Here is a 144,179-nt window from a genome sequence, read left to right as displayed (position 1 = left end):
TAGACCATTGGCCGATCCAACCACCAGTAGCTCTACTCCATCTGTTGTCATAGCACCAGCAACGGAATCTACAACGGGATTTACATCTACACAAACAGTTTCCACACCAGTAGCAGATCCTGCCATTGCCCGAGCTCAAGCAGAATGGGATAAGAAAGACAAGTATTCCTATCACCTAATCAAGCAGAATGTGCAAGATGTCATGCTAGGACAGCTCAACACAGTCAAGACATCAAAAGAAGCATGGGATATGTTCGCAGCTCTCTACGAGTCCAAGAACACATCCAGGATTCTCACCCTGAGAAACCAAATCAACCAGAGTTTCTGCAATAGCAGTGAAACCGGTCATGCTTATGTACTCTGCATCAAAGACTACAACAATCAACTTGCAACAGCAGGAGAGACTATGAATCCCGCAGAAATGGTTCAAGTAATCCTAAATGGACTAGGAGAAGGATATGAGAATCTAGTCCAGAGTATTGCCATCCAACGGCAAATTCCAACACTAGAAGAACTTCAGTCAGTTCTACTTGGTGAAGAACTCAGGACTCAGGCCATTCAAGCACGTAAAGGTCATTCTAATGATCAGGCATTCACAGCTTCAGACAGAAGCAGAGGCAAAGGCAGAAACAGAGGTAGATCATATCAGAAAAGTGGTCATCATCAACAAAGTCAAAATCAGCATCAGCATCAGCATCATCCTCAGCAACACCAAAATCAGCAAAGAGGAAATCATTCCAACCGAGGAAAATTCCAAGGACGTGGGAATGCATCCACCAATGTGTCAAACATTCAATGCAACTATTGTCACAAGTTTGGACACTATGAAAGAGATTGCCGCAAGAAGCAGTATGACCAAGGCGGTCAATCGAGGGAATTCCCAAGGAAGAGGAAATCATTGTGGTGGACATTCTAGTCACAGTCATTTTGCAAATGAACATGGCAATATGTTTCTTGCAAGTGAGGAATTGCATCAGACTGATACAATGCACCTAGACACTGATTTCAATCCCAAAGAGGATTTCAGCTATCAAGTCGACCAAGTGGAGCAGGATCCTTGGTACATCGACAGCGGTGCATCATCTCATATGACAAATCACCAAGAATGTTTCACAGAAATGAAGCCATTAGAAGGTCAAAAGAATGTCATCTACATAGCACACAATACACCGAATCCGGTTCAAGGGACAGGTGTTATCCCTATGAACAATTTCACTGGTACAAAAGGATTAGTCAAAGATGTGCTCTATGTTCCGAAGCTCAGCAAGAACCTTTTGTCAGTAGGTCAAATGACGGAACACAACTACAAAGTCATCTTCGACGGTGATGAATGCACTATCAGAGACAAATCCAAAAGAGGTCAGCTAGTAGCAAAAGGTGTCAAGGAAGGACGCTTATACAGGATGCTAGCTACAGTACCAGATAAGCATGCCATGTCAGCTCAAATGCAACAGATGCCACTATCTGCAAAATGGCACAAGAGATATGGTCATGTCAACTTCAAGTACTTGTTAGATCTAAGGAATCAGAATATGGCAATTGGGATTCCGAAGCTACAGTTTCTTGGAAAGGTTTGTGAAGCATGCTGCTTCGGCAAACAAAAGCGAACCAACTTTGTCAGAAGTACCTCTCGTGCACGAGGTATTCTTGATTTGATTCATACAGATGTATGGGGTTATGCCCAGACCGCAGCATCAATGGTTCACTTTATTACTTGACCTTCATCGACGACTACAGCAGATATTGTTGGGTCTACTTTCTGAAAGAAAAATCTGAAGTGTTTGCCAGATTTCAAGAATTCAAAGCCATGGTAGAAAACCAAACAGGCAGAAAGATCAAGGTCATGAGATCAGACAGAGGAGGTGAATACATGTCTTCAGCATTCATGAACTTTTGCAAAAATCACGGCATTCGAAGACAATTCACATGTGCAGATACTCCTCAACAGAATGCAAGAGCTGAAAGGAAGAATGGGACTTTAGCAGACAGTGCTAGAGCAATGCTTAGTGAAAAGCATCTTCCGAATCAGTATTGGGCAGAAGCAATAGCTACAACTAACTACTTGCTTAATCGGCTTCCTACCGAACCGATACAAGGTATGACTCCTTATGAAGCATTCACTGGACACAAGCCAGGCATTGGGCATCTCCGCATATTTGGTTGCATAGCATATGCACACATACATGATGATCATCGCAGGAAATTGGATGCGAAGTCACGCAAATGCATCATGGTTGGCTACAGTGAAGAAAGTAAAGCATACAAATTGTATGATCCCATCAACCGCAAAGTCATTATCTCCAGAGATGTAATCTTCGATGAGGAATCAGAATGGAAAACCTCACCTACACAGGAGATAGAAGCATCGACTTCACAGTCATCTACAGAACAGGTTGATGAAGAAGAGCAAGAATTGCCAGCAACACCCCAAGCAGCGCCACAGCAGCTCAGATGGTCTACTAGGGAAAGCAGACCACCAGCCAGATTGACATATGCTCAGAAAGGCAAAGCAATTCAGGTGGAAACCACCAACTATGCTCTTATGACTACCATCATGACTACAGAAGAGCCAGTGTACTTTGAAGATGCAGTAGACAAGCCAGAATGGCAAACTGCTATGAATGAAGAAATGGATGCTTTGTATAAAAATAACACTTGGGAATTATGCAACCTTCCACCAGGAAAGAAGGCCATAGCCAACAAATGGGTATACAAAGTGAAGTACAATCCAGATGGCAGTATTCAGAGATACAAAGCTAGATTAGTTGCAAAAGGATTTGCACAACAATATGGCCAAGATTATGATGAGACTTATGCTCCAGTAGCAAAGATGGATTCCATACGGTTCTTGATATCACTAGCAACACTCAGTAAATGGAATGTGTATCAGCTAGATGTCAAAAATGCATTTCTCAATGGTTATCTAGACGAGGAAGTCTACATGCAACAACCAGCCGGTTATGTTGAACCAGGAAAGGAGAACAAGGTTTGCCATCTCAAGAAAAGTCTCTATGGCTTAAAGCAAGCACCCAGAAGTTGGTACAGCAGAATTGACAAGTATTTTGCTAATCTGGGATACATGAAGTCCAATGCAGATCATACACTCTACTACAAAGTTCAAGGGGAAGATATTACTATTGCACTTTTGTACGTAGATGATCTGATTGTGACAGGAAGCAAGGATAGCTTCATCAGAAAATTAAAACAAGACTTATCTGCAGAGTTCGACATGAAAGATCTTGGACTTATGCACTATTGTCTTGGAATTGAGTTCTGGAGAGATTCAAATAGCACATTCATGAGTCAGCTCAAGTATGTTGACAGTCTCCTGCAGAAGTTTCATATGGCAGATTGCAAGATTGCAGCCACTCCCATGGAACAGAGTTTGAAACTTACTAAAGATTCAGAAAAGCCTACAGTCAATGACAGATACTACAGGCAACTCATTGGATCTCTTATATATCTGACAATCACACGGCCAGATATTTGTTATGCAGTAAGCTCACTAGCACAGTTTATGGCAAATCCAAAACAGTCTCATTGGAATGCAGCCAAAAGAGTCTTGAGATACATTAGAGGTACAAGACAATTTGGGATAGAATACAGAGGAAGTCATCCACGGTTGCATGGATACTGTGACAGTGACTATGCTGGAGATCATGAGACTAGGAGATCGACACAGGGATATGCATTTTTCCTTGGTCAAGGTGCTATATCATGGTTGTCAAACAAACAGCCAATTGTTTCTTTGTCTTCGACTGAAGCAGAATATAGAGCACTCACTACAGGTGCATGTGAGGCTATATGGCTCAGAAGACTATTGTCAGAAACAGATTACTTTGATGAGTCAAAGCCAACAACAATATACTGTGATAATCAATCGGCTCAAGCATTGGCCAAAAATCCAGTATATCACTCCAGAACAAAGCACATTGATGTCAGAGAGCACTTCATCAGAGAAAGAGTGTTACTTGGTGACATCACACTGCAACATTGTGATAGCAAAGAAAATGTTGCAGACATCTTTACCAAACCACTCGGTAAAGAGCTATTCGAGAAACACCGACTAGCTCTTGGTTTGATGCAGAGGAAGGACATTCCCATTAAAGGGGTGTGATGGAATGTAATGCTCAGTCCTTCTTCGATTCCCCAGAATCATCATCTTGAGGGAAGGCCTATTTCATGATGTTGATCTTGAGGGAAGGTGTTGAGAGTTCACGCTCAACATCATGTGATCATATGTGCATAGCACTAACCTTATAGAGTGCTATAAAGGAAAGGCTTAGATCCCCTAACCCTAACCCTAAAAGGGTTTGTATATATTCTATTTTTTCAACTAATTCTAGTGTACAGTTAGTCATTTGTGGTGTGCTCTCTAGCTGTGCCCTCTCTCCTCATCTCCACTCTTCCCCTCTCCCCTCTTCATATTTTGTCAGATCCCATACCCACGACCTCGTCCTTCACAAAGTAAGGCAACCTCATCGTCCACGACACCAAACGAGCTTCCATGCATCTAGTTATCATCGCCTAAGATCATGCAATTGTCCACAATATCAAAATCATCCCAAATTCACTGGACAACATGATCCATCAAGGATAAATGGAAGAGCCTACTATTTTCTAGAGCTTTGTATCTAATTTACTAAAGGAGTTTAGATCATGGCAGTGGCCAATGTAGAATACGTGCACCAATCCATGCAATACATGTGACGTTGACATCCAAAAACTAGAAATTCCCTTTAAAACGATTTTTGCTTCTTTGGGTACGTTGCCTTTACTTAGGCCTCCCCATGGCAGAACAAGAAAAGGAGCTGCCATCATTTGAGTCAATTAAGAGAGGCACATCATATTAGACAATGCCCAGACCAACCCGTCAATAGGATTTGAACCTCAGTCCTCTAAGATGGGGCTAGCTCGACTTTATGAAGGCTATATGCGGCATCTATGAATTAATTCAAAGCCTTATCCAGCTCTTGCAAGAATCCACAGATAAATTTTGTTGTCCAAAAGTAGCGAACAATGAATTTGGGGGCTACTTTCATTACCGGCTTTAGACAACGTAGCAACCACACCATCTTTTTGGGAGGACTCCATCCGCCATCTGATTGGCCATTGCATAGCGATGCAGCTTGCTTACTCGATTAGTCGACTCTTGACCGATGCTTGGGTGTGGGGGTGCCGGACAACCTTTCCTTCCATCAAACATGTTATTGCTTGAATCTTCTTATGCCATCTCAATCAACACCCCTTTTTCATGGAGGGCATGCACCCTGTCATAGCAAAATCTTAGCACCCCTCCTCATCTTGTGTCTTTTTGTAACACATTAAGCTGACATACAAATCGTGTCCATAATAAGTGGGTTCAATGAATTGAATTTTGTATATGCCTACCCCCTAATTCGTGAGATCGAGAATGCTCCTTGAAAGAATAAAGCCTAGATGAAAGGAAGAGGAATTAAAATGCCATTTTATAACACTTGAACAACCAAGCCCATCTCCAAACTAGCATAAAGGTGTAATTTATGACACCATCCAGATTTTTGTGATTTTCTTTTAAAACCAACCCCGCAATGGGCTACAATTTAACATTAGATTTAGAATAAATTTTTCATCATTTTTGTGTCAAAAATAGGCAAAGTAGCAATACATTAGCACCAGTATGTTCACATGCATGCAATGTGGCCTCGTTAACCTAGTGTATGTGCTAGGATGAGGAGATTATGAACTCGCCCATGTTAGTAAAGACTAGCAAAGAGACAACATAGCACACATCCACATGCACACATAGTGACAAGGATAATCTGCACATCCATGGGAGGATAATAGATTGCCCTATATGATCACTATAAAACTAATAACATTTTGTGTGCATGCTCCATTAGGGCTAGGTCACCATGAGCCTCTTAGCTCCTCCTATAAATTAAAATCCTCTCTTAAGCTGCACTAGAAAAGCAAAGAATGAAATCCCACATTAAAATGATTATTTTATAAAAAAAGCAACTTATCCATTATAATGGTGCTTAAGTTATTGCTAGTTTAGTGTATACCATGTTGATGTTTGAGCTACAAAACCTCATCAAGATTAAGGGGGTTGGTGATCATATAAGCTATTTAGTAGTCGAATGATCAGAATCATGACATTTTTGAGCTTCTAGCTCCCATTATTGTTATCATGGAGTTTATTGTTCTTGACCAAAAAAATGATCTCGTACCGTGAATATTCCATACATACACAACAAGTGTAATCAATTACAAAATATTTCAAAAGAAGTCCCTTTTTGGGAAGAAGGATATTAGTAAAAATAGATTTAAAAAAATTCTAAAAACAAAACAAATTTTAACAATATATGGCTAAAACTATTGCAAGAGTTGCAATTTGGCAAAATGTGCCAAAAATATCCAAAATGGATTTACAACAATGATGGCATGCGATATGTTGCACAAGACACATCTTTGCCAAGATATGGCAAAATTACATCTAGACTGGTGCATTAATTGCCATGAACAACAATCCTCAAAAATAGGCTTCATGGAATCAAAACATTTTCAATAATAAGGCAATATCAATGTGTGAAGCCTTGCTTCAATCTAGGTTCAAATCAAATGCAAATTGATTAAGATGTAGGCATCTAAAGATAGGTGATTTGAGGCTCTCAAAAGTAGCCTTAATTGGGACACTATCTATCCGTGTAAGGGAATAATTGGCATTCTCATAGTCCACATGTACAATCATATTTGTGATTGTTTAAAGCTTGTTTTGATATTCAACTTGCTTTTGTTGGCATTTGAATGGACTTTCAGTTGTGTTAAGGTTTTGTTTTTAGTGTAAATGAAGGTTGTAGACAAACTACATTTTTGCAACATGCATCTATAGTTTCATCGATGAAATTAAATGTAGCATTCTTAAACGTTGCATGTGTGATTAATTTCCATACTAATCGAGCTTGCATAAAAAATTGATTGATATGTCTATGCCATAGCTAAATGCAATTGTGGTTGATCTTTTTTTGACTTGTCACCATGTTTTGATATTTAATGTGTAACTCCTTGAAAGTTTTCTAAAATTATATCAAGACTTGCATCCACAATATGGTGTATCATATATGTCTCTTTTCTCAATGTTGACCCATTTGGCATGCACACTACCATAAGTTAACTCTAGATGGTTGTCAAATATTTGATGCTCAAAGTTTCTCTAGCCAAAACATATGTTACAATAGATCTCATAACAAAATTTGTGTTTCGAAATTGCCATTCTCTCAAGAGTTTTGATAGAGCATAATTACTTCTAAAGCTTTATAATTTGTTGCATTTAAAAGTTCATGACTTGAAGTCACATATAAAGTGATTGCATATTGTCATGTGGTGGTGCAACATCAATGACTATGTTTGAACTAAGTTTACATAAGGATGAATCCCTCTCTAAACCAAATCCCATTGCCATGTTCAAAACCTAGGTTGTTTCTTCTAAATAGCCTATTGAGGGTTTAAATTTTATTCTTAGTACATTTCTTGTAGTATAACTTGATAATATATGAAGAGGGGAGAGGAGAAGAGTGGAGATGAGGAGAGAGGGCACAGCTAGAGAGCACACCACAAATGACTAACTGTACACTAGATTTAGTTGAAAAAATAGAATATATACAAACCCTTTTAGGGTTATGGTTAGGAGATCTAACTCTTTCCTTTATAGCACTCTATAAGGTTGAGCTGACATGGCATGCTTATTTGATACTGTAGCTAGCATTCTGTATAAGTGTCCTTCCTTAACACCTTTTGCTACTAGCTGACATCTTTTGGATTTATCTCTGATAGTGTATTCATCACCGTCGAAGATGACTTTGTAATTGTGTTCCGTCATTTGACCTATTGACAAAAGGTTCTTGCTGAGCTTCAGAACATAGAGCACATCTTTGACTAATCCTTTTGTACCAATGAAATTGTTCATAGGGATAACACCTGTCCCTTGAACTGGATTCGATGTATTGTCTGCGGTGTAGATAACATTTTTCTGTCCTTCTAATGGCTTCATTTCTGTGAATCATTCCTGATGATTTGTCATATGAGATGATGCACCACTGTCTATGTACTAAGGATCCTGTTCCACTTGGTCGACTTGATAACTGAAATCCTCTTTGGGATTGAAATCAGTGTCTGAGTACACTGTGTTAGTCTGATGCAATTTCTTGCTTGCAAGAAACATATTTCCTTGTTCATTTGCAAAATGACTGTGACTAGAATGTCCACCATGATGATTTCCTCTGCCTCGGGAATTCCCTTGATTACTGCTGGATTGACCGCCTTGGTCGTATTGCTTCTTGCGGCAATCTCTTTCATAGTGTCCAAACTTGTGACAGTAGTTACACTGAATGTTTGACACATTGGTGGATGCATTCCCTCGTCCTTGGAATCTTCCTCGATTGGAATGATTTCCTCTTTGTTGATTCTATTGTTGCTGAGGATGATGCTGATGCTGATGTTGATTCTGACTTTGATTTTGTTGATGATGATGACCACTTTTCTGATATGATTTACCTTTGCCTCTGCCTCTACCTCTGCTTCCGTTTGAAGCTGTGAATGCCTGATCATTAGAATGACCTTTATGTGCTTGAATTGCTTGAGTCCTGAGTTCTTCACCAAGTAGTACTGATTGAAGTACTTCCAATGTCAGAATTTGCCATTGGATGGCAATACTCTGGACTAGATTCTCCTATCCTTCTCCTAGTCCATTCAGGATTACTTGAACCATTTCTGCGGGGTTAATAGTCTCTCCTGCTACTGCAAGTTGATTGTTGTAGTCTTTTATGCGAGTACATAAGCATGACTAGTTTCACTGCTATTGCAAAAACTCTGGTTGATCTGGTTTCTCAGGGTGAGAATCCTAGATGTGTTCTTGGACTCGTAAAGAGCTGCGAACATATCTGTGCTTCTTTTGATGTCTTGACTATGTTGAGTTGTCCTAGCATGACATCTTGCACATTCTACTTGATCAAGTGATAGGCATACTTGTCTTTCTTATCCCATTTTACTTGAGCTCGGGCAATGGCACGATCTGCTATTGGTGCGAAAACTGTTTGTGTAGATGTAGATCCCGATGTAGATCCCATTGCTAGTGCTGTGACAACAGATGGAGTAGAGCTACTAGTAGCTGGATCGGCCAATGGTCTAGGTGTAGACCCATCAACATACTCCCATTTGTCCTAAAGTACAAGAATGGTCTCCATTTGGTATTTCCATGTATCATAATTGGAGTTGTCTAACTTAGCAGATGCCTCCAGATTGAGGTTGCTAGTCGACATGGTGCAAGAAATGTACTCAAAAAGTGTCATGAAAATCTCTGTATATGAAGATCTCTATATGAATCAACTACAAATACACTAACTATGTCAAGTGAAATCTTTGAACCGTCGATGAAGATAGAACTGCAATATATAAAATCTAATCTGTATTACAAGGCTTGTGGCAATGATGCCGAGAATAGCCAAGAGGCTTTACAAGGTTGAAATGATGTGCACGATGTCGTGAAATAGCCGAATAGGCTTTACAATGGTGGCATGTGTGTGTGAAATCAAATGCTATCTGCCCACTAAATCAATCCGCAATGCCTCTGAACTCTAAACTCTGCTCACTGAACTGATGAACGTAAGGTTTCAGATAATGTAATGATGTGAAACCGTATGTGAGCGTATGGACTGACTTCGAATAGGTACTAGTAAAATATTTCGGGCATGGCTTAGATTGGCAACTTGGGAAAATTCAAAGCGTCCCCTCTATGGCGATCTAGTCTACTCTGATCTAGATCTAAACCAATCGTCGATTGATGAAAGAATAGCAAATAATTCCTTTTCTTTTGTTCTTTTTAAGTGCTGGGTCAGATGCGTCAATGAAGAGGCAAATGTGCGTGAAGGAAGTGGTTTTGTCGACAAGGCTCAAATGTGAGTGTAACTTGCACCGAAATGTGCACGTGATGTGACGAGCACGTAGAGCACAAAAAAATGAGCGACTTTCCTTTTTGGAGTACCCTCAAATTCTTCCTGGATCAAGAGATATGACTTGATCTAGGTGGAGGGGCAAAAGGAGTGCAAATGATGCTCAATGATGATGTGTCACTATGAGTCACATGCAGTGATGATGTGGCATTGTGCTTAGCAAGAGGTGTGCCAGTGAAGCCTATGCTGAGGTGGCAGAAGTGGTCACATGCAGTGACTGTGAAACACTGTGTGTGCCTGCAGAGGTCAGTGCTGATTGGACAGCTGAGGTGGCATTGCTGATGTGGTAGAGGTGACATGGCAATGATGACATGGCTTGATGACATGTCACTGATGACATGGCCTGATGATGTGTTACTAATGACATGGCACTGATGACATGGCATGATGATGTGTCCTGATGATGTGGCTGATGATGTAGCCAGATGATGTGGCAGAATGACGTGGCTTGGAGAGCTCGCGGAGCTATCGATAGAATGGGGGAGCTGCTGTCGGAGAGCCTGTGCTTGTGCATGGGCATTTGTTGGAGGCTACGAGCTCTTGGAGCGTAGATGGTGATGGAGGGAGCCGCTATGTGAGCTTGTTGTTGAGGCCGTTGCCAGATCCTTAGTCCAGCCGAGGAGCAATGAAGCTATTGCTTTGGACCTTTGGAAGTCCAGGCTTTGTTGTAGGATCTAGAGCATAGTTGCTATGGCTTAGCTTACCTCCAGCATTGTTGCAGAAGTCATTTTGCAGAGATCAAGGATTTGCTTGTAGGTGACTAATCGAGGTGGCCCTTAGCTTTTCTCTTTTCTCTTAAAACGAGTAGAGCTTCGGGTTCTTTCTCTCAAACAATAGGATGTATATTTTCTCCTTATCTATCTCTCATAAGGATACACTCCAAGAACTCTTTCACATGATTTGCTTGCAGAGATCTCTCTTGCTTTCAATCAAGGAACCCTCTCTCACATAGAGATGAATGGAATGGACAGAAATCCCTTCACATGAATGGAAGTCTCTCACTCTATGGAAGTGAATGGAACACTCAGTCTCTCTCAATCTCTCAATCTCTCAATCACTCTCACAAGAATCGCAATGCCTCAGCGGAAGGCAAAGTAGCTCTGATACCATGACAAAATATGAAGAGGGGAGAGGAGAAGAGTGGACATGAGGAGAGAGGGCACAGCTAGAGAGCACACCACAAATGACTAACTGTACACTAGATTTAGTTGAAAAAATAGAATATATACAAACCCTTTTAGGGTTAGGGTTGGGGGATCTAACCCTTTCCTTTATAGCACTCTATAAGGTTAGTGCTATGCACATATGATCACGTGATGGTGCTATGCACACATGATCACATGATGTTGAGTGTGAACTCTCAACATAACTTATTCACTTGTTGTTGGTGTTGAAGTGATACTTCATAGTTTCTTAATTTTTGGATTGGAACTTCATATATTCATGCTTCCCAATGTTCACTGCTATAATGCTCTATGTGAGCGTTGTTTTTTTACACCTCATGCCATCCTTTCCCAATTACCACAAGAGTCTTCGACAAGATATTGGGCAATAATGGTCCCAATCCTGGCATAGAGAAAGGTCATGACTCTGTTTTTGGTTTTTGTAATTTAGTCTATGAGAAAATAGTCACACCTATTGGTTCTTTATCTTTAAATTCTCTTATTTGAGAGAGATCTAGGTGTTAGATAGTGAGTTTCCTTTACTGAATGTGTGTGGCATTGAGAGCAAAGGAAGATTGGAAGAGAGGACACTTAAACATCTAAGCGACATGAGTGGCTCTAATCACAATGTGTGAAGTCATGAGAATTCCAATTCTTTTAATCAATTTAGATATCTCTAAATCCCTTTAGCTGAGTTTTCTTAGATGTTGATGAGAGAGAGAGAGAGAGAGAGAGAGAGAGAGAGAGAGAGAGGAGTGCACATGATATAGCTACCTGTACACTATGTTGTATTGAACATGAACATGAATATATACATGAGAACCCCTGTAGGTTAGGGTTAGGATTTTCCCTAGGAGCCCTATCTAGATAGTGCAATTTACACTGTCCTCGATACCCCCTTTAAATTGCAATGGGGTGCATGTATAAGACCTTTTTGTGGTTTCGTTTGGTGCATATGATAGCATCTAAAACTAAAAAGAATCAAAGTAATATGTGCATGTGTGAGCATAGTGACTACGTAGTGGAAGCATGTACAATGAGTACAACTTATGATCCTGAACATAAATGTGCATTTTCCCATCTTAAGTTGTGGGTCATCCTTTGCCATTGGGAATAAAACCTAGAAGATAGGCCAAAGGGAAGAGGAAGGAAATATGCAGAAAGTAAAGTTCATCTGGATCAAAGACTGGTCGATGGAAAGATGATTGCATGAAGAATTGTGTTTATGGTTGCATGCCAAACATGTCAAAGCTGAGCATGTCATGAGTCATCGTGGATTGTGCAGCTGCTATGTAGAAGAGGCATCCATATGTGAAGCTAGTTGATGTAGCTATGGAGAAACAATCTGGTAGGTTGTGACATACAAGGGTGTCACCAACCCAAAAGGACTGATAGCAATGTGTGAGGTTTGCTATAGTAGAACTATATCTCTATTGAATGATGAAGGTCAAAGAATACTGCTGCATAGTTAGTGTGGACAAAGTGATCCAGGGGCTGGAAATCTAGGGCTCAAAGTGCTAGTATGAAACAATACTCTGCTGATGAAGAGGCCCATAAAACTGACAAGGTACGGCAACCTATCAAACCTGTATGCTCATCTGTCATAAGCTGAAGGTGACTCTGATGTGTGCATAGCTAAACATCCATTGGCATGGGACGTAGCACCTATCATAGACTCATCAAGAAGGAGTTGACATTGCAAAGGCCTAGAAGTGTGAAATATAAGTGAGAAAACATAAGATGTCCCCGAGGCACATGCACTATCGAATGCTGATGTAGGGAGTGATCTAAAGTCCTAGATCCAACCACTAGTATGCATCAAGTATGGACTATATACAATAGCCATAAGTGCATGCTAAAACACTGAGGTTTCCCAGGTTGCGCTATGGCTAGACCTGATGATGTCCACTACACTGGGGTAGGACTGCACTAATGCATAAATATCATCATGTCGAGGAATGATCTACTTATCTAAAGAGGTGGTGATCACTGGATCTAAGGAAGGTGCAATGCGGCATGATCGAGCCAATGCTGAGATGTCTTGAAGATTGATCTGTTGATCTATATTGCTCATGGAAATGATGTCCAAGGTATACTCTATGTCAGAGGTGAAGGCATTAGTGATGGATGCCAGAATGGATCACATGAAGAGCTGGATGCACTATGCTATGTATCTCCACATGCTACTCAGTCTGGAGATGTGAGTGCCTCATACTGAGGACTTGCTTGCTGAACAATTGCATGATCATAACTAAACTCCTGAGGTATATTTGCATCATCTAGTGTGGTAGTAAATGGAGTCAAATCCATGCATGAATGTGATGGCTATACATCACTAGAATCAGACTATGCTGATATGAGTGGGACTACCTTGTGCTGATGGCTTACCATCAAATGTGCCTCATGTTGAGGGCTTATAGAGAAATGTGCATGATCAAAAAGTGTGGGATGATCCATGCTAATATGTGGAGCATCTGTGTCCAATCTCTTAAGACTAATGAGGCTCGAGTCTACATCATCAACTAGACCCTATGGCAATGAATGGTCGAAGTAAGTTCTCTTTCCACTCACAGATCTCATCCAGAGTCATGACTAATGTATCATCAACTGTGTAATGTGGATATTCCCATGCTGGAGATGGTATGGTGCTTTGTGCAAGAGGCTTAACTATGTACAAATGAGAGTGTCTACCCATGAGAACACTATATGAGAGCTACCACTATGGCGCTTATGCTAAAATGCCAAAACCAAGTCATGTGGGAAGAACTGCATGTGTGCCAAGGATCATGCCTATAAGATAACTGGGAAGAACTACATGTGTGCCAAGGATCAAGCCTATAAGATAACTGGGTGTCGAGAGTAGCCAAGAGGTTGTACAAGGCTGATGGATATGCGTGTAGGAATTTCTAAATTTCTAAATGTATAGAAGTAGATGATGAAATTAAAGTTAAATTTTCACACACACAACTAAATATGTGACTTACTGCATATTCACTACTCTAGCTCTATTCATTAATTTAGTTGAAAATTTACCTACTTTTCACGATCATAAACTACGACTAAAGAAATACTTAAAATATCTAACAAGACACCTTCTACTAGGCCATTATAGAAAATTTCATTCTTTGATTTTGTGTCATTTTTATCATTTGATTCTTCTTGCTAAGAATCTACTTGTTGCTTATGTTTATCTATGTATGTAGTGTCCTTCCATGTCCTTGTTGAAGATAGAAGCATGAAGAGATATATCCCTATTATATGACTTGATGAGGGGTAGACATGGTGTTGGTGATGGGCCTACCATAGGCTTAAATTAGCCAAATGTACATTGGATATAAGCCCACAAGTCTTCTTGATTGCACAAGTCTTCTTTTGGTGCTTAATTCTATAGATCTAGCCAAAATTTTAAATTGTATATATAATATGTTGTCGAAAGTTTCCAAATATATTTATTTATTATATAAAACTTTGGAAAATTTTCATGGACTTTATTTATAATTTTATAATCTTAAAGGCTAAACCTAGCTCTTTTTTTAATTTTAGTTTCAAATTGTGGCGAATATACTAAGCTTTTATTTTTATAAAAGCATATAAACTTTCACAAGCCATATAAAACTTTCGCTTATTAACAAAACTAACGTGAAAAAATCATCCCTGATGCTATGTCATGGAAATTCAGCCTAAGCATAATTACTAATAAAACATTTCACAACCTCCACTCTTCTCATGAAGGTCGTGAGGACAAGTATAGGTATATAGCCCTTAAAGCCTATTGCTACCATTAATATCGTTGGTTAAGAGCCTTCAAGCTCTTGCTCCACTAGAAAGGATTGCCCTCCCAGTTGCTAAACCATCTCTTCTCCCTAAAGCTGATGGAGCACTCATGTAAAAGGGCCCACGCACATGCCGATGGGGGAGCTTATTCCTTGTTAAGCAGGCATAACATGGTTATGCTGACGTCCTCCAATCCTCTAGAGGAGGATTCTTTGATACCACCTTCCTTCGAAACCCTATAATCCTAGGGCTAGAAGCTCCAAGCAAGCTGTTGTTTTATTACCTCCAAATCCAAATGCTTTAGTAAAGATAAAAACCAATCAAAAATAGTCAATGAAAATGAATGTACATGGGTGGCATATGTGCATGCAAGAAGAATGCAACAATCCCAGACACCACTTCCTGAACCAAGCCCTTCTTTCATGTTTGAAATCATAATACTACACTACATAAAGCATGCCAAACCAATTTTAACTTACTCTATACAATGCACTAATAAATACATTAAAAAAGAAAGAGCACATCACAGACAATGATGCATATGCATATTGACAACAGAAACTTTTAAAAAATAAATAAGCATACATTTCTTCAGCTTGTCAACTAGATCTAAGATACTTGGTCCTAGGTCATGGTGCCTCTTAGCCCCCTGCCTTGTGAGTGCAAGAACCAGACACCACTTCCTGAACCAAGCCCTTCTTTCATGTTTGAAATCATAATACTACACTACCTAAAGCATGCCAAACCAATTTCAACTTACTCTATACAATGCACCAATAAATACATTAAAAAAGAAAGAGCACATCACAGACATATGCATATTCACAAAAGAAACTTTAAAAAAATAAATAAGCATACATTTCTTCAGCTTGTCAACTAGATCTAAGAAACTTGGTCCTAGGTCCTGGTGCCTCTTAGCCCCCTGCCTTGTGAGTGCAGGAACCAGACACCACTTCCTGAACCAAGCCCTTATTTCATGTTTGAAATCATAATACTATACTACATAAAGTGTGCCAAACCAATTTCAACTTACTCTATACAATGCACCAATAAATATATTAAAAAAGACTTGCTACCCATGCGGCAGCAGATCTGGTGCCTACATGTTAGCCTTAATTCTTTCCCTACTGTAGTCAATCCTCTACAACTACTGGCTATGGTGTATGAAAGACCAAATAGAGATTACACATACCAGTTTTAGTAGCACCCAAGCTTTAAGGCATCTCCTTCTAGTACCATGGATGTTGGTGACGGACAAATTCTACTACTTGTGCTGATGGTTGTGGAATTAGTTCACCTTGCTTCACTATTCCTTGGCTAGATTGAGAGTGCAATAGATGGAGTGTTGCCCACTATATGCCAACTCCAGTCTTGTCTCTATCTTACGCCTCAAAAACGATTGCCTGAATCACCAGTAGTAGATTCATTAGGTGAGTGTGAAAAGAGAATTTTCCTTCAAACCTGATAGAGTCAAAATGGATGTAAGATCTTTTATTTGCAATGCCTTTGGAGCTTCCCTTAGAAGTACAACATTCATTGCATGATACAAAGTCTCAACCTATTCACTTTAAGTAATAAATAAAGTAGCATGTAGTGTATATGCAACTTGAAACCTCAAACAACGAAGTTCACACTTCTACTAGTGTGGTGAAAGGGTTTATGTCATAGAGAAAAGAGGACAATGATGGTTCAAAGACAAAACAATCCAATTTATTTGAAATGTATTGCGAACTCCAACAGACAATCGAATGCTTAGCGACTCCAATGAGTCTTCATATAGTAGCCGATCTAAGCAACTTCTAGAAACTCCTACAACTAGCCTCTTAAGCTTGGAAAGCTGCTCCAACAAGCTACTCTTCCTTCGGATGCTGAAGACTCTAGGAGCCTAGACTTAGTGGCTCCTTTGATAGTGCTCTATCTACGAGCAAAGGCAGACTCTATACCAAGGCAACAACTACAAACGGTGCCATCTACTACACACAATGACCCACTGCCAGCAGAATCTCTGCATCCCCAGTCTGTTTCTCGGGACGCGTCGTATGTCTTTTAGTACCTTCAATCCGAAGGGGCTGTTTTTGACAAGTGCAAGCTACGCTTGCATTGCCTCTACGATTTTGGCTGGCCATCTTTGTGGGACTTGAGAGGAACCCACCTGCACTGAGTCATGATCAGGGATTTGAGACCAACTAGCGACGCCTCACTGGTCTATCACAGAGCAAGCTTGAGTGGTGGTTGCCATTTTCTCTCTAAAGTGGGCTTCTCTACCTAAAGTGACAATAGCCAACTAGCCAAAGCCATGACACCTTCTGCCATAGAAGCGATCTCCTGGCAATATAAGCTAGCTCCTTCTATAATAGCGCAGGCTGGTATAACAACCTACGCACCTCAACAAAACCTGTTCCAAGCTCTCGTGAGCTCCTTCGAGCAGCCTAAACGATCGGCGTGCATAGCCTTTTCCTACTGCACCGGCCAAGTTAATGTGCCTCCATTGCTCCAACAACCTTCAACGCATACGACTAGTCAGGCTCATAGCCTTCTACAACCTGTCGCAACCCTATTGTTGTCTTCACGAACAAAAGCCTCCAAGGCCATCCGGACTCAAAGCTCACACAAGCAGCTCGACTCCTACAACAAGAGCTTTGCCTTCATAGACTACGCCTCTTAGATGCTGACCTCTTAGATGAGGTCTCAAAGTGAGCGAGAGTAAGAGGAGAGAGGGGTGGCATGAAGCTTGTCTATTTTGTGCTATGGCGAGGGGAAGCACAGAGCAAAACGGTAATGCAATGTAGGAGAAAAAGATAAGGTTAACTAAGGTCCCTCATTAAAAACTAACACTGGTGATGTCGGCATGCAATATCTGCTAATGAGAACATATGCAAGAGAAAGTTGATTGCCTACCCTAACAATGCTTGCTATAGCTCCTTCAAAGAATCTTAAAGCATGGATAGTTAGTTCCAGAGGCATGGGATATGAATATGGGATTTCTAGATACTTGAGTGAAAGCACATGGACCGAGATTTTATGACAAATGTGATACATGAGAGTTTTTATGACAAGATAAACTTAAACGTAAAATTTGTGACAGACATGATAGGAAATCAATCCAATTAACTGCTAACTCATACCATAAGCCCACCTAGATGCTCCTTTATATGCTAGGATTTAAAGGCAACTTTGTGGGTGTAAGATGGTGAGGGCATCAAGCCCTATATCTGGCCTAGCAAGAGGGGACTAGAGAGTAGCAACATCAGAGTCAACCTACCAAGCTAGAGGGAAGGCAGGAGGGGCCAGGCCTCGCAATAGTATGGAGGGCATTTGCCCTTGTTTTGAAGACCCACAAAGTTGGTGGGTATAGAATGGAAGTTGACCTAAAATGTAGTTCAAAGGACCTAAAAGTTAACTAGTTGCATGATAATTGTGGAATGGGGTCTCGTCTAGTGGGACCAATCACATGGAATCAAGTATTGTAAGGGATGAGGTTGCCATGTACGTAAGAGACATGTGGAGTTGGTTGGCCCCTAAACTCAAGTGCTTGCACATGGCCATTTGGCATACATTAAATAGAGGCATGTTTAAAGAGAAAGTAAATACCCTTTGTGCATTGTACATCAATGTTGTGACTCAAACCTACTACAAACCTAGGAACAGAAATGACGTGCATTTTTGGCCAATATTGTAGGAGATTACTTAATATCCTTTGCCCATTGTGCATCAATGTTGTCAATGTAACCTACTACAAAAGCTATTGAACAAAAATGATGTGCATTGGCGCATTAGCAAAGGCTTCCTCACCCATCAGCAAAAATGATGTGCATTGGTGCATTAGCAATGACTAATGGTCCAAAGGGTTCAAAAGGGTGGCATTTCCATGAAGATTATAGATATAGAGATCAAGAGAGAAAGGCTAATAAAAAGCGAGAGCATGCATCTTGATAGGACAAAATGATGCCCATGCAGGGCTAGATGGCTAATGTGGGTATGGTATTGGATTGGGAACATAATATAGACATGGCAGATTAGGGGGTTTCTTGATTCGTCCTTTCTTCCACTATCACCCTTTGCTCATTCATCAATGTGCATCGGGAGAGAGGGGATTACAACATGTTATGTATCCCCACAGACATTGGATTATATTAGGATAATCTCTAGGGACATATCTTACCTTCCTTAGCACTCCACAAGGACATCTAGAGGTGCATGTAGCTAGGAGAGGTCTTGCTCATATGGGACTTCAATGCCAAGACCAACGATGTGTGTATGTGTGTAAAAATAGCAAGAGAGTATGTCCCCCTATACATTGATACATACATTTAAGTATTTGCATGTGGCATTTTAGTTTAGTTTATTTCTTCTTATTTCTTGTCATAAATCTATAGAATCTTCCACTATATAAGATTGTAAGACTGGATACATGGCTTAAGTGTGGTCCTGGAATACTTGTAATGCTAGTTGATGGCTTCCACGTGTGGGTTACATCATTTCCACAAAACCAAATCATTTGGGAGCGCACTCCAATTGGTGTTTGAATCCTCCCAAAGAATGATGGTGTAACAACTCCACTTCGATTTTGACGATCCTTTATATTGACAAGCTTGTTACATTTTCCTCCTTGTTGGCAATGGACTTGGCTTGTTATAGTAACTTTTTGTAATGCCCAATTTGCATCATGCACTTCATATTTGTGTACACTCTTGGAATCATCATCCTCAAAACTCTCTATTGCAAATTTAGTACTAGATTTGGGAGACATGGAGTATCTTTGCTTATTTGCATAACTGTACTCAGGGCGGTGACTATCATCCTCACATATATTTGAAGGCATTGACTTTGGCCTTTTCCTTCACACAGTCTTGTCATCTCCATCATTAAAACATACTTCAGATACAACATCCATTTCCTTTGCAACATTACTTGTTAGATCAACAAGTACTTTGGCACTAATGTCAATCCGAGGTTTTGAAGATCTTTTTTTAAAAGGTCTCTAGACTCGCCTACTTCCGATGAACTGGCCCTTCAAAAAAGATTTGTATCTAGAGCTTTGTAGAATTGCATTTGAGAGGTCACTAATAGAGGCATTGTAGAGACCAACATATTTGACATGGTTCAATCTAGCCCTTCAACTACCATGAATAGGCTCTGCTAGATTTGTTCAAGGTATCAAGTACTTCTTATTATCTAACATACTCTGCAAACCAAGCATTGCAGAGATATTGTAATGGCAAAATTACATTATTAACATGATAAAAAAAATTTAAGAGAAATACAAAACCAACCTCTATAATGTAGTGGCTCCAATGATAAATCCTAGCATGCCACCATGCAAACCAAGTTTCAAGCCGTGGTAAGCAGGGATGTTTTTATCGAAGGTATATAAATATAGTATTGTAATATACTGGCGAAATTTTTCATAAATTATTTTTAAAAGTTTCAAAGAATTGGCGAATTATATCTTTTGTTATAATTTTTGTTTCAAAACTTGGCTAAATATTCTAGGGCATTTAAAAAAATTTCAATTTTCAAAAATATGCTAAAAAGTAGTTATATTGAAAACTCTGTCGTTTTCATTTTACATAATTTCAAAATACATGAAATAGCTAGCATTTAGGATACTGTAGAGTATGAAAAACTAAAATTGTTTAAGGATAATGAATATCCTTTAAATCCAATGGGGGAAGAAATTCTCAAAGTCTAGTTTAAATAGTCCAAAAAAGTTAATTATAGCCTTTTCTTTTACAGCTTGACTTCTAGAGTGCTAATGCTCTATCATACGGAAAGCTACTAACATCATAAGAACAAGAGTATAATCTCAAGCTAAGATCTAAGTTATCATCTAGCTTATTACAAAGCTTATTCTTCAAGTAACCGAGAGTACTAAAACACCTTTCATGAGCCAAGAATAAAGGTTTGACATAAATTTGCAAGCTTGAAGTACTCATAAATGTTATCTTGTAGGACTGTACTGTGAGAGAGCTCATTCCAAAGCCGAACCATCGAACCTTGCATTTGAACATTTTCCATTAAATTACTTTGCTGGTGCATGACTTCTCCAAAAGGGGAAGACTATGAATAAAGCTTTCCAAAATCCAAGAAACCATTGTACTTTATATTGTCCATGTCAATGTCCCATCCAAAGTGTTTTTTGAGAGCATCCAAATGATTCTTTAGACTTGCTTTGATACTTTCATAAGATCCATTGATCCAAAAATGTGGAAATATGATGGTAAATGCTTCCATTAGGTCATTTCGTGGAAACCTACTTCTAATCTCATCTACCACTGCACTTGCAACTTCACTAAGGGCGTTTTTCACTGTTTGTACTTTCTTTAAAAAAGCCTCTTTTTTAATGTATTGTATTCTTTTGTGTCGTTTGTTTTCTCTCGTCATCCTGAAAACCTGATTGTTTGCACAAAGGTAAACATATCCTTCCTGGTCACATGTTAAAAGTGAGGAATCCCCATCTAGGTCTATTAAACTTTTCCAATCTTTAAACCATTTCTCATCTTGAAAACTAGACCTTGACTTCTTATTGTATGCTGTTGTTATACTCAAATTAGTGAGTTTTATTGCCTTGACATATTCATTGATATAAATATCCTTCGATTGCGACATTTTACTCAACATATTCATTTTGTCTAAAAGTGGAATAATTCCACACAATCCCAATATCAAATCTATGTTTGTCAGTTAACCAATTTCAACTTACTCTATACAATGCACCAATAAATACATTAAAAAAGAAAGAGCACATCACAGACAATGATGCATATGCATATTCACAATAGAAACTTTTAAAAAATAAATAAGCATACATTTCTTTAGCTTGTCAACTAGATCTAAGAAACTTGGTCCTAGGTCATGGTGCCTCTTAGCCCCCTGCCTTGTGAGCACAGGAACCAGACACCACTTCCTGAACCAAGCCCTTCTTTCATGTTTGAAATCATAATACTACACTACATAAAGCATGCCAAACCAATTTCAACTTACTCTATACAATGCACTAATAAATACATTAAAAAAGAAAGAGCACATCACAGACAATGATGCATATGCATATTCACAATAGAAACTTTTAAAAAATAAATAAGCATACATTTCTTTATCTTGTCAACTAGATCTAAGAAACTTGGTCCTAAGAAGGTGGAAGGTTCAATCAGGAACATCCTTGACAAGTGCAGAGATTGCCAGGTTAACAAGCTCAGGGTCTGTAATATTAGGAGTATCAATTCCAATGGTGGGTGCAAGTTGTGCTTCACCAATTCAAGCCCATGATGAAATAATAGTATTTCATGAAGATCGACCTCGGCGTCGAGATGGCAAAGCAATTAGATAGCGAAACAAAATCTCCAAAGAAATGGACGATAGAATTCAGAGATCATTGGTCATGAAATGCATTGTTAAGGACGCAAAAGTCATGAAGGCCATGGAGCATGCTGAGTTCATTGTTTCTACAGAAGCATCAATGCAAAAAGGTATTGAATACAAGGTTGACATTTCTCCATTTCCTTCTTGCAATTGTGAAGACTTCATTGGACAATCATGCAAATTGGATGCCTATATTCCATGCAAACATATTTATTACATCTTCCTTTCGTACCTTGGATTTGATAGCAGAAATAATATGTTTGTTCACCAAGCCACCTTGAGTAAAAAAGAGAGATTCCAAGCATTGTCCTACATGCCTTAAGGTTTGGTTTTTGGAGACTGCACTTTCATGATGGTCAATAGAAAATGGAAGGGCTATTATAATAATCCTTTTTCCATGAGGATTTTGAACCACAAAAATAGTATTTTTTTGAAGACTGAACCTTCATGATGTTGAATACAAAATGAAAAGATCTTTATAATAATCCTTTTTTCCATGAAGATTTTGAACCACAAGAAAAATGTTTTTGGAGCCTTTTGCATTTCTCCTTGTGTAAATTTTTGGTTTGTTTCTCTACTTGATGATAATTGTTGCAGGATGCTTTGTAGGATGATTTTGCAATCACAAAACTGTCAATATGTCTTTTATGTGATAAATCATGTCTTCATTTACAGTGATGTAGGTTGGAAACTTATTTGAAATAACATGAACTCAACACAACTAGTAGCAAAATATCCTATGAGTGTAAAATATTGACTTAAAATTTGGCTATATTTGTTACATTTCCTTTTGTACCTTGAATTGGATATAAGAAATCCTTTTTGCCATAAGTAATTTAAACAAGGATAGTGTGCTAATTATTCTCCACTTGATAATTGTGGTAAGACATTTTGAAGGATGATTTTACATCACAAAAGTTTGAACATGTCTTCTATGTGATAAATCATGTCTTCATTTTCATTTGCATAGGTCAAAAACTTATTTTAAATAATACGAACATGTATTGGAATATACAACAAATAACAAAATAGAAAATATTGTGAGTATATTTGACTTAAAATTGGACTATATTATTTACATGTTACTTCTATGGATAAAAAAGATTATATTTTTGATCACCAAGCTAACTTGAGTACAAAAGAGATCTTCACAGCATTATCTTGCATGCCTCAAGGCCTGGTTTTTGCAGATTGCATATTCATGATGTTGAACAAAATTTGAAAGGACTATTATAATAATACTTTTTACCATGGAGATTTTGAACCACCAAAATAGTGTTTTGGAGTCTTTTTCATTACTCTTTATGGAAACTTTGGGCTATTTCTATACTTGATACTTGATAATTGTGATGGGACACCTTGTAGGATGATTTTACAATCACAAAACTTTGAACGTGTCTTTTACGTGATAAATCATATCTTCATTTGTAGTGATGTAGGTTGGAAACATATTAAAATTGTCAATATAGAATAATTAGAAAACTATGAGTGAAAAATATTTTGACTTAAAATTAAGCTAGTTTAACAAAGATGCATAATACTGGATTTTACTAAGGTCGAACGTAATCTTTTTTTTTTTTGTGGACTATACATTCCTTTTAATCAAAAAAGGGATCTAGTAACTTGATTTGTTTTTTGGTTATTGGTTGTTGTGGTATTTTAGTTTACAAGGATAACCACTTCTTTTATTGAACAATATGGACCCTTCATTTACAAAACGGTTTCATAATCATGGCCTCATTTCATGAACTTCAAGAGTTAGAAAACTTGTTTAGTCAGAAATGAGGATATCCATTTCTTTTCTTAAGCAATATGACCCCTTTATTCACAAAAGGGATCCGTACACTTGGATTGTTTTCATAAACTTTGACACAAAAAAACTACATTCTGATCCAATTTGCTCAAATGCTCAGATGGTTTTGCTCAAAATTTAGAAATCCCCTATTCTGCTTAACAGGTAGATCTTCTTTTGATGTGGTAGTAATTATTTTAGAAGTGTGGATTTTTTGAAACTTTAAAGAAATTCATGGATTTTACTATATTAGATGAGCTTAGTATAGTTTAGTATGACTAATCTTTTTTAGGAGGAAAGGTTACTATATATATACATATTATTTTTTGACGTAGTTTGTTGTGTTTTCATAGAAACTACATATCATGTAAACATTCTTCACCTTTGTAGATAATAGCTTTTCCAGAATCGAATTCTTAGTAGTTCACCTTTCTTAAAACAAGGCTTAAAGTTGCAATTTGTTGGTATTCAGTTGCTTAGAAAAGAGGCAAGCAAAGATTCTAGAATTGCGCAAAATTTCAAATGCCAAATTTTTTGGTGTGAATGAGAACAACTCCTCACCCATACACACACGTACACTTTTTTGTGTGAAAAGTACTATTACATTATAAAAAGAATGTACATTCAGCTGAAAATCTCAATCTATGCTAGATATACATCATGATCTATGCAGCGCGTCTGCAAGCAATCAAAGAAGGATTGATGCAGATAATACTTAAAAAAGCCAAACAAGGAAAATATAGGATCACTAAAGACTTTACAGTTCCTATCTATCCATAAAGTCCAAAGTGCCCAATAGTGAACCCAAACAAAGAAAAGATGAAACTCAGATCTGGGTGGATGAAAACCAAAGAGCCAAAAAGAATTCGACCATCACCCAATCAATTTGTTGACGATGAGTGAGACCCCACCCCAAAGGGTAACCAAGATGACGAATAATTTGAGTGGGTGAAATGATTTCCCCCGGCCTTAAAAGACTATGCCAGTCTTTAGAATGCAATGGAAGCAGCTTAGAATTTTGAAAATTCACATGAAGATCAGCTATCAAAGCATAAACAAAGAGAGCCTGCATCAAAGTAGAAAGATCATTCTGCGTATTCTTCGGGTTGAAGAAAGAATTATCAGCATAGGCTTGAGCAACCATGCTGCGATTTGCATCCAATTCCGAACCATAAAGGAAGCCTGTAGCCACGAGACGATCAATATATTACAGCATAGGATGGGTAGCAATGGCATACAATAAAGCACTAAGGGAACATCCCTGATGGACCGAACAACGAAGAGTCCACTTATCAGAGAGATCTCCAGAAAGAATGCAAGCTGCATTGTTGTCCTTGTAAAAGCCAGTAAATAATCAGCTGCATTTTTGTTCCAAACCCTAAAGCTCGCATTGTTTGCGAAATGAATTCCCATTGAACTATATAAAAGGCTTTTGCAATATCCACCTGTAAGAGAAAAACATCATGTTGCGTGTATTTGGCATATTCAATCCCAATATAAGCATTGGCAATCTTATCTGTGATATGCCTATGGGGAACGAAGCCATATTGCGAAGGATGCAGCCCATCATGCAAATAACCTTTAATACAATCAACAACTATTTTGGCTATGATCTTGTAAATGACTGGCATGAGCATTATTGGTCTCCAATCAGTGAGTGAATCACATAGCTGCTTTTTTGGAAGGAGCTTAACAAGTCCTTTTTTCCATGACATAGGCATTTGCTGATTTTCCTGAATTAACCATTTGCTGATTTTCCTAGGCTAAATCAACCATTTGCAGAAAAGAAGGCTTGAGGATATCCCAGAAGGCAAGAAAAAATTCCACAGTGAGACCATCCCATCTTGGAGATTTCCATCTGCCACAAGATTTAACAGCATCTGACAATTCTCTTTCAGTGAAAGGAATTTCCAATTCCAAAGCCTGAGCATCAGAGAGGATGGGATGGGCATGCTGCAAAAGAAGCTGGCGAGTAGACACAACCCGAGGAGAAAGAATGTCCACATGTTCAAAATTGAAAAGTGATGCACACAAAAAGCACCAAGCTCTGAGCAAGATGAGGACTAAGAACCATGAGGCATTAGGATTTGACAAATATTGGCAGCCTGTCTTTTGTAATGCAAACTTTTAAAGAATTGCTTGGAAGAGCAACCTTTATTCAAAAAATCCCTTTGCCAAGATCGGCGGGTCTCCCATTTAGCAAGTTTTTCTATGATCATTTGATTGGAGACAGAATTTAGCCTAACATAATAGCATGCTTTCTTCTGAAGACAAAGGCCGAAGATGACTAAGTTCAGTCAAACTCTGGCAAGTGTATGTGGCATGCTTCACAGTCTCTCATATGGCCTGCATGTGGGATTTACCATAATCCCAGATAATAGCTTGCATTCTTGCAACAAAAGCCTACCATGCATAATCCACATTTGATGAGAAAGAGGCTGAATGGCATCAGAAACCATGGCTTTAAAATCAACATGGTCAAGGTAACCATTATTTATCAACAAAAGGCATCTGCAAGCCAATCTGTGTTGCCCTATCACTAGCTTTTATGGGAAAGTCATGCAAAGAGAGCCTCAGCCAAAGAGGAGCATGATCAGAATATGTGAACACATGGTCAATCCAAAGCTAACAAGTGAAGGCATCAGAATGCTGCGGATCAACCCGATACCATCATGCCTGATATGAAGATTGAGCATTATGCTAAAAGGTATAGCCTGGAAGCATGGGCTGCAATTCCTTCTAAAGATCAACCAGAGACAACTGAAGCAAAAAATTAGAACATGCTTGCTTTTCAGAAGCCAACATGTGAGTGTGGCCCGAGGTATTATCTCCCGGTTGTCGAAAATTATTGAAATCACCATAGATAAAAGCATAATGCCGCCAGGGATATTTATGCATAGCATCCCAAATCAAAGCTCGATTCTCGAAAGATTGATGAGCATATACTGATGCAAATTCAAAGATGTCGCCTTGAACAAGGCATTGTATGATCATCCACATCGACCATGGTAATCATTGAAGGCCACAATAGGGTGAAGCTCATGCTTAACCAAAAAGGCTACCCCAGAGAAAGAGTGCTCTCTAGCATGGAAAATGTCATAACTAGCAAAATGTCCAAATTTACCAGCATACATATGCTGATTATGCTCTTGCAAAGCCACTATATCATGCTGCAATTGGCGTGTATACAGCCATACCAGTTTTCATTTTTGACCATCATACAAACCCTATACATTCAAAGTGACACATTTGAGATGATCAAGCATATTTACAGATATAGGACAGGTATGTACAACAGCAAAAATGCCTTCTATGTCTGCATTTCCACCTCAGTATCCGGGCCTCGACCTTGAGAAGAAAACTCAGCCTGAGGAGAAGATAAGAAGGCAGCAATTTCCTCTTCCGGAAAGAGGGTACAATTGGCAGCCACCTCAGCCCAAGTCAAACCAATACCAGAATTTTCAGCTGGTGTTTTGCTCTGAGAGGAAGCACCATTCCAAGTTCGGGAGGGCAAAGGTCTCCTAGGTGAGAAGACTTTTCTCGAGGTTTGCCAAGCATCATTCAAAGTTTTTTCCTTCGCCTGAGGATGAGAGGCCGAGGCACAGAAGGAGGAACATCACCATTCGAAGCAACCGATGCTTTCCCTTTGTCCTGGACAGCAAACTGTTTCACCCCCTTAGTCTTCATCAAAGAGGATCCAGTAGAAGTCTTACTCGGAGGCGGTGACAAATCAACCTGTATTGGCATTTTGGGAGTATGTGAAGGACATTGCGAAGCCATATGCCCGAAGTTCTTGCATTCAAAGCAAGCACCTGCAAAGAGACCCCATTTTAGTTTAAAGAAAGCACTGCACATCGAAACATTATTCACTGTAACCGAATAAGAGTCTAGGGTTGGACTATCTATCCCACAAAATACAAAATCTATTTGAATTACCATTAGGCCGTGGTGGACAAACCACTTTGCCAAGAGAGGCTGTTTTTTTTTTTACAAAAGAGAAGTCATACATTGAGGGAAATCCACAACTTCCACCCAGACAAGGCATCTGTGTCGGATCAACGCCTGATAATCTCCGGCAACACATGAATCATCTGCTGCCCATAGAAAAGAGGAGAGTGCTCCAATAAAATCTGCCTATGCTCTTCATCTGCCATGATCACTTCAAAAAAGCCCCTTGCTGCATAGTGAACTTTTTTGACATGGCAACCACCCAGGGTTCTAGTCAACTGGTTACTAACATCTGCAGCAGCATGCATATGTCCTGGAAAAAAGATAATGATGGCATGCTTGGCATGTTCTTAGACTCGATCAAAAATATTATCCACTTCCACCATGATGCTTGTGGTGGGAACTGGATCTTTCCAACTTTTTTGAGTATCTTCAAAACCCTCATGCATCATCTCATATACAAGTTGAGCCTCTGCAGAGGCACGAAAGGGGTCATCCTAACCCATGACCTGCTTTTGCTTACACACACACTTACACACACACTAGCCACCACTCACACGATACACAACACACACACACACACACAAAAGTTTGTATTAATGTAGGCAGAAGATTCTTTCCTTAAGCATAGGAATATACCTACTGGCTACTCCTAGAAAAGCCTTGGATGAAATATGTTAATGTGTTGCATAATTAGGGAGTAAAGGTAATGACTCTCAGAATAAGTGATATCAATGGACTACCAATCACAAGATATTGGATATGCTTGATGGAGCTCAATATTTCTTTTGGGAGGGATTGATTCAAGTTGCAAAAGAAATGAAAGAATCATCAAAGGTCAAGAAGCTAGCAAAGTAGCAAGGGATGTTTCTCAATTGTTTCACTAAAGATTGAAAATGGAACCAAGTCATTAACAAGGAGCATTTTATGGTAAAAACCTTTCACAATTGTCTCACCAAATTTCTGGTTATCTTTTTTGATAATGTTTGACATGATCACTTCAACCATCGATCTTATTTAGAGAAGGTGCTCCAAAGATGTTAAATGATAGATATGTAGTTAAATCTAGTGGGATGTGTTTTTTACATCCATCGAGAATCCCACTAAAGTTCACTCTTCCAAAAATGAAATAAGGAGAAAGAAGTCGAAGTTTCAAGCCATCTTTTTTATGCTTGAGCCCACCATACTTTATCTAATTCAATGTTGCGTGGCGTTTCTCAGATTTAATGAAGAATGTCTTAGATAACTGTCCAATCTTAAGGCAATCAAGGTGGGATGCCATGGTTTATGTCCTTATTGGTGCATCTTTCATCGACACAAGGAAAAATGGCCACTTGATTAATATATTATTCTATAAGGATGCCAATACCTCCCAAGTTTTAAATTATAGCATGATTGAGTTCAAGGTATTGTGAATGGTATACAATGTCTAAGAGCTTAGACAAACCTCTTGGGCAATCTCTTTGTGTTCTATGCTAATTAGCAAGCTTTATACTTGAATACAAAAGACAATGATATAGGGCAAACTAGGTGGAGGAATATTGGGGATCCAAGAGTTCCACTTTTGGATCATGCACTAGGTAAAGGAATGTTGGGATCCAAGAGTTTCACTTTTGGATCATGCACTAACTTGGGAAGTCCCATTGTAGAGCTGATAGTACCCCTCATGCACATGCCACTAATGATTAGTGAACAGGGATCATACGTAAACAACTAGATACCCGCTTATGCTAGGCAGGGATGTTTTTATCGAAGGTATAGAAATATGGTATTCTAATATACTGGCAAAATTTTTCATAAATTATTTTTAAAAGTTTCAAAGAATTATATCTTTTGTTATAATTTTTGTTTCAAAACTTGACTAAATATTCTAGGGCATTTAAAAAACTTTCAATTTTCACAAATATACTAAAAACTAGTTATATTGAAAACTGTCTTTTCCGTTTTACATAATTTCAAAATACATAAAATAGCTAGCATTTAGGATACTATAGAGTATGCAAAACATAAAATTGTTTAAGGATAATTAACATCCTTCAAATCCAATGGGGGAAGAAAATTCTCAAAGTCTAGTTTAAATAGTCCAAAAAAGCTAATTATAGCCTTTTCTTTTACAGCTTGACTTTCAGAGTGCTAATGCTCTATCATACGGAAAGCTACTAACATCATAAGAATAAGAGTATAATCTCAAGCTAAGATCTAAGTTATCATCTAGCTTATTACGAACCTTATTCTTCAAGTAACCGAGAGTACTAAAACATATTTCATCCTCAACTGAGCCAAGAATAAAGGTTTGACATAAATTTGCAAGCTTGAAGTACTCAGAAATGTTATCTTGTAGGAATGTATTGCGAGAGAGCTCGTTACATATTGACAAGCTTGTTACATTTTCCTCCTTGTTGGCAACGGACTTGGCTTGTTACATGAACTTTTTGTAATGCCCAATTTGCATCATGCACTTCATATTCTTGTACACTCTTGGAATCCTCATCCTCAAAACTCTCTATTGCAAATTTAGTACTAGATTTGGGAGACATGGAGTATCAACCCTCCAACTACCATGAATAGACTCTGCTAGATTTGTTCGAGGTATCAAGTACTTCTTATTATCTAACATACTCAGCAGACCAAGCATTGCAGAGATATTGTAATGGCAAAATTACATTATTAACATGATTAAAAAAAATTCAAGAGAAATACAAAACCAACCTCTGTAATGTAGTGGCCCCAATGGAAAATCCTAGCATGCCATCATGCAAACCAAGTTTCAAGCCGTGGCAAGCAGGGATGTCTTTATCGAAGGTATAGAAATATAGTATTATAATATACTGGCGAAATTTTTCATAAATTATTTTTAAAAGTTTCAAAGAATTGACGAATTATATCTTTTGTTATAATTTTTGTTTCAAAACTTGACTAAATATTCTAGGGCATTTAAAAAACTTTCAATTTTCACAAACATACTAAAAACTAGTTATATTAAAAACTCTGTCTTTTCCGTTTTACATAATTTCAAAATACATGAAATAGCTAGCATTTAGAATATTGTAGAGTATGCAAAACATAAAATTGTTTAAGGATAATGAATATCCTTCAAATCCAATGGGGGAAGAAAATTCTCAAAGTCTAGTTTAAATAGTCTAACAAAGCTAACTATAGCCTTTTCTTTTACAGCTTGACTTCCAGAGTGTTAATGCTCTATCATACGAAAAGCTACTAACATCATAAGAACAAGAGTATAATCTCAAGCTAAGATCTAAGTTATTATCTAGCTTATTACGAAGCTTATTCTTCAAGTAACCGAGAGTACTAAAACACCTTTTATTCTCAATTGAGCCAAGAGTAAAGGTTTGACATAAATTTACAAGCTTGAAGTACTCATAAATGTTCTCTTGTAAGAATGTACTGCGAGAGAGCTCATTCCAAAGCCGAACCATCAAAACTTGCATTTGAATGTTTTCCATTAAATTACTTTGCTGGTCCATGACTTCTCTAAAAAGAGAAGACTGTGAACAAAGCTTTCCAAAATCCAACAAACCATTGTACTTTATATTGTCCATGTCAATGTCCCATCCAAAGTGTTTTTTGAGAGCATCCAAATGATTCTTTAGACCTGCTTTGATACTTTCATAAGATCCATTGACCCAAAAATGTGAAAATATGATGGTAAATGCTTCCATTGGGTCATGGGTCATTTCATGAAAACCTACTTCTAATCTCATCTACCACTGCACTTGCAACTTCACTAAGGAGATTTTTCACTGTTTGTACTTTCTTTAAAAAAGCCTCTTTTTTAATGTATTGTAGTCTTTTGTGTCGTTTGTTTTCTCTCGTCATCCTGAAAACCTGATTGTTTGCACGAAGGCAAACATATCCTTCATGGTCACATGTTAAAAGTGAGGAATCCCCATCTAGGTCTATTAAACTTTTCCAATCTTTAAACAATTTCTCGTCTTGAAAACTGCAGCTGGACTTCTTATCGTATGTTGTTGTTATACTCAAATCAGTGAGTTTTATTGCCTTAACATATTCATTGATATAAATATCCTTCGATTGCGACATTTTACTCAACATATTTATTTTGTCTAAAAGTAGAATAATTTCATACAATCCCAATATCGAATCTATGTTGGTCAGTTTATCATACAAAATATCTACCTTTTCAACCTCTTCTTCTGTCTCCATGTGCTGAACCAAAGATATCCATCTAGTATCCACATTCTTTAAAACCTTCCTCCCTTTTGTACCTAGTGCTTCTGCAATAACTCTAAATTGATTGTATCTTTTTGGACTCTTGCAAAAGTAAGAGTAGCTTTTTTTAACCAACGTCTTGATTCGTTGTACTGATGGAAATGTGGACACAACTTTGTAGAGCGCAAGAACCAGATACCACTTCCTGAACCAAGCCCTTTTTCATGTTTAAAATCATAATACTACACTACATAAAGCATGCCAAACCAATTTCAACTTACTCTATACAATGCACCAATAAATACATTAAAAAAGAAAGAGCACATCACAGACAATGATGCATATGCATATTCACAACATAAACATCAAAAAAATAAATAAGCATACATTTCTACACCTTGTCATCTAGATCTAAGAAACTTGGTCCTAGGTCGTGGTGCCTCTTAGCCCCCTGCCTTGCGAGCGCAAGAATCAGACACCACTTCCTGAACCAAGCCCGTCTTTCATGTTTGAAATCATAATACTACACTACATAAAGCATGACAAACCAATTTCAACTTACTATATACAATGCACCAATAAATACATTAAAAAAGAAAGAGCACATCACAGACAATGAGATGCATATGCATATTCCCAACAAAAACTTTTAAAAAATAAATAAGCATACATTTCTTCAGCTTGTCAACTAGATCTAAGAAATTGGACCTAAGTCGTGGTGCCCCTTAGTCCCCTGCCTTGTGAGCGCAAGAACCAGACACCACTTCCTGAACCAAGCCCTTCTTTCATGTTTGAAATCATAATACTACACTACATAAAGCATGCCAAACCAATTTCAACTTACTCTATACAATGCACCAATAAATACATTAAAAAAGAAAGAGCACATCACAGACAATGATGCATATGCATATCACAACAGAAACTTTTAAAACATAAATAAGCATACATTTCTTCAGCTTGTCAACTAGATCTAAGAAACTTGGTCCTAGGTCCTGGTGCCTCTTAGCCCCCTGCCTTATGAACGCAGGAACCAGACACCACTTCCTGAACCAAGCCCTTATTTCATGTTTGAAATCATGATACTACACTACATAAAGCATGCCAAACCAATTTCAACTTACTCTATACAATGCACCTATAAATACATTAAAAAAGACTTGCTACCCATGTGGCAGCAGATCTGCTGCCTACATGATAGCCTTAATTCTTTCCCTACTGTAGTCAATCCTCTACAGCTACTGGCTATGGTGTATGAAAGACCAAATAGAGATTGCACATACCAGTTTTAGTAGCACCCCAGCTTTAAGGCATCTCCTTCTGGTACCATGGATGTTGATAACGGACAAATTCCGCTACTTCTGCTGATGGTTGTAGAATTAGTTCACCTTGCTTCCCTACTCTTGGCTAGATTGAGAGTGCAATAGATGGGGCATTGCCCACTATATGCCAACCTCCAGTCTTGTCTCTATCTTATGCCTCAAAAACGATGGCCTGAATCAGACCAGTAGTAGGTTCATTAGGTGAGTGCAAAAAGAAAATTTTTCTTCAAACCTGATAGAGTCAAAATGGATGTAAGATCTTTTGTTTGCAATGCCTTTGGAGCTTCCCTTAGAAGTACAACATTCATTGCATGATACAAAGTCTCAACCTATTCACTTTAAGTAATGGATAAAGCAGCATGTAGTGTATATGCAACTTTGAAAGCTCAAACAATGAAGTTCACACTTCTACTAGTGCGGTGAAAGCGTTTATGTCATAGAGAAAACAGGGCAATGATGGTTCAAAGACAAACAATCCAATTTATTTGAAACGTATTGTGAACTCCAATAGACAATCGAATGCTTAGCGACTCCAAGGAGTCTTCATACGGTAGCCGATCTAAGCAACTTCCGGAAACTCCTACAGCAAGCCTCTTAAGCTTGGAAAGCTGCTCCAACGAGCTACTCTTCCTTCGGACGCTGAAGACTCTAGGAGCCTAGACTTAGTGGCTCCTTTCATAGTGCTCTATCTACAAGCAAAGGCAGACTCTATACCAAGGCAGCAACTACAAACGGTGCCATCTACTGCACACAACGACCCACTGCCAGCAGAATCTCTGCATCCTCAGTATGTTTCTCGAGACGCGTCGTATGTCTTTTAGTACCTTCAATCCGAAGGGGCTATTTCTGACAAGTGCAAGCTGCGCTTGCATTGCCTCTACACTTTTGGGTGGCCATCTCTGTGGGACTTGAGAGGAACCCACCCGCACTGAGTCATGATCAGGGATTTGAGACCAACTAGCGACACCTCACTGGTCTATCACAGAGCAAGCTTGGGTGATGGTTGCCATTTTCTCTCTGAAGGGCTTCTCTACCTAAAGCGACAATAGCCAACTAGCCAAAGCCGCAACACCTTTTGCCATACAAGCGATCTCCTGGCAATACAAGCTAGCTCATTCTACAATAGTGCAAGCTGGTATAAGGACCTACGCACCTCAACAAAACCTGCTCCAAGCTCTTGTGAGCTCCTTCTAGCAGCCCAAACGATCGGCCTGCATAGCCTTTTCCTGCTGCACCGGCCAAGTTAAGGTGCCTCTATTGCTCCAACAACCTTCAGCGCATATGACTAGTCGGCTCATAGCCTTCTACAACCTATCACAACCCTACTGTTGTCTTCACGAACAAAAGTCTCCAAGGCCATCCGGACTCAAAGCTCACACAAGCAGCTCGACTCCTACGATAAGAGCTTCGCCTTCATAAACTACACCTCTTAGATGCTGACCTCTTAGATGAGGTCTCAAAGTGAGCGACAGTAAGAGGAGAGAGGGGTGGCATGAAGCTTGTCTATTTTGTGCTATGGCGAGGGGAAGCGCAGAGCAGAACGATAATGCAATGTAGGAGAAAAAGATAAGGTTAACTAAGGTCCCTCATTAACAACTAACACTAACTTAAACACTAACACATCTACACAAAGCTCGACCAACCTATGGGGCCCCTCCTAAGGAGGAGGTGATGTCAGCATGCAATATCTGCTAATGAGAACATATGCAAGAGAAAGTTGACTGCCTACCCTACTAATGCCCGCTATAGCTCCTTCAAAGCAAAGAATCTTAAAGCATGGATAGTTAGTTCCACAGACATGGGATCTGAATATGGGATTTCTAAATACTTGAGTGAAAGCGCATGCACCGAGATTTTATGACAAATGTGATACATGAGAGTTTTTATGACAAGATTAACTTAAACGTAAAATTTGTGATAGACATGATAGGAAATCAATCCAATTAACTGCTAACTCATATCATAAACCCACCTAGATGCTCCTTTATATGCTAGGATTTAAAGGCAACTTTGTGGGTGTAAGATGGTGAGGGCATCAAGCCCTATATCTGGCCTAGCAAGAGGGAACTACAGAGTAGCAACATTAGAGCCAACCTACCAAGCTAGAGGGAAGGCAGGAGGGGCCAGGCCTCGCAATAGTATGGAGGGCATTTGCCCTTGTTTTGAAGACCGACAAAGTTGGTGGGTATAGAATGGAAGTTGACCTAAAACGTAGTTCAAAGGACCTAAAAGTTAACTAGCTGCATGAAAATTGTGAAATGGGGTCTCGTCTAGTGGGACCAATCACATGGAATCAAGTATTGTAAGGGATGAGGTTCCCATGTACGTAAGAGACATGTGGAGTTGGTTGGCCCCTAAACTCAAGTGCTTGCACATGGCCATTTGGCGTACATTGAATAGAAGCTTGTTTAAAGACAAAGTAAATACCCTTTGCGCATTGCACATCAATGTTGTGACTCAAACCTACTACAAATCATCTTGGAGGCCAGAGAGATACTCCAGAGTGGAAAAGGAGTTCCGCTGAGCCAGTCCTGGGGAGGGGGTATCCGATGTCTTAATCCCATCTTACACTTTTTTAGACAATAAAGTTTCCATAATAATGTCTTAGATAATTATATTTTGTATCCCTTTAGGACATACAGCACCACCAGCCCTCACCATTTCAAAAACTTTGGTTTTAATGGCATCCTTTGTTCTCCTAGTCAAACCATCTCCAACAAGATGATTATGATGGCCATGGTGACTGCACGAGTAAGATTCACACCATCTCTACATTCAAGCATGTAGTGTAACATTTCACAGTAACATCTCTCCAAGCAAACTGGTGGATGACCATAATGTATACATAATAAGGAGCCATATGATTCAATTGACACATTTGCTGGGGCCACTCTAATCAATCTCCCATCCCATTGTGTCTCATTCTCTATCCCAATTCTTTTTTTATAACCACAAGTTGCATTTATACAACGGAGGTGACCTCCACATTCCTTTCTACGAACCACACCAGGAAATACTATATTTGTTGTAATAGGATCACTCCAAACATGACCATCAAATTTTGACTCTGTACCTTTTGTGCGATGTTTCACTGAAGTAGCTGGTAACTCAAAGAAAACATCACCATCATAAGTAGAAGGCAACTCATCCATAGTGACGTGCATTTCAACCTTCTCATAGGCCTCACGCAATCTGTTCTTTATAGGTAGTTGCATAATAATGTCAATGACACTATGCTGTTTGTCATTCTCAATGTTGCTAGCTGAATCATGTTTCCTTGCCTCATCATTTTTGTTGCGAACAGAGCAGAAATCTTTTTAGTTTTCGTGCACTAAAGTCTTCTGAAGTTCATTGTCATCAAGCTTGAATCTTTCTCCCTTCAAAGTGAAGATATCACCAAACTGCTAAGGCGAAACATTTAGTATCCATCGTCATGGACTTCATATTACAGCTCCATTGTCAAATCACACCCATTATCACCGAAGTGCTAAGGGACAGATATGGACCCAAGTGTGAATTGAAAATGGCTAGAAAGCACCATCTCTGACAACACTCCTCTACCTATGGAAGTGCAAACAAACATATGCAAAGATCTATCCTCATTCTGAATTGTGACAGATTCCATTAGAACGGAAAGGTTGAGCTCTGCAACTCAATGAGATGAAGTCCAAAGGGTGAGATCAAGAGCAAAGTGTTAGTTTCAAGAACTCATTTGAAATAAGAGTCTGCCTCAAGAAAAGTCGCTCACAAATGCTTTGCACACACTACCCATTGTTTATCCTCACAACTTTGTAAGATAGGTCTTGTGAAAGTCGACACAAGTGTGATAATAGTACTGAACCATGATGTAAATTTTAGCCATCATTGGTTAACAGCAATACTATAATACCATGGACTCTTAGACCTTTTAATCCCCAACCTTTCTTTGACACGTATGGGAGTTATTGCAAGCCATTCTCGTTAGCAACGACATTTCATAATTGCTACATATTCATTCCGACAATTTGATATAAGGATTCTTAAACTACGTAAATCGATTTAAGTATTTTTAAGTTGATAGATAGATATGAATTATAATTGTGGTGAACAAGAAATGGTTGGTCAGCACATCTCTAACCTTTTGAATATAAATTATGATGTAAAAAATATGCCAAAAGACTATTTCACCGATGAAAGGGGTCTATTGGACTCTATCTTTCATCAATTATTAATGAAAGATAGAGGCCAATAGACCCCTTTCGTCGACGAAAGGGGTCTATTGACAATGAAAGATAGAGGCCAATAGACCCCTTTCGTCGACGAAAGGGGTCTATTGACCTCTATCTTTCATGAACCATTAATTAAATATAGAGGCCAATGGACCCCTTTCGTTGGCGAAAGAGGTCTATTGGCCTCTATATTTAATTAATGGTTCATGAAAGGGGTCTATTGGCCTCTATCTTCCATTAACAATTGATAAAAAATATTTTCTTCAAAATGGGTCTATTGGCTTCTATCAATTATTATATATTAAGCAAAAAGATATTTCATTGTATTGCCGATAAAAGGGATCTATTGGGCTCTATTTTTTATAATTTTCAAAAATAATTATGAAAAATTATAAACCTCGCACAATTAAAGTAATGATGTTTAATTAAATGATCACTCGTCATTGCTACATTCTCATTAGCAATCAAATTCATATGATAATCATTATAAGTCATGGTTCCTATTAACATCATGGTTTGGTAGCATTTCCATAAAGGAATATCGTCCCATCATGGTGAATAAAATAAACGCATTGATTGTAATGATTTGAAATAATAAAGACAACAAAATAAATGAATTTTTGTGTGGTACGGAGTGCTAGCTAATAAAGGGGCAAGGTTAAGTACTTGGGTCGGTCGAGGACACGTGGTAGTCCCTTGATAGCAAAGGTGTTCTTTATCATGGAAGGGGGATGCCAATTTCTACAAATATCAATCCTTCTATTTGAGCTTTGCAAATGTGGAAATTAAAGGCCAATACACTCCTTTCGTCGACAAAAGGGGTCTATTGGCCTTTAATTTTCTTAAGGACTCTCATGAAAAATAAAGGCCAATAGACCCCTTTCGTCGACGAAAGGGGTCTATTGGCCTTTAATTTTCACATTTGAAAACCGACTTGAATGCTTTTAATAGGAAGCACCTTTTTTCTGGGGGCCCTCTCCTTCTCTTCGTCTGTCGGCTTCTTCGTAAGTGTTCTCCATGCAATGCACCAAAGGTAGCCTCGCCACAAAGAGCAGCAGCAACGCCATGAGCCCTTCCGTCTCTGGCTTCAACAATAGCTCGGCTCCGCTCAACTCGTGGAAGGGGGATGCCAATTTCTACAAATATCAATCCTTCTATTTGAGCTCAACTCGTGTACGAGAAGCTCTTTCTTGAAGCAACAGCAGCTGTGCACCGCAAGCAACAAACAAAGCCATAGCTTCTTCATCTCCGGCGCACCAGCTTCCAAAAGCAAAAAGAGCATGCACATCACAATCCCCGTCTCTTCCTCACTAGCTTCTTGAAGCTCCTGCATCCCCAACAGACTTGCTTCGCTCGAAAGCCCCTGGCCCAAATTCAGCTCAGATCGGCATCCTATGAGGTTCGCATCCCTCTAGTAAGAAACAGCTCTTCACAGAACTCCACTTGCTGTGCAAGGTCTCGTGCTATCGTTCTTTTGTGTTGAATTGAGCATTTTCGGACTGAAATTTGCGTGTGTATAAAAGGAATGCGCGTTGTTTTGCGGATCTGCTTTGGCTGTGGGACAAAATGCGTCAATAGAAATCTCTGCTTGATGTTTCGTTCTGGTTTTTCTGTCGGATTTGCAAAATGCATCAATGGAAATCTCTGCTTGATGTTTCATTCTCATTGTTTTTGGGAACTGCTTTTACTATGGGATTTGCAAAAATGTGTCAATGGAAATCTATGCTTGGTGTTTCATTCTCGTTGTTTTTGGGATCTACTTTTGCAAAATCTGTCAATGGAAATCTCTGCTTGGTGTTTCTTTCTCTGAATCTACAAATTTTAAGCTAATTGTTTCCCGACTAGACACAAAACTTTCAAGGGGACATCTGGCTCTGGTACACTGCCTACTTCGGAGTTTACTTCAACATGGTGCTCTTCTTCCAAAATGTTTTGAGCGAGGGCAGTGCTACTGCCGCCAATAATACCAACAACTGGTTGGGCTCCATGTTTCTATCCTCCCTCATCGGTGCTTTCATGGCAGGATCGTTCCTGGGGTCGTTCCTGGTTGGGCTCCATGTTCTTGTCCTCCCTCATCGGTGCTTTCATCCAAGCTCGTACTGTCGCCAATGATACCAACAACTGGTTGGGCTCCATGTTCCTGTCCTCCCTCATTGGTGCTTTCATCCAAGCTCGTTACGCAGGTCTCCCATAATAAATTTATGTCTATGGTACTAAACACGATCATTTAAGAAAGCATCGCATCTCGATTACGCAGATTTTAGAAGAGGATATCTTTTTTTAACAAACGGATGGAAGAGAATCCACATGGGCTATGGGCGGCATTGCAACAACAAGAACTCTCGTCTCTTGGCTGTGGGCGGCGGCGTGTGACCATGCCTCTGCATTTTTGGAGCATCGTTCCATTTAGTCGTCGATTCTCTAATCTGCATGGCGCGCTCAAATGAATCTCTCTCTTGCTTGCTCCTCATCAATTGATTTCCAAATGCTTTTGCTTCCTTCTTCTTGTCCTTAGATCTTTCACAGCTCCTTTACTATGGCCCTTTCCCATCGCTACCCACTCACTATGCTACATGTAGGCCGATGCGGGATGATCACCGAAATTGGGAGGTTTTCCTCGTAGCCACCTTAGCCTCACTACATCCTATTGGCACAGATAACATCGCAAAATCTGATGGATTTAGTTGTGTTAATAGGAAAAGCAAAGATTCCTACATGTTCGATGAGGGAGATGTAGATTCGTTGTTGTAGCTCAATTTTCAGTTTTCTATCCATTTATTGTGCAGCTTGTCTGTTGCAGCCATATGTTATGCTCGAAATGAGTCTGGTATGCCTTGCCTTTAATTTTCATGAGAGCTCTTAAGAAAATTAAAGGCCAATAGACCCCTTTCGTCGAGGAAAGAAGGCAAGGAGGGGGAGGCAAGGGGACGAGGAGGCCTTAGGGCTCCTCGTCCCCTTGCCTCCCCCTCCTTGCCTTCTTTCCCTTACACAACACAGTAGATCCAAGGAGAGTCGCCAGAGAAGAGACTGATCTCCGAGGAGAGTTGCCAAAGAAGAAAGTTCGGCCTCTGCGTCTGCCAGAGCTTGGTCCAAGCGATCTCTGGCGTTACTGGCCTGATCGACTTTCCGCCTATAGACTTGCAAGCACTCCTGTTCCAACTGGAGTAGCATCTTGTCTCGTTTGGCATCACTCTCCCAACTTCATCCCAGATTAGCTTCGTTCCCCAACATAGAAGTGACTTTTTGGAAGGTGGAAAGAAGCAGAGCATAGATCTCACAATGCAGTCACCCGACACAAGAGCGGAACGCTTGGATAGGAAAGACACACACCTGCAACTCCTGGAGCAGAGACCTGCAAGTAACCTCAGATTCTCCTTTCGACATCTCCGTCTGTGCAAAATGACACGATGAGTGAGTAAATTGGCAAAGCTTTTTGTGTGATGAGGAATTGGTAACCTGCAAGCACTAGAGAGGCAGCACATTGTACCATATTCATTCGTAGGTAGAAGGGTCCCAGTAGCTCAGTTTTTTAAAAAACGGTGTAAAAGTAGGAGCTTCTTATCAATATTAAAATAACTTGTTCTTGTATGCTTAATAAATTTTCCTTGTACATTTTTGTGGTTAATAACTTGTTCTTGTATGCTTAATAACTTTTCCTTGTATGCTTTTGTTGTCCAGCTAGTCTCCTCAAGCCCCATCATCTCGTCAAGTGCGGCTTCAATTAGCAACATCACAATCAAGCTTTAGGTATTTTTTATTTTGAAGACTCTTGGGCTTTCTTCAAGCTTTAGGTATTTTTTATTTTAAAGACTCTTGGGCTTTCTTTGTATGCTATTGAAGTAATGCCGGGACTTAATTGACCTTGTAAATCTATTCTATGCCATGTGAGGACTTCTTTTCCCTTGATATTTTTTAATGCATTTTTGTCACATTGGCAGGATGGTAAAACTAAAAACTTTTGAGAGGAGGAGAGGTGGAAGAGGAGAATGAGGAGGCAGGAGAGGTGGAAGGATAAGTAGCAAGAGAAGTTTGCAAGTGGAATCTACACCAAATTTAGAGATTCAAAAAGAGGTTGAAATTGGAGTTGAAGAGGATAAGGAGATGGAAGACTTTGAAGACACTACTATGATTATAGAGGAATCTTCTAAGAAGAAAAAGAAAGAGGATGAACAACTGGATGAGGAGTTAGAGCAAGAGTTTCCTGCTGCACTTGATATTGGTCAGGGGAAGGATGTTATTGAATCTCTTGCAATCAATCTTGGAAAGATTGCTCCCTTGATCCCATTATGTCGTTGTGTTATAAACACACGAGTGAGAGGCCTACGAACTGATATGGATAGCCTAAAGCAAGCTCTAGAGGTTGAAAAATATATTCAACAGAAGGGAATGTTTATTTTATCTACAACACTTCCGAATGGTGTTTCGTAAGAGGTGACACATGAAATTAAACAATGATGGGATTCTTTTGGAGGAATGTAAATGCATAGTTTGTGGCACAAATTATTGATGATGCTAATTAGTCATTTTTATCTCGAAAGATGTTTTTTGTGTGGAAGGAGAATCACCGTACTGTTACATGGATGTCACTAATTGAAGAGAAATTCAAGACATCAAGAGCATGGCATATTCGAGTTTTAGCATGTTTTATTACTTCAGAGAAAGAAATAGAATGAAGCTAATAGCTGCTCTTCAAAGGTTCAATCTGTAAGTGCGAGTTAGAAGAGGTTTCTTGCTTATATGCGTTACCTTTTTTCGAGCTTTTAAGGGTTTTGTGAACAATTCTTAATATGTTTAAAGCTATATAATATTTATTTTTCAGCCTCAATGAAACAGCAATTATTAAAACAAATCTCAAGGATTATTTGTACAACACGAAGACAATGTGTTTGTGTGATAAGAATGAGTACTTATCACTTTTCTCTGAGGAAGAAAAAAAGACACTTAAAAAATGAAAGCAGTAAAGGATCAAGTACTTGGTATCCTTTGACATATCTAATACTAGGGAGAATGGTATTTGCAGTTTGTTTCATACCATTTGTCATGGATGTCTTTTGAATTAGAACTAACTAATTCATTATACTCATTCATTTCTTTGGAATATATTTTAGCCACTATACAAGCAAGATTATGAGTGCTGCTGATGTGGAGAAAGTACTTAAAAGTATTCGAAAGGATATGAATCTCAAGTATGGTCGAAAAATGATCAAGGTATGATTTATCTAATGATTCTTAACATAAAGTTGATTTTTTAAAGTATTCAAGTGTTTTTTGAGATTGAGAAAGAACTCATAATATTATAAAAGGATGTGAATATAATGTTTGTTTAGAAAATGATCAAGATATGGGATATGCATGTATTGTATGATTAGAAAATACAGTTGAGTGTGACGATTGCATGTATTGTTTATATGTAGATTCTGTCTATCAACAAATGGTGAAGATTGGTTTAATATCTTGTGGAGCCTCCCATTTGATGATAAATCATCCATTGTCACATTGGAAAAGTTGTATAACATCTCCATTGCAAAAGTCTCAAAGGAGACACAACTAGCAACCCTCAGAATCTTAGGGTCAAATTCAAATTTGAGAACAAGTTATGGAATGCCAAAAGCTAATAGAGAATCATAAAGTGGATGGCGAAAGAGGCATGGAGGGATCAGTTGCTTTGTGAATCTGAGAGGTTACTCTCTCAGGTCTTGGTTGCTAGTCAATAAGCTAGCTTTGTGCTTCCTCAAGATCCTACGTTGAGAGAGTATTTTGAAAAAATACAAGCAATGAACAAACTAGAACTTTATGAAGATCTAAAGGATTCAATGACTGTTGCTATAGTTGCAACAAGACAAATGGAGATGACGAGGGCATCTCGACGATTGGTATTTAGGTAAGCAATACATATTTTTTCCTTTTCAATTAAAAACCCATCCTTAAATATTTCGCTTTTGTACTAAGATTCTTGCAATCCTTAAAAGCTGTTGGTAAGATTAAAAAATTGTTGCCCATATGTCAAGTATGGACAAAAATTCAGGACTTAAAATTATGTATGTACTCTCCAAACATAATAGAAAAAGAAGAGAAGCAAGTGCTCTCTGAATAGAAGAGAAAGAACTGCCCGTGGTGGCTCGATATGAAAAAAGGATGTTGCATCCAGGAGGAGGTAGAGCTGTACACACAACATAAAAAGGGAGAGATGGGTTCATCAAGCTCAAATTCATTCCATGAGGATGATGCAGTAATTGAGGTTCAAAAAACACTTGAGAAGATGACCTAAAAGGACAAGGATTCAAGTATGGAACTAAAGAAGGGTGGTAGGCCACTAAAAAATCCTGGTGCTAATAATGGTAAGTTCTCTTTATCTTTTTTCAAGCTGTTATTTGTTTGTGTAACATATGTTGTTATCACTTTGTGTCTTTACATATGTGGTGTGGATACAGATGTGCAGGTACTGTAGTCTACACCCATTTTGAAAGGATGTAAATGGAAAGATAGGTCTATCCGCTTTTTGTACATTCCATTGACCTCTCTAACTTTGAATCGGAGTGGCACATGTGATGCTTCACATTGCAAGGTTTGGTGCTATGATTATGTCGAGTTTGGGAAGCAATTGTCTATCTCAAACTTCACACAAGCCTATATAGACATGAAGGAATACTTTGTGGGTCTTGGAGGTGAAAGAAAAACAAGAAATGGTAGGAATGTTGCTTGGGCTGCAGATTTTGTCATTCTTGATCTGCCTACACAGCTAGAAGCTCTTGGAGTAGAGGATTCCACATCTCCATCTTGGAATTTATTAACAGAGGACCATGTACGCTACTCCTTGCTAGTAGCGACCACAGTTGTTTCAAATTCTAACTGGATCCTAGTTATGTGTGCTCCTCATGTTCTTCATTTGATTGAGCGTTATGCTAGGATCAGTAGATTGGAGTTTGCATGTCGAATGTACATGCAATGCCTGGATACATATTGCACAATCAAAGTTGGTGGTATTGATCGTAAGGTGAGACAATTGTCTTACAATGACCTGTTGAAAGAATTTATGCTCTTGTATAATGAAATAGCTTGTACTAAGCATAAGTTTTATTCTTTTCTTGTCTTTAGGTGGATGTGGTGGTTTTATGCCTTCTTCATCAGGCTGATATGTCTTGTGTTTGTAATCTTGGAAGATTAACAACCATTTCCACATCTTCGGAATCATTTAGAGTCCCATAGTTGCTTAACACATTTCCCTTTCCTTTCTGTCCATCCAAAAATGGTTGCAATATAGAATTGCAAATGTCAAGATCATTCTCAATAGATAAGCATGCTCTCCCAGAATGCACGCATGCTTTTTGTATAAACCCGTCCCAGCACCGAAGTCCACCACATGTCCAGAAATTAAAACACCACAACTCCAAGAAGCACAACATCATGCATAGACCCTTCTCCAATGCACCTCTCCATGGAATACTCTCTCCATGCTTTATAGTCTACTCACTTGTTTGTTGGTAAATAATGATGAAACAAACTACTTCCAAAAGCAATGCCCCAATTTGGTACCAACCATGGAAGCATCCAGATGACTAGTAAGTATGCTACTCTCTTGTTTTATCTTTTTAAACCTATTTGTTAGAGAATATTATTATCAATGAGGCATTCATATTGATTGATCTATTTTAGCTTTTTGCCTTCTTATGCAGGTGCTATGGCTGGGATGATATGTAATGACATTGCATTCAATGCCCCCATCAGGGAAAGGAGGCATCATCGCAATATCTATGTGGATGACATCAGTAAAGAAGATTGAGTCTAGTGATTCGACATGAGTTTTTCCCTTCAAGGAATTCATTTTGCTTGTGATGCCCTAGTACTGAACATGCATAACTTTTGTGGTGTCTTGTACCTATTTCATTTGCTAGAGATGTAGTAATCATATAGAAGAACTATTTAGTACATCATGTGAGCACCCATGAATATTAATCTCAATATCACATATTCAAGCATGTTGGTTTCATAAAACTTTTTCTATTTGCTAGAGATGTGACAATCATGTCATATCTTAGTTAAGGTTTGCATGTCAAAACTATGAGTTGTGTACAAATGATCATCATGGTGAATTGAATTTTAAAGTATCTCCTTGATGCAACTAATAAATGTTTCGGCATAGATGCATGCAAATTTGCCCCCTAAATTCTTCACCATGTGACTTGCAATCATTTCATCGATAAATCACTATCTATCATGATAGAATGAATGATGGATGATGTAGGTGGAGAGTGTTGAAATGAAGTAGACATGAAAAGTAGTTTTGTGAATAAAGGGATCTTATAAGCCCTAAATACTATTGGAAAGAAATGTAATTAAATGTATATAACATCTTTGTGGGGTAGTTTATAACTAAAGGGTGTGTGATGTTAGCGGCATCTTTGTGGGGTAGAAATGTATATAGTATCTTCTTAGGGTAGTTTTATGACTAAATGGTGTGTGATGTTATGATAAAATTGTCTACGAAATCACAATATAGGCCATGCTCAAAAAAATGTGCTTAGACCAAGACGCTTAGAGAAAAGACGTACCCAGCAGAATACAACACTACGTACATGAAAATGATGTTACGTACTTTTAGGGAACAATCTCTGTGTATTTGATCACACAATCGTATAATCTTCCTCCAAGGAACTCTGCAACCTCAGGATGCTTGACCTACATAGCAAAAATAGAATTCATGAAATAAAACCACTTCAAAATCTTGTATTAGAACTCTAGAGAGAATTGGACGCTTGGTAGAGTTGAAAACCCAAAACAAAATAATATTGGAGAAAGTCAAGGAAATTACCATTCCGAGCTTTAAAGAATCACATTTGAACAAAGAATAAAGGTTGGTCTCAATTGCCCGACCCTGTAAAAACACAAACAAATGGTTTTCCACTCCAGGATAAACATCTTACAAGACTTGATGAATAAGCATCACTACATTGACTTCAAAAGACTCACCATTCCTTCCAGGACCACTAAATCTGCATCTGCCGCAATGTAAGCAAGATCTGGAGACACTCTAGAAAGGTCGATGACCTGTGAGCAAGATACAAAAATATTCACACACTTTCTCCCAATATGATATTCCCCACATTAGATAGATGTTTGCATGCTAGCAGAGTCCATACTGTAGCTCGTCTCAAAATTTCCCCCTGCTGCCTTAAATGCAGCACCTATGATAACCTTCAACAAACAATCTCTGCTTTTGAGTCCAACTTCTAGCAGTGTGGCAACAATATGCAATCACAGCAACAACATGAGACATGCACGCACGAGACAGCACAGGGATCTTTGCAGCAGTTACACAGCTAGTGAAACAACCTGAGAATTCAAGTACAAAGCATGGGGCTCTTGGGCATGATCAAGAGACCCATGGTTCATTGAACATAATCATTCTGAATATGGACTACATAAACCATTCAAAAACAATAACATTAAACACACAAAGTTCAGGCCTTGCAACAGGAAACACTCCAAGCAAGGCCCTTCTCCTTCAAAGTCCAGGCATAATCATACACTTTGAACCGGAAGCACTTAAGCCATCCAAATGAAGTGAGATAAGGGAACATGAACAAAGACTAATTAAGGCCCAAAAGATCCATGATACCAAAGAAATACAACGAAGCTCAAGTACCAGGTAGGAGAGAAAAAGGTATTACTCCATAAAAAATAAAGCCCAAAAATAAGATTAAAAAACAACATAACTTTCAAATAGAGCAAAAGAAACATATTGACCTTAGATCTATGTTACTGATAACAAGTTTACAAGCTCACAATATCATCCTTGACAACCGGATGTACTGCCCAAATTTCTTCTCAGTAGTAGGGCAATGCCTAAAGCAGCCATTTGTTCAAGAAGTGTGATGATTGCAAAAGTGAAGTAGTCAGGTCACTTGTTGCTGCATATGACCAATCTTCCTCTTTTTATTCCCAGTTGCCAACTAGCTATGATGGATAGAATCTGCAAGGTTTGTTTTGGGAATGGCATATTGTTGGCAGCATGGCCTCCAAATGTGGAAACCCTACCTTAGCCAAAATAAAAAAAGGGAAACCCTTAATTATTCTTGGGTACCATCGAAAGAAACCTCGATCTCTCTTGGGTACCATCAAACTTTCAATTACTCTTGGTACTTTCCAAACTACACTCTTATCACCCTTAAGGGAAGAAACTGTGTAAGAGCTAGTGGGAGAGTGGTCATGCTTCCAAAGGATGATGTTCCTAGGTTGCAAACATGGACCAATTGGTCGCATGCATGCATATCCCATTGGTGTAATTTCATTGTAAAGGTATGCTGATGATACGTCCAACTCGCAAATATGTGTTGTGATATTGCTTTGATTGAGCAACATAATTTATTGTGTTCCTTTTTTCCATGAAGGATTGGGATGACGCAGTGTTATTTTGGCCAATCTATTGAAGGAGCTTATCAATTGTATCTTTGAGAGTAAAATGGGAAAATACATTGGATTGGACTTGCTGCTCAAATGTTAATTTGTTTCAGTTTGGTAAACTGAAACCAAAGCCAATGTATTACTTAATGCATTCCTCTTAGATATCAAGAGGTATGCTAGCATAGAAGAGTAGTTCTTAGCGAGTCCCTTGGGACTATACCATTTGCTTATTATAGAAGAGTAGTTCCAAGCCGGTCACTTGGGACTAGACCATTCATTCATTTTATAAAAGTTCTATTGCATCTTGTGGACTACAAGCTATCTGATATGCAAGCTGAGGACACACTATATTCAGACACGACTCGATCTATAGATGTTGCCATAGCTGTCTCCTCAGGTCAACCGACCTTGTTGGAGCTCACAAAACATGGCTTCACCTCATGAACACACACACACACAAAACCGAGCTTGCACAGGAAGGTTAAAGAGAGCTTCAGAGAACCAAAGACGGTCGACCGCATATGTACTGGCCAGGGAACTCATGAGAACCGCCAAGGGCCATGACCACATCCAACATGTAGTATTGAAGCAACGTGCGACCTTTCATGCATAGGCACACCAATCAACACTCGTATGATAGCATGGTACAATCACCGAGCTCCTACAAGTCATTACGACCAATAGGGTTAGGGGAGTATAACAACCTCCAAACCTTAATCTATCACCAAGTCTCCCCATGAGGAAGACCAAGAAATCCAAAAAGGATTTCAAACACCAAGGAGAGAGAGAAATTAAGAAAGAGGGAATGTCATGACATAAGTACCAAGTAACTCTAAAATTGGAAGCATATTGTGTGAGATAGAGAGGAAAAAGACTATGTTAAGTTATAGGTCAAGAAACCTGAAGAACGCTAGTATCTAAGGTCTAAGGATTAACCTAGGTCTTAAGGGAGAATTGAAAGGGCGCATCTAATGAGGTGTGACCACTCGTGTGATCACATCCTATCATCCTGCATTCATTCCATAATTTTTTACTCTCCCGTCATCACCAATAGTACCCAGCCTTGAGAGCACTTAGGCTACATCCCATACACATAGAAAGTGAGTCTAGCATAGGAAAAGATTAGGATAGGCAAAGAACCACCCATTGTATAGGTCATAGGGGCGCTACTACAGCTTGAATGTTGTAGGAGAGCCGGATAAACAGCCATAGAGTCTTATTTTCTGCACTAATTGAGGAAAAATAGTAGCCAATACATCATGACACTAAGGGGAGATGTTGAGAGTTATGGTGCTAGGAGCACAACATAGAGGCCAGGTATCAGTGAAGGTATCAAGCAAGATCATGCTGCCACAAGGCAAAGAAGCTTTACCCCACATGCGAGCAAGCAAATGTAAGTATGTATCCACTCCTATAAAAGGGAGGTCATTTTCATGCAATAACATAGTGCATGCTCTCAAGTCTCGTTATGAGTACAAGTCCCAATCTTATAACCTTGTTGAACTTCAAGCTATGCCGCACACTTCGGTCGCATCCACTTTAGATTAGTCTCTTTAGGACGTTATCTTGCTAGTAGTAGAGCTTGATCCGTGCTTTTAATGAGCAACACACAAGAAAGCAAGTTCCAAGACGCAACCCACAAAAAAAAAGCTGTAACAAGAGGGTCTGAGACGTAGATGGTTTGGAGTTGCACCATGCAACTAGCAAAAAACCTGCACGGATGCAGGCGTAGAAGGAGGACTCACAAGGGGGATGCAAATATGGGATGAGGAGGTGCCATGTGCATGGATTGGTATCTGATGTGTATTGTGGTACACAAGACTTAGCTCAAGTAGCCTGGGGAGGCTTAGGGCTAGGAAGGCTTGATTCTCGGGTTGAGTGGCAAGGGTACGAACTAGATAGAGGTCTCCGCTATTTTTGGCGCAATGGGGCCGCGCCTATAAAGGGGGTCTAGAGGTTCAGAATTCAGAGAGCCGAGGTCTGATCCTCGATTGAGTCGCGGACGCGCGCTTGCATCTTAGTGTAGCCCCAAGGCCCAACTGTAGATCCAAGGCCTCTAGGCGCCACCTGGTGGTACGGGACACCAGTCTAATCAAGATCTGGTTGGAAGTTCATGCCAGTAGCTCAGCTCGTGGCTCGGAGGGAACATCTCACGATTTGGGATCTTATCTCATAGATGTCATGGTTGGGTGGTGAAAGAAAGAAAGAAAGAAATTTTATTAGAGTCTTCGAAAGACCGATGGGTCTATGAGACTGAAAGAAAACCTGATACAAATCACAGTAAGGGTGAAGCTACTAAAACGAGCATCATCACCCGTGCTAAATCCTAAGTCTGATCATACATAATCAAATACATCTGGAAACAATGAAAAGAAAAGGACTGGAGCGGAGCGGAATCCTCCATGTCATGTCGCCCTGGCAGGTGCATAGCCAGTGATGGGATGCTAGCGCCCGTCGAGGGATGCCGTGCATCTCGGCCTCCTGGACGAGGCTTGACACAAGACCAAAGCCACCGTGACTCTCGTGGAACGTATCCCGGGTCTAAACAATGACGCGAGGTCCCCCAGAGTGATCTGTGTGTCCCCTCAATGTCTCGTGTGTCGTGCTGCGATCGTCGGGTCGGGGTCTCTATCACATCTGCGGCTAGAGACTGGACGATCAATGTCACTCAATGGAAAGAAATATGTGATCCTACTCTGAGAGGTGTCTGATGATGTGGCCAAGCCCCGTCGCCTGAGTAAGTACTCTCTGTGTCAGACCCCCTCGTGAATGAAGACCGCGAGGCATCTCTAATCTGGGTAGGTGAGGAATCTAAAAAGGAGCTCGGAGCTGTCTCTGAAGAGGCAGTGGTAGCAACCTCGGATCTCGTAGTACACTGGGCACCTGAAAATAAAATGCTCCTCTGACTCAACCACCTGACAGTCGCACAATATGCATAAACGATGCTCCCTAGGAATCCCCTCTGCTCTGCCGCTCTCTATGCAGAGGCGGTGTGATGATACCCGAAACTGTCCGATGGAGATCCGTAGTGAGTGAGGCATATGAAGCTCGTACCCCGGTGGTGTGATGAATCCCTCCTCCGAAATACGAAGACAGTAATCTCTGTAGAAACTCAGCTTCACTGGAAGCTCCCTCTGCTCCAACCAGGTCCTAAAGGTGTGTAGCTACAGGAGATCCTCTCGAATGACCTGGTTGGTGTGTGGACCGATCGCGATGGTGGGTGGGAATACCAGAGGGGCATCTAAACTATACTCAAAAGGAGATATCCTATCGATGTGGAACCCTAGTCTCACAAACCATCTGTGAGTCCGTGCATACCAGCATCGCTCATCTCTCTCTGCTGCCAACCTCATGGAGGAATCAAGAGCCAACCATGACAACCTCTGTCTCCCTGATGTGCAGTCCCCCTATGATCTAACCCGGTGTAGATATGTGACGGTCTGAAAGGCTGCATCTAGCTGGAGTGGAGAAGCACCAAACTCGGCCTGAATGATGTGATATGATACAGACGGTTTCCCGGATCATCCGTGAAAGCATGAGGATCTGCAGGCGCTCCATCCGTGTCCACTCTATCTCTAACATGTCAGACCCCCAACAAGGGCTGCCATACATACCGGCTGGTCGGACCAAGGAGTCAAAGAGAAGGGCCTTGGTCCGAGGGTCCTGGAAGTGGGAGTGGAAGCATTGTCTCTCTAGCCGAGCCAGTGAGGCGTATCCCATGCTCAGTCTGACCTGCATCACCGGTGTCATCGTGAAGATCGGGCCGGACAAGATGACCCCCAAGTAAGTGTATGAGGATACGATCTCAACTGGTGACCCACCGAAAGTAAAAGTAAACTGTTTCCGTTGCATGTTTGCTCGAGAGGTGTTAAAGATCATGACCTTGGTCTTGCTAAGGTTGACCTCCAAATCATGGGATAAACAAAAAGCCTGCAGTGCATCCAGGTGTTGCTGGAGCCCCTCGGGTGTGGACGACAAGAGTGCCACGTCATCTGCATAAAGAAGAATCATGATAATGATCCCGGCAAGTGAGCAACCGGTCCCTCCGAACGTCCCTATGAAAGTCTCAAGCTCATCGATGTAGAGGCCAAACAGGGTCGGTAATAAGGGACAACCCTGTTTGACCCCTATGGTACTCAAGACCTCATCTGTCCAAACTGCACCTGTCCAAACTCGGCCTAAGACTCTCTCGTACAGTGCCATGACTGCCCAGATGATCTCCTGATCAAATCCTAGTGTCTGTAGGTGTGTGATGAGACCAACTCGAGGTACTATGCCAAAGGCTTTGCGGAAATCCACAAAGCAGCAATATATCCTCTCCTTCCGTGATCTGGCCTCCTCAGGTCCATGGGATCCCCTGCCTTGTGGATGGGGGTGATGGTGTTGAGTGTCCAAGTGTGGGGGAAGCCAAGGCAAACAACGTCATTGAATAGCTTTGCTAGGATCGGGGCTAACGTGTCGATAAACTCAGTGCATAGCCCCTCGTGATCCTTAGCTCGGCCATTGTGCAGTTTCAATGTCGCGTCCTTGACTCCCCCTCTAGTGAACAACATGCAAGTGATGGGGCGAGGTGTGTGTATGAGATCTGGAATGGGCTGGTGTGGGACATCATAAAGATGGTGTGCATATGTGTGCCAGACTCTCGTGTCGGTGAGGAGTGATAGAGACCTACGCTCAAGGAATCTCTGCCAAAAATCCTTAGAGTTGTTGCTATACAAGATGTGTAGCAGCTCCTCATTTCAACGAAGAAATGCATGCTTCTTCCAACGTACAAGACGTCGATACTTAACGTACCGTGTCTGGTGTGTTCGGGAGGTGACATTTGGTTTCAAGTCGGAGCTGTCGGCGATAAGCCTTGCGAGCGCATCGTACCAATTGTTCCAGGGTACTGAACCAAGAGGTGGTGGTATAGTGGACCGTGTGGTGTAGGGGATTTGGAGGGCAGCCTCATGGAGTGTGCGACTAATCAGGGCAGCACGGTCCTCTATGAGTGGTATGTGATCGATGTAGGTTAGGAATCTGTGTAGGCGTCCAGAGTAGGCCGGTGAGAGGCTATGATCAAAGTGTATGTCGTGGTAGGTGTCGTGCTTCTTATGTGGTGTGTGTGGTGTGGCTAAGCATGGGGTGGCGATAGTGAAGAATAGGTATGTGTGATCAGCTTCTGGAGGGAGTGGTGCTACGGTGAAGTCGGTGATACATGAAGTGAAGGTAGGGGATCCCATTATGTAATCTACTACACTAGTGCCCCCCCCCCCCCCCCCCCGTGTGGAAAGCAAGTAAAACCACCTGAGGAGGGCCATAGGTCAAGCCCGTTGTAGATGATGAGATCATGCATCCTGCCCAGATCAAGGAGCGCCTGTCCATATGGTGTAACAGGCCTGTATCGGTCCGATGAGGTCCTGGTCATATGTGCTCCGTCTAGGTCCATGTCTGGTAGCATGATAGAGTTGTCTCGGAAGTCCAGAAGTGGTGCCTGGCGTGTGCTCGTCCTAGCGTTGAAGTCCCGAACAAGGAGAACTTCCCCACGGGCTGAAAGGTCTGGGATATCCTGATGTAAGAGTGCATATGGCGATGTCTCACCCTCCTCTCGTACCACTCTGGCGAAGTTGGATGTGTCTGGCGGGAAATAGCATATTGCTATGAAAAGGTCATGGATCTCTGTGTGTCGGATCCGGATCCACATGAATCGGGACTCTGCATCCTTCCTCTCAATGGAGATGGCTCCAACGAGGGAAGACCTGTACAATACTGCGACCCCGCCTAATCCTCGGACGACTCCTATATCCCTCGTCTCATCCCTGAAGGTTGACTCCTGGTGTAGCCACTGACTATCGGTAGCGGACGCTCTGGGCTCTAGTGTGTCTCCGTGTAAAAGACTATGTCTTGTCCTATATAAGACTCCGAGAAGTTCCCTAGGTCTGACCATAAGGTACCATTACAGTTCCAAATGGTGCAGTCTAGGGTCTCGAAAACCTGAGTCTCATAGGCCCCGTCCCCCTAGGGGGTACGGGGGTGGGAGTCCGACGGGTGCCGGTCAACAACCTACCATCTCAGAGCACGGCCCATTTTCCCTCCTTGCGGGCAACATCCCGCTGCTACAGAAGAACTCGTCGCTCCTCAATCTGTAGTGGTGTCAAATCCTCGTCCATGGACAAGGTGGGATGCTCTCGTAGAACGGCTCGGCGTCGGAGTGTCGCTAGTCGAGCATGTAAATCTCTGAAGCAAATGACTAGGGGCTGCTCTCGGTTGGAATCTCTCCCAACACGCCATGCTCCCTCTATGCCATGGTCGGGGACCCCCATGGTGATGGTCACAAGGGTGATCACCTCCTCCATGGGCGTCGTAGTGGTGCTGGTGCTGTCTCGCGTGATCCCTCGTATATGGATGTTGAGGGCCTTCGAAGCCCTCTGCTACTGCTCCTGTATGGCAGCTGAAACGGTTGCCTTTGCGGGCTCTCGTTTTGCCACATCCACCCTATCTAGTCGTCTCTGCTATAGCCGATTGTATCGTGGCTATCTCTGCCTCCATCTCTGTGACTGGGGTCCCTCCAAGCGTTGCTCTGAAGGTCCCGAGCTCCTCTCGAAGCTGTGTGATGTCGTGTCTGAGTCCCTAGATAAGGGTGCCCTGCTCGTGTATAATGCGGGCCTGCTCCTGGGTGTATCAGGCCTGCTCTTGGGTGTAATGTGTCAGCTCTGCCTGATGGGCCCGGATGCTGTGTATCTCAACCAATAGGGAGTCCCAAGCATCTGGTGGGGACCTAAGATGTCCTAGTCTAGGTGGGAACTGAATCTCAAGAGGGGTTGGAATGAAGGTGGGCTGGTGAGGTTGTACTGAGGGTGGGGATAGCATGATCTGGGCGGGGGAGTGGTATGTAGAAGTAGCGAGGCCGGACCAGGTGATGAAGGGTGGTTGACTGAGAGGTAGAGGTGATACGAGAAAAAAGTATTGTGGAGCCATGGCCGGTGGGACCAATGATCAGGCTACTGGAGAGGAGACATGTGATGATGATGCAGGAGAGGGGGAGGAGAGAGGTGGTGTAGATGATGAGGCAGATGATGGTGGTGAAATAGTGGTGGTAATCATAGAGGTCGAGGATGTGGTGAGCGGCATGGGCTTTGGGTGGGCCCCTTTCTTCTCGGCCACGGTGCTGTCCACTGTCAAACCGCTCCGGTTGCTGCGTTTGTTGAAGTCCTCCAGATTGATTTGCTTTTGTGTTTTCGCCTTGTCACCGTTCCCCTTCCCCATCTCCATGCATATGCAAATTTGGACCAAAGGGTCTCCCGCCTAGTCTCTTGTCCTCATCCCCCTGTTCCCTTCATTATGGGGGAGGCAGCAGCGGGCAAAGAGGGGATTGCAGGAGGCCGGAGCTGTTGAAGAAGAAGAAGAAGAAAGGGGGGGGAAAAAAAGGGTCGGAGCTGCGAGCGGGGGTTTTTATTTTATTTTTATTATTTATTTATTTTTTAACAAGGGGGGGTGGAGGGGGAGGGGAGGGGGGGGCGCTGAGCGAGGGGTAGGGGGGGTAGCGGGGGTAGCAGAGGGGGTAGCGGGGGGGTAGCGAGGGGTAGCGGAGGGGGTAGCAGAGGGGTAGCGGAGGGGGGTAGCAAGGGGGTAGCGGAGGGGTAGTGAGGGGGTAGTAGAGGGGTAGCGGAGGGGGTAGCAAGAAGGTAGTGGGGGTAGCGAGAAGGTAGCAGAGGGGTAGCAGAGGGGGTAGCGGGGGGTAGCGAGGGGTAGCGGGGGGGTAGCGAGGGGTGGGGGGGGTAGCGGAGGGGGTACGGAGGGGTAGCAGCGAGGGGGTACGGAGGGGTAGCGGGGGGGTAGCGGGGGTAGAAGAGGGGAAGGAGAGAGAGAGAGAGAGAGAGAGAGAGAGAGAGAGAGAGAGAGAGGAAGGGAGAATTGCAACCTGCTCAGATTCCTCATGTTTCGTGTGTTCTTGTGTCAAAGGTTTGAGGAGTGTTGGGGTCATGTCAGTTGGTATCAAAGCCAACTCCTAAGGTATGAATCTCTGTTGTTGCAAGAAAGAGTAGGCCAGATTTCCTCTAGGTATGATTCAAATTGAAATTGTTGGTGATATCCTGCAAGGGCTTGTGGATTCGTTAGTTAAGGGTCATAGATTGTTTGGATTGGGATAGAAGGGAGTCGTGAGAGAACCAGGTGGTTTCGCTGCTGTGAAGCAGGGTGAGTCAGGAAGAGTCGCTGAAAGAGCAGGGAGAGAAAGTTTTGCAGCTAGGGAATCGGATTGGAAAGGATCTCATGGCGGGAAGATTGGTGTGAGTAGAGCTGCCAAAAGAGAAGCGCTAGGCTATGGCGGAATTCGGGGGACCACAGGTGCACGTCTGGCTGAGAGTAAGGCTGAGAGTAATAGGAACGGCACTGATGGAAGAGGGCAAGAGGAGGTGCGCAATAGGAGCTGGTCAGATCGGGATTGGGGCTGAGCAGCATTTGATGCTTGGGAAGCTTAAAAAAAGCGCAAGGCCTTCCAAGTTAGGCGGATGGCTTTCTAAAAGCTAGGGTTCGCCCAACCTATAAACCTAGCAGATTCCTTCCCTTCACCAGCCCGAAGAATCGTGCGCGCCAATACTCTCCTCTCAGCCGCCTTCTCTACCGAACCAGATCCAGAATGTATCCCATGCATGCCAGATGAAAGAGCTAATCTCACTACAGTAACCCTTTCAAAATCGATTGGCTGCTTGCAACCTATTGATCTATATAACTACACATGCCCAAACTTAGCCTGTAAACACAAAACAGGAAAGTGAAGTACTTGTCTTCATGGTGGCCATCCACAAGTTCAAAACCCATGCAAAACCAGGTGGCAGGGACTAGGTATGTAGGATCCCACTGACTCTTTAAGCACCCTACAGTAGGTGTAGATGAGATTGTTTTCATTCTTCTAAACTTGAAAAGGATTATACACTCCAATAGCTTCATTTCATAATGGTAACCCGAGAAGGCACCTCCTCAGAAATTCTATAAGTTCTTCTGAGATTTCTTTTTAGAACACTACAGGGTGTGGTAGTTGACAGTATGCAACTTGCCTTGCACTTCTAACTCACAATTATAGTGTTTTATCCAAGCATGCCTTTAAGCCACGGCGTTAGATGTCTGTCAGAATCCTGATCCTTATATGGATGCAGACTTAGAAAGTCTACACAGAGGCCCTCTGATGGATTTGTAGTCACAGGATCACCAGTTCTTTTCATGACTTCTCCGTATAAGATATGTATCAGAGTTCTAACTGCCAAGGTAACCGGAAGAAGGGAAGATTTCACAATGTCTGCTGAATCAGCTTCAAACTTATACAGAAACATTGCTTTCCATAATCCGTTAAATCTTTCCTGGGTCCACAATAGTGGAAGTTAACCCAAAGAACACAATATGACAATGATGCATTAACTTAGGCCACCATTAGAAGCCAAATCATATACAGAACGATAGTTATCTTACCGGCAAGTCATTCCCAGAGTCTACAACCAAAAGATTTTGGGCATCCACACCCAAAAAAAATTCCTTCCCGTCTTTGACTTCCTTCACCTGTGACAAGTAGATCTAAATTAGCAGTCTTACAACATGAAGTTTGAGGAAAAGCATAAAGAAATAAGCCATTTTTAAAGGCAACACCAATGTTTATTCTATCGTTTTATGCTTAGATGACCTAGTGTAGTACTACTAAAACTATGATCCAAGAATCCTGAGGTGGTCAAAACAATACGCATCATATTTCTGAACAACAAGGTCAAATGAAACATGCCTTTGAAATAATATCCACCAACTCTGGATAAGTGATATCATTAAGAGCCGGCATCTCATTTGCAGCTAGCACCACCTGCAAAAGTGTGTTAACAGTCACCATCCTGTACCTTGTCAAGATATACATCAATACCATTTCCACTTTGTACTGGTGCACCATGCTACATATATAGGAGTATGCTAGACAAGTATAGTTCTCCTAATGCAGTGTTTCTATCATGATGTATTTCTGCTTTTGGACTCATACGCTTTTTAAATCTTTTGCAGATGTTAATGAGCCTCTCTCTCTCTCTCTCTAAACTTGAAAAGGATCATACACTCCAATAGCTTCATTCATAATGGTAACCCGAGAAGGCACCTCCTGAGAAATTCTATAAGTTCTTCTGAAATTTCTTTTTAGAACACTACAGGGTGTGGTAGTTGACAGTATTGCAACTTGCCTTGCACTTCTAACTCACAATTATAGTGTTTTATCCAAGCATGCCTTTGAGCCACGGCGTTAGATGTCTGTCAGAAACCTGTGTCTCACCTAGGAATCCTGATCTGTATATGGATGCAGACTTAGAAAGTCTACACAGAGGCCCTTTTATGGATTTGTAATCACAGGATTTGTAATCCTAGGTGAGACACAGGTTTCTGACAGACATCTAACGCTGTGGCTCAAAGGCATGCTTGGATAAAACACTATAATTGTGAGTTAGAAGTGCAAGGCAAGTTGCAATACTATCAACTACCACACCCTGTAGTGTTCTAAAAAGAAATTTCAGAAAAACTTATAGAATTTCTCAGGAGGTGCCTTCTCGGGTTACCATTATGAATGAAGCTATTGGAGTGTATGATCCTTTTCAAGTTTGTGCATTTTGCATTGGAGTGGATGCTCGTTTAGTAGCTCCACTACCACAGCTCATTTTACCAGGTTTTTCACAGTCTCATAGACCCATCAGTCTTCCGAAGACTTTAATAAACTTTCTCTCATCCATCCTGATGTCCTGCTGCTGACAATGATGATGATGATGGTTATGATGATGCCGACAATGCTGCTAAAATTGATATATACAGTCGAGATATGACTGTTGTACTTAGGACTTAGTACTGCCATTTTGCTTTTTTTTGCATTCTGCATTGGTGTGGATGCTCGTTTAGTAGCTCCACTACCATAGCTCATTGTATCAGGTTTTTCACAGTCTCATAGACCCATCGGTCTTCCGAAAACTTTGATAAACTTTCTCTCTCTCTCTCTCTCTCTCTCTCTCTCTCTCTCTCTCAACCTCATTTATAGTTGCATCAGCATTTTGTACCTAAGGAAGCAATGATTTCTCTCTACAAGATGTGGTGATGGGCTGCCAAATGCAGAGGAGCTATGAAGGCAATGGACGATGCATTTAAAAAGTTGCCCCCATTGGATGAAAAACCAAATGCCGTCCAAGGCTTCAGTACAAACTTAAAGGAAGGTATTGTGGCATGGATGGACCAGCCAAGATGAAGCCTCTAATGCCATCAAGAAGGACTATGAGGAGTTGAGGAAGGTAGTGGAGCTTTAGCCTATGTTATCAAGGAACTTGAAATCAAATTTCATGTACTGAAACAACGGCCCAAATGGTGAAAAGAGAGGAGGGGGAAGAAGAGGGCCCGAGGGGGGGGAGAGTTTTATGAACCCAAGGTCATAGTATGAGCTGGCATTGATGATGGGTTGGGTCCAAGTCATGGACCATTTAAAAGAGGTGGATTAATATTCTTAATGTGTATGGGCGACCTTAGGATAAGGATACCCCTAGAAAGTTTATATACATGGGCTGTGGCCTCATTTATAGGGATCCCTCAGCATCCACTCCTTGGGATATCGAGACCTTGAGCAAGCTTATGCCTAGTCGTAACCAAAAAGCAATCTTTTCACACAAATTCACCACATAATCAATTGGAGAAGAAGAAACACAATCACCCCATGAAAGCGACAGCAGAATGGGTACAATCTCCCCCCCCTAGATGAGTGGCTCACGCTTCCTCATCTAGAGTATTTATGATATTTCATAAAAGCATCAAGGAGCCAAAATTATCCCTCTCATCCAAAAATGAGGGATTTGCTTTACATAGCCATCTTAGGGCCCAAAATGAATTATGTCCATAACAAAATATATTGCTCAAACTTGCAATAATAAAACAAATACAAAATTGGCCCATGGCCATAATTAATGCGTTGTGCGACACCTCAATCGATACCCTCGCACTAACTCCAATCCTTGCTATGAGTTCCATCCCAATAACACTAGCGGCATCAGTATTAACATGGAATCACCCACAATACCGATCATCTAGCATGGCAAAACACAAGCTAGTCAGTCGTCCCCAACTAACCACACAAAGTATCCACTAGGACCCCCGCCGCGTCCGGTGCGCTCCTATGGAGTACTTTGCCATAGTCACACTCGACTAAAAATAATAATAATGTCCAAAGCAAGATATATCATAAATATAATTTCCGTAACACTAGTCAAGCCTAATACCTGAATTGTGGACTCAAGTTGTACAGGACAAGGGGGGTTGTGCTGCTCGCGATTCAGATGTGAGTGCCGCGAGGGCTCACGGGTTGATTGATGATTTGGTAGCTCTCAGGAGACTTTTGGTGGAGCAGGGAGTAGAGCCTCTTTTGTATATTGCGGGGCTTGGAAGGCGAGGTCGTGTGGTGCGCTTGATCATATTTTAGTATTAAAGAGATGATGAAGATCAATCGTCGCTATTCCGTTGACCCCTCTCGGGTGACCATTAACCAACTAAAAGGCCTCTAACAACATCGTCAAATTAAGAATGCATAGTTGTTGGAGACATCAGGCGACCGTTTTAGATTGAGCTAGATAAAATTGAGTAACAACTTCATCGTATGAGCCATGATGAACAAATGAATAAAGCAATCGTTCAAATTGGAAGCTGCACTGAAAGACTATACGATCGCTGCCCATTGATTGTAGCGTTTGCATCAGTTCCTAAGGGTCGACACTCGCAGGGACTAAATTGACAAAGATGTCTCTCTCATTGGAGAATTTAGGTCCCTTGAGCAAAAGGACCAATACATCTAAGCTCATTGTAATTAATCAAATCTAAGGGTGTGCCAATGCTAGAATGTGCATGCAAGCAACTTCATTGAAGAGTATTACAATGGACGTATTGATTTGGTTCAAGTGTAGACTAGCGAGATTCGGTAGTCCGATCGTGAGGACTTTCATCTCATCATCCAATCGACAGAACAGGAGGCTATGATCAAGACAAAGTTAGCAAAAGTTTTTCCTCTCGAATTATCGTATCTAGTAGTTACAGTTTAAATTGTTCCATTATCAGTCAGTTAGCAGTTATTTGAGGGAGCAAATTATCAGCTTTAGTTTGACTTGGTAGCAGCATTTGGAAATCAGTTCTTGCAATTACTTAAAAATTTACAGGAATTTTCCTAGTATAGGAAAAGTGATGATACTTTGCAGCTTTACAGTTTTTGTTGATGCTTGTATAGTTGTTGTTTCACGTATTAGGAGTTTACAGTTTTCTAGTGGCAAATACAGTTTCAGGTGGTGGTGTTTAATCTTTTTTGAAAAAAACTACTTTATGGATAGAGGCAAAGCAATAGATATGGAGCTTGAAGAAGAGGTCTCATGGGTGGACCACACAGAATCGGGAGTCCGACCGACCCCGCAGGTGTCGGGTCTAGCAGCCCATACACTGTCTGGTAGGATTGCTTTATTAGAGGATTCTTACAGCAGATTCTGGCTCAGCAACTACAAGCAAATTAGGAAAATCCAAGCTTAGAAGAATGGTTCACAGTATGTCTACTAGACCAACCCATGAGGAAAAAGGAAAAGCCCCATAGAGCATGAAACCAACGTTCATACGGTCAAGCGTAGGAGGGCCACAGTACCTAATATTGCCAATTATAGGTCAGAAAAGTATTATGGTCGAATGTCTAACCGTAGTTCTAATGTCATAGAAATCCGGTTGCACAAATGGGAAGAGGCTTTCACCATTTGTGAAATTAGGAATGACATGAAGAAAATCCGCAAGGCCACCCATGAGGTAACGAATAGATGGTGGATAAAACAGCAAAGGGATGGAGTGGTAGCCGTTACTTGGAAGGGGTTCAACAAAGAATTCCGAAAACACTTTTTGCCTCCTGACGAAGCATCCTAAGTTTGGGATCAACATAGAAACCCTCATCAGAGAAATTTATCAATGGTTGAATACACTGATGAATTCAGAGAATGTGCAATGAAGGTTTATGAACCTCTTCCTCAGCCGGTGCAGGTAAAAGATTTTATTTTTGGACTGAATGATAGAACCAAGATGGAAGTTCAGGCTAAGTACACGAAACTCTAGATAAAGCAATTGCCATAGCCTTGAACTATGAGGATGCCAAAGGTAACAGACCAAGTGGGTTTGTGCATGCTGAGACTCGGTATGAGCACCTGAAGAAAAGTGGGTTTAAGAAGAAGTGGGTAAGTAAAGAGAGTGTCTCACAACCTAGTGGCCAAGCCAAGCAGGCGAAGCCAGTTGAGACTCTTCTAAACCAAGTACCACCATTGGGATGAAAAGAAAAGTAGCTCCAATGGCAGCCCGGGCTTGGTCAAAATCTTCTTTGACCCCAAAGCAAAAAGAGAAAGGGAGAAGAGAAGGCTTGTGTTTTGGATGCCTTCAGCCTCATCAGTGGAAAGATTGTCCACGAAACAAGGATCGCCAGATGGCTGAGATGGTGATCTTAGAGTGCAACCTGGAGATGAAGGAAAGTCCCAGAGTAAAACAGATGCGATTCAGCAGCAAGATCTTCTCAAAGGTCACTACCGGTTTTGTTATGCGTGTTTGTTGCTAAGTTAGTAAACAAGGTACTTGAAAATATACTATCAAATCCCACAGCAACAGGGTATATGGCCTTTAGCGATACAGAGTTAATTAAGATGAAAGAACAAGTAGCCAATCATGACGTCATTGTGTTGTTTAACTCCAACAGGGTATATGGCCTTTAGCGATACGGAGTTAATTAAGATGAAAGGACAAGTGGCCAATCATGACGTCATTGTGTTGTTTAACTCAGCGTCAACGCACAATGTAATTAACTCCAAACTCGTAAAGAGGCTGAAATTAAAGACTAGTCCATCTTACTATGCATATACAGTCAAGATGGCAGATGGAAGCTCAACTGAAGTATGGGACCAAAGGGTTACCCAGTTGGAACTTTGAGTTCAGGACTATGTGGAGAAGCTAGATTTTGAAACTCATAAAGAGGCTGAAGTTAAATACTAGTCCATCCGACTATGCATATACAGTCAGGATGGCAGATGGAAATTCAACTAAAGTATGGCACCAAAGGGTTACCCAGTTGGAACTTTGAATTCAGGAGTATGCGGAGAAGCTAGATTTCGAAATGACCAGGCTTGCTCACACAGATATAGCCCTGGGTAAGGCTTGGCATTCTAAGCATAGTTGCCAGGCAACCCCGTTTCCTAGCTGTGGAACGCTGGAATGGCATTCCCTTCAGAAATGGTTACGGAACGCCTATGGAACATGAGACTTCTTGAACGGCTATGTAACGCTAGAGAACACCTATGGAACATCTTTGAAACATTCCCTATGCCATTACCCAACCTAAGTCTTGTCTATCATTAGGATCTTGTTTATGTCCTAAGTTCCTCACTCCAAATTTGGAGTCCTGATTCATCTATCATCAGGATTGTGTTTATGTCCTGACATCCTAACTCCAAATTTCGTCCAAAAGCAGTTGTCCAGATAGTGTGATTTTTTAATGAGTATGGTGATATGGCGTTCCCTTCCCGTTCCCGTCCCCTAAGATTTTGGTGTTCCCGTTCCCTAGGGGGTTGGCGTTCGGTTGGTATACACGTTCCCTAGTAACTATGATTCTAAGAAGAATCTTGCCATTGATTGGAAAAATCACATTTATCAGTTCAAGATGAACAATGTGCTGTATGTCTTGCGAGGTGAAAAGGATTTGCCTCAGGGACCGTTAGTTTCCGTAATGGAAGTTCGAAAAACTCAAGAAGAGTTTTTCTTTGTACAGCACCCAAGATGGAGAGATGGCCAAGTTCATTGATCAGATAGCAGAGAGTTCTTTGACTGTTCTAGGGATGAGCCGCTTTATGGTTTACCTCCAAAGCAGAATGTTCAGCATAAGATTGAACTTATCCTAGGGGTAGAACAAGTAGATTAAGTTTTACTGAAGAAGCTGAGGTGCAAAGACAACTAGAGGAATACCTCAAGCTGGGGCAAATTCAGCCCAATTTCTCACCTTTTGCTTCGCCAATGATATTGAAGACTCTGTATAGATTACATAGCACTAAATAATATCACTGTAAAGCACAGGTATCTGATGGCTCGGATCAACGACTTGCTAGATGCATTAAAGGAGCCATCATTTTCAGCAAGATAGATCTTAAGTGTGCCTACCATTAGATCCACATTAGAGCCGAGGATGTGCTAAAACTTCTTTTAGAAGCAGGTTTGGACATTATGAGTTTTTGGTAATGCCGTTTGGGCTTACCAATGCTCCAGCTACATTCATCATGCTTATGAACGATTTACTACGCCCATATATCGGGAGGTTTGTAGTGCATTTTACTGACGATATCCTTGTTTTCAGCAAAAGTATTGCTGGAGCATGGCAAACACTTAAGAATAGTGTTCACTAATTTGAGAAAAGCCAGTCAATACGTAAATAAAAAGAAAATTGCCATGTGCATGGTAAGACTTGAATGTTTAGGGCTCATTATTACTCTTGAGGGGGTGGAAATGGATCCAAAGAAAGTAGCTGCGATACTGACTTGGCCTGTCCCTCAAAGTTTGACTGCTTTGCAATCATTCTTAGAATTTGTCCAATTCTATTGGAGACATATCAAAGGATATTCCAAGATAGTATTGCCATTGACTGATCTGATCTCAAATAAAGTACCTTTTATATGGGGATAGAATCAACAAGAAAGTTTTAATTCCATAAAACAAGAGGTGGTCTCAGGATCACTGTTGAAAATAATTGATCCCCAAAAACCATTTTTCATAGAAACTGATGCAAGTGGCATTGCGGTAGGATCAGTTCTCCTCCAAGAGGAAAGGCCAGTAGCCTTTGAAAGCAAGAAGCTTTCACCCTCTCAACAAAATTGGCCAACTCATGAATTAGAGTTGTATGTCATTGTCCATGCTTTTAAAACATATACCTAGATGAATCCAGGAACATTCCCAAACTCATCCTCTAAAAACACAACATAGTGCAGTTTCAATCTCATGATAGTCACTCACAAGGTTGAAAACCATAAACTCCATCATGCATAGAAGGAACTAGCTACTATGACATCCCCACTGACGTCATCAACGCCCAACAGTGGGTGTAGACCATAGTATAAAAATATGATCTCACACATACAAATCCACACACCCACACATACTTGAGCATCCATTTATACAAAGTCTTCGTACTGAGTTTCTGTCGGCACTCCGGAGGTGAAGGGCACATGCACATTATTTATGGTTCAGAGTTCTATGTTGATGTTGATCATGATACTCTGAAACATTTCTGTAAACAACCTTACTTGAGAGGCCACCAAGCTAGGTGGGCAGAACTCATGCAAGAGTTTAAAATGACGATTCGGTACCAAAGAGGGAAGGAAAATAAAGTTGCTAATGCGTCATCACGCATTATGCATAATATGAGTTTCACGGTATTAGAGAGTGCTCTAATGGCCACGATTAGGGAAACTCAAAAAGTGGACAAGTTCATCCAGAGCCTTTGGCCTAAGGCTTATGTGTTTAAACTTTAAACCCACGAAACACGATGACCTAGCATCTAGAAAAGGCCAAAATTATGCAAGATATACCATAGCGGATGATATGCTAAAACGAAATGGCAAGGTAGTAGCACCTAATCAGAATGATCTTAGACAGAGAATCATTCAACAGTGCCATGATAGCCCGTGTACAGGACATCGAGGAGTCAAGAAGATATATGCTCTCGTGAAACAAGATTTCTTTTGGCCAAAAATGAAAAAACATTTGACTGCATGAGAGTGTGCTAAGTTATCACCCCAATATTGTGGACCGTGGTTAATTCTTAAAAGAATGGGCAAGATAGCCTATAAGTTGGAATTACCACAAGGTTGTAAGGTGCACCGAGTCTTTCATGTTTCTCGTTTAAAGAAGTTTCTACACTCAAGTGACTCACTAATCGAGGGTGGTGTCATGTTTCAAGAGATAGAGGATAATGCAAGGCGCAAACCAACAAGAATCTTGGACCAAGGAACAATGCAAATACGCAATCGGAAGATACCCACGGTGTTGGTTGCATGGCATGGTCTACCTCTATCTGAGGCTCCCTGGGAATCCATGTGGGTGATATGGCATAGACTAGACGAATCTATGGTCGAGGACCTAGGTGCACCAAAATGTGTGAATTGCCAAGGGGCAAATGGAATTAATGGTTATCCCAAGAGAAGGGTAAAAAGGGTGCATGCTAGGGGCTTCAAAATGATTACACATGGCATCTAGATTCGTCTAGGGAATGAGGGCTCTGCAAAGGCTTGCTGAAACGAATTCACATGTGATCTATTGTGCTTGCTTTTGACAAAGGTTGGCTGGGTGGATATTCTTTATGCCATCACTCGTGATTTGGTTAGTTGAGTGTTAGTACGTTTCACGAGATCTGCCTCTCGTGACAAAGTTGTAAACTTGATTTGCCTCTGGATTGTTTGAAAAAGGGACATGCATTTGGAAAGAGAATTTTGGTTTGGCTGCTTCTTGAAAGAAGCCTGTTGGCGGAGGAATTCATGAACAAGTTCATGTGTAGTGACTGGGCATGATCAAGACCACTTGAAGGCTATCTGCTAACGATCATGTGCAACTGAAACAGGCTGAAGTGACTTTTGTCAATTCGTGTGCATAGGATGGATGCTTGGGCTGATTCATCAGCCTGAGCAGGTCATCGTGTGCACAGGATGGCTGTCTGGACTGATTCATCAGCTAGAGCAAGCCATCTTTGGCATGGGAAGGCTCTTTGGGTTGATTCATCAGCTGAGCATGCTGTACTTGTGAGTTTAGGCTTATTTGTCAGCCTGGACTTGCTGTGGAGATGCAATAGCAGAATGCTGCTTGTGGGCTGTTTGACTGAAAGCTTCTAGACAGCAGAAACTGGAGGTACAAGTTTTGTAGTGCCTGGAATAGCATGCTCATGTATGCCTTGCATGCGTGTATGTCACTTTGCATGCAGATGCATTCCATTGGTTGTTGCGTGCAGATGCATGCTATTGATTTGCTGCGCGCTGGTCTTTCCCTTGATTAGCAAGCAATTACCAAACCGGGCTTGATGTCATGCATACATGAGCTCCAAGTCACTGTACTGAAGTAAATGAATGCTTTGCTGGCCGCGCATGCAATTGCATGGCAATGAAACGTGACATGTGGCATGCATGCGTAAGTGCTTTTGGGTTCCATGCTGTGTAGAAGTTTATTTCAGTAAATACACAAGTGCCCTGTTACGACCAAAATTACCTCCTGCAATGGAAGTCACCACACTTCAATCTTGCAATTGCAAACTAAGAGATAGTCTAGATAAATCACCACCCAGCCATCGTGACGCTAGTCACATCTCCACACAGACGTTTCTCAAAATGACCATACGATCGATGTTCTCCTGTGTAGATCCCTAGGGAGCAGGTCAAACCATGATTTCCCTAGAAGGTTCTCATGCCAAACATAGCTGCTTGGCACATGTCATGCACACGTGCATCTAAACTCTAGGTTATCCTAAATAAGTACCAAAGTTATAATGGCCTAGCAATCCCTCTAGTCGTCTCAACACAAACACCAAGGACCTTGACGTTTAAGTCCTTGACTGCCCTTCAATCAAACATACATACAACAAGCACACCTTCACATTTCTATACATTTCATTGGTCTCTCTAAGGACTTAATGTCCACCGATCCAGCCAAGGTCACATTACATTTTATTAGAAATGTAGCATTCCGTCCCTCTTCAAGCATCTGTGTCCTCAATGAGGATGCTCTCCCTAGGTCCTCTAATAAGGAAATCCATGCCATGCAACCAACCTCATTGGTATCTTTCCGTTACACACTTGCAATTCTTCCCAGTTCAAGATTCTTGCCGTTTTGCCTCAGCATTCCCCCCTACCTCTTGTAACATAACAATACCATCAATCACTGAATTTGTAGATTGTACAAATCTTCTTAACAACGAAACACGATGGATGCATCTTGCAACCTTGTGGTAGCTCTAATCTATATGCAAACTTGGCTATCTTTTTAGATTAACCATGGCCCACAAGAATGGGGGATAAGCTGATGCATTCTTCATATTGAAGGACTTTGCGTGTGAAGGAATGTGACGCATTCTTTATATTGAAGGACTTGGCATGTGAAGTAATATTACTCTCTCCTCCACGTAGGTCTTAGCCCTATCCAAGCTTGCTAGATGTTTGCTTTAGCCAATGCCAGCATCTCTCACTACTATATTACATATCCACAGTATTAGGCAGATTTTGAGGAATCCCAACCGTTGTCAAATTCGCTGGTCTAAATCCATAATTCAACTTGAAAGAACTCATTCATGTGGACCATTCATGTGGACTTTTCTATCATTTTGGGCAAAAATCAAGTAATGGCGACCACTTGTTCAATGAACTTTGTCTTGATGAAACATATGCTCTCAACATATTCTCAACAGTTTGGCTGACTCTCTCCGTCTGACCATCCGATGATTCCCACTACTCATTTTCAACTTAGTCCTAAGTGCATCAAATATTGCGGTCCAAAAATGACTAGCAAAACTTTTACTGATCTTGGTAATCCATGTAGACAAAATGTGCTACTCATGAAAAATCAGCTATTTGTGAACTCACATTTTTTCTCCGCACCCCATTGAAGACTTCTACGATGATGTTCTCAATAGTATTCTTGTGGCGAATCAAATTCTCAAGTTTGCTCAACTGCCCTGGAAAGACATCTATGACAAGGAGCTAGTTGAGGAGATCTTGGATTCTTATGACAAGAATGATCACAACCTCTTCATTAATGACACACATGTCAAGATTACTTCAGAGCTTCTATAAAGGGCATTCCGAATGAAGGAGCAGTCCCTAAGAAGATGGTAGATGCTAAATGATGTGATGCATTCTTTGAGTTGGGTAGTTACTTGTTTTCACATGGCTATCTCATCAAAAAATTGAAGAATGAAGGCCTGAGGATGACCTATTAATTTTTGTCTGAGTTCATCGGGCTCAAGAAGAGTGTTGGGTATGTGTCCTGGCAACATGTTGCCCTAGTCATCATGGCAGTGGAGGACTAGCTCCATGTGGACTAGTTTACAATCTTTCTCTTCATATCACATTTGAGACTGTTTATATTGGTGATATGGAGAGAGGAGCATGTACGACATATATGGATACGAGCATGCACGGCCAATCTTCATTGCAATCTGCTATTTCCCCGCAGATATATCATCCCGTGCACATGAGGCCACCACAGAGGGACACAACCCATATGAGAAAATATATGATGACATCACGCAGCTCTCTAGGCAAGGAGGCATCCTCTTCCTTGGTGACTGCAATGCATACACGAGATAAATAAGTGGGCTTGCTAGATTTTGCATCTAAAACCGAAACTAAACCAAAGAACAGCCCTCAAACCAATCACAAATTCCTCCTGGGCTCTCGGGCATGGCTTGCAGGCGCTTACAGGCTTCAATCCACACATAGAAACCAAAAATCGCAGCAAAGGGAACACTCTGGCATAGAATCGCAGCAAAGGAAACACTCTCAGGCTCAAGAACTTGGCACGCAATCCAAGACAAGCTCTGTAGAAGAAATCGCAATTTGCTTCTGCACTAGAATCTGTCACTGGAACTTGAACAAAGCGTGGAAACTTTGAAGAGCTTGTTAAAACGTGATTGCAGGACATGAGGGAGAGAAGCAAGAACACAGCACTAGGGGCCAGAAAGAAGGGCTGCCCCCCCCCGAAGGTCTTTATTGCAATAGAAAATAGTCTTTGTACAACTGGCTCTTCACAAGAGCATGAACTGAGTACAAAACTGAATCATCTTGAGCTCTTTGGCTCTTCTTTTCTAAACTTGGCCTATCAAAAAGCTAAACCTGCTTTCTGAAAGCTATTTCTAGCTTTAGTGCTTTTTAAAAGCTATTTTATGCTTTTGTTCTTCCTAAAAGCTACTTTTTAGCATCAGGAGGAAGCTCCTTTTTTGGAGCTCAGCCAAGCTGGATCTTGCCTCTAGAGTTGTGGTGGTCAACCAGGTCCTCTTGGCCACGGCCTGGTTTGTTTGTTCATGTTGGTGCCGTTCTAGGGACTGCATCACTCAGCTCAGGAGACCGATCCGAAATTTTCTTTGGAGTGGGCTTGATGACACAGCAGATGCGTTAGCCAGGGTGGCTTGGGAGACCCTCATCCTCCCTACATAGGAAGGGGGCCTCAATATCATTGATCCAGATTTACAGTGCAAAGCTTTACTCTGCAAGATGGTGGTGTGGGGACTTATGCCAAGGCAGGAGCCGTGGAAGGCATTTCTTATTAGCAGCATACAGACGTGCACACCTTCAGGAGGAGACTAGATGAGCACTATTAGGTGGATTTTCACCACAGCACACCTCAGATCACCTTCGTCCCCTCTCATGGTTGCCATACTGAAAGCATGGGCCAGTTTCACGAGCACTCTTCGGAGGATTCCTCCCTCCTCTCATGAAGAGATTGATAGGCAACCGATCATGTGGAATGACAGTATATTGGATGATCATGGCAAACCACTTGGTGCCTCACTCTACATGTAGTGGTCCAGGTGGGAGAGGGGACCCGCATCACCTTTGGGGTCATGGAAAGCTTTCCGCAGGCTTCCACAGGAGACCGAATCTCAGTTGATAGGACATCTCACAGGGAGTGCAGGGAGGATCTTGCAAATTGAGGCAGCCCTTCCAACGGATTGGGTAGACAAATGATATGCCACTCACTTGCTCCACTTGGACAGGTACTTTTATGAGAGGCGGTGTTCCTCTTCAGGTTTTGGCCTTTCAAGATGCACGAGGATGCTTTAGTCTTTAGTGTGCATGATGGTGGCAGATTGCTCAGGTCCACAGAGGACATCTTGCTTGAGTCTGCTTTTCAGCCTATCAAGGTTGTAGGTCTTTTGGTGCAGGGATCAGATTCAAAGTGGCTCCTCGACCCAGACCCCCGGCTACTCTCCACTGGATCTTGGAGGCTTTGGCTCTACAGGGGAGTTCCCATTAGGTATTTGCAGTGGGACCCTGGAGAGTGGGAGTGGATTGACGCAGGGCATCAAGAGAAGAGCATCCCCTTCTTTTGTTACACAGTCAGTAATGCCAGGAGATTCCAACTCAGTAGTAGGGTTGGAGACCTTCCAGAGTTCCTCATTGGGAGACATTTGATATCACTGCGGATTTGCAGAGGTAATTCTGGAAGAGACTCTAGAAATCCCACAGGAATAGAAAGATCACTCTCTTATTTTGGCTTTCTATCCATAGTGGGATTGCAGTGAACCTTTGGAGATCCAAGTTCGGAGCCGACCCTACTTGCCCTCATTGCCTCTTTGCTTTGGAGACTATTCAGCATTGCTTATGGGATTGCAGACAGAGGCGAGGATGATTTGGATGGGGTAGCCACGATTTTTAGTCACTTTGCCCACTCCCCATTCTTTATGACATGGGGCTCACTGGCTTGGCTTTCTCTTACACGGCCTCAAGTATTCTATGAGAGACTTGACTCCTCTCGGGCCATCTCGATTCGACGTCATCAGGTTGAGTCTTGCTCGTTGGATTTGATACCACACCTTCCTTTTGCAGCTGTACATGCCTCTGTGGATACCTCTTGGGAGATTCTAGCGAGCATAGCATCCTGGCATATCTGGAGAGCCAGATGCACAGAGGCATTGGATGAAACTCGGGTTCATCCCTCGCACACATTGAATAGTATTTGGACAGACATTGTACATACCTTGATGGCTGTATGGACGAGTATGCAGGGAGATTCCCGTGCAGCCTCAGTTAGGAGAGCTTCTTTCTTCAGGGAATGGACGGATTCTCCTTTCTTCTCTGAGACTCCTACAGGGTTGAGGTGGCACTTTCAGCCTCAGCCTTGGTTGTTTTCCACCTCACTTTGAGGGGGTATATTTATCCTCATGATTTCATGATGTATTCCGCTTAGAGCTTGCTCTCACTGGTTTTTTTTCTTACTTAATAGAAGTCTATTTCTTGAAAAAAAAAAAAACTACTTTTATACAAAAACCAAGCTTTGTAGCTTTTTCTGCTGCTTTTATTGCTTTTCTTGAGAATTGTGCTGCTTTTTCTGCTTGTCTGCCTAGCTGGGCCCTCCTCCATATAAGCGCCCACTTTCTGGATGCTTTTTGCCTTTGGTAGGACCTGCTTTTTGCACTTTTCCCCTAATTCTAGGGCTTCTTTGCACTTTCCTTGGTCCTACACATTGCCACAAACAACATTCAACACTTTAATTAGTCTAATGCATGCATTCTAGTTCTTGGACTATTTCTAGTCCCTTGTGGGCGTCCCCACAATTCTCTTTTTATTGATGCAAAGCAAAAGTAAAACAATAAAACTTATTATTGGTTAATCAACTTAACCATTCTTTGACCAAAGTCAATTCTAATAAGATTATTCTTTATTTTCTTGGGAGAAGCCCCAACTGGTGACAGCATCTGACTCCCTCACAGTCCTTGAGCTAGAACCAGCAGAGCTTGGGATAGCGAGGCACTCAACAAATGCACCACATGTGACAGGATATGGGCAACATCTACTTGAGTTGGTGGACACTGTCCATTATTTGATTATATATAACCACCTGCACAGATGGCCATCATCTGGCAGGCTCTGGCAGGCTCACTTGTTTCCCACATGGTGGGGACAGTCACATTGGACTATCTGATGGGTCGCCTAACCTATGTATCATGGATACACGACTTTATTATGCCTCCTCCCCCACACGGCACTGACCCCTCATACCTAGCTTTTAGCATCTCAGCTACTACGGCAGCCACAGGGAGAGCCCCTACACCCACCTGTGTCCAGATCCATTTTGACCTCATTCTTGATCTAGTCTATGTGAGCCACTTGACCCGTGAGCTTACAGCTTTACTTGGAGATGATGCAGACCTCGCCCATGCCTCAAACACCCTTGTCTCAGTGGTACAAGACGCTGCTACTAGATCTTTTCCTACGACTCGATCCGCAGCACATGTCCTAGATAGGAAGATGGCTCAAAATTATTGGCTCGATGACAAATGCAGAGAGATGCGAGCATTGGGTCATCTTTTGACACACCAGGCACAACGGATCTCATGGCCACTAACATGCCATAAGAGGCGGGCTTTCCTCACACACATGATGGATCAGGTGATCCGATTATTTCAAGGGGGAGATCCTACCATTGGGTGGGGGCTTCTATCTAAAGGAAAGCCGCCTATTTCCATCACAGATCCAGATGTCTGGCACACATATGCGAGCTCACTCTCCGACATCCCGAGGCAGGCACCCCTAATATGTCCTCTATGCCCAGGCCCACTACTTTTTATTTGTTCATTGCACAGAATGTATAGACTACAATGCGTCAACTCCATAGAGCTAAGGATCATGAGGGCCTATGAATTGAGCACTTCATACATGGCAAGAGGCCTGGCTCTGATTTTAGCACAGATGTTCAAACACGTTGTATGCCACGGCTTCCCACCTACTTGGAGTACTACCATCATTGTGCTGACACATAAAGTAGGAGATCCTATGGACACTAGGAACTGCCACACTCTTATGATTGGCCACATTTTGGCCAAGATTTACAAGTCGGTATTAGAGAGGGAGATCAACGGCCATACAGTCGGAGGGGCAGCATGCTCTAGGACAAGCTCGATTCCAGAGGCAGCACTCTCCCTAGACCCACATCTTCACCTTGTGGGCTATCATTGAGGAGCGAGATCGAGGTCCCAGAATGTCTATGCTTGCTTTGTGGACTTTCAGAAGGCCTTCAACACTATCCCACAATCTCGTATCATCAGGAGACTTCAAGACATGCAGATTTTAGAGGCCATGATTTGGGGATGATGAACCTATACAAGTCCTTCAGAGGGAGAGTTTGTGCCCCAGAGGGCCTATCAGAATGTGTTGAGAGCATATCGGACTGAAGCAGGGATGCCCCCTTTCATCGACTCCCTTCGGGCTCTACATTGACGAGATCACATCTTTTACTGACTGCCTAGAAGGTGAGGGATCATTGCTCACTGATTTGACGATACAGATACTGCTATATGCGGATGAGAGAGTCCTCGTATCATCTTCAAAACAGAGGGACTGTAGATACATCTGGAGGCCCAAAAGGTGTTTTGCAAAGAGAGAAACTTGACAGTCAACCTTGGGAAGACCAAGGCTATAATCTTCAGCACTTCACTTGCAATACTACACCGGCATAGCTTCACTTACCGAGGTGAGCTAGTGAAGATAGTGCAGTCTTACGCATAATTGGGGGTAGTCTTCACAGGCCAATTTTCAACATGGTCCATACAACCAGGGCACGACTCACATGAGCAGAGAGCTTTGGCCTAACTACACACGCATTGCTTTCAGGCGCATTCGCCAACGAAGGGCTAGCTTTTCGACACTTCAGTGAGGCCGACTACCATGTATGTAGCACCTTTTTGGGGGAGTGATCTCTCAGTGAGCTTGGAGGAGATTTGAGAGGCTAGAAGTGATCATGGGGTCTAGGATCATTCGGAGTAAGCCCTCAATCCCCTATCAAATAGTACAGGTGTAGTTTGCCATGACATCACTCCATATTGATGCGATCTTTCTCACAATGACATTCCTTCACTGAGTTTGGACCTTATGACTACCGAGGTTGGCACTAGTCATCCAGACAATTCGCAGAGAAAGGGAACAACATGGTATGCACACGTATCCACACGGTTTACCAATCAGGTTATTCAAATGGACCAGCTTCCCCCCTTTCAGTACATCATGGATGCACCTTCTAACTTGATCCCACGAGATGAGATTAACCGTATAATACGGTTAGATCTCCACCAGCTCCATACGTCTCAAAGTAATTGGGGGGGGAGGGGGGAGAGGGGTGGACCATGAGTTCCCCACCAAGATCAAGTTATATCGCAACCACTTCTTGAGAGTATCAGAGGATGGACTCATCATCAGACCCCCAGTACCTAGAGGATAGAGGCATCTCACACACACTAAGGATTGCCATTGGCCAAATGCGGGTCTCGTCCCATCAATTAAGGATTGAGGCAAGGAGAGCTACAGGCACACCCAGAGAGCAAAGGATTTGTAGGTTATGCACGTTGGGGAGGTTGAGACAAAGGAGCACTTCTTGCGTGCCTGCCCAGCCTACTATGAGGTCCAAGGACGACGATACCACTGCTTCTTTCAAGAGGGGCACAGATTTGGTCCACTCTCACGGTTAATCCACTTCTGTGACCAAGTCCATGTTTGGCTCTATATGATTCAAATGTGACGGCACGTAGAGACACTATTGAAACAAATCAACCAGTAGCAGGAGGTGACCGCACAGTAGGAGGTAGAAGTAGACCAAGCATAGTGACACCTCACGTTTTTCTATGTATTTGAGTCAGCTCTAGGACATAGTGGGGTGGAGGATAAGCTAGCTGACATGAGAGCAACGTGGATCAGCGGGGAGAGATGACACGACACTACCGAGCCAGACACACAAAGATCACACACGACATAGACAGGGACTAGAGCATATACCTAGATGAACCCAGGAACATTCCCAAACTCATCCTCTAAAAACACAACATAGTGCAGTTTCAATCTCATGATAGTCACTCACAAGGTTGAAAACCATAAACTCCATCATGCATAGCAAGGACTAGCTACTATGACATCCCCACTGACGTCATCAGCGCCCAACAGTGGGTGTAGACCATAGTATAAAAATATGCTCTCACACATACAAATCCACACACCCACACATACTTGAGCATCCATTTATACAAAGTCTTCGTACTGAGTTTCTGTCGGCACTCCAGAGGTGAAGGGCAGACTCAGCCATGATGAAGGCTAGCACTAAAGGAGAAGGCTAATCAAAAGGTAGTCCAAAATCTCTTCATTCAAGCTATAACTGCTTGTGAAGTCTAAACATTTTCATTTTAGTCTCTCCCCGACTAGCATCTAAATCTAAATCTAGCTGATAGGACTAGAGCATGCACGATCGAGGTCCGGTCTATCTCATCTCTCCTCAGAGTAGACAGCCAGAGTCGAGGCATCACTCTTGACATAGCCCATCAGATACAAGGATCGAGAAGACCACATCCTCCGCCACAGCAAGAGACAGCTCATCAGATGCAGATCTAGGACATCTTTGCAGCCCACTGGAGAGCCACCACAGCACCCAGTTTCAGATTTTGAGTCTCATTTTTCAGTTTGAGTTTTGAGTTTGAGCTCTTGAGCTTAGCATAACAGTCAACAAGGGCCCTAGCACGGCCTTTGCTTCAGCCCACAGAGGCTTGTATGAGTTTCTTCTCTCGATGTACTTTGTCCCATAGGCCCATGAAGCCTTTCGAGGATGTTCACATCTCTCTCATAGGAGGGATTCATCGTCAGACCCCTATATCTCAAGGATAGAAGAGTCTCACATGCGCTGAGGATTGCCATTGGGCAGATGCGGGTTTAGTCCCATCAGCTAAGGATTGAGACACGGAGAGCAGCACATATACCTAGAGAGCAGCGGACCTGCACGCTATGCACACTGCGAGTGGTTGAGACAAAGGAACACTTTCTTTGCACCTGCCTAGCCTATTACGAGATCTGCGGATGATACCACTACCTCTATCAGGACGGAAGTGGCTTCGGCCCACTATCACACTTGATCCATTTCCATGACCAGGTCTGCATTGGGCTCTACCTGCTTGAGATGCGCCAACACAGGGAGACCTTGCTACGACAGATCAGAGAGTAGCAAGAGGCGATCACACCACAGGATGCAAAGGCTAACCACAGACAGTGGCACGTCACAGATTTTTATGCATTCGAGTCAGCTCCAGGACACATTGGGGTGGAGGAGGAGGAGCTAGCTGCTATGCGGGCACTCTGGATTATTGAGAGAGGACTGCAGAGGCCACCCACGACACAGAGACCACCCAGAGCACACTTGATTGAGGTTCGCCCTATCACAGCTTTCCTCAGAGTGACCGACCAAGACGAGGGGTCACTCTGAATATAGCTCAGCAGGTTCAGAGATCGAGGAGACCACGCCCCCCTCCGATGCCACAGTATGAGACAGCCAGCCAGACTCAGATTCGAGACATTTTCACCGCTCATAGACGAGCCACCACAGTGCCCGGTTTCGGTTTCTGAGTTTCCAGTCCAGTTCCAGTTCTCAGCCTGCTCCTGATAGCAAATAGCACATGATATGATATGATATATTTATTTATTTTGTACTTGTTTTTGTTTGAGCCATTGAGCTCTTTTTATTTCAGCACAGTACTCAGCAAAGGGTCTTAGCGCGCCCTTTGCCTCAGCCCCTTGTGGGTTGTATGAGTTTTTCTCTTTGGTGTCACTTTGTCCCATAGGCCCGCGAGGCCTTCTGTGGACGTTAATCTCTCTCTCTCTCTCTCTATATATATATATACTTTTTCCCCCTGCTCTCCCTATAACTTTTTCTTATATAACCGACCTTGCATGTGTAGAGTTTGTGGTTGCCATCCACTCAGAAATAACCACAAGACACTTAATCAAGGAAAAGAGCGAACAATGTGCTGCTGTTACATGTGAAGGATATGAGCCTGTTATTGGCAAGCATAGAGTCATTACAAGATCCAGACCTTTGTACCTCCCCGAAGAAGCTCCCTTGCAAATGGCAAGATCCCGAGTATCACATCAGATCCAGCATTGTCCACAAAAATGACAGCCTGCCAAAAAATTGTGAGCCTAGCCAAATTATTCATCTTTTTGTCCGTATTCTCAAAACAGATCTGAAACTTGCAACCCAAGATTGTAAATTGAATAAGCTTGCCTTTTTCCATGATTTACGCAGCCATCTTAACTTGAATTGTTCAAGATCATCAATCACCCAAGGTCTAGCCAGTAATTTTTCAAAGCTGCTCAGGAAGGACATGCCATTACTAGCAAAGAGTTCTGCAAGCTTTCAATACCCATCCAGAGAACAAATTTTGACCAGTTAGATACTTCAAAATGTCCTCTTGAACACATGACAATAACCATCAGAAAATGTTACACCATTTGCTAACAAGGACTCTAATGGCACTCCAACTGAAGCACACTCTCCAAGTACAGAAAAGCAACCCAACCCTCAGTCAACACAACCGATAATATGGGAAGCATAAGAGAAAAGATAATCCTGCTCAAATTCAAGCGAGCAAAAGAAAGGGGCACAATTTAAATGACATAGCATATTCCTAAGGAACATCATCCTTTGAAGGTAATAGACAAAGAAAATCCCTTTGTGCACATGTTTTTGCATACAGCACAAGTGTACAGTATACTCACGGGCATGGTTACCTTGTTTTATCAGTATGGATTAACATAAAGATTTGCATGTTGACTTGCAGTAAAGACTTCCTCGAATCTTATTCTAGGATATCTGGCCATGTGTATGCATTAATTTATCGCTGATTCTATTTTCAAGGTGAACTCGTAAAAATAGAATCATAAAAATTGTATGCACTTAGATATGTATGTGGTAGTAAGCATTGCACAATGTTTTAAACAAAATAGCAATCTAAATTGTAAGAAGGAAGGACTCACCCATGACCGCAAGGTGGTCAAGGGAAAGTAAAAACATCAATAGTTTATGTTCACTAAATTTGGAATATTACCCAGAGATTTTGCGGGATCACTCATTTCTAAACTGAAGAGTAACTCGAATCCACCCAGAAACAAGACAAACAACGGAAATATAAAATATAATGACAGAATGTAGATGAAATAGATAAAAGCAAATAACACCTGAAGGGAAATAAAATTAAATGAAATAACAAGATCAGGGAAATAAAAGCACATAAGTACCTGATGCAAGCAACTGGACACCCTGCCCTTTTTCTTCTAGAATGAGGTCAATTAGCCACAACTTGAGCAGTTGGAAGGTAGGTTTTGGATCTCTCTCTCTTAACCAAAGATTTGCCATACGCAGAAGGTATTGAAGTGTGGCTGAATCTCATTAAGCATACCTGGTCTCTCTGAGAAGGTCTGGACAGAGCTATCTATGCAATGTATTGAGACTATTGATCTTATATGTCAATGATCGCAGATGCAAGAGACTGAATACAGAATAGGACTATGGCACAGAGGAGCAATTGGATTTTAGTCCTGGGTTTTTTCTTGTGGGACTGAGACACAGGCATGAGGACCAGTGGACATTGTTGCATTCTATATGTACAGAGCTGGATTAGTGTGCATATCGACATGCACGCAAGATCACAAGATTCCTAGCTTTTCTTGAGAAGGGTCTCTAGCTCTAGCTATGAGCCTAAGAATTTAGTTGATTCTAAGTCTAGATATCCTCGCATTGATTGTAAGTGTAGGGCAAGTGTCCTTTATTCCCCAACGCAACTTTACTCAATTTATATGCCACAACTTGTGTTACAATCCATCTTTGAACTTGCAACATCTTACATAGAAAGACACAACATGGAAACCCTAACAAGGAATCCAGTGTCCACCATCAGAGTACAGTCTATTAATCACATATAAAGGAATCGGGTATTGTGTCACCACACAGGCTTAGTATGCTAGAATCACCCACAAGTGTGAGATCTGGATTATTACCATAAGAGCTAGCTCGACTTGTAGTAAGCCTATGCTGCAAATCCTCCCAATCAGATGCTACGCTAGCCAATGCTTATTAAAGTCTAGTGACATAATCCAAGATCCATGTCGAGCGAGCCCTCCACTTTTATCTTATATACCAGCCTTGCTACATTTGGCATCAAACCCCAAATATGCGGGGCATGTCCCACATGGCCAACTCTTCTTGCTTCTCCAACGACAACTCTCCCAAGGGGTCCAGATATCAACACTAGCCCTTGTCTCAACCTTGTGTTGTTTCCAACCCCCAATTAGATTACACTTGAATCCATAGGTCAATTACAAATTTTGATTTCGTTCGACCTCAACCTTGCAGCAACAAATTTGAGATAATGCATCCTTTGCCTGCTGTGACGACTGTTGCAAAATTGCACATTGCTAAAAGATGCTACTCAGTAAGTGGCTGGAGTTGAGGAATCAAAATCTTCACTAGTTCTGAAGGACGAAAACCACTCATCCACAGGAAGCAACGCTCACTGGTGTCTTCCACATACCAAATACAATATGAAAAACGTCTGCTTTATTTAGCTAAGGCCCCGCACTAAAGATGCTCTATCAGGCCAATTAATAGACTTGATATTTTCCTCAACAGCATCAGCTTTCGCTCTCACATGCAATATCAACTTAGTTGGAGCGTTGGTATAATCATCATTTAATTTGAGTATTATTAATGCATAAGTATTCCTACATGTAGTATTAGAGCAAGTCATGAGGGTCTGTGAAAGATGGAAAATGAGTCGTCCGGCCTGTGAGAAGTGTTTTTGAGCACCTGGGCGTTGCAGAGATTTTGTCGATGAGGGCCTAACTGTTTTTCGTAACAATTGTCATGAGGTTCAGGAACATAGTGAACGTCCGATTTTTTAGAGGTTTAATAAGAAATTTTATGAAATTGACACGAAGGTTGTGTGAAATTCAGCCAATCATGGTCCATTGCATCACGTGAACCATGCACGATTTCATGTTGAAGAGCCATAACCATCCACCACTTCATTGATTCAAAGGCTTCTAAAACTTTCCAACGATGGCAGCAAGGCCCCATGGGGATTTTTCTTAACAGCGAAGGAAGCTGGAGTGCAAGGAGGAGACACAAGCTGAAGGAACTGAAGTATACTTACAAATGGATAATGAGAAAGTACAAATGGCCGCCTATATAAGAGCCCAAACTCAACTTAGGAATAAGTGTCCTTAGTGTAGTAGGACTAGATGTCCCAATAGGACCAAGTGTCCTAACTAGCCTACAAGGCCATACCAGGTATGACGGAAGTACCTTGACACACCTTAGGTATACGTGGAAGCTAAATCATGGTTGCTCATGTTCATCTGTGATGGATATTGCAACCTATGATAGTACATGTGTATCAAAATCATGTGACGAAAGGTACCAAGTGTAAAGCTTGCCAAAAAGCTTCAAATTTGGATCGCGGAAGAGCGTTGGTGAAAAGATCTACTAAGTGATCCTCCGTTGGAAAGGACGTCTATAATTTCCAGTAACAATCCCTCTCGGACATAGTGATAGTGCACCTCAATGTGCTTCATATGCGCATGGATGGCTGGATTATGCCCAATGGCCAAAGCACTCTGGCTGTCAGTGCAGATCACAGTAGAGGTGGCCTGTCTAACATCAAGATCCGCAAGTACCTTGCGGAGCCAAACACACTCTACTGTAGCCGTAAAGGCTGCCCTATACTCAGCTTCACAACTACAAGTAGCAACTATACGATGCTTGTTGCTGAATTAAGAAATGCATGAAGAGTCAAGTATAAAACGTTTCACTGTGAGACATGTGGGTGTTGCAACAACCAGCCTAGTCATTGTTTGTGAAGCATGCATAACCAGTGAAGACTTATCATAGTATAACAGTCCCAAATGCTGCTTGCCTTTCACATCTTGGAAGACACAGTCCACTGCCTGCCAATGCTGTGTACCGGCCTTGTGCATGAACCTACTTGATTGAGACACTGCATACTGCAGATCAGGCCTAGCGTGACGTAAAAAGGTAAGGCAGCCCACAGCCTGCTGGTAAGGGGTAGCTTCGAATGTGTCACTCCCATCCTTGGAGAAACAAAAGCCAGGTTCCAATGGTGTAAAAGCCAGCTTACAATCCTCAAACTGAAATCATTGTAAGAGCTGTCCAATGTACTTGAATTGGCTTATCATTATACCCCCCTCAAAGTTAGCAAACTAGATGCCCAAATAGTAATGCAACCCACCCATATATGTCATGGAAAATGATTTCTGCAAATCAGCTTTGAAAGCTTCAATTTGCTGTGTATCTGGCCCAATAATAAGCATGTCATCCACATATAGAATTAAATCGAAAATTGTGATTGATCATCAGTAATTGCTTCCCTGCTTGCTGCCCGCCCACCTCACCCCCCCCCTCCAAACGTCCTCGCCTCTTTCTCCTTCCTGCTCGCCTCTCCCCTGCATTTCCACCTCTGTTTTTTCCTTCCAGTCCCGGCTTGCTGTCCGCCATAGCCTTCTAGTAGCCTTGCCATTTGCTGGAGACCTAACCATAGTTCGAGTGGTCGGGTGAGCTGCTGTTGCAGCCCAGTCTTAGGCACTGCCTTCACAGCAGCCCCTCAGGTCGTGGTGCCCCCGAGTGCACACGCTGGCTGCTTGTGCAACCCCCAAGTGGTGCCATAATCAGCTGGGAGCGTTCCTCGCAATTCAAGTTGCTGCACAGCCCTGCTGGTCACAATTGGAGAGCTCACCTTTAGAGTTTTTCCAGTCCCACAGGACTGTTGGAAGGGGTTTCTCGCCAGAGGTCACCACTTAGATGTGGCCTCTTCCAAAGGCTCCTCCTGACACCCTTTAAGTGCACTCCTTTCTGAGGTGTTCCAAGTTTCCAAGGTCCTTTTGGCGGGATTTTTTTCATGCTGCTCTTGCAGGTGGAGCAGCCCTGTAGCTGGTGCCCTTTCCTGGCAGGCTGTGGGCTGTCTTTGTGAGCTCTTGACAAAGATTTTCCGAAGGCCCAAGCCTGACAATCTTTGCTGGGGTCCCCTTTGCTTTGCTGGTTGTTTTCCAGCCAGCCTTTCAGGAGGATTCTGGTCTCTCTTCTCTTTTTCCCTTTTTTCTTCTCTTGGCAGTGCAACATTCGTGCTTGTTTCTTTTGGGGATCGAACCGTGGTAGTGACCTTGAGATCTGGCAAGAGGGGCTCTCATGGCAGCACCCTTGACTCCACATGTTGTCGTTGAAGGTGGTGGCCTCACCCCTCGGTTGGGCCTAGTGAAGCATGGTTTATTGGTGGGGGCTCATGGCTGCCGGACAAGTGTACATTTGAAGGCGGGAAATCCCATAAGCATAAGTGGTATTTGGAGAGCCTTGAATACAAGGACTCAAATGAACCCTCCAAAGCGATCCCCTCCCGGGGCCTTTTGGGGGACTGTGGAGCATCCACGCAGCTATGGGACAAGGCTTAGGGACCCCTGCACCCAACGTGATTTTCGGGACACATGGTAGCAACTGTGTCGACCAACATGGTATCAGAGCAAGTTTGCGCGTAGATTGTCGCGTGCCTAACACGTGATGGTTGGCACGGCTTTTGGACTATGTGTGGCAACGGATTGTCGCGATCCATGTCAACGACTTGAAGTGCAACATTTACTGCAGCGACGGCTCTTAAAAGGCTCTGACTGTGACTTTGGCAGCGGCAACCCGGTTACAAACTGGCCTTTGTTTCCTTACGTGGACTTTGGTTTGTGCCACACGGGTATTTAGTTAGGCCACCCTTTGATTTGGTTGAGAGTCACCTTTGGTTTGGTCACTTGTACCTCAAGGTTTTGTCCACAAGGGGGTGTTGGAGGTGGTGGCCTCACCCCTCGAGTGGGCCTAGTGAAGCATGGTTTATTGGTGGGGGCTCGCGGTTGCAGGACACTTATACACCCCTCGGTGTATAAGTGGTGGCCTCACCCCTCAGGTGGGCCTAGTGAAGCATGGTTTATTGGTGGGGGCTCGCAGCTGCAGGACACTTATACATTTGAAGGGAGGAAATCCCATAAGCATAAGTGGTATTTGGAGAGCCTTGAATATAAGGGTTCAATTGAACCCTCCATAGTAATCCCCTCCCGAGGCCTTTTGCGAGACTGTGGACCATCCACGTGGCTATGGGGCAGGGCTTGGGGACCCTTGCACCTGGCATGATTTTCGGGACACATGGTAGCAACTGTGTGGCAGATGAAGGCAGCACACCTCATTTTCCTTCGCGCATGTTGAGAATAGTGAGGTTTGCAATGAAGGTGACAACTCTAGGATAGAAGTGTGAGAAGGAGGCACAAGCAAATCCATCCAATTTCTCCTCAACAAGCACACCCAACAAAGAGAAGGAGATGGGGGTGAGGCCCAGTGGTGCTCAGGAAAAGGGGAAGTAGGTGATGGAAGAGACACCATAGGAGACACTAGTTCATAATTCAGAGTTACATTCTCTTCCTCACGTGAGCTTTCACCCTCGACTAGAAGCTTTATGTGGATGAGGGCACAAAAGGCTACTACTTCTGTCCAGCCCTATTCTTCGATTGAAGATCTGATGGACTTTAGGCCCAACATCACCCTACGACAACTTTGTCTACTGTCTCCACAAATCAAGCATGAGACTATAGCATTCATGAATCGCATGCCAGGAGGTCAACAAAGAGGATCTGTTCAAGGCGGACCCACACTAAATACAATACCTGTTCATGATGGGCTGATGCCAAATCACTGCTCAACCTATGCTGCTCTCACATATGAACAAAGTCCCAAGCTCATGGTGGAAATCAATGGGGTGGAGCTAAGAGAAGCCTTCTTGGATGGTGGGGCACTTGTGAACATCATGCCAAAATGTACGCTCCAACAACTAGGTTTTAAATTGACAAGTGACATTCATTTTCAAGTGTGCATGGCTGATCAAAGGAAGGTTAAATGGCCCAACAGTCATTAAGGTTCTTCTCTCCCCTGCAAACAAGCAACAGGTTAAGATTGCAGTTCATTCACTGGAGGATAGAGCAGTAGCGGGCACAATTGTGGGACTCATACAATCGAGGAGTTGGATACAGGATTGGTTGCAGGCAAGCTTAGCGCTTGAGGGGGACCAACATCCACGAGATCACCATATGGGAGAGGAGTCTTTCTTCTCTAGTCCAGTTCTCTTGACACCACCCAGACACTTGTGAAGCACAACCCCGTTTTCCTTGGCCCACACTTGGTGTACCTTTCTCCTTGGTACCATGGTTTCCTTGTGGAGAACATGGAAACGACCCATCACATGCCCCACTTCCCAAGGCTCCCGACGTAGTACAAGGCCATCCTTCCTTTCATTGGTCGCCCATTTGGTACAGTGTTGAAGTCTCCCCCAGATACAGTAGCTTCGCTCGTGGTAGATGAAGGGGTCTCTCATTTCAGGCTCGTTATGGAGTGTCGTGAGTCCCTTTCAGAGGAGATCTATCTTGAGACCCTTGGCAGGGGAGGTCTCAAGGCTGCCAGGCTAGTGCTTACGTTGCAGACAGAAGGGCCACCTGGCATGCGTTTGCCCAAGAGGACATCGACGGCACCCTTCGCAGGCTCAGCAAAGGCGACAAAGGAAGCCTCAAGCAGATAAGACTCAACACCCTCTCAGGCCGCAGTTAGTAGCATGTGTCCCAGACCACTTGGGTGGAGCCTTCTGAGTATGTTACAGACACATGGGCCACCTGGCATGTGATTTCCCTAGAGGACATCGACAACCCTCTCCCCCCTCCATAGGCTCAACAGAGGCAACAAAGGAAGCCTCTGGCAGATAAGGCTCAGAACCCTCTGAAGTAGCAGTAGCAACCCCAAACCCACTGGTTGGAGCCTTCCGAGGGGAAGTAGACTAAGGTGGAGAGGAAGAAGCGGAGTAAGAAGGTAGAGAGGAAGAAGTAGACTAAGGGGATGTAGACTACGGTGGAGAGGAAGAAGTAGACTAAGGGGAAGTTGACTAAGGTGGAGAGGAAGAAGCTGAAGAAGGCAGCGAATAACCTATGGCATCACGCAAGACTGAGAGAGAGAGCACGCACAGAGTGAGAGGCAACTTCCCGGACTCAGGGGAAGCAGTTGGAGAGAGCTTCAAGCTGACCCCAGACCCAAAAGGATGAGACGTTCTTTGATCTTCTTATAGATTCCCTGACAGCACACTCCACTTAGGCTGCCTTCCTAGCAACAAGCCATAGAAGAGCCAACCACTCAGTCCCCCTGCCGCCCCTTAAGCCCGCTCTCCCCTTGCTCCGAACATCCCCTCGTCTTCGCAACGCCTGCCCCCCCTTCCCCCTAGCTAAGGCTACTCATGTCCACCCAATTGTTCCCTTGAAGGCAGTTATTCTCACTACCCACCCCCCTCCTACTGCCTCTCAGATGGGGCCTCAACCTCTCGGAACTTCAGCTCGAGACTGAGTCTTCTTCTGCATAGGCAAGGGCCTCATCCGCACAACAACTGCCTAGCACTCTTCCAACCCAAGGCATAGCTTCCGCACTCACCATGGGTCAGTGGTCCACTGCCTCCCCAAGCTGCGGCTGCCTCCTCTTAGCCGCAGCCCACTCTCACTCATTTGTAGGACACCGCCTCGAAGATGTCAAAGCAGTTTGTTTTCTGAGCTTCCAGGTCCAAGGCCCGCCCGAGGCAACCATTGCCAACGGAGATTTGGAGAATTCCACCGTGGAATTACCTAGAGATTCCAAATGAGTATCCTCTTGCCTTGGACATGACAGTGATGATGTTGCAGCCCCAGAGGGGGGGATCCATTGGAGTGGTTGATTCCCGTACTTGTCCTTCTTGAGGCTTCCACTTTGCCTTCACCACGGGAGAGAAGACGTGGAGCCCCACATTGTTTGATTGTATGATGCAAGAGCAACTGCTTCGCATGATGGGGAAGTAAATGGGCCCTCAGGGTATAGATCTTTAGTTCATCCATAAAGACTCGGCTACTTTTCAGCTCCGGGTACATGCGTAGTAATTGGGATGATCTGTTTGAGGCCAAAGGTGCAGCTCACTCAGGCTACATACCGGACGCTTCATGAATGAGCTTGCCAAGCTTGGGATGGAGGTCTCTTTCATAATGCAATCTAAAGGTCGGTGTAGAGCCTATCAAGCTTATGGTATGTTGCCGCACAAATGCAGACTACTACACCCCAAAGAACCCCCTCGAAGACATAGAAGTATGAGGTGGTAGTGCAAGCTCCCATTCAAGAGCGAGCCCTCTTTCCTCATGCCTCTTCTCCATGAGCTAAACCATAGTGAGTTGGAACATGCACGGGCTTCATGACTGTGTGCATCAACAACCACACCATTTGATACTTCGCCAAGAGTTGCAGACGGTTGTGATAGGATGGGCAATGGACTTTCTTTTGATTCAAGCAAATACATTTTCAGTAGCAGATGTCATCCCCGTGTAGGCAGGAGTGGAGGCGTTTGCATTTCTATCTCACAAGTGGTTGCAAATGTTTATGATCAGGGTGAGCTGATTACAAGGAGGGCGATATGAAAGGGTTTACGATTGAGCAACTCTAGGATAAGCATTCTGAATGTTGATGCCCTTACTTAGACCACATTCTAGAGGCGGCTGACTGAGAGCTTTTCATATGTGTACTCTTGGATTATTGGAGATGATTTCAACAACCTAGAGTTTGGGGAGGACAAGCAAGGTGGAGCCTCTTTCTCGGCGAGAGAAGCACGTAGAAGCACGTGGGAGCAGTTTACCTTCACGATCTATAGTGGTGTTCTCCAGAGTCCCCAGTAGCCTTTGGGCAGCATAGGCATGATGGACCTAGCTTCCATAAAGCGTCGCGATCTCCTTTAGGTACAGAAGAGAGCATTGAGACGAGACCTAGCTTCCATAAAGCATCTCAGGATGGAGAACTCAAGCTCTCAGTGGCTTGCGAATCGGCATGAGTGTGCTCCAGAACATAAGATGCTAGCAGACGGATGCACTCTAACCTTAGGAGACCCTAGAGATGACCACTTCTATCGGAGCTTGTTTCAATCCAAGGAAGAGTCTTCCCAAATACATGTAGCTCGAGAGGTAGTTGGCCCCATATCCCGACCATGGTATCTCAAAGCATAAGCAAGCAGATAGAGAAGCCTTTCATTAACGAGGAGCTATTGGAGGTGCTCAAGCCCTTCCTCCTTAGAAGTGACCTGGAGAAGATGGACTTAACCATCCTTTTTTAGGTGCTTCGAGGAGCATATCCACACACCCCCTTCGTCTAGCCTTCCAAAAGATCTTAAGTTCTCATTTGCAGTTTTGAGTCATGGTTAGACCTATTTGATCCCGAATGGGGAAGACAGGGCTGATCTTCACCAATGGGGACCAATTGCTCTATTGGATACCGCATACAAGATCTTATCCAAGGTAAGGAAATGAGTCTTTGAGATGTAATCTATGTAATCTATTGAATTGTTAATCTTCTCCAGACTTTATTTGGGCAATGTTTTCTCATAGATTATTGGATACCCAACAAGTGGCACATCATGTACGACTACGTAGGATAGTTGGTATCATCAAGCTTGTCCTCAATGGACATCACTCCAAGTAAGTCATTGTTGGCCATTGCAAAAATCCCAAAAACAAAGTTCCCTACAAAAAGCCTCAAGGCAATGACTACGTTGAGCTGGCTGCCCAAATATCTGACTGCAAGCTGCAAAAAATGATAGTAATGCCTTGCAAATGTGACTGCAAAATGGGCTGCTCAAACATTGACCAAAATGCACAAATGGGTCCCCAAATTTTCACTGCAAATAAACAGACTGCAAATCTGCAAATGTCTGTCCACCAAAACTGCTAAATAGCTTCTCCAAATGTCTGCAAAAATAGGCAAATCTGTCCCATGTGATTGCACAATTACCAAGGCAAATTTGAGCTGATTGCATAGAGCCCAATGCATATTTGAACTGAATTTTCCCACATAAAGCAATCCCCAAGGCAAGACCACATAATGGAGATCAAAGGGTACAAAAGCCCCAATTTCTGAAGGGCGACTTTGCCAAAACAAAGGGCAAATGTAGAGAAACCCCAAAATCAGTTGTGCTGCAATGTCCAGGCAATAGTCACAAAAGCCCCAAAATTTGAGTGTGTTGTAACCAAAAAGTCAACTGCGTTGATTATTTGAAATTAAATGCATCCTACAATCTGAAAGTGCAAATTGCAACGGCGTAGTACCGAGAAGTGCTGTCGAGAAAGGGGCAACTCTAAAAACGAGCTATTAGCTCCAAAAACAAATGCTGAACTGAGTTGAAGATGGTCAAGAATTGGAGCATACTGGAATGGCGACAAGTTGGGAGCAATGACAAGCAAAGGTGCACGGGCGCAAGCGGGTGGGGGGGGGGGGGTCGGGGTCGGTGCTGATGGAGCAAGAGATCCTGCTCTGATACCATTCTTGGATGTGGGGGGCAATGGAAGGAAGCTAGAATGCAAGGATGAGACAACAAGCTGAAAGAACTGAAGTGTCCTTGCAAATGGATAATGAAAAAGTACAAATGGTGGCCTATATAAGGCTCAAATTCAACGTAGGACTAAGTGTCCTAAGTGAATTAGGAATAGATGTCCCAATAGGACTAAGTGTCTTAACTAGTCCTTACTAGCCTACAACGCCATTACTAGGGCTAAGTGGCAACACTTAAGATATGCATTGTGTGTTAAGGTCCTATGGGGATGGTAGGATATTAGATTGGTGCATGTAGGAAGGCTTTTAGCCTTAGCCTAATCCTTAATGGACTAAAATGGGTTTAATACCACTTCCCCAAGAATTTGTCCTATTGCCTTGGCATCAATGTGTCCATTGTGTATTGCTATTTTGCATCACTGCTGCTCGTGAAGCATGTAAACGAGGTAGAGAAACAAATATACTTTTGTAGGTGCTCTTCCTCACTTGAGGGCAGTATCAGTTGAGCAATGCAATTGCAACCCTTATAATGCAAACAAGGAAGATATGCTATCACTTTGTGTGAGAGTATGCATGGTTTGATTGGTTTGATCTTTTGCCTTAGCAATGAGTAGGTGACGTGTGTTTTCTCTAAACACCATACTAGAGACACGTTTGAATACTGCAGGGACAAATTGGGTGTAGCAATGGAAGGTGGTAGCTTAGCTTGCATATGTCACATTTGTAGTTGAGTTCTGCTTGGATGGACCTTTTGGACCATACCCAAATTTCATCTTAGGTTGCAAACCATTGTCCCATGCAGCACAATTCATTCACACTCTAGCATTGAAGCTAAGGTTTTTAGGGTCCCTCTTTAAGCAGAAAACTGAGCTATTCATCATTTAGAGGCCCTTTATGTGGCCACTTGGAAAGGAGAAGGCAAGATTGACAATTAGTAGTGGAAAGGAGCAAGATTTTTGAGCTGCAACAAGGGGATGGGGCTAGGTAGAGAAAGAGCTTTCAGCCTATGAAGGCATCATGGAGAACATATGGATACTCCTCACTCACCACTATGCATCGCAAATCGGCCTTCACCTTTACCAAGCTTGAGAAAAGTGTGTTGTGTTGCTTGAAAATGGCAAGGGCTCTATGTTTTTGGGTCAGGAAAGTCACTAAATTTTGTGCCTCGTCAACCACTATGGCTACCCATGAAAGCTTGCCTATATCCTCGATAAGGAGACACAAACTATGTGCAAAATATGTGACTCACTCACTCTATTAGTGTGCGTACCCATGCATTGGCGATTACTAGCATTGTCAATAGTGACCTGCACTACAGTTTGATGTCCCACATCCTCAATAGCCTTCTCAATATGAGTGTAGGTATAATCAGCTGTATGAGACTCTCACAATGGGAGCAGTATTTGCCCTTAGTGGAGTTCGCCTATAGCAATACTGTGTGTACTTCTACTGGGAAAGCTCCATTTGAAATAGTGGAAGGAGGGAGAAAAGTTCCGCCTATCTTGAATACTAAAGATAAGATAAATGAGGCTGATTAAGTATGTCGAGAGCATGGATGTGGCATATCAGAAGGTGAAGCAAGCTCTCTAAAAGACTTAGGGAAAGCAAAAGAAGGCAGCTGATCATCACTGCTGTGAACTTTTCCTTTCAATTCACACATGAGCTCCTTAACTAACTCCACCCATGAAGGAGATATCTCGAATAGATGTGGCAACCATTTTCCTTTCAATGCCGTGTTTCAAAGCCTACCCCACCATGCAATTTCAGGTCCTTGAGCTACTCCCATGGGATGTAATGCATTAGAGTATCAAGCTAGGTCTTTTGGGACTTGGAGAAGCCTTCTCGAGGGGATAGAGGCACGAGGGCAGGCACTCTTTCATCTGAGAGGGGCAAGCACCCAGATGATAGAGATTGACGCCTCGATCCCAGAGGCACGATGGGAGGGACTACACAATGGCTCGACCCCCACCCAATGGTACGAATGGTTCTCGAGGACTGGAGTACCTCTCAAGATCCAGCTTTTGTTGCAGCTCCTTGGCTCCTACTAGTTCAAATTATACAAAATAGGGACTGGGGTCTCCTCCAACTAGAAACTGCCAGGAGCCTGGAGGCATATGGAGCTTTGGACTTGCTCGAGCAGCAGAGAGTTTGTGGTAGACCTCTTGGGCAAGGACAAGACCATTCAGCCGATGTTGGTTTCACCAAGACAAGCAGGGACAAGATGGGTGTCTGGTTATGGGAGGGCTGGCCTCTCAAAGAGACTCAGTGTGATCCAATGGGAATGGTTTTGGCCAATTCGCATAGGGCAATTGGATAGAGTTGAGGAAGTGTCCTTTTTCTTACACCACTTGGATTGGGCGGTGGTTGCAGCTAAGGCATCAGGCGGGTCCCCCTCGCAAAAGTGCCATTGGTTGGAGCAACAGGTCCCCTCGGAGGTGGTTTCCCACTTTTCGTGATGTTTGTGGACCAGCCTCAAGCCTCGAAAGATCTTCTTCTTCTAGATGGTGGCACATAGAGATAAAACCTTAAGAAATCCTCATCTTGAGCATACTGGTGGTCCTTCATTGCATCCAACTCACTGTGGTTAGCAATGGTTACCGCTGAAACCTGAGGTTTCCTTGACAATGCATCAGCCACTACATTCTTTTACCCTCCGATAAAACTCAGCAAATATTGCAAATACAAATTGGGAGCTAGACTGCTCCTGCTCAAGAACAAGGACACAAATTGGCCCCAAACCCGTGGTGCCCCTTTCAGTATTTATTTGTTATTTGGAGAACCTTGCAGATAAGATACACAGTGGAATCAACCACACTTGCATTCAATGCACATCCCACTCTCAGCAGGCATTAGTGTCCCAAGGAACCACCCTGCTGGGCTCTGCTCACACCATACATTCTAATAGGCATCCAAATCGGTCCCCTGTACTAGCATGAAACCTGAATACTAGCAATCCAAATGGGATCACACAACTCCCTTGCCAGCCTCCGATGCCCACTGGACCACTGATGTGCCCAAAGGAATTAATGAAAGCATTCAAAATTAGCCTGCAACCTCAAGATCTTGTATTTTTCTCTGGTAGAAACAACCGTGCATCACCTGCCCATAGTGGCTATCCAAAACAGCTCACAGCCAAGAGCATCACTAAGAGGCATGCGTGAACTCTTAACCATCCCGGAGTCACACAACCAAGCTCATTCTCGAGCTAATGCATACCTTGCAGAACAACTTCTTCTCCACGTTACCCCGCTGGCCACAGCTTGTGCAATCCACGTCAACCTGGCCGTACATCTATGTCTGTACGCTGTTCTGCAGCTATTTGTACGGATCTAGATGTCCGTACAGCCCATACTCAGCCTGGACACCAGCACAGCCCGTGCACAATTGGGAGGCCGTAGTAGGACCATATGTTCCGCATGATGGAGGGGTTGGTTGAGACAGGAAGGGGAGAAGCTGTGGTTCACCATGGTCACAATTTCACGTTTCAGCTTACTTTCTTGCGGGATGCATCATAAGGCCGAAGAGAAGGGGGGTCCACTGCTCCCCTCTTCTGGCTCCAAGTTGAAGCCCCAGAATGGACGGGAAGGGATCCCAACTGCTCCGATGGAGCCCCCTTCCGGGGCTGCAGAATCAGGACTAACATCTCCAATGCACTTGTTCAGTCTCGCGAAGACTTGCAAGGAATACTATGAGGAGGGGACTCTGACAAAACCATTGTCTATTACTGAAGAAGACAGTGTGGACTGCATCCATGCAGAGAATCTACTGCCTATTACCCCTACTAGCTTCAGATGGGCATTTATACCTTACAGCCTCGTCAAGCTACATCTAAGCAGTATTGTACCCTCAGGTGCTTCTGTATGATTATGCATCAAGGAGCTAATGAATATGTAGGGCTGGCCGTGACATATTATTGACCTTTTCAAATGAAAGAAACAGTTTTTCATGGCAGCAATCAGGTTGCCTTACAGGCTAATATTACCAGCTCCATAGAGAATGATAAAAATGCAGTATTTGTGTATAAGAACTATCTAACATCGATTGGTCAGTAGATAAAGACGCTTTCTTTGACAAGCGTCTAGGTATACTGCAGCTGTAACAGGAAGCTAAGGAGTTAAGATCAACTGCAATATAAGCAGTAAATGGAGCACCGACATCACTGACATGCTCGGTGGTATGGTTTGAGTGTTGATGGTGCGAAGACTGAAGTACATTTTAGTATGCTATGTGATTTCTTGTAATATCAAGACATTCGGAAGAGCCTCCTTTGTGGCTTAGATCTCAATTTGATGTGATGATACCGACAAAGGCTGTAATATTTGCAATAGATATTGATAAGAAATCTACTCACGTGTCTAGATCCTAGGCACGTGTGAGAAGGCCTTGGGCCTTGGGCCTAGGTCTTATGACCAAAAGGAGTTTAAACAGGGATAACCACCCTTCCCAAAAGATGTACCCTATTGTGGAGTTACCTTTCGTAAAGGGTATGCCACATTTCTTGTACCCATTGTGTGCTTCTATTGTCCATTGTTCACGGCTCGCAAAGCAGGCAGAAAAGTCACAGAAACAAATACCATCTGTGGCATTCTTTGCCATTGAAGGCCATTATTGCTGCAGTAATGAATTCAGAGTTGCCCAACTGCATTGTACGATTGGTTCAAGACATAACTGCACAACAAAACAGACCTGGTCGGTCACCTCTCAATCTTATAACCAACCTAAGCAGCATCACAATAGTCGAATTGTTTCAAATACGAAACCGTTAACATATCCAAATCCTCTCATGGTTGCCCACCAAACTCATGCTTTGGGATTGTCATAAGCTCTTGGCCATTTAGAAAGGTTCCTGCACAGCTTTATGTTGAAGAGAACGTGTACAAATGCTTTGATGGACTGCACGTTTAAAACCTTCAAACCTACAAGTACGCTTCGTTCAAGATACAATGCACATCCTAAATTCCCCCCCACTTCCAAGACTACACAATAATTTGAGCTCCACGACTCATGTCGAATTCTCCACAAAAAGAGTGCAAAAGCACCATTTCAGGTGATGATCATGACCATCCACTTAGAGCTACAATCATATATGAGCTTCCATATTTTCTGAAGCCTTCAAAAAATCAGCACAGAAGCAACAAATATGATGCTGAGAAGGCCTTCTTCACCCCAAAACGTGGCTTGATACCCATTGTGCTCTGTCCTTCCAACAAAAAACGCACACGCTACTCAACATACAGGTTGGGATTCCAGTTTATCAATTAACATAAAGAATAAAGGAGCGGGTTGCCACATTTTAGAATTAAATTTTAAATAAGTGGAGTGGTTTTGCCTACTTAGCAGCTGATTCTTTTGATCTGAGGTGGATAGCAACATATTTGATATGCAGGGGAGTAGGATCTGGGGCGAGAGAGAAACTCTTTCACAAAGTGTGCAAGTGAAATATGCTTGCATGTTACGAGCGATAGATGCTTGAACCAAACATTCAAGGATAGCGGCCTTCAAGTTGGATTCAATGCCATCGTAAAAGTTGATACTTGGGAAAGATCCGAATTGCCCAGGGGGAAAGTGCCTTTTGGCGTTATATGTCTCTACCATAATGAGGTTATTCGATAAGACATTAGAAACGCATGATGAGGCCAGATCTGTGATAAGGTGCCTGTTGATGTTAAATTTGTTTACAGCAATGAAGTTATTCGGATAGGACATTGGAGAAGCATGAGGCAAGATCTTTGATGAGATGTTACGCATAGAAACAGAGAGATGGAATTATTACGATGAAAGTTGAAACACCTATTGCAAACATGAATTCTTCCTGTTTTTATTTTTGTCTTGGCTACTCCTCATGGTTAACCTTTGACATCAAATACATATGAAACGTACTTTGTGGAATGGATACCTTGTAGATTTTCCAAATATATTTCAATAATTCAAATGTGCAAACTTTACTTATACAATATTTAAAAATCCATGGGATCTTTTACATGTAGCATACCTTTCCCAAGGACAAAAGGATCAATATGCTAAGCAGTGAAGGCAAGAAAAAGGGGAACGATCAGAGATGCTAGATTCAAACCTTTGCTACCCCTAGGTCAAATATATTTCCAGCAAAAACACCCTTCAGAAGATGTTCCAGACGTTCTCCAGTCTCCTCAATGCTATCGGCCAGTTTTATAACATCACCAAGAAGGGCAATTGCTTTTGCATTCTCTTCCTCCTGTTACCCCAAAGATGCAGTTTTAATTGTACGACAGTAAAGAAACGTAAGTTATCTCCAAACTTTCATGTCCCGAATGTTCAATCTTGAATATGCATACCTTAACCTTCTTAAAGATGTCCCTGAAACCACATTCTCTTAGACAAAGCTCCCGAAGCCTGCAAAGCAGCTGTGATAACAACAAATATCAAAAAGTAAACCACAAGACCAAATTCTGCAAGCCTCGTAGAACAGCCTTGTTGACAATTTGGTATGGCAAGATTTAAACTCTCAACCACATGAGTTTCCAATAGTTATCTGATGAAAATTTCGTGAGGCATTTTCCAACAAGCTTACAACGCAATCTGGAGGGCCTCCATGGCTCTCAGGATCAGCCTCCAGTTCATCCAATATAGCACCATATCTGTATAAACAAGAATTGGGTCAAATGATCATGCCAGCTATTAAAATCTTGAAGAATCCAAAAACCAAGCAACAAATATGCATTCTTGCTATGATCAATCCAAGCGCTGATCACAAACTCTGTGCACTAGTTACTCTCTCATGCCTTCGGAATCTTCTTCAAATTAACCCAAACTTTACGGCTCCTTCTAATTTTATAATATAGGATGCAACAACTTCTGGCCCATGGATCTTTCTATATGAGCTGATCAACAAATTCAGCCTTCTTTGGCTGAGCTCTAGCATGCTATACACTGCAAAAAAGAGAGAGCAAAGGCACAGCAGTAAACCATATCTTTTAAATATAGGAAAGTATATCACAAAACATGATGCCATCGTTTGAATGCCCTACTAAACATCTAACTATGAATGCTCTACTAAGCATCTAACTATTATGAAGTTTGAAGAAGAAATGAATTATAGGTCTTAAATGGAGGCTCTTCTCATTTCACGGAGTTTGTCCTCTTCAGTTTTTGTGAAAATCCACATATTCCAATGTATGAGAGTCCACAGTTCTTCTAGCATGTGCAGTGAGCTTTCATATAGGTGCAAGCTAAAAAATGAAAGATCAAAATAGCAGAGCAGGAAAGTTTAATGAAATAAAACAGGACGCATCCCTCAAACAATTCAAATGCCAATTGTCAACAATCCTACCCAGGGTGTTTTCTTTTAAGCACCGGCTCGAGTAGGTTACTCAAGAGGGAGTCAAAAGGCATGGGGACAAAGATCTGGGGGATCTAGAGTCAGAGGTGTCACAGAGGATAACAGTAGTTGGCTGGTTGGGACAAAGTTGGACCATCAGCCTCAAACCATTTCGATGTGGCACGATCACTTTAGGTGGCACCTTGGTTACGAGAGGTTAGACCCTTGCACAACATGATGTGGGATCGAGGCAAGTGCTTCCCCTCACATTAAAACAGAGACACAATTATTACAAAACTAAGGATAGCTGATAGGGCATCACTAAAGATAGAAAGAATTATCAGTTGACCACGACTTGGACAAGAATTTCACAAATGGAAATTTGCATGTCTGTTAAGTATCCATTTATTGCATTTGCTTTTTATTATTGATATTGTGTCGTGAGTGCAGGTACAATGGGCCCACCTCCTGGCTGAGGAAGATTTTTATTTCTTCTATCTAACAACTCATGGAGCAACACCTGAAAAAGAGTATTCTCCCGCATTGAAGATATAATAACCAGCATAATGACCTATCCTGCCTGCATACTTAGCTCACACACACACACACACACACACACTTTTTTTTTGTGAAATCTTATATTTCTCTGTGGGAAACCTCAGAAGAAGAGAAAACCCACCATGAAGTACAAAAGTAAAAAGATTACAAGTACGCCCCTCGGAAAAGTCAGGAGGCTAACTGAAAACTAGAAAAGTGAAAATGTTTAGAAGGCACTAGGGAATGTAGATAACAAAAAACTCCAAAAACAAAAGGAGGAAAATACGAATTTACACACCTCCAAGTGGCGACATAAAGACAATATCCTCCAAATTGATCCCCTGTTGTACCAAAAAAGTATTGAGTGAAGTAATAGCGCCATCAATAAAATGCAATTTCTTTTGACCTTTGTGATTCTTCTCGACATAAGCAGAAGACGGAACCGTTGACTCACTGGGTCAAAAACCCGTTCCAACATAGGATGCATATCCTCAATTGTAAAAGTACTTTTTGGGGGAGGAGAAGCATCATGAGTATCTTGCACTCTCAAATCCACAGTCTTTTTCCACTGTATCATTATCAACTATATCGGAAGGAGAGAGATCCACCTGTGTGTCATGTTCTTTCAAATCCACCTTCAAATCCTCATGACCATCAAGAACTATATCCGAGGCAGATATATCCACATGTAACTGCAATTCAGGCTCCCGAAGATCTAAAATAGCAATAATTGGAAGATGTGGAAGCATTGGAGGAAGAAGGATCATCAATAGTAGCCATTTGAGACTTCTGCAATTGAGAGTCTGGCATAAAGGTATCTTGGCAAGAAAGAGTCTGGAAAGGATTTGACAAAGGAACCGACGAAGACACTGTAACAAAAGCTTTCCCTTGAGGGTTCACCCATCTCCATTCTTTTTTATGCTTGGGCTGTTCCAACTTTTTTATACTGGAGAGGAGTAGGAACCTAAGGGAGGGGCGAAGCGTCTTTTACATAGTTCAATTGACTTGCAGATGCAAGGCAATAACAAGAAAAATGACCAACTTGCTTGCATTTGTAACACGCATTCGGGAAGGAAGCAAATGTTATTAGAATGCGAAAAGGATGGGTCAGACCAAAATTAAGATCTAAACATGAAGGTATGGCCTGTTCCATATCACACAAAACACAGATTCGGATATCCCTGCTCAAAACCAAAATTCCTGCTTGGGAAGATGCAGCACTCTGCCCAAGAGAGCTGCGATAGAGGAGATATGCGGGAGCAAAGGTATGGGCCAGCCCTTGAGAGTGACCTAGACAGGACAGAAACGCATGAGATTCTTGGCTGGGTCAAAAAGAGGATCCCAAGGCATAGCATATGCAAAGAAACCTGCGCCATGCACCCCTGCCTTACTAACCAATTGATATACTGTTTCCACATCAATACATCTCACGTAATAAAAACCTTTTCCAAGAAATACAAACGAGGAAATTTCATACACACACACACACACACACATGAAAATATGTAGGCACCATTTGGGTTCAAAACACAACTCACATCCTGACGACTGCTTGTATATGCCACTGTCTCAACTGTCAACGGGCAAATCAAAACACACAAACATACACAAAGTGACACAATAATCATGGTGCGCCTTTAAACCTGCTTAGTTTCCCACAACCCTCAACTACACAAGCTTTGATACCACCTGCACAAGTTACTTCTACACAAGGAACTTGCTTAACCCGTCAGGAAATAAAAGCTACAAGCGTGCAAGGGTCCTTACATCCTAGCCAATAGTGACACTTCTACCAACTTGTAACAACTGTTAGCCACACCCCTAGACCTTTGGGTCCATTCCCAATGTTCTATTTTGGCAACGTGTCACAATGGGTGCTAAGCCCTTATGGCTACCAAGCCCTTGCAATCCACATCAAGGACCTTACAAACAAACTTTGACTATTGGTTTAACTAACTTGAATAAAACCCATGCAGAGTCACACATCGAATCCTGTGAATTTAATTACAATAGTTAGCATTCATGAGTTCATGTTAAACAACTCTATGGCCTCTCTACAAGGTCATTGTCAAGCATTCTGTCCGATTGTCATATCACATTCTGACTGGAATGTCACAGTTGAATGAAAAGACCTTGTGTATATGCTTATTGTCTGGATGTTCAAGACGAGAAACAATGATATTTTTAACCTTAAACACATTTTGCAAACAAAATTCTCAAAAGATTTACAATGGAGGATTCACTAATAAATCTAGGTGGTTAGGATAGTCTTAGAGTATACACAATCCTATATATGCATCTTGTCATAAGCTTGATATATTTGACCATCACTGGACCCTACATGGCATTTCTAGTTAGTGCAATGTCCCAATATCATGTATGATGTCATATTTGAGCTTTAACCAGACAATTTCAAGAGTTGCATTTGCGGCTGCTCTACATTCAATGTCCATGATTGATGGGGCAGTTGTGAAATGCTTCTTTTTGTTGCATGATATCAACCGTGATCCAATGCCGCTCTATAATCGACGTCTACCGGATGATAGGCCAATTTGCACTGCACTTTTTGCTCCATGATATCAGCCTTGACCTATTGCTCAAGTAAGGTCTTGAAGTAGGGTTTCTATCTATTCGCCATCCAACCTAATCACTATGAGTGTATATTGAAATTTGCATAATACTGTTTTTTCATTATTGATTCCATGAACCAATATGCCCATTGTTACGCTCAAGTTGAGGCAACATGACCTCGAAAGGGTCAATAGACCTTTTCCTTTAAAGGATCAATGTTTGTATTATATTTGTTTGGGCTTCACATAAATGATCAAAAAGGAATCAAGGTCAAGGTCCTTGGTGAGGGTGACATGGCACAAGACTAGGTGGATCTAAGGCTAAGGGGTCTAAATGCATTAAATGTGGCAAATTATTTTAATGTTATCCCAAGAGAGGGGTAAATGGTGCATTTAGGAGGCACCCTAAATTGAGGACATGTGGCATACTAGATCCATCTAGGGAATTTTGGGACTTGGTGGATTTTGCAAGCAGGAGCTTTCATGTAAGGTTGTGTTCTGAGTTTTGCAACCACCGAGGTTGGCTGGGAGAAAATTTTTGTGCCTGCCCCATGATTGACTGTTGAGTTGACAAAGTAAATCAGTGATCTTAATATTTGGTATCAGAGCGAAGCGATCTGTGAAGGTGTGAGAACGATTGGCAGAGCGTCGGTCTATTGCTCGGATTCTTCGTTAGCTTTAATGAGCTATGACCGTGAAGCCATTAGAGGAGCTGGGATCTTGTCTTACGGGATCAGAGAAAAAGACGAAGGTTGTAGATTATTTGCGTCGTCTGGTTCATGCCATCAGGTAGTTCGTCAGTTTGGGTGGGCGTTGAACATCAGGGTGGCACACGCGCTGGTCATGGCTTATTGATTTCAAGGTTCCTTGGCATCGCGGGGACTAGCTGTTGTTATATTTAAGTATCAGATGGAGCGCACATCATATTGAGCGGACGTAGTAACTGGCTGATGGAACTTTGGTTAATACCAAAGATTGGAGCGTGAAACAGCTACGGTTCTGTGCTGAGGTCACAGAAGTATCTCGAAGGATCTTTAAGGGGCAGATGGTCGTTGGAGTACGTAGAGCTAGACGTTGTGTTTGCTACTATGATAGGGCTACTTTGCATGTTGCGTCCAGAACAGATACTCGCAGAGAGGGGGTGCAGAAGGAATTGCTACGTGCACGTATTGCTCACAGACTCGCCTTGAGATATCCCGTCACCCGCATGGGCATGTGTTCAAACAGCATCTGTAAGATCTCTTCATGTAGCAGAAATATGACCAGGGAGCTTTCTATGCCTTTTAAGTTTTGTTGGGGTATATGCTAGTTTATTTGCCCTCGGTGTTTGAGTTGTTTGAGATTGCAGATATTTCCCTAGTATAGGGAAAGATATTTATCTTGGCTCTCAGTTATTTTGGTTGATGGTTACGCCTGTTTAGATACCTTTCTTGGTTATGAGATGGAAAAGCGATTTGTAAATACAGTTTCAGGCGGTGTTTTATTTATTTAATTTTATTTTTTTTTTATTTTTTTAAACACCCATCGACCTAAATGGAAGTTGAAGAAGAAGCTTCTAGGGTAGATCCCGTAGAGTCAAGAGTCCGGCCGACCCAGCAAGTGTCGCACCCAGCAGGCCATACACTGTCTAGTAGAATTGCATTATTAGAGGGTGCCTTGCAACAGATTTTAGCGCAACAATTACAAGCAAATGTAGGGCAATCCAAGCTCAGGAAAATAATTCATAGTATGTCTACTAGACCATCTCGAGAAGAGAAAGGTAAATCTCCAATGGAGCCTGAAACCAGTGTTTATACAGTCGAGCCTAGGAGGGCTAAGGTGCCTAATATTGCCAATTATAGGCCTAAAAAGTATTCTGGTCGGAAATCTGACCGTAGTTTCAATATCATAGAGACCTGGTTACACAAATGGGACAAGACCTTCACCATTTGTGAACTCAGGAATGATATGAAGAAAATCCGCGAGGCCACCCATATGTTTAATGAGGTAGCAGATAGGTGGTGGATAAAACAGCAGAAAGATGAAGTGGCATCCACTACTTGGGAGGGGTTTTAAAAAGAATTTAGAAAACACTTCTTACCTCCTGACGAAGCATCCCGAGCTTGGGATCAGTATTGAAACCTTCGTCAGAGAAATTTATCAGTGGCGGAATACACTGATAAGTTCAGAGAAAGTGTAATGAAAGTTTATGAACCTCTACCTCAGTCAATTCAGGTAAAAGATTTTATTTTTGGATTGAATGATTGGATCAAAATGGAAGTTCGGGCTAAGTATACGAACACGCTAGATGAAGCAATTGCCATAGCCCTGAACTATGAGGATGCAAAAGGGAACAGACCAAGTGGGTTTGTGCAGGTTGGGACTCAGTATGAGTACCCAAAGAAAACTGAGTTTAAGAAGAAGTGGATTAGCAAAGGGAGTGCCTCACAGCCTAGTGGTCAAGCCAAGCAGGTGAAGCCAGTTGAGACTCCTAAACCAAGTACCAGCATTGGAATGAAAAGAAAAGTAACACCAATGGCAGCCCGGGCTTGGTCGAAGTCTTCTTTGAACCCAGAGCAAAGAGAAAAAGCCAGGAGAGAAGGCTTGTGTTTTGGATGCCTTCAGCCTCATCAGTGGAAAGATTGTCCACGAAACAAGGATCAACGGATGGCTGAGATAGTGATCTCAGAATGCGACGTGGAAATGGAGGAAGTCCCAAAGCAGAACAGATGCAAATTTAGCTAGCGGGATCTTCTCAAAGGTCAGTACCTGTTTTATTATGTATGTCTGTTGCTAAGCTAGTAACTAGTACACCTGATAATGTCCTGTCAAAGCCCACAACAACGAGGTATACAGCCTTTAACGATACGGAGTTAATTAAGATGAAAGGGCAAGTAGCCAATCATGATGTCATTGTGTTGTTTGACTCAGCGTCAATGCACAATATAATTAACTCCAAGCTTGTAAAGAGACTAAAATTAAAGACTAGCCCATCTGACTATGCATATACAATCAGAATGGCAGACAGAAGTTCAATTGCAGTATGGGACCAAAGGGTTACCCAGTTGGAACTTCGAATTCAGGACTATACTAAGAAGCTTAATTTTGAAATGACAAAGCTTGCTCACGCAGACATAGCCCTAGATAAGGCTTGGCATTCTAGGAAGAATCCAGCCAAAGATTGAAAAAAGCACATTTATCAATTCAAGATAAATGATGTGCTGTATGTCCTACGAGGTGAAAAAGATATACCTCAAGGACAATTGGTTTCCGTAATGGAAGTTCGAAAAGCTCAAGAAAAGTTTTTGTTTCTTTATACAGCATCGGTAGAGCCGATTGATGATCCTTCGGCTAGCACTGATGTTACCCAAAATGGAGAGATGGCCAAGCTGGCTGATCAAATAGCAGAGGAGTTCTCTGATTGTTTTAGGGATGAGTTACCTTATGGGTTACCTCCAGAGCGGAATATTCAGCATAAATTGAATTAGTCCCGGAGACAGAACCTGTAAATAGACCTCCCTATAGGTTAAGTTTTACCAAAGAAGCGGAGGTACGAAGACAACTAGAAGAATACCTCAAGCTGGGACAAATTCAACCCAGTTTCTCACCTTTTGCTTCGCCAGTGATATATTTTTTTTTAATATTATACTTTTCACCTCTGTATAGATTACAGAGCATTGAATAATATCACTATTAAGCACAGGTATCTCATGGCTCAAATCGATGATTTGTTAGATGCGTTACATGGGGCCGTAACTTTCAGTAAGATAGATCTTAAATGTGGCTACCATCAGATCCGTATTAGAGCTGAGGATGTGCATAAAACCACTTTTAGAAGCAGGTTTGGACATTATGAGTTTTTGGTAATGCCGTTTGGACTTACCAATGCTCCAGCTACATTCGTCATGCTTATGAACGATTTACTACGTCCGTATATCGAGAACTTTGTAGTACATTTTATTGACAACATTCTTGTTTTCAGCAAAAGTATTGCTGAACATCATGAACACTTAAGAATAGTGTTCAATACTTTGAGGAAAGCCAGTCTTTTTATAAATAAAAAGAAAACTGTACTGTGTATGGTAAGACTTGAATATTTAGGATCCAAAGAAAGTGGCTACGATACTGACTTGGCCTATCCCTCAGAGTTTGACCACTTTGAGATCATTCTTGGGATTTCTCCAATTTTATCCAAGGCATATTAAAGGATACTCCGAAATAGTATCGTCATTGACTGATCTCACCTCAGATAAAGTACCTTTTATATGGAGACAGAATCAATGGGAGAGTTTTAACACCATAAAACAAGTTGTGGTCTCAGGACCGGTGTTAAAAATAGTGGATCCCTAGAAACCATTTTTCCTTGAAACCGATGCAAGTAGCATTGCGGTAGGAGCAGTTCTCCTCCAATTGGGAAGACCAGTAGCCTTTGAAAGCAAGAAGCTTTCTCCCTCTCAACGAAATTAACTAACTCATGAATTAGAGTTGTATGTTGTTGTCCATGCTCTGAAAACATGGAGACATTATTTATATGGATAAGAGTTTTATGTTGATGTTGATCATGATACTACATTTTTGTAAACAACCTCACTTGAGAGGCCGCCAAGCTAGGTAGGCAGAACTCATGCAGGAGTTTAACTTAATGATTCGGTACCGAAGAGGAAAGGATAATAAAGTTACTGATGCGTTGTCACGCATTATGCATAATATGAGTTTCACGGTATTAGAGAGTGCTCTAATGACCGAGATTAGAGAAACTCAAAAGATGGACGAGTTCGCTTGGCCTAAGGCTCATGTATTTAAACCCAAAGAAAGGGTGACCTGGCATCCAAAAAAGGCCTGACTTATGCAAGATATACCATAAGAGATGGTATGCTGAAAAGGAATGGCAAGGTAGTAGTACCTAATCAGAATGATCTCAGGCAGAGAGTCAGTTAACAATGCCATGATAGCCCATGTGCGGGACATCCAAGAGTCGAGAAAACACATGATCTCGTGAAGCGAGATTTCTTTTGGCCGAAAATGAAAAAACATATTCATGAATATGTGACACGTTTTTCGTGTCAGGAAGTAAAGCAGAGCAGGTGAAGCCACCCGGACTTTTACAACCTTTGGAAATACCACTAGGTAGGTGGGAGAGCATTTCCATGGACTTTATTGCAGGTCTACCTACGACACAAGGTGGATATGATTCTATCCTTGTGGTAGTTGATCATCTTACCAAGATGGCTCACTTCATTCCAACTAGAGAGCCTGTTAGTGCTCCGCAAGTGGTGGATTTATTTTTTAAACATATATTTCGTTTGCATGGATTACCCAAATCCATAGTCTCAGACAGGGATGTCAAATTTACCAGTCATTTTTGGACTGCAGTGTTTGAGACACTAAGGACTGAGTTGGGAATGAGTAGTGGGGATCATCCAGAAACGGATGGTCAAACGGAAAGAATCAACCAAATTTAGAGATATGCTTAGAGCATATGTGTCATTGAGGCAACATGCATGGAACAAGTGGTTGCCATTGTTAGAATTTGCCTACAATGATAGAAAACATTTTTCTATAGGGTTCAGTCCGTTTGAGCTGAACTATGGTTATAGACCAACAAATCCAACTACAGTTGGAGTACCTCAAAAAATACCTAGTGCCGCAAACTTTGTGGTTCAAATGCGAGAGATGCTAGCACTTGCGAGAGCTAACAGCCGCCAAGCTATGGATAGAGCTAAGGCATATGCGGATGAAAATAGATCGTTAGAGAATTTAAGGAAGGAGAAAAAGTTTTTCTCAGAGTTCCTTCGCACTGTAAGTCTTTGACTGCAGGAGAGTGTGCTAAGTTATCACCCCGATATTGTGGGCCATGGTTAATTCTAAAAAGAATAGGCAAGGTGGCCTACAAATTAGAATTACCACAGGGTTGTAAGGTGCACCCAGTGTTTCATGTTTCTCGTTTAAAGAAATTTTTACATACAAGGGACTCACTAATCGAGGGTGTTGTTTTGTTTCAGGAGATAGAGGATAATGCAGGATGCAAACCAACAAGAATCCTAGAACGAGGAACAATGCAAGTACGCAATCGGAAGATACCCACGGTGTTGGTTGCATGGCATGGTTTACCTCTATCAGAAGCTACCTGGGAATCCGTATACCAGTTACGGAGAGCGTTCCCAGACTTTATCATCGAGGACGCTGATGCCTGAAGAGGGAAGGAATGTTACGCTCAAGTTGAGGCAACATGACCTCGAAAGGGTCAGTAGACCTTTTCCTTTAAAGGATCAATGTTTGTATTATATTTGTTTGGGCTTCACGTAAATGATCAAAAAGGAATCAAGGTCAAGGTCCTTGGTGAGGGTGACATGGCACAAGACTAGGTGGATCTAAGGCTAAGGGGTCTAAATGCATTAAATGTGCCAAGGGGCAAATTATTTTAATGTTATCCCAAGAGAGGGGTAAATGGTGCATTTAGGAGGCACCCTAAATTGAGGACATGTGGCATACTAGATCCATCTAGGGAATTTTGGGGCTTGGTGGATTTTGCAAGCAGGAGCTTTCACGTAAGGTTGTGTTCTGAGTTTTGCAACCACCGAGGTTGGCTGGGAGGAAATTTTTGTGCCTGCCCCGTGATTGACTGTCGAGTTGACAAAGTAAATGAGTGATCTTAATACCCATAGATATATGTAAGAACTGTCTTAGCTACCGTCCAATCGCATTGGTGGGGAAAGTGAGAATATTGCACACAGGAAAAGGGAAATGGAGCATAGTAGCATGGGAAGGGAGGAGCACAAGTATGAGGGAGGGTGGACAGCTCATGTTGGAGAGAAAGGCTATTGGCATGGAAATGATGCAAGTGTCTCTTCTCTTCTCATATGGCTTCCTTATAGCCAACGTCAACATCAATAGAGGTCTCCTGCATGCACATGGTGGGAGAGGGCATCTTCCATGTGAGTGCCTAAACTGTAAAACAGACATAAAAATCCCTTTGCTTCTTTAAATCGATTTGGTGCTTGTTTGTGTGCACTTGATGTCGCCTCTCTCCCATCTCAAGGCTTGTTGCTGCCCCTTCCTTCTCTTCCAAGTTGTAATCGCTCCCATCATCCACACAGCCTTGTATATTGTAGAGTGTAGACTTTGAGTCATGACTTGGTGCTCTAATATGTTATGTTCTACAATCTCGATCTAGTCAACTTTGAGCTTTCATTTATCAAAATGAGAATCTACTCGATTGTTGATGGTAATTAATCATTGCATTCTATTGACTATAGTCACTAGTATACTACCCCTCTCGCTCTTCCTCTCTTTTCCACCCTCTCCCTGCATGATAAAGGACATTCCATAAAATTTGTTCCCATACAATGCACGTATTGGTACTCATACCTGACATATGGTGCTTGTACTTGACATATGGTACCTGATGTATGGCACCGTTGTTTTTCGCATACAACGCACGTAACAGTACTAATATCTAACATATAGTATTTGATGTATGGCACCTGACATATTGTACCGTGCTGCATCCACGTGTCCTCTTAGGTGTCATTTTTGTATTTTTATATCGAGAGGGAGTCCATGTCACCCAATCTTGACATAGGATATTGGGCTTTGATCTGTGTGGAGATTTGCGGCTAAAACTTGTCGCACCCAATTGAAGGTAATTACAGGTATGCATTTAAGGGAAGAGGGATACATGTGAACCACACCCTTTTTAAAAACAAAAATATAAAAATAAAATATGCACTCCTATTTTAAAAAAGCCAAAAAAAAACATTTGTGGATTTTGAACATACCATCGCAATCAATCAATCAACGGTAATAGGTTTACCAAGGCAGGTTTGGTTGCTCATCTGTATATGATACAGTAAGAGACCTCTTGTACAATACGCATACTAGAACTACCTTGAGTGAAGGGTTAACCAGCACAAAGATGCTTGCAACCTCATCCTACTTTCCCAATTGTATAACATTATCCCTCGGACTATGCACAACCAACCTATTTGATGTACACGTGGGGCCATCCACATGGCAAGGTCAGCACAAGGGAAAGATGCTGAACTGGTTCATGAGATACTACTGCATGCCAGCTACACGGTTACTTTTGAAGTTCCAATATGTCAAGATCACCTACATCAGTCGAGGTCAAAATGCAATGGAAAATCCATTGGCTTCCTACGCTTTCTGTGGTCCTGTTGCTCAGGGACAGAGCCCATTATTGTATCCAATTTTGAACAATTTGTAGTCAGGCAATGTCTCTCATACCGAGAGAACAGACTATGTTTGGCTTGAAACAAATAACAAATAGACAACTTCAGAGGGCCTAGGACTGGATTGCTCCCAACACTAGCTCTGCTTCCAAATCCCACCAGCAGGCAGCCGATCAGATTTTAGTCTCCAATCAAGTTTATCATAATATTCCTATGTTTACGACTCCATAAATCAAATGGACACGAGCTGCTTCGGATGGCCTACAGTTGGATTGCTCCCCACACTGAGCAGTTTGCTTCCAAACCTTGCCAGTAGCAGGAAGCTGATCATATTTTGTTCTCCAATCAAGTTTTTACCATGATATTCTTATGTTCACAACTGTATTCATGAAATGCACTAGCTGAGATGAAATGTGTTCCCATAGCTGTTCCATAGGGATGGTGTTCCGGCAGGGTTTATGAAGAGAACGCTGTTCCAGCATTCCACACCTATGGAATGGCGTTCCCAGGCAACTATGGCTACAGGCCTCAGCCATGGAGGATCCAGCAGCCAGCTCTATGACAGCTATAGGCATCCCTAGCCTCAGTCTCTTCATTGAGGAACAGTCCAGATGTGGAACTCTTCAAAAATATTGAAAATAATGTCCACTTTGCCATCGAGCATTTTTCCAAAAAAGAAAAAAAAGACCAGCCATCCACTATCATGTTTAAATTTTCAAGTTAATATTATCGATCTACAAGAAACACCCTAAACCCTATGCTTTGTGATCATGCAGAAAGGAAATGTTTGCATGCGTTTGGTGATGAGATCTCTAGTAACATAAATCTAATCTGTCCATGGATATGCAATCTCAACCTTACTTGGTGCACATTATTTCACACTGTTCCCAGGGCATTCCACCTTCAGTTACTTGCACATATCATAGTGAAACATATTTTAAAATTCTCTCAAATTCAGGTGCTTCTCTTATTTCCTCAAGCAGAGACCTTTGTGCAAATTTGGCTGCTTTAGCTGGAGCATCTGGAACAGTTTCATCTGCTTCTGCTTGCCTCCTGGAGACAGCCACATATAATTCAGACATGCCATTTTTTGCTGCCCGCATTTGGATGCAACGACATGATAAACTCCAACAAGCTAGTGCAGAAGAGTAAAACATTCAATCTAGGCTTGCAAACTTGGAAGCAGCTCATGTTAATAGCACGTGTACACAACACACACACAAAAATACCAAAAACACACGCACACGGACACACACCTACCTTTTTAAGAACAAACCTGAAAATCCCAAAGTGAAGAGCATGAAATTCAAAGGGAACTATATCACAAGGCAAGCTAAAGATGACATGAAAACAAGATGAAGAACCCTAGTAAGCAAAGCAGTTTATCTCCAAAGCAACACCACGAGACCCAGAACTTGAGAATCACAATGTAAGGAAATGGAAAAAGAAGAAACCCACAAGGAAAGCGGGAGGGTCGAGAGAAGAGTGATTTTTTTCCATTTGAAAAAGCAGGAAGGGGGGGGGGGGGGGGTGTGCGCTGCAAACAACAATAAATGGAAACAAGAACAGAAAAGTCGATGTTTGAAGAAATGTTTCTAAACAAAAAAATTGCTATGCTCAAAGCATTATCATACATGCAAAGGAAACTGTTTCAAGAAGACAAGTAAACACCCAATACTGACTGTTTCAGAAATATTCAAGAGTTTAAATAAACACATGTTTTTCTCAAATGTTAATCCTCTATGCCAAGATTTTATCCATTCAAAACAGACCTTGGTTAGGAAGGAGAGAATTACACTTAATCTTATGATGGAAAAAGGTTTGTCTCCCCCACACAATCAGTGTACATATTGGACTATGAGTAATTCTGTGAGTAATCTAGATTGAGATCTACTTTTTTTTTTTTGGGGTGAAAATTATGATGCTTTATATTAGACAATAGCTTCCCATGAATGGGAAAAGTACATCAACTGAAGATCTCACTATATGACAAGTATACATTGTAATCTATGTAACGAGTCTACAGACAATCAAAGAAAGATTGCTGTAGAGAGCGTCGGAAGAAAGGGAAAGGGGAAAACGTTGGATCACCAAAGACTCTATGATTTCTTGAGAGCTACATACACCTATGAATGATACCAAAAAGACAAACGTAAATGATAACACCGAAATAAACCAAGAAATAAAGATAAGAAAGAAAAGAGCAAAGCAAGAGAGCTACCGAAAGGGAAATATGGAGAGAGAGAGAGAGAGAGAGAGAGAGAGAGAGAGAGAGAGAGTTTATTAAAGTATTCGGAAGACCGACTGTGAAAAACCTGGAGGCTGGTACAAACGAGCTGTGAGGGTGGATCCATCAAACATCAAAATTAGAAAACAAATTATCACCTAAGCAAAGCATGCTTCCAGTTCTCATCAATACCAATGCATAAGCTCCCATTTGAGTTTCGAAGTAAAGGAAATAAGATTTATTAAGGCCTACAAATTTACCAAAATGCCCCACAAGGCCCTCAAAATTACACAATACCTAACTAGGGGAGAACTTGCATGCTTGTCACAATCTAATATAACAATCACAAGACGACATCATATCCATACTAGAAACTCAACATAACTCTGGGTCATCTTGGAGCTAGCTTTGACACACTCATCGCAAAGAGTCTCTAGGCACTAGATTGGATCCAAGGCATGCAGCAAGGATGAGGTATGAGGGCCAATCAGACCCCACACAACGTGGGGGTCGCTGGCCTTGCTCTACTAACATGATTATCATGAGACAGAGGACTTCCCTTTTATAAGTCATTAGTATCAGAATCTATATGATAGCAATTTATATCACCATGATCAAGCCCTTTATCGCCCTAACATATATAGGTCCAAGCTTAATCATGGTATGGAAAAGGAGGGGCTATGTATCAACATCCTAAATATGTGTGGAGGCACTCTCTACGAACCCTTTCCGAAGTGCACACTCCTCATCGATAAAAATTGAGTGTCGACCTACAAATTCTAACTCTTCTAACATTGGAAGTGATTGTGACAATGTCTTCATGGAAGAAAAATGAAGTATGAGAACTTTGATTTAAACCTGTCCCATAGGCTCAGTTTTTGGCACGTGTGAGAGAGATTCCATGGTTTTCTTCACATCCTAGCTATATGGACCTCATTTACTATTATTGTCTTATGTTTTGAAGCACTGTAATCCCCTCCTACAGCTATAAAGGGGTGGTTTAAGTTATTTGTTCTCCTAGGACTTCAAAGGTTCAATCTTTAATTTTGAAATGCCAAATGGTATTAAGATTCAGCATTACCAGAATACAGAAACACACCACGTGCTGAGCTCTGGTAGAGGGCACACGGCCTCGCATTTTTTGCTCAGTTATTATCAGTTTTAAGACTATGTGCAATGAATTATGTGTGCATGGTATAATTTTTATTTATTTTTTCAATGAAAGGACTTCTATTAAGTATGAAAGAAACCCCAAGAACAAAGCTCATGGCACACCATAAGTGGCCAAAAAGCATGCTCATCACAGAGTGCTAGAAAAGCACCAAGGTTGAGGCTGAAAATGCCACCTCAACTCTACAATGGACTCTTAGAAAAACGGGGAGCCATTCCACTATCCTCTTGGCAGAAGCCGCCTGGGAAGATCCCTACATGCTCACCCAAACGCCCATCAAGGTGTGTACTGTATGTGTGAAGGGTCGAATCTAGGAGTCCTCCAAGGCCTCCATACATCTGGATCTCCATATATGCCATTCTAAAATGCTTGCCAAAATCTCCAAAGAAGTATCCACCACCCCGGCACATGCAAGTCTGTAAAAAAGACCTAGAACATCATCCAAAAAGCATGACTCAACCAATGTCATCGAACCAAAAGAGCACAAGAAGAATCATGCCTCTCATAAAACACCCGAGGCTCCAAAAGAGAGAGCCAAGCCACCAAACCTTAGGTCATAAAGAAGGCAGAAGGACAAAAGATCTCAAGAGACTAGCAATCCCCTTCCAAATGACCCTCTCACTTGTTTGCAAATCCCATAGACAATGCTGAATAGACTCCTCACCGAAAAGGCAATGATGGCAAGTAAAGGCTGGTTCACTGCATCCCCTTGTAAGCCAAGTGGTTTTTCTATTCCTGAGGAATTGTCAGGACTCATAGTCTCTTCCAAAGGATTTCTGCAAATCAACAAAATTTTGAAAATTCTCCCAATGAGGAGCTCTAGAGGGCTTCCAGACTCTAAGGCTGAACTGATATTTCTAACCGCATAGCGAAAGAAGGGGAGGCTCTTCTCTTGATGCTCTACACCAATCCATTCCGGCTCCCAAGGGTCCCACTACAAACACTTTATGGGGACACCTCCATATAGCCAAATCATGAGCCCAAGGAAGTGTCATCCAAGTTATATTCTAGATACCATACTAAACTAAGAAAGACCGCTCCACGGGACCTAGAAACTTGAGAGGATCAAAAACAGTGTTCACAAGGATATCTCTAACTCTAGACCTGGACAACTTGCATCCAAAGTGAACATCAAAAACCAAGGCATCCCCATCTGAACCTCATCGAAGTCCTTTCACTGTCCTCGTAAAGCAAGTAGACCTATCATGAGGCCTTCCGTCTACATCAACCCAATCCTTGCATATGGCTGCATCAATCTGCTTCTCTGAGGTGACTTACCAATTGAAGCTTAGGATCATCCGAAAGGTTTCTAAAATACTTTCAAGAGCCAACTAATGAAGCGAGGCCTCTCTCCCATCTAGAACACTGCATATGATGAGAAGTACCACGTGGTCTCCCATGATCATCAAGTATACTCCACATGACAAGCTGCCTATCTTCCAAAGAGGAAGGGGAAACTCTCCAAAGCAAATTCATGAAGCTGCCACAAGCTTTCAGAATAGCAGCCATAAGAGGAAGGAAGGATCCCTTGAGATGGATTGATATAAAAATGCACCTAGTGCTATCCACCCAATCCCCACCCGTGGAAGAAGAACAAGCATGTATGCATCGAATGAGAAAGTCTTTCCAAGAATCTCCCAAGCCACCTGGCTCTAGTGTATAATGAACCATATAAACCACTCCATAAAAAGTTCCTTATAGCATTTTGAGCTGAGTCATGCAAGCCCTAGATTGGCACCAACAAGAGCAAATAAACCATGTTGTGGCCTGCAGCACCTGGTTAACAACCACCACCCTAGAAGCAAGGTCAAGTTTGGCTGAGCCCCAAATAGGAGTTTCCTCCTGATACTCTTCTGTGAAGGAGAGATACCCACACCACCTGACAGCCCAAGCACCTGACAAGAGACACCTCTTTGAATCCATGTGAAACCACAATCAGCCCCTTAATCTAGAGTGTTCTCGTCACTAATTAGATTTAGTCCAATTGATATGTACCGCACTTACAGAACAAAAAGAAAAATTCAAGGTTGCCCTAAGATAATTGGAGATTCTATCCAATGACATCCAAAAGACTTGCAGAGTCATCCGTAGGCTCATTGTCCAAAATCTCCTCATCTTGTCTCAGGGAAAGTCTCAGCCCAATAAAGTCAACATGAGGTCAAAAAAAATAAAGTCAGTCTATGAAAAGTCTTCCAAAGACCAAAAAGGATCTATGAGACTAAAAGAAGCTGATATAATGAATTGATGGGTGGAGCCACTAAATGGGCATCAACACCCAAGACAAATACAAAATCCATAATCCATAATAATGGTGTCCGTACATCAAAGGGAAAAAAACTCTCTTGAGTGGAAGCAAGTGCGAGTGTCAACTCGAGGAGGGGGCGTCGGTGTGTGAGGCTGCTTCAGCCACAAAGAAATACAAAGAAGGGGCAAGCGGGCATCCCTATCGGACTAATCTCAAAACCTGAAATCTCTCTCCCCTGTTCCCTCTGATTAACACTTGGCTCCTCTCATCCAGGCATCAAAAATCCAAAGCGTAGAAGGGTACCTTCCAAAAACCCCAACCTACACCATCATAAGCTTTCTCAAAATCCAAGAGTAGAATGGCTAGCCTCTGGCCACTCTGCATAGCCCAACCTTGAAGACTTCCAAAATGAGAAGGTACTATCAAAAATGCTTCGGCCATGCACAAAGCCAGCCTGTATATCATGAGAAGAATGGGTTGCAAACACAAACTGATAGCCTTGGCCAAGATCTTATAAAAGGTACCCAAAAAAATGATTGGCCTCCATTGGGAAACCGAATTTCTACAACCGTCCTTTGGAATAAGATGAATCGGGCCCTCTGTAAGTGAACCAGGCATAGTACCAAAGTCCCAAACGCCCCACAGGGCTGAGGTAACATTGTCCCCAATCATGTCCCCAAAAGCAATGAAAAAAGAGGGTGTGAACATCTAAGCCTGGGCACTTACCCTTTTGAAGGGCAAGAAATGCAGTCCTAAATTCCAGAATGGTGGAAAAGGCATCAAGTGAGACTCTCTCATGTCTAGTTTCAGCAATGCTCAAGTATCCTAGCACACTTCGAATCTGGCATCAGGCGTGCTAGAAGGGAGGCATAAAAATCTGTAGCTATGCGTAAGACAGCATCACGATCTGACTGTAAAATCCTATCAAAGTCAATAAGCTGAGAAACACTCTCTCTACCATATCTCAGGCCAAGAGTAGAGAAAAAGTGCTTATTGACTCCTCATCCCATCTCAAAATAAATTTTCAGTTCAAAAATAAATCCTCAGAAAACACTCCTCCATAACCATAGTTCTAACAGGTATCAGAGTTCTTCTGTTGAGACTTATTTGGTCAAACTTGAGATTGTCGCCTTAAATCATCCTAGGATTCCCTGTGTCGTGTGAAGAAGAAAGTGTTGAGTCAGTGTCTCCTTGTAGCCATGCTAAAAACTCAGAATTGCAGTTCCAATGATTCAAAGAGGCCATTTTGTTGTTCTAAAGTCCAAAATTCTACAAAGAAAATAAAAGAGAAAACAAAAGAGAAGAAAGATGAGGTAACAAAAAAAAATTGAAAAACAAAAGGTAGACATACTTAGCAATCAAAGCAACACTTATGTCGCCATCAGTGCCCAAGCATAAGCAGCTATACTAAGTTTCTAAAGACCCGCGGAGTTTCTTGGGCAAACCCAATGCTTACAAAAGTACATCAATTAAACAAAAGAGAAAGATAACAACGAAAATAAAAGAAAATAAAAGAGAAAACAAAAGAGAAGAAAATAAAAGAGAAAACAAAAGAGAAGAAAGATGAGGTAACAAAAAAAATTTGAAAAACAAAAGGTAGACATACTTAGCAATCAAAGCAACACTTATGTCGCCATCAATGCCCAAGCATAAGCAGCTATACTAAGTTTCTAAAGACCCGCGGAGTTTCTTGGGCAAACCCAATGCTTACAAAAGTACGTCAATTAAACAAAAGAGAAAGATAACAACGAAAAAAAGAAGAAAGGAAGAAGGTGACTAAGCAAAAATAAACAAACAAGCAAGAAACAAAATCAACGAAAAAATAGGAATAAAATATCTCTCTCTCTCTCTCTCTCTCTCTCTCTCATCAAAAATAAACAAACAAGCAAGAAACAAAATCGACGAAAAAATAGGAATAAAATCTCGCTCTCTCTCTCTCTCTCTCTCTCACACACACACACACGTATGCTTCTGAACATGCACCACTCTCACATGGTATCAAATATTACATCGGCCAAGGACCAAGAGAGAGTAGCTTTAGGTGCAATTATTGAAGGCATAGCCACATAGGGGAGGGGTGCTTGCTGCTTGCTGCTTGCTGCTTGCTGCTTGCGGGGCTGGTTCACGGCAAGCTAACGCATAGCTCCTTGGAGATTCGCAGCAGTCTGCCCAGGCCAACCTGGGTCTGCAGTTCCAAGCACCAGGGCGCTATGTGGACAGCACAATAGGTCGGCCATCAGTTCTATATGCAGCCTAGTGATTCGCTGCAACAGAGGTCTCTGAGGAGCAATTGAGCAGCCTGTTTGAGGGCAATTTGAAACAGTTCTCCTAGGTGGCTCATAGGGGCTGTTTGATATGGTTCCACAGTTGTTTGCACACGGCATATTGCAGGAGTAGTTTGGGGCAGTCTACCCACGCCAAGAACAGACAGCAAGGTCAACCATTAGTCCTAGAGGCAAAAGAACTTGGCGGCTCTTCCAGCAGACTATTGAGGTCGTGGATATCGAAGGGGGCGTGTGTTGCAGACGTCATCAAGGCAGTTTTCTTCGCACCTCCATATACTCTTGCATCTCTTCATCTTCGCCCTGTGCATTGTTTTGTCAAGGTCAACAGAAAGAGTTTAAGGATTGGAATAGCTTTATAGGACCCCCATGTACGAGTAAGGAGGACAAGCTCGATGGCACGAATTATGCCCATTGTAGGCTCAACGTGAAGATGGTTCATCCAAAAGGGTCTTTGGGAGCTTGTTCAGGGCTATGAACGGAACCATGAGCGTCCTAAGAGCTTTATCAACTGGGATGTTGAATAGGAGGATGAGAGAGACTTCTAGTCCCCCTGCTGAAGGACTTCATTATTATCACTATTCAAGAAGGAATCCTTTTTTAAATGGAAAAAAGCTTTGATATGATTTGGCCGAGACGCCCCGCTATTTGTATCCTAAAGGTAGAAATGGTATAGTTACTCGTCAAATATCAATCATCAATTATTGAGTCTAGGATGAATCCTAATCTTTCAGCTATCCCTACGTTTTAGGAGGAGCTCAAGGATTGGGAGGATTGGGACTCAAAGGCACCTTTAGCTTTGGTCAGGACAATAAAGGAGGTTTCTGCGGTTGTCCAAACCCTGGAGAGTGAATCTGAGATGTGGTCTACACTAAAGGACCTCTATACCAGGGATTTGGCGATGCGTGCTATCACCTCGCAGGGACAGTTGTACAATCTCAAGTTTCCCAAAAGGAGTTCCATGCAACCCTTCCTAATATAGGCCAACATTCTCCATGATCGATTATAGGCAACGGGTGTTGCCCTTACCACGACTCAATTCGTTACCAAGCTTCCTCCTAATTACGACATGGTTGCCCAAGCATTGAGGTGCCAATCAGTTGGATTTTGATGATCTACGCTCCCTTCTCCTTGAGGAGGAATTAGTTCTAGTCTCCTAGGGAAAGCTCAGAACACTCCAGGTGGCACTCCAAGTGGAGGTGAAGCACTTTCGTCAATGCACAAGAAAAAATGGAGCAAGAGGTTGGACTACTATTGGCCCTAATCAATTGAAATTCTAACAACAAGTGAGGGGACACTGTGGAGCTTTGGACCATGAGTATGAGGTTCATTGCTTGGAGGCACAGTGACTATGGGCCTCGTGTGTTTCGGTGTTCGGTGACCGGGCTTCCTATATGATTTGTTCACCACAACAATACTGGGCGTGGTGAGTTCCATAGTCCATATTTCTCTATTGAGAACTCATTGACTGGCTTGGGAAATCACATTTGAGAATGACTTCCTTCTCTGTTTGAGGTGGCATTTTGTTTCAAGGATTCAGGTTGTTTAGTGCTCTCACCAAGGTGCATCAAATAAGCCGATGCTGGTTGGACCATGGTTGCATCTTCATCGGCTTGTTTCTTCAAATTATATGCTCACTTTCAGCTGCAAGGAGGCTATTGGAATTATGTGCATCTCAGAGTGAGTGAGAGCTTACGTGTGGGTGTGCCCGCCCTTTTCAAGCTAGGTTTTCCTCTAAGTAGAGGCCCATTCCAAGGCTGTAGGTGCGGCTGCAAAGCCCCAATTGTAGGGCTGCCTAGCCACGCCAAGCATGAACAATCCCTAATATATCTAAGTGGTTGTCAAAGATTATTCAAACGGAAATCACTTGCTTTGGTGTCACAGACTTGAAGAAAATAATTTATTTGGCAAATAGAATTGAAGAAGAGAGGGTATGAAGGAAGATTTGGCACAAGAAGAGATAGACCCCAGTCTAGAAAGAAGGGGGGCAGGTTTCAGCTGAATAAAATTGAGATTCTTTTCAGATACTAAACCAAATCCCAATTGGGAGAAGGTAACAAAACAAGACAACAAAGTAACGTATCTCCTCCTCGCAAATGGGTTAATAAGGAGACAGTGCAAAATATAAAAAGAAGGTTCGTGCACCATGTGATGGTGCGCATAAATTTTTGGATTCTCCATTCCGTAAATTAAAGGAACAGTCCCAACAAAGCAAGAGGCTGAAAAGGATAAATGCAAGTAAATGAGGTATTTGAGAAGGTGAGGAAGAAAGAACCAGCCCACACTCTTATAAAGGCTTGGGGTAGGGTTGGTGACAAACCAGCCCTATTTTATTTTTATGCAGCTTCCCCACACAATATTATCTCACCAAAATTAGCTTCATCACTCAGCGTAGTACCTGATACAGATCTCACAAGGAATGATACAAGAGCTTTCATAGAGACGCTGAGTCCTTCACTTGTTCTGATTCGGAACAAGCTGAGAGTTCATTTGCAGGGTACTTGGATCATTTGGATTTTCTGGTGCATCCATTGAATGATGTCAATGTCATTTTGGGACAGCCATTGCATTGCCACACACAGCCAACCTATGATTATCGAGAGAAGACAGTTACACTTTGACATCGTGAACGTGAATCAATACTACAGCCGGAGTCAAAGAAGTCTTATTCTCATGGTGAGCCATGTCCAGGTACCAAAAGTTTTCAAGAACGCTGTTTACTTGATTTATGTAAGGATGTGTGTAGACTACGGAGCTCTAAACAAGATGACTATCAAGAATAGGTTTACAATCCTCCGATTGATGAGATTCCTGATAGAGGAGCACATGTCTTTAGCCGCATTGATTTGAAGAAAGGTTATCATCAAGTAAGCTTAGCACCCCAAGATATTCACAAAACTGTTTTTCGTACATCACAAGGGTTGTATGAATATCTAGTAATACCTGATTTAAGTAATATCCAGCGATCTTTAATCAGATAATGAGCCAAATATTTCAAAAAAATAGATCTTTTGTGGGGATATCCTTTTAGGATATCATTATTTTCAGTAAGTATGAAGAGGAACATAGAGGGTATTTGAAGGTTGTGCATGATCTCTTGAAAGAGAATCGGTTATTTATAAATGCTAAGAAGAGTGAGTTTTTCTTATCTGAGATATGGTTTCTTGGACATACAGTACCTGAGGGAGATATTAAAATGGATCCAGAAAATACTTGAATGGCTAGATTTAAAGTGTCTACATGAAGGATTGTGTTCATTTTACAAGAGATTCATCCATCACTTTGCTCACAAAGCTTCGCCTTTGCATGATTAGAGCTTTTGTTTGGAAAGAGAAAGAGAAGGCAGCTTTTGAAGAGCTAAAGAAGGCACTTACTTCAGTCCCTAGTCTTAGTCATACTAGACTTGCAAAAACTTTTTGAGGTTCAAGCAGATCATAGTGGAGGATGTATTAGAGCAAATCTCTCGCAAGAAGGTCATGCTATAGCATATGAAAGTAGGCGATTGAAAGATGCTGAGCTCGATTATGATGTATATGTTTCTGAAGGATAACTTAGGGCATCGCTTGCCCACCTGTTTTAGCCTTTGCTTGATAATCCCCACATAAACCCAATCACCCTCTTTATAATTCACATCTCGTCAGGACTCATTGTCTTGGCGCGTGTATGTTGCTTGAGCTTTGGCGAGGCGGTCTTTAACTGACTCGGGATCTCAGCCATGGATTATGTAGTTTTGTTGGCCTCAAGGGGGGATGGTGATATCATCCTGGTGACAATTGAAGAGAACCTCTTGCCGAATGTTGCTTCATACGAGGTATGCCCAATACTTGAAGAGTAGGTATCATTCAATATGGCCTGTACTAATGGAAGGTACTACTCCCACTTGGACTGCGAATCATGACAATAAGATTTTAGTACATTAAAAGCCAATTTATTGTATACCTCTAATTGCCCGTCGGTTTGCGGATGAAAAGCGCTGGACATTTGGAACTTGGTGCCAAAGTCTTTGAATAGAGCCCTCCATAAGTGTGAGGTGAATCTGGAATCTATGTCCGCAATCCTCCAATCACATACCAATACCTGATAAATAAGCGGGCTACATCTTCTGCACCACCGACTGTCTGCTTGCACGGAATAAGCATACAAAATTTATTAAACGGATCAACAATGGTTAGACATTGAGTATTTGCGTTCCTGCAGATGCGGGAAGGGTCCCACAAAATCCATCGTGATGTCCTGGAAAGGACCTTAAGATTGGTAAGGGCTGAAGCAATCCAGCCATCTTCCGATGGGACACGTTGACCTTTTGGTAGATTTGGCATCTCCGCACATAGCTATATACATCTTCCGCATTTTAGGCCAGTAAAAATATCACTCTAGCTTCTCCAATGTATTGTTGATGCTGCGGTGGCCGCCTGTGAGGGCGTCATGGGTGTCCTGGAGTAGAGCCTGCCACTTGTCTTTGAACACACAAAGTCTTTGCTTATAGAATAACCCCATCTTGAATTGAATAATGGCTGGGCGCGCGAGTCTGGACAAACTGATATTGAGTGCTAAACTCTACGGAGTCCGCATATTGTGTTTTTATAGAGTCAAGGTCCTTCCCTTCAATCTCTAATACAGTGGCCTTTTCTATGGTATGAATGGAGGCTTTCCTGCTAGGAGCGTCGGTGACAGGGTTGTTCACCAGGGACATACTCCAATCATGCTCCCGAAGTACTGGAAGATCTGACTCCATCGGGATTGCCAATCGCTCCACTAGGAGCTGGGCATTGTCCAACCACTTTAAAGCTTGGTGGTCTGTCTTGACTGAGAAGGTCCATCCATAAAGAAAAGGCTTCCAGTGTTTTAATGCTTGGATAACACCAAGTAATCCTCTATCGTAGACTGACCAATTCTTTTTGGGAGAGTTAAGCTTTCTCCTGTAGTATGCCACGGGTCTTTCTTTCCGTTGTAAGACTACCCCGATGGCTACATTGTTGACATCAGTGATGACCAAGAATGGATCATCCCATGATGCAATCTTCATTACTGGAGCTGTTGTGACCAACCGTTGTAGGTCATGGAAGGCCTGCAAAGCTGCACCAGTCACTGATATCTTCTGTCGGCGAGTCTTCACCCCTTCATAAGTTGGTTCAGGCCCAAGGAGGCTAAGGTGGTGGAGAATCCAGGCATATGTGAGCTGCAGGCCTGGCAAAGCCCTACAAAAGATCGGATCTCTGAGGCCGTGCCCAGCTAGTTATAGCTTGAATTTTTCCAAGATCCAAGCGAATGCCATTGGCACTGATGATGGAACCCAAATACTGGATTTCCATCAAGCCGAACTCACTTTTCTTGGCATTGAGATATAATTGATTATCACGCAAAAGCTGTAGAGCTTTTTGCACATCCCGTATATGCTGCTCCACTGTGGCTGAGAAGATTAAGATATCATCTAGAAAGATAAACAGGCACACTCCTATATGCTCAGCGAACACCCACTACATCTCGTTGAGTTGGTGGTGCATTTTTGAGACCGAACGGCATGACTACGTAGTACGAACTCATAATGAGCTCGCTTTCCTGAACATTGTCTTTGGAATGCCAACGTCAAAGATGCTGACCTGGTGATAACCGCTCTTAAGGTCTATCTTGGAAAAAAACTTAGCGCCGTTTAAGAATTCTAAGATATACTCTATGCGGGGCATGGGAACTTATTGCTGATGGTGGTTTTGTTGAGTGCCTTGTAGTCGACACATAGTCGTGCCGACTTATCCTTTTTCTGGACAAATAGAATTGGAGCCGCCTTCATCTGATATTGCGATTTGAAATATTCCTCTTTCTAATTCACATTTTTCACTTCTTGGAGACAAATTTGAGCCGACAATTTCATGTCACGGCACATTTTGATCACTATTGGGTTGATAACCTTGGGTTTTGACACCATTTGGCTTCTTCTTGATCTATGATTTCATTCTGAACTGAGATTGAGGCTGTGGATCAGTTTCTATTGAGAAATTTGGAGGGATTTCCAATGTTATTACCTATATTCAATTGTGTGATTGGATTCCTAACTTTTCTAACATGGGAGGTGACAGTCACAATGTCGTGGAAGGAGGATGAAGAAAGTATGAGAACTTCCTATTTCAGCCTATTCCATAGGCTGAGTTTTTGGCATGTACTACACTTTTTGTACACGACAGACTACAATCTAGACTCATGAGGCCTGATGCTGGACATGGTCCACAAAAGCACGCGGTCACAGATTCTTCATACCAGAAGAGCCCACAGTGAGTTGAAGCCGTTTGGGTCAGATCCTTAGGCCCACCACAAAGACACATCAAACTAGCAAAAGAGTGGACAAGACCGGTAAATTCCTGCCCCATTCAAGGCACACCCTCATTGCCACGCCACAAGACTTAATCAAGCAGTCAAGCCCTCACTGAGGGCAGATTACTCACACATGATACGACAGAACTATTCCCAAGACACATATTTTTATTTCTACTTCTAGTTCTGGCATTAGATTCTTAGGGGGGTGCTAGACACCTCTTGATCCACTATCAAAGTGTCACAGGCATCCACAGCCCATGGCCATGCTGGGCTGCCACATAGGCAGCCAGCTCAGCAAGCAGTCCACGTAGGCAGCACAAAACAGCACAATTGTGACTGTACTGACATGCTTGGACTCCTAGTACCTTTATGCATGGAAAAAGTACCTGCCTGTTGTCAAGTTTTGGCCTAGCTTCATAAAAAAGAACTCCTTTTCAGGGGGTCGAGGACAAACAGATTCAGAATTCTTTTCCCAGAACCATCGACTCTTCTACAAGGAGCCATGGTGCATATGAATTGGTTGAAGCACAAGCTAAATTTTTTAAGAGCTTCATGGGAATGTCTGCCAAGCTCAAATGCAAAAGATCAAACTAAACAGATCAGGACAGAGGAGTACTTGGTCTTTGGTAAGGACTACTAGATGCCTTCAAGTTCAGAAGCATGCTAGCTAGGGTGAGCTCTCATGTATGCAGTCTTTCAAGTTAGCCATCTGAGAAGGGTCCTTTGGCAAGAGTCTGTACAACAGCAGAGCTAGCGTATGACTTCAACCTTTCAAAAGGAGAATCCCTCATCAAACCTCACATCATGCAATGCCCAATCAGATCAGAGTACGTCAGTAAGCCAGACCATTTGCACTGATTAGAATCAGTTCACAGGTGACTCTTTAAGACTCTTCCATGCTTAAAAGGATGCCATGCAGCTAAAGGCAGCTGCAATCTCAGCAAGGAAAAAATATGTCACACCTTGTCAGCATACTAGTGGAAAAACGGACAAGATTGACAAAATAGGATCAACTGACAGAATAGCTGACATGACTGAACTCACAACAACCTGTCCAACAAGCCCCTCGGCTATATGAACAAGGCCCGGGGACTGGACTCACAGAATAGCTGACATGTCTCAGCTCACAACTGCCCAACAAGCCCCTTCCCATGCTTAAAACAAAATCTGCTATATGAACAAGGCCGGAGGAGGGCAGATTATCCTGCATTCAGCTTCCAGCCCTCTCCTCAGAACTCGAGAAGCCTCTACTCCCTTGGAACTCAGAGATCTCAGGTCCCCATGTGTAGCCTTCTCCTTTCATACTGTGCATCAGGGCCTTCGCGTGCCTGTGAAGAGCCTAGAGGCTTAAAAAATCAATCTGGTTTTATCACCAAGGATAGTAGCTCGTCTTTAATCCACATATTTTCATCAAGCTCACAGTCAAGGATAAAATATGTGACTTCTGTGCAAGCGCATGACTAAGCCAAGCATAGGCTCAATAACAGAGAGTCGAGCGATAAAATATTTAAGGTAATAATGGAGGGGGGAAAAGGAGTCCCCCTCTAATGGCACCTTGGCACTATAGAACGGGGCTCCACGCCCTCCCCCTCCTCCCTCTTCCCCGTCAATTAATCATGCACTTCCTGTCTTCTTTTTCACCCCTCTATTCAATGTTGAATCATTTTGCATTTGTCCCAAGTAAAGACCATTTCAATTTCTGTTTGTGGGGAGAGGGGATCTTCAACATAATGCAAATATAACGAACAGGAGAGAAAACTAGTACAAATATGATTTGCCTTTCTTGGGTATGGTCTTTATTCGCACCACTCTAGGATGGACTTAAATATATTATAGAAGAAGAATTAAATAAACACAAAAGATGGCATCGATTGTCTGTTGTCAGGAAGATTTCAGGTTGTTAAACAAGTATAATGATTTGTTTCAGATTGAAATGGTGTGAATGAAGCAGATCGCATTTCTCTAGGAAGAAAGCTATTCAAAATGCTAATAATGCTACTGCAAAGTCTAAACTAGGAGTGGCGAAAGACTTGCCGTAAGTTTGGAATGGACTTGCGAAAGAGCTCGATCCAAAGAAGCTCCGTGGAGGTTACTTGGTGAGGAGGGTCGGATGGAAAGCGATAAGGAATGGTACAAGGACGGTAGGAGTAATCGGCCCAATTTGAAAGAAGAGGAAAGGGCACAGAGGCCGAGCTGCTCTCCATCTTCCCTTTGATCTTCGTGGACTGAAAACTACGAAGTTGGCCAAAGCAAATTGTGCACTAACTGCATTTTCAAAGAAATGGGGACTTGAAGGTCTTTAGATTCGTTTGCTTTGGAAAATATCCTTCTTCAAATTCTTGAGAAATGTTGCTTTGCATTATTTATTTATCTTTTATTAGCACTGCCTCCTTAGGCACTTTTCGCACATGGGCGCCTGGCGAGTGGAGCATCGGATGACCTTTGTTTCACACACGGGCACCTATGGTGAGCAAAAAATGATGTGTCACATGAGTCACACCCGGGTGGACAAGAAAAATCGAGCGACGCTGCTCGAAAGTGTATTCGAACCTGGTCCCCTTGTAATAGGGCCCTCACTGTCCAACAACTAGACAAACTCTCTTGGATGAAAATGAAGCATGCCATTTGCAATTTGTTGAAACTTGTCCATCTCTTGTGAAACCATGAACCACTGGACACCAGTTTGCACGTCAAACTAAGCGGACGATCCTTCCCCTCTCCTATCCGCGCCGATTTTTGAAACCACCCTTAGATATATTAGCAGTGCCTCCTTAGACGTGGTACTATAGTGGAGGATTGAAACTCCTTTTGTGAATTTCCAAGCATAATTTTTTAATTAATTAATTAAGCAGTGTGTTTCAAATTACCATTTATGGAGATCATCCTAGAGAACTACCTTTATAAAATCATTTGCTTTCTCTTTTGCATCCAAAAGCACTTCCCACGTGCATTTGTGCACTCTTGCTTTAATCCCCCCCCCCCAAAATGATCTTTGGCTTCTCACGAAGTCACTTGTTAATAGATAAGGTGATTTTCATGAAGCCTCTTGTAAATACATAATAGCCCTTTTTCAAATCCAAAGAGCCATGCAAAAGAAAGTCATCAACACAACATAATCAAAAGCTTATTTTCTTCGAAAGAAGGTAAAGTATTCTTTTTAATGCTCTTGAAACCTTAGTCCCCCAATCTAATCAAAGGCCATGACACAATGAGCTAAACAAGGCACAAAAGTCAAATAAAGGCTCATGGAAGCAAAATATTCAATTCAAACTCAATCAATGCATAGTCTTATGAAGGCTCAAGATGGCAAGGCCTTATGAAGGCCAAAGTGCAACAGAAGGCCAAGAGGCCATGAAAAAGTACTCAAGCAACAAGCTTAGAGGATGTATTTAGATTATTTGTAAATGCCACCATTCAATGTATCATCATTGCAAAGCTCTTACATTAACAGCTCAAAACAAGCTTAATGTGAGGCAGGAGCATCAACCCACTTGCAACCTAGTAGAGGTTTTGATCCTAGCAGCCCTTGATCCAAGATGACATATAAGCAAGCTTAAGAGAAGTCCAGTAGTAGAAACCTACTATTCATAGCTAATGAGACCTTCAAAAGAACTTGCAGGCAATAAGGTCGTGAAGCATAGTTTATATTAAACACTGGAGTGGCTTGAAAGCCCACTATAACTCGCTAAAAAACAAAAGAGGATATCATGATGCAAAATATTGGCTGAGCCTACCAATTAATAAGTGTTGTTAAGCTTAAGATAGTGCTCTGCATGCAAGGAGCACTTTCTTGCTAGTCCTGCAAATCTTTTTTTTATGTAGATTGCACACTCAGAGGCTTCTAAAAAATTGTTGATCTAAACTATCCTCACTCTAATTGCAACGTCTACAAGGTTGAATTAAAAGGTAATATCAATATTTCAGCTCCTTTGCATTCACCTAAGGTGGTTACATCCAAGAGAAATGCACTCACAACCACTGTGGCATTCCTATAATTGAATTTTTAGATGCTTTCATTTCCAATATCCTTAACAATCCTTGACAAATTGGGAGACCTAAAAATAAAAAAGCATGAGCCTTGGTCTTGTTAAATTACAAAGAGAAGCAATCCACACTTTGCATGGAGCATGTATGGAGAGAGAGAGAAGAGAGAGAGAGAGAGAGAGAGAGAGAGAGAGAGAGAGAGAGAGAGAGAGAGAGAGAGAGAGTACCCCATACTATTATAATCTAAACCCATCCAACCTAAACTAAAACTTCCTTAACAAAACCAAACAACAAACTTCCATAGAATCACATTCTATTCATTTGCTGAATTGAAAGTATTCTCAGTGACACCATGCTCTCCAATATTTGGGCTTACATGGTCTTAGTGTTATTAAGCAATGCTATAGTCCTAAAAATGTATCTTCAACTCTCATATTAATTTTTCAAGTTCATCTCCTTCCTTTTTCTCATGATACCCCTTCACACATGAAGTAAAAATCATCAAATCTTATTCATGATTGCTAAAAACCACTGACTTTGGACCTTGGATGTAGCTAGCCCATCATCTAAACTATATAAACATAGTATTTAAAATTCAAAACCCAATTTAGAAAAAGGATCCAAAGTTTTCAATCCAGAATACAAAACCATTCTATATTTAATTTAAAAAAAGTAATCCCTTACAGTTTTGTCAGTTTCTCAAAAATGATCAATCCTCGCATCTTCAAACCCTTTTTTGAAAATTAATCATTGTATTTTAATTAGTGCAAGTAACTCCTCTAGAGCCATAAATATAAAACCTGACATCCAATAGGAAAAACATCCCTAAATTCCAATTTTAGTGAAATTGTAATGCAAAATCATTAGATCCAAAATGCAAAACTAGCAATCTCAACATTAGAAAAAAAATGAATTTGGACCTTGGGGTCTAGAAAGATTACTCACGATCAATACAACACTCATTATGTTGGATCGAGAATCAAGAACAATAATATTTGGGATGTGGATCTAGAGTGTAGACATATGTATCACTTTAGTGCAAATCCATGACCATTTTCAAAAAAACCAATAAACAAGGAACAAGATCTAGGTGATCCAAGAGGAAGAAAAACATGTGCTTTTTAAAAATATGATATGGGTTACATTCATTTATCTTCAACCATATGAAGCTAATAGTTTTCATTGTAACTTGAGTTTTGGAGGATGATGCTTCTTCCCCTAGTTTATTAGTAATTTTCTTGTAAATGTATACATGTATCCAAATATTATTGAAGGTGGCTCAACTCACTTGCCACCATCCTAAAAAATACATAAGTTAGTACTTAGGATAATTACTTAGTGAAGACATATTGTTGAAGGTGGGTCAACTCACTTGCCACCAGCCTACAAAATACATAAGTTAGTATGGAGGATAATTACTCAGGGAAGTACTATCCCAAAAATGTCATTACTTTCACCAACATTCCTAAAGTACATGATCTATAAATGTTGCAAAATGTGATTACTTTCACTAACATTCCTAAAGTACATGATCTCATTATTTTCACCAACATTCCTAAGATAAATGATCCATAAATGTTGCAAATTGAATAAGAAACCTTAGTGTTCTTTGCATAATGTATGAATTGTAAAATGAAAACTTAGCTAATTAGGTTAAAAGCATTTAAGTTGAATGAGTTACAAGCCATCGACACTTTCACCTTGAGAAGTCGTGCACCCAAGCTTTTCTTCGGATGCTACTCGATCCAGCATGTTTTTTTTTCTATTTTTGTAAGAAATGAGGGTTTATATTGATAAATCATAAAGTTATGTGTTTGCAAAGAGTATATCTCCGCCCCTATACAACAAAGTGGGGAGATAACATCCAAGGCAATGTCTAACATGCAAGTCCATACCATACCCAATAAGAGGCAACTCTTTTTCCTCTTATCTGTATGGGAAACAACTTCGATAACAACTATGTTTTGGTGCAAATGTGCTCCTTTATCAGAGGGGGTGGAAGCAAGGATACTAATTGAGACAAAGGGATTAGCCTTGAGATCCATGAGCTGTGTTGTTGGGGTGGAAGTGGTACATGTAATCATGATAGTCGTGGCCTTCTATGCCTCTGCTGTTGCAAATCAATTTACTAACCTTGAAGAACAAATGGCATGTGAAGAGAGGTTCTTTTGTACTTGATTAGAGTCTCAATAGCTTGATCTAGAGGCAAAGAAATCCCCCCTCTAGGCTCAATTGCAAAATATCCCTGCGGGAGGATAACTTTTTTTCCAAAGGTATGGGCCACAAAAGTGCCCTAGTGGGCCTACTTAGCTATTGATGGCGAGGCTAAATCTTTTTAATTTGGGAACCCTATTCCATGGATGATACCAAATTACCATTTGTTCCACCACATCTTGAAGGTGAGCCTTATCTTTTTCGGCATTGAAAGGATCTGGTAGCATCTCAATAAAGTCAGCCACAAAATTATAGGTTTGGGCAACCAATTCGATTTGGTTTCTTGCCAAGGTAATATATTTTTTGAGACAAATCATGACATTGATGAGTTAATTGGTAAACATGATCTGAATTATCAATACAAGCCTATATGACACCACCAAAATACATGACTTGCATCCACACACTCACATCTAAAAGATTAGAACATCTTTGATACCAAATATTCCACAGGTAAAACCCCTTATTTTTGTCGAGTGCCCATGACTCTGGTGGGGATATCTCCCAGCAAAATATAAGCATAATTAAAAGGAGCGGGAACCACATGACTCCTAATCATACTCTAAACAAACAATTCATAAAGAGGTGGGGAGGGTCTTCTTGTATCCTGTGACATCTACTATCATGGGGAGTGCCCCATCCTATGATGGAAATGCCCCTTCATAAAAAGGTGGGGAGTGTCTTCTTGCATCATGTGACAGGAGTGTCACATCCCCCTGCCCAATCCAATTTTTAAGTCTTTCTCCTCAATGTGAAGGGTGAAATCGGGAAAAGAGACAAAATCGCCATGGACATCGTTGTCCTCTTCTTCCCATCTAGGCATATCAATGTCAATCCCTTCTATTAATGGGACTTTTGCATGAGTGATAGGCACAATAGATCTATTGGCTAGTTATGTGCCCCTTTTATTCTTATAGAGTTGAGAGGCAGTGGTAGTAGTAATCTTGTCAAGTTTAGAGATAGAGGGAAGCCCTATGTCCTCCATCGCTAGAAGTAGCCATTATCCCCTCTAGATCTATCATGTTGCTATTTTTTATCATGCTTCTTGACCTTCTCTTCTCCACATGCAATCAAGCTACCAATCTTTGCCAAGGAATAGGGGAAGTAATAGGGGTAAAAAGGAAAGGCTTTATCAAACCAAGTGGAAAACATAAGTTTATGTGGAACTAGACATTACTAAAAGCTTTCTTAGCTCAATAGGCATCATATCTAAGAATGGACACGTTTTCAGGGACAATCTAGTGGTGTACAATTTCCCACCCAATTCTTGATTCCTCTATGGTGCCAAGGGCACATTGTCAAATTGCTTTGGAAAAAAAGCTAAACACAAAGTAGTCTCTCAGGTTGCTAAAATTCAAGAGGGTAAAAAAGTGTAGAAAAACACCTAAGAATGTTGATATTCCCCTTGAGAGTGACTGGGAGGCATTGGTTGTCCCTAAATGGGAAAAATTATAGACTCTAATATTAAAAAATGTCACGTGTGTCTTTTAAAAATGCATTTGAAATTCTTCAAAATGAAGATATGAATCAAGGATAGAAGAGGTCACAATGAATGCTAAGAAAGGGAACAAGGATAAACTAGTTGAGGAAGTATGGAGTGACACCTTCAAGCTACTTCAAAACAACAATGATGCTATTGCCATGATGAATATGGAGGGAGATGCTTCAAAGGATGAGCCACTAGATGAAGCTCATGAACATGAGGTAGCCTTGCAAAAGGACAGTATTTCTCTTCAAGCGGTCACTCTTCAAATTAAGCTAAGAGCATCCAAGCTAGGGACCCCAATCTAGGTGAGGAGTCCTATCAGCAAGTGTGAAAAGTAAAAAATATTAAGTAAAAAATCCCAATAGTTATTTACAATGTTTGTGGTCCTACAGATGCACATAGAGCTATGGAGCCATCTGAATGTCTTAGGTGCATAAAATCTCACCTATTTTTCTTATTCTTCAAGAAGTCAAGGTACTTGGGGAGACTCTTAAGAATACATTGGAAAAGGTGTATATTAGGAGAACATGGATCTCTCATGACAACGCTAAGGGGATACAACCATTGGAATTGTGCAATCTAGTGGCTTTATCCTATAGAGGTTTGTAGAAGATCCCCAAGGAAAATGGATTGTAGTGGAAGTGATTGTTAAAAGTGTTCATTTGTTTCTAGTCTCTCTTTGTTTTCCTACCTCCTACTCATTAAGGGAGGATATCTGGAGTGAGTTATGTCTTAACTTCACCTTGCTCGGGGTTTCCACATAATTAAGGCAAAAAAGGACAGGTGGCTTGAGAAAGTGGTAATGATTAGAGGATCTAAAGTCCAAAACAACTATGAAGAAGCTAAGGATCTAAAGTGGTAATGATTAGAGGTTCTAAAGTCCAAAACTATGAAGAAGCTAAGGAAAAAATGTAGTTAGTAGACTTGGTGTTGGTTCTGATTTCACATGCTCTAACAAGCAAGTTAGAGACCACAAGGGAGAGGCTAGATTAGATAGAGGATTACCAGAATCCAAGCAACTACATTCGAGCAAGGACTTTTGTTAATTTTAACACTTGTGTGGTTCGGCAGCCAATGACTCAAGTGTCATGGGGATCTTGAAGGAATGTCAACGGACCCTCCTACTCCAAGCTATTGGAGAGCTATTAGCTTTCGGAGTTGTATCAATGTGGATTCTTAAGAAAAGAAGGGGGGGAAGAGAGGGAAAGGGGAGAGGGAGTCGAAGAAGAAGAGGGAAGGGAAGTGGGAACATGCAACAAGAAGGGGGAAAGGGGGTGAGAGGCATTCACAAAGGCAAGAGCAAGAGAAACATAGACAATACTCTTAGAAAAAGAGAGAGCTTATATTCCTCAAACTTGCATGTTTATACTGAAGACTAAATTCAAACTTTTAGCCTTTTATACATAGCACCTTTTTTGAAGGGAGGGCCAACCATATTCCTCCTACCACTCTCTCTATTTTCTCATTTTACAAATTGCTTGGGCCCACCATCTAGCTCCAAGGCATGATGCTACTCCCTATCTTTTTGTCAACTTCTTGTGGCTCCACTTCAGTTGTTACTTTTCATCTTCTAAGTCGTGGATAGTCAACTTTAAGAGAACACTGCAAATGGCAACTTTGGTAACCATTGTGATTCAAGTATGATCCATGGGGTTAACATGCCCCCCTTCCTACAGTTGATCCCTCCGTGGATCAGGTGGTGCGGAGCAAGCTGGTTGTTTGCATGGTTTGGAATAGGGAGTGTTGATCAAATAGACACTAAGAGATCCAACAAAATGGAATGTGGGGCTTCCAAATGTGTGTTGTGCATGTCCTCAAAGATGCAGATATGCCGAGCATGGAGATTGCGCATGTGGAGATACATTTGAATGACCTGCTTGTAGGAGGGGCCCTCATCCGAATTAAAAACTATCTCATGGCAAATATTTAGTTGTTGCTCTTCCAGTGTCAGCCACTATTTGGGAATACCCCTTAGCAAATTGATCGATAATCATGAAAAATGGATGGAGGCCGGATCTAGGACTTTGGCATATTTATCAATGAATTGTTGCATCTGGAAGGTGAGTCCATATGTCATGGCAACTATTGGAAAGTCAAAGCACACAAAATTGTATATTATATTGGGATCATTTTTTCTGTATTCACCACCATAATACACTCCATTTCCATTTGTGGCATAGGGTCATATAAGTTGGATGGATCCAGGGGGGTTTGGCATGCATTATAATAGATCCAACAATATTCGAGCTTCTTAAAAAATGGAATCCCCTCCAAGCAAGCTCGGTAGGTACAAGGGCTTGGCTTCAAAATAGTATCGACCTGTTCTGGAGTGAATTCTTTTGGCAGGCCTTGAGCTAGTCTTGGAGGCATCTTTGATGACCCAATGTGCATGCTTTCAAAGGGTTGCGAGGGAGATGGTTGTGTAGATGCAGAGGAGGTGGTGGGGTTTAGGAAATTCAAGTAAGTATTGAGTGGGGAAGGTGGGTGGTTAATATTCATGGAGGGGTGGGTGCTTGAGAAGTATCAGGGTGGGCCACGGAATTGAAAATGGCTATAGATGTATCAACTTCTTCCTTGTTAAGAAGTCTAAGGTAGGCGACAAGCTCGGTTTCAAAATGGCTAAAATCTTCCTTGAGCATGTGGAATTGGGTAACCCCATTGACCCAAAGATAATTAGAAGTTGGGTGTGCTTCCTCTGTACCGTGTTCTTGCAACCACTCGTGGCCTTTAGCCACGAAATGCAAGGGCAAGCCTGGGAGGTCACGAGGCTCAGAGAGTTCTAGAATCTTGACTTCTAAAACAAAAAGTGAGGATTCCATAATGTAAGAAAACAATACAACGTCTGTGCTCAACAGATAACAGGATCTCGTATGCAAGAGAGAAAAGCAGAAAGTATGGAGAATCAAAATTTTGATTACTATAGAACTGATACAATAGATGGCGCTGCCTCCCAATCGTGCGCTCCTGTGAGAGAAGCTTCGGAAACAGTAGAGGTGGATGCTAAGGAATTAGGGTTGCTGTAGCCAGTGATGAAATGGGCTTCATGGGCTTGCTCTTATATAGCCACCAATCATAGTTGGTTAGACCCAATTGGGTGACCGACCCAGTTTGCCCAAAACGGTCGACTGGGGGTCAGCCTTGAAATAGGCCATCGACCACACGATAGAACCGGTGTGCAAAATAGAGCAACTAACCTACCGCATCCGTTCGGCCCACAACCATCCGGAATTATCTGGGACTCCAAACGGGCCCTACAACTCGAGAGTGGGCTGTCTCGAGAAACGCTCTGTCTACCCTCAATGCGGTCAGTCATGGGATGCCTTCTTGCACTTGCATGTAGCCTAGTTGGCAGAGCCCCAACTTCGTCCAGCCATCAGGCCACACATGGCCCCTATCTGGTGTCCAACCCAGGACCTATCGGATAACTGAGCTACTCAAATGCCTTCTCCTCATACAGGGGGCTTGCAAGTAGAGTTAGCTGGTTCCCGCGTAGTTACACGAGAGTGGAGCATTGATATCTAACACCCCCCCTCAATGTCCACCCGCAAGTGAACTTACTTTTTTGGCCCAATGCCAAGTCGATGAAGATGCCTCTCCAGCAAGTCTCTTCTAAGAGCCTTTGTGAAGATGTCCACAGCATTCTGTGTAGTCAGACAGTACACCAAGTCGACCTCTCCATCCATGATGAGCTCGCGTACAAAGTGATATTGAATCTCAATGCGTTTTGTGTGAGCGTGGAACACAGGGTTCTTTGCAATCGCCATGCAACTCTGATTGTCACATGATAATTGCGTAGGCTTATTCTGCACTACACCCATGTCACTTAAAATCCTCCTCAACCACACTGCCTCGCAAGAAGCAAAGCATGCTGATTTGTACTCAGCCTCAGTAGAAGAAAGAGCAATTGTGGGTTGCTTCTTACTGACCCATGATCGAGCTCCAGATCCAAGTGAGAAATAGTAACCTGTCACTGACCTCCTGCTGTCCACGTCTCCTGCCCAATCTGAGTCATAGAATCTAGTTAAGATGTTGCCCTTGGTATAGGTGATGCCATAATCAAGCGTGCCTTTGATGTATTTCAGCACCCGCATCCCTGCCCCCCAATGGTTCTCCCGGGGCTTATTGGAAAACCTGCTTAGTACACCAGTCGCAAAGCTAATGTCCGGCCGCGTGTTGTACAAGTAAATCAAACTACCCACAAGCCTTTTATATTTTGCTTCGTCCACCAATGGTGATGAATCCTTGTTTGAGAGCTTCACGCCAACCTCCATAGGAGTGCCAACTGTCTTGCACTCAGCCATGCCAAACGCCTTCAATATCTCTCCATCATATTTCAGCTGTGAGATGATTTGTTTTGGCTCCTGCCAAACTTCAATCCCCAAACAGAAATGCATCAGTCCGAGGTCTGTCATCTCAAACTCTCTTCCTAGCAAATGCTTTATTTGCGAGATCTTCTCTTCATGGTTCCCTATTATGACAAGGTCGTCCACATAAAGGACCACGATCATACACCTGCCTCCTTCTCTGTAGATATACAAATTTGCATCAGATGGGCTCCTCATAAACCTGTTTTGCAGAAAGTAGACATCAACTCATAAACCTGTTTTAGCCCGTAAAGTGCCTTCTTCAGTTTACAGACTTTACCTTCTAAATCGAGGATCACAAAACCTAGTGGTTGTTCCACGTATACCTCCTCCTTAAGATCTCCATTCAGAAAGGTGGATTTAACATCCATCTGAAACACGGGCCAACTTCCCTGGGCTGCTAAAGCCAAAACACTGCGAATTGTGGTTAGTCGAGCTGTGGGAGCAAAAGTATCCTGATAATCGAAACCATGTACCTATGCGAATCCTTTAGCCATGAGTCGAGCCTTGTAGTTATCCAACATGCCATCGGACTTATACTTGGTCTTGTACACCCACTTGGTGCCGATTACCTTGCGTTTTGGTGCTCAATCCACAAGGTCCCAAGTGTTGTTCTTCATTATGGAGCCATACTCTGACTGCATAGCCTCCATCCACCTATCATCACCCTATGCCTCTTCAAGACACTTGGGTTCATCAGCATGGATCACCTCTGTCATCAAAGCATAGTTGACCAAGTGTTCTTGCGCCCTTCTTTGCTCGTCTAAGCTCTTGGACTGATGGTGTTTGGATGGTTCCTCCTCAATGGCTGGAGGTTATCTGCCATCCAAAAGCTGCTTTACCCACTTCGGGAATGGCCATTGCCGTTGTGGTTCCGCAGGCTCTTCTTCCTCTTCTTAATCTTGAATCCTCCCAAGCACCATTGGGGGAGTTCGATCTGCTGTGAGTGGTTGTACTGGATGGATATCCTAGTCTTGGTTGTCTGGGAAGGAAGCATCCTCCTCCATTTGATGCGGCTGTTCTGAGAAGACCACATCATGACTAACTATTACCTTCTTAGTAACAGTGTTATACAGATGGTAACCCTTTGCCTCTTCACTGTAGCCCAAGAAAATACACTTCTCGCTCTTCGGTTCCCATTTGGTCCTATCAGCATCAAGGACATGCATAAAACAGTCACATCCAAAAACTTTGAAATGCGCAGTTGAAGGTTTCTTACTAGAAAATGCCTGGAGTGGAGTCATCCCATTCATAGCCTTTGTGTAGCTACGATTCAGAATGTGAACTGCCATGTTACATGCTTCAGCCCAAAAAGTCTTTGGCAAATCTTTCCCTTTCATCATACTCCTGCCCATTTCACAAATGATGTGCACCTTGCGTTCTGCTACTCCATTTTGCTGTGATGTATGTGGCGGGGGTTTTTGCCTCTTGATCATGTGACTTTTGCACTAACTTTCGAATTTAGTTGATGTGAACTCTCCATCTCTGTCTGATCTCAATTTCTTCACCTTCCTCCCCGTTTCTTTCTCGACCATTACATGCCATTCCTTGAACGGAGCTCTAGAGGAGTTTTTGCCCTGCTGGCCTCTTTAGGAAAGAGATGCCGATGCTGCTTGCCCATCATGCAAGCTTCACATACATCGAGCAGATCTATAATTTTTGGTAGGTCTGCAATCATTCCACTTTTATGCATCTCCTTTAAAGAAGTAAGGTTTAGATGACTAAACCTCTCATGCCACAGCTTAGTGTTCTTCACATCGACTCGAGCACTGAAAGTTGAGAGTTCATAGATGTTGCACTGTGTACCTTTACCAATGACCTTCCCTTGAAGATCCAAGATCTCTACACCATTCTTATCGAATTGAACTTTGAAGTCTCGATCTATGATCGTAGAAATGGACAACAAGTTCCTCTTAATATCTGGCACATAAAGAACATCGGACAACTGTTTTACAACTCCATCTGACTTGAGAGCAATCGTACCTTTTCCTTTTGCTGGACATTTTGCATCATTGCCGACTGCTACCAGGATGTCATTCCCTACCAGCTGTAGAGAGGTATACCAATCCTTCTGACTGGTCATGTGGCACGATGCATCACTGTTGATAATCCAAGGTTCATCCATAAGTACATGAACTGCCTCCATGCAAATCTCCTCAATTGCTACGAACAGCTCTATTGGTACTACCTGTGCGCTGTTGCTGGACTCTTTCTTTACTCAGTTCTTCTCATCTGCAATCTTCTTTCGGCACTCATTCTGCTTGTGCCCTGCCTTGTTGCAATAGAAGAACTTGATCTTCTTCTTTCTCTTTTTATCATCAGAAGAAGATGGGTTACGAGAGTCCTTACCTTTCTTTGATCCAGCATAGAAAGGCGAATCTTCTCCAGTCCTCGTCTTTTGACGCATCTCCTTCTCCAGAAGCATCACGTTGAAATCCTCAAAGTTGAGGGGTGGATTTTTGTTCTGTGTATTCAGCATCGTAACAAGACCGTCGTACTTTGGTGGGAGAATTCGTATGCACCTTCGTGCTAGATTCTCGCTGGTGATGGTGATGCCAATCGCAATCATCTGATCGAGCAAATTTTTCACCTTGGTGATGAACCTCTCTGTCGCCTCAAACTCAGATAATTTCTCATTCGCAAGTTGAGTCTCCAGATTCTGAATTCGTGTCTGATTCATGGTCTCATACTGATTTTTCAAGACTATCCATGCCTCCTCCATTGTGGTGACATGTTGAATCAACACCATAACGGAATCACTTACACTGCAGACAATAGAACACAGTGCATCTGCATTTCTTCTTGTCCATGCAAGAATCTCATCCGCAGTTGGTACTATCTATTGTTCTGCATTGGCTGGATCCGGTCTCGCAATCGACTTCACGTCCACCCCAGTCAGAGTATCCCAAAGCTCATATGCGCTTAGGATGGTCTTCATCTTGAACTTCCAGAGTGGATAGTTAGAGCCGTCCAACTTTTCGCTTTCGTCGAACGGTGGGATTCACAGTCTTGCGGGTTGGGCCATCTCTCAGAATCTGCTCGCAAACAGAAACACACTACCAAATCTTCTTGCTAGAGTCTAGGCTCTAATACCATGTAAGAAAACAATACGTCTGTGCTCAACAGATAACATGATCTTGTATGTAAGAGAGAAAAGCAGATAGTATGGAGAATAAAAAATTTGATTACTGTAGAACCGATACAATAGATGGCACTGCCTCCCAACCGTGCACTCTTGTGAAAGAAGCTTTGATGGCGAGCTGGAAACAATAGAGGATAGAGGTTGGATGCTAAGGAATCAGGGTTGCTATAGCTAGTGATGAAATGGGCTTCACGGGCTTGCTCTTATATAGCCACTAGTCATAGTCGGTTAGACCCAATTCGGTGACCAACCTAGTCTGCCCAAAACGGTCGACTAGGGGTCGGTCTCGAAATAGGTCACCGACTACACGATAGAACTGGTGCGCAAAATAGAGCAACTAACCTACGGTATTTGTTCGGCCCATAGCCATCCGAGATCGTCTGGGACTCCAAACGGGCCCCGCAACTCGAGGATGGGCTACCTTGAGAAATGCTCTGTCTACCCTTAATGCGGTTAGTCATGGGATGCCTTCCCGCACTTGCATGTAGCCTAGTTGGCAGTGTGCCAACTTTGTCCAGCCATTAGGCCACACATGGCCCCCATCTGGTGTCCAAACCAGGACCTATCAGATAACCGAGCTACTCAAATGCCTTCTCCTCATATGGGGGGCTTACAAGTAGAGTTAGCTAGTTCCCGCGTAGTTACACGAGAGTGGAGCATTGATATCTAACACATAATATACCTACAACAACTATGAAAACTTAGGAGAACAGGGTGAAGGGTAAGTGTTGGATATCCAGGTCTTTAGCAAATTTAAGGCCACCGCTAAAGAAATCCATAGCCAAAATTGGGTGAAGGAGATGGAGGTACATCACATAAAAAATGTAGGTTCTTGGTGAAGTCGAGGTGGCATTGGATGGAGGAAACCTAAGGATATTAAAGTGAAAGTGGAAGGTATATTCCACTGTGCAGGGCTCTAATAGAGTGCAAAGGGAGAGAGATGCAAGATGGTGGAAGAGCTCACTCAAGGATCAACACGAAGAAGAGAGAGACACTAAGAGAAAGACTTATCCAAGTTCAAAGATGGATGTCATTTCCACACCACACACTTCAAATGTGTATACTTATACAAAAAAATAGGATTAGGGTCTCATCCCCTATCCACAATCTCACAAGTCATTGGTTCCTCACATGTTTAGCCACTCACCCATACACTCATGCCTTAATTTAGTTACAAGAGGATATGCCAACATGTGGCTGAGAGTGCTCTCAACATAAGCAAAATGGAAGAGGGTGACAGAGAGAGAGAGCCACACAAGTTTTTGGTGGGTGCAAAACACCCTAATCTTCTATGTCATGCATATATATGTGTGTTTGAGTATTATACATAACCGAGGTTAAGGCACACTGGCCTTTAACCCCCACAACTTCCCACTTAAAGGCCAATGTGCCTTTAAGGGGGAGAACAACCAGTGGACATACTATCCAATGCCCATCAATATATGATAATACTCAAACTGTTGACTAGGTAGACTCTTTGTCTGCATATCTGTAGGGTTATCATCTGTATGAACCTTGACAAGCTCTGTGCACTTATCCTCAAGTACCTCCTTGATGAAATGGTACCTGACCTCAATCTGTTTGGTATTTGCATGAAAGACTCGATTTTGTGCTAGCTAAATAGCACTCACGGAATCATTATGTTATGTCAGTACACCTGTATGAATCCCCAAATATCCCACTAGCCAATCAAGCCATATAGCCTCCTTGCAACCCTCTATGGCTGCAATATTCTTGGCCTTTGCAGTAGACAAAGCAACACACTTCTGTGTGCAAGACTTCCACGACACATAGGCAATATTCCTCTTTTGTTCATTGCCATCCTCATGGGATACCTTCCATACACCTATCAAAAACTTTACACTTGGTGGAGTACTAAAGTTTGATGAGGTTGTAGGCAGGTTGTTGGCCGAGGAGATTATTTGAAAGTCTACAAATGACAAAAAGCAGGGTGCAGCCTTAAATGTGCAAAGGAGCAGATCACATTTCAAGGGGAAGTCCCAAGAAAGAGGGACATCTTGTAGCAAATCTAGGGCACATAACATTGAGTGTTACCATTGTGGCAAGAAGGGCCACATGGAAAATAATTGCTACAAGCTAAAAAGAGAGCAAAAGGATAAGAAAAAGAATGCAAATTGGGGTGCAAATAAGAAGGAAGAGAGTCCAAGGGAGGACAAAGGAAAAGAGAAGATCGATGAGATCAATGCAATCACTGAGGCCATGTTTGGTTCTCCAATTGCAAGGAACACCAGCTGTGGTGGCCTCTATTAGTGACTTTGTAGATGGACACATCCTTGTCACACCTCTGCCCCTACTTGATGGCATGGCAACAATGGTGGAGGGGGAGCATAGGAGCTTGGGGCTATGGCAAGTCTTTGGCTATGGCGATGGTGTGCCCTCGCCACTCATGCTGCCCATGTGTCATGATAGCAAACCCCCAGAGTACCTACCTAAAGTCTTTCCACGAGCAAAATTAATCCTTAGTAACTTTGCTTTAGATGGGCACCTAGAAAAGCATCTTTCTCATTGCTATAGCCTACCCCTAGTGGGGCGGTACTAATAAAGTTCCCTCAAGTTAGCATCATGCTCAGAGTCTGATCCATGGATGGATAATGAGCAAGAAGGGGGGCATGCTACCCACCCATGGTTAACAATGACATATTTTGCAAGATAACATGGAGAATATGGAGAGGATGAAAGGAAGATAGTAGAAATCTGCCTTGGAGTAGTATGGGACCAAGTGTTTTGTGAAAATAAGATAGAGAGAGGGGTAATAAAGAATAGGGTTGGCCCTCCCTTCAAAAGGTGGAATGTATGAATTAGCCAAAGGTTTGACTTTGGTCTTTTTCTCTCTTCCATGAGTTGTTTTGAGCTCTCTTTTTTCTATCATAGTGCCTTTGTGATCACCACTCCCACTCCCCCTCCCCCTTCTTCCCTTCCTCACTCCTCTCTTGCCTTCCCCCTCCCCCTGTCTTCTCCCTTCTCCTCTCCCCCTCTTCCTCTCGTGGAGTCACACTACAACAACCTAGAAGTTGCTTGTGTGACATAATTGGATGACAAGCCTTGCATTGCTCCTCATCATAGGAGGAAGTGCCCTTAGCACATTGGTGAACTTCCCCATGACATCTAATGAGTCACAGCCAGGACTACACACTTCCCTCACAGTCTATTGCCAATTTTTGCTACATGTCTTTTGCACTTGATTAAAATATTAGAATCCTTAAAACTTTTATTAAACAAGGCTTGGCAATGCTCATAGAAATCAACCTAAATTTCATTTCAAAAGTTGATGAAGAGACTATGAAACTAAAGACTCAAAGGCATGGTGAGGCCCAAAAAATTTGAGCCAAGTTTGATTCGAGAATGGGGCAATGAAGAGTTTAAGGGATAAATAGGACACTTTAACCAAGTTTACCATGTATGGATAACTCCATGAATAAGGCTAGGATAGGGTAGGCTCAGGAGATGCCATGTGTCTTTTTCTTCTCCACCAGTCTTGCTAGGACACCTCTATGTGCTCAATGCTAGGACTTCTTGTCATAGGCCTCCTGTTGTTGGCATTCCATTGCCTCTTGATCCTTCTACATGCCTGTAATGCATTATATGCTATCTTGAGAAACTCCTCTAGCTTTATGAAGTTTCATTAAGGAGTTATGGGTCACCATGGTCCTATGTGCTATATACGTAGCCTATAATATGTTCTATATGTTGCCTTGTGGTAGCAGCTAGCATTTCCTCTCGAAGAGCTTACATTAAACAATCTATGACAAGATGATTGTTCTTTAGATAAGCAATCTTTCCTTTGATAATATTACCTCTATTTGACATAGCCACTACCTAGCTCGATGGCTAAAAGGTCATTAGACCTTATGCACATCTAAGTTGCATATCGCAAGCTTTTGAGGCCCTTCTAAAGTTACCTATATAGCTATAAGCTTTTCTGCTACCTTCTAGAGCAATTTTCTATGTTGAGTAGATGTTAGTAGTTGTTTGTACTATTCCCTAGTCAATGCCCCAACTAAAGACTTGTGATATCTTATTTTTAATCGCATGATAATCAAAAGCTATTCATGGTGTAATTCTTTATACCATGTGGTAAATTCTTGATTAATTGATACCCGTAATGCAATTCCAAAATCCATAGTTTTTCATTCTAGAATGGTTTTTGGTGATCTATGAATCAAGCTTTAATTTTTTATTGCATTGCAAATAAATTCCAAGAACTCAGAATGGCTTAAGATTCATGAACAACAAAAGTAATCCCATACAATCTTGAGGATGTTGCTGTTAGATATCAATGCTCCACTCTCGTGTAACTACGTGGGGACCAGCTAACTCTACTTGTAAGCCCCCCATATGAGGAGAAGGCATTTGAGTAGCTCGGTTATCCGGTAGGTCCTGGTTTGGACACCAGGTGGGGGCCATGTGTGGCCTGATGGCTGGACGGAGTTGGCACACTGCCAACTGGCTACATGCAAGTGCGGGAAGGCATCCCATGACTAACCGCACTGAGGGTAGACGGAGCATTTCACGGGGTAGCCCACTCTCGAGTTGCGGGGCCTGTTTGGAGTCCTAGATGATCTCGGATGGCTGTGGGCCGAACGGTGACCATAGGTGAGTTTCTCTATTTTGCGCATCGATTCTATCATGTGGTCGGTGGCCTATTTCGAGACCGACCCACAGTTGGCCGTTTTGGGCGGACTGGGTCGGTCACCCAATTGAGCCTAACTGACTTTGACTGGTGGCTATATAAGAGCAAGCCCGTGAAGCCCATTTCATCACTGGCTACAGCAACCCTGATTCCTTAGCATCCAGCCTCCGTCCTCTACTGTTTCAAGCATGTCATCAAAGCTTCTTTCATAGGAGCACACGGCTGGGAGGCAGTGCCATCTATTATATCAATTCTATAGTAATCAAATTTTTTATTCTCCATATTATCTATTTTTCTCTCTTGTGTACGAGATCCTGCTATCTGTTGAGCACATAAATTGTATTGTTTTCTTACATGGTATCAGAGCTTGGACTCTAGGAAGAAGATTTGATAGTGTGTTTCTGTTTGTGAGCAGATTGTGAGAGATGGCCTAGCCCACAAGACTGCGAATCCCACCGTTCGATGAAAGCGAAAAGTTGGACGGCACTAACTATCCACTCTGGAAGTTCAAGATGAAGATCATCCTAAGCGCATACGAGCTTTGGGATACTGCTATTGGGGTGGACGTGAAGCCGGTTGCGAGACCGGGGATCCAGCCAATGCAGGACAATAGATAGTACCAACTGCGGATGCAATTCTCGTGTGGACAAGAAGAAATGCAGATGTGCTGTGTTCTATTGTCTGTAGTGTAAGTGATTCCACCATGGCATTAATTCAACATGTCACCACAGCGGAGGAGGCATGGACGGTCTTGAAAAATCAGTACGAGACCACGAATTAGATGCGGATTCAGAATTTGGAGACTCAACTCGCGAATGAGAAATTATCTGAGTCTGAAGCGGTAGAGAAGTTCATCACTAGGGTGAAGAATCTGCACGATTAGATGACTGCGATTGGCATCACCATCACCAGCGAGAATCTAGCACGAAGGTGCATACGGATTCTCCCACCAAAGTATGACGGTCTTATTACGATGCTAAATATGCAGAACAGAAATCCGCCCCTCAACTTTGAGGATTTCAGCATGATGCTTTTGGAGGAGGAGATGCGTCAAAAGACGAGGACTGGAGAAGATTCAGCTTTCTATGCTGGATCAAAGAAAGGTAAGGGTAAGGACTTTGGTAACCCATCTTCTTCTGATGATAAAAAGAGAAAGAAGAAGATCAAGTGCTTCTATTGCAACAAGGGAGGGCACAAGGAGAATGAGTGCCAGAAGAAGATTGCAGATGAGAAGAAGTGAGTAAAGAAGGAGTCCAGCAACAACGCGCAGGCAGTACCAGTAGAGCTGTTCCTAGCAATTGAGGAGATTTGCACGGAGGTAGTTCATGTACCTGCAGATGAACCTTGGATCATTGACAGTGGTGCATCGTGCCACATGACCAGTCAGAAGGATTGGTATACCTCTCTACAGCCGGCACGGAATGACATCCTGGTAGCAGTCGGCAATGATGCAAAATGTCCAACAAAAGGAAAAGGTACGATTGCTCTCAAGTCAGATGGAGTTGTAAAATACTTTTCCGATGTTCTTTATGTGCTAGATATCAAGAGGAACTTGTTGTCCATTTCTACAATTACAGTTCAGCGATTACGGATCGGGACCTCAAAGTTCAATTTGATAAGAATGGTGCACAGATTTTGGATCTTCAAGGGAAGGTCGTTGGTAAAGGTACACGGCGCAACAACATCTACAAACTCTCAGCTTTCAGTGCTCGAGCCGATGTGAAGAACACTAAGCTCTGGCATGAGAGGTTTGGTCATCTAAACCTTAGTTCTTTGAAGGAGATGCATAAAAGTGGAACGATTGCAGACCTACCAGAAATTACAGATCTGCCTGATGTATGTGAAGCTTGCATGATGGGCAAGCAGCATCGGCATCCCTTTCCTAAAGAGGCCAGTAGGGCAAAGGCTCCTCTAGAGCTCATTCACACAGACCTCTGCAGAAAGATGGAGATGGAAGCTTTGGGTGGTTCCTACCACTTCATGACGCTGATCGACGACTACAGTAGAAGGATATGGATATACTTCCTGAAGACTAGAGATGAGGATTTAGTAAGTTCAAGGAATGGGATGTAATGGTTGAGAAAGAAACGGGGAGGAAGGTGAAGAAGTTAAGATCAGACAGAGATGGTGAGTTCACATCAAGTGAATTTGAAAGTTACTGGAAAAGTCATGGGATCAAGAGGCAGAAACCCCCACCACATACATCACAGCAAAATGGAGTAGTAGAACGCAAGATGCACGTCATCTGTGAAATGGGCAAGAGTATGATGAAAGGGAAAGATTTGCCAAAGACTTTCTGGGTTGAAGCATGTAACACGGTAGTTTACATTCTGAATCATAGCTACACAAAGGCTGTGAACGGGATGACTCCATTGTAGGCCTTTTTTGGTAAGAAA

At 42.1% G+C, this 144,179-nt stretch overlaps 1 protein-coding gene across 4 annotated transcripts; it reads right to left on the bottom strand.

Moving 5' to 3' along the window:
• Nucleotides 1-41,079: 41,079 nt before the first annotated feature.
• On the bottom strand, nt 41,080-124,269 carry LOC147897433 (damage-control phosphatase At2g17340-like). 4 transcript variants are annotated; one of them, XM_087380272.1, is made up of 13 exons: nt 123,977-124,269; nt 108,696-108,761; nt 95,684-95,750; nt 95,448-95,516; nt 95,207-95,347; nt 77,953-78,081; nt 77,762-77,848; nt 57,899-57,973; nt 57,595-57,681; nt 46,717-46,794; nt 46,559-46,621; nt 46,343-46,425; nt 41,080-41,139 (listed from the first exon to the last, which is right to left on the bottom strand). In XM_087380272.1, exons 1-12 carry the CDS (start codon nt 124,144-124,146, stop codon nt 46,345-46,347), a joined length of 1,113 nt encoding a protein of 370 aa, XP_087236398.1. In that variant the 5' UTR covers nt 124,147-124,269; the 3' UTR covers nt 41,080-41,139; nt 46,343-46,344. The 4 variants fall into 4 exon arrangements, with proteins under 4 accessions (XP_087236398.1, XP_087236400.1, XP_087236399.1 ...); XM_087380271.1 differs by lacking the exon at nt 41,080-41,139 and having other exon boundaries at nt 46,055-46,425; XM_087380274.1 differs by lacking the exons at nt 41,080-41,139; nt 77,953-78,081 and having other exon boundaries at nt 46,052-46,425.
• Nucleotides 124,270-144,179: the final 19,910 nt, after the last annotated feature.

This window comes from Dipteris shenzhenensis, chromosome 10 (genome assembly GCF_047967505.1).
Source record: "Dipteris shenzhenensis isolate YYH24624 ecotype China chromosome 10, Dip_SZ_1.0, whole genome shotgun sequence".
Taxonomy (NCBI): Eukaryota; Viridiplantae; Streptophyta; class Polypodiopsida; order Gleicheniales; family Dipteridaceae; genus Dipteris; species Dipteris shenzhenensis.
Note: the sequence above shows the minus strand (reverse complement) of the source record. Positions and strands in the feature narration are given on the sequence as shown.

Excerpts from the sequence above, each read along its gene's own strand:
- LOC147897433 (XM_087380272.1), bottom strand. The coding sequence starts at position 124,146 with ATGGAGAGCAGCTCGGCCTCTGTGCCCTTTCCTCTTCTTTCAAATTGG. Across the intron at positions 108,762-123,976 it reads AAGTCCATTCCAAACTTACG|GAGGCAAGCAGAAGCAGATG; the intron begins GCAAGTCTTTCG and ends GGCTGTCTCCAG. Across the intron at positions 95,348-95,447 it reads ACATCTTTAAGAAGGTTAAG|GAGGAAGAGAATGCAAAAGC; the intron begins GTATGCATATTC and ends TTGGGGTAACAG.